Source organism: Giraffa tippelskirchi, chromosome 7 (assembly GCF_054371585.1).
Source record: "Giraffa tippelskirchi isolate mGirTip1 chromosome 7, T2T-mGirTip1v1.2.pri, whole genome shotgun sequence".
Taxonomy (NCBI): Eukaryota; Metazoa; Chordata; class Mammalia; order Artiodactyla; family Giraffidae; genus Giraffa; species Giraffa tippelskirchi.
Genome location: NC_137281.1, coordinates 48,190,530 through 48,298,580, shown reverse-complemented (window position 1 = coordinate 48,298,580; position 108,051 = coordinate 48,190,530). Strand labels below are relative to the sequence as shown.

At 51.1% G+C, this 108,051-nt stretch overlaps 2 protein-coding genes and 2 long non-coding RNA genes across 18 annotated transcripts; 3 read left to right on the top strand and 1 right to left on the bottom strand.

Moving 5' to 3' along the window:
• Positions 1 to 3,780: 3,780 nt before the first annotated feature.
• FOXC2 (forkhead box C2) lies at positions 3,781 to 6,666 on the top strand. The gene has a single exon (XM_081507615.1). It carries the CDS (start codon positions 4,268 to 4,270, stop codon positions 5,774 to 5,776), a length of 1,509 nt encoding a protein of 502 aa, XP_081363741.1. The 5' UTR covers positions 3,781 to 4,267; the 3' UTR covers positions 5,777 to 6,666.
• An 8,481-nt stretch (positions 6,667 to 15,147) lies between these two features.
• On the top strand, positions 15,148 to 16,185 carry FOXL1 (forkhead box L1). The gene has a single exon (XM_081513367.1). The coding sequence runs from the start codon at positions 15,148 to 15,150 to the stop codon at positions 16,183 to 16,185; it is 1,038 nt and encodes a 345-aa protein (XP_081369493.1).
• A 5,211-nt stretch (positions 16,186 to 21,396) lies between these two features.
• Positions 21,397 to 94,108, bottom strand: LOC145514730 (uncharacterized). 15 transcript variants are annotated; one of them, XR_014060330.1, is made up of 17 exons: positions 94,012 to 94,108; positions 93,001 to 93,522; positions 92,422 to 92,615; positions 86,494 to 86,649; positions 85,702 to 86,130; positions 78,240 to 78,379; positions 69,146 to 69,266; positions 63,908 to 64,002; positions 57,663 to 57,879; positions 55,637 to 55,755; positions 49,801 to 49,913; positions 46,412 to 46,589; positions 38,444 to 38,951; positions 36,884 to 36,963; positions 30,658 to 30,762; positions 30,041 to 30,136; positions 21,397 to 21,571 (listed from the first exon to the last, which is right to left on the bottom strand). It is a non-coding gene; the product is annotated as an uncharacterized LOC145514730 (long non-coding RNA). The 15 variants fall into 15 exon arrangements; XR_014060328.1 differs by having other exon boundaries at positions 93,001 to 93,519; XR_014060326.1 differs by lacking the exons at positions 21,397 to 21,571; positions 30,041 to 30,136; positions 30,658 to 30,762; ... (1 more) ...; positions 46,412 to 46,589; positions 86,494 to 86,649 and adding exons at positions 37,876 to 38,037; positions 50,096 to 51,503 and having other exon boundaries at positions 93,001 to 93,519.
• An 83-nt stretch (positions 94,109 to 94,191) lies between these two features.
• Positions 94,192 to 98,650, top strand: LOC145514729 (uncharacterized). The gene is made up of 4 exons (XR_014060324.1): positions 94,192 to 94,297; positions 95,974 to 96,540; positions 97,258 to 97,473; positions 98,053 to 98,650. It is a non-coding gene; the product is annotated as an uncharacterized LOC145514729 (long non-coding RNA).
• Positions 98,651 to 108,051: the final 9,401 nt, after the last annotated feature.

Genomic DNA, 108,051 nt, shown 5'->3' with positions numbered 1-108,051 from the left:
TACTGAATATGATGCCAGATTAAAATTTCTCCAGGTATTCTCAAACCTGTCCTTTATTAGTGTTTTTTAAAATTTCCTCCATCTAGGATTAAGTACTGCATTCAGTTGTCAAGTTTCTTTAATCTTTTAGTGAAGAATAGTCTTTACCCTTGATATTTTGTTGTTCATGGTGCTACCTTTTATGAACGGTGGTTTGGAAAAGTTTCTAGCAGTCCCCCACTTTTGCCCTGGAAAACATTTCTAGGTGCTGGATTGCAGTGGATTTTTAAGAAACGGCATTAACTGTGATGAACCCACGGGCTCATGAGATCCCAGGTAGCTTTTGGAAGCCTGAGACTGCTCTCTTTCTGGACCCTTTCCCTAAAACCTCATGAGCCCAGGAGGAAAATGTACTGAAAATAGTGAGAAGAGACACAAAACTCCTTTCACTTGTCCAATCTCTGAGTTCTCTGTTGTGCCTCAAAAGCAGAAGCGGTTGCAGAGATGTTGCAGAGATGTTTAAGTATCTTTTAACTTTGGTTAAGGTTAAGGGTTGTTACTGCCAATGTCAGGCACACACATGCAGCACAAACATTTTTGATGAATTCCCTGAAACTCACGCTGCACATGGGGCAGAAAGACAGCTGTTGCGGGGAGACACGGAGGAGAGCAATTTGTTAACAGCCCTGGAAAAAATATTGCCAGACTTGCAGACACCTAAGAGGAGCAGGTTTTATTTGCTTAAAACCTCAGCAAGTCTCCCTAGAGAGGATTTCTTGCTCCCCAAGCAGTTTCAAACACATTTCTGTTTTCCAACACATCATGTTCTTGACACATTGCAAAACTATGGAAAATGTTTTGTTTTTTCTTGATCCACGCTCGGCGCAGTTTATTTACCTTCTACTTTATTCCTGCCATGCAATGCTAAGGTGCCTCCATAAGGTGTCAGCACCTCCATTGTAACCAAAACAGTTGACTCCCCCCCCACCCCCCCCAACTATTTTAAGGGTAGTTCCCTAGTAGGCCTCAAGGTGGCGCCGACACCACGGGGCCGCCCCAGCTGCCTCCAGGTGCAGGAGCCCGAGGCGCCCAGGCTAGGGCTCCATGCCGGGTGGCGGGGGATTGACTTCGGTATCTTCTGCCGTTATCGTCGCTTATTATTCTAGTGATGCACGGGGCCCTCTGGGGCCCGATTAGGCTTTCAGCTCACTGACAGCAAGGTCAAGAAAGGAAGAAATCAGCAGCCTCCAATCCAAAATACTTTGGCAGGAAAAAGAAAAGATCGGAAACATGGTTTTTGCAAAGTCCAGGTGTGTGGAAGGTGTTGTTTTAATAACCTGAACAAACATCTCTCCCGGAGTCCTACTGAGCGGAGAAGAAACCTAATTCCAGGGGCAAAGGAAAATGTCTCTCTCACCTCTTCTGTCTTGATTATAAGGACTTTTTCCCTCCAACCCCACTTTTTTTTTTTTGCATTGGAGAATAATTTAGGCAGTTCAGCCTAGTTCTTTTCAGATGTCATTGGTTTAAACCTGGACACCCCTGTAAATAGAAACTCAGGCAGAAACTGCCATTTTGGGATTTATTTTCCGTGGTCCTTAGCTATTTTGGTTTTTGCCCTGTGGTGTGATAAGGCTTAAAAAATTTTTTTTAACGCACCTCATAAAAGCAGAGTAAATAATATTCCTGCAGGAAGTCTACAGACTGAGGGGTGTTTCCTGATCAATAGTTTGCATTCCCAGTAAAATTGTGAGAACTTGGGCTTCCTGTCACATAGTCGAGGAGAAAGACACTTTTTTGCTAAAGGGTTTTTTGGGTTTTTTTAATGGATGTGAAAATACTAGAGGTATGAAAAAATAATAAGGTTGTAGTGGAAGCTGGAGGGGTGGGAGTTCAAACCATTCACCTGTGAGCTGAAGAGTGAACAGCCTCATTTTACTTCGTTGCCCCCCTAAAAATCAAATTAGAGAAAGAACCCAGAGCTCCCATAAAAAATGGAGCGAACGTTTCAGAAGCAGAATACTCTAGGTAATAGGAACCTATTTTGTACTAAATACTTTCCCTTTGATTTTTAATTTATCAGGACATAATACCATTCATTGGTAACGAACATAAGTATTTTTCTTTTGTTCCTTTTTTGAAAATGAATGAAGTGTCCCCAGCGCGTTCTATTCACCTCTCCAAAAGCTAAGGCTGACGGTAGATTCTCGAAAACCCCTTTCCTGGGAATCTAATAAACAACTGATGGGGACAGCGAGGAGGGGAAAGGAATCCTGAAATACAGAAGTTTTATCCGAAGTCTTCTTCCCTACCCAACCGGATAGACAACTTCCAGAAGAATTCTGACCAGCCTTTAGCCCGTCACAGAGTGTCCTGCCCCTTCGGGGAAGCGAGCGAAAGCGGACCTGATTATTCGAGGTGTTGAAGAAACAAATATTCAGTGCACAAATAAACAAACTTCCCCGGATTCCTCGAGAGAAGGAGAAAGCTCTGAAGGGCGAGGACCTCCGAGTCGCTCCAGGTTCGTATCCAGAATAATACCGTCTCCCGAGGTGCCTTGAACCATTTGCAATCGCTTACCCCAGCCTTGCACGGAGCCCGGGTGCCCAGATCACCTTATCAAACAGCAGCCAAACAAAAAAGACTATCATACAGAAAATCAACGCGGAGACTCCCAAGGGGGCTTCGCCAGGAGCGGGAGGCGGGGGCTGCGCTCCAGGCTGCGGGTTCCAGCCGGCGGGGCAGCGGTCGCGAGCCCGCGCTACGGACACGCGTCCCCGGCGAAGCCCCCGCCGACTGTAGCTCGGGTTTCTCCTCGCGGGCAGGGGAGCCCGGCTCTGCCGCAGGGCCGGGTGGCTGGTGCATTGTTTCCAGCTTCGGGGAGCGCGGGAGTCAGCTTGTCAAAGGGAATTTATCTCTGGGAAAAGGCAGCGACGCGGCGAGGCTGGGGTTGGTGGGCTGCGAGCGTCTACGCGGGAGGGCAGAGGGGGAGATGAGCAGAATTATTTCCCTCTTTTCCCCAAACCCCACAACACCGCAACCGATGTCGGGGATGCTTTACCGAATCCACGGCGAGTCTAGAGGATTATATTCTGGAGCCATCGCTACGTTCCCCGCTTCGCTTATCTGCTTATCCCCTATAGACGCTCGGGCCTGCCTCCTCATGTGGGGGTGAGGGGCACTCGGTTTCTATAATTCTCCTCTTAAACATTTATAGGTTATTCTTGACGGCCCTGAACCTGGAAACTCCCCGTTGATTATTAATTATTTGCTTAAATAATGACCACATCCAGAGGGGGCCTCTCCATTCCAATTCAGCACATTTACTTGGAATCCATTACACCTGGGCCCCCACAATTAGGAAATCTAATTATTCGCCTCATCACTCATTAATAAGAAAAATAGTCCCAGGTTCTTTGCTACTTATAAGGTCTTTTGGGAGATATTGGACTACATTAATCAATTCGATTTTATATCTCAAACTCACTTTTATCTGCAAAGGAGCGCTAGTGTTTTTTTTTTTGTTCTGGGCACGTGGGATCATTAACCAAAATGTGATAATAAAATAAATTTTAATAAGTTATAACTTTTTAAGAAAAAAAAAATCTTTTCAAGTTAAGACTGGGCTGCAGGGAAGTCTGGTTCTGCGAGGCTGGGTCTTAGAGCCGACGGATTCCGGCGCTCATCGTCCTGATTGGTGCCAAGTCCACACAGCTGCAGCGTTATTGGTCCAAAGTTCCCGGAGGGGGCGTGGCCGGGGGAAAGTAAAACCTCGCTTTCAGCAAGAAGACTTTTGAAACTTTTCCCATTCCCTAAAAGGGACTTTGCCTCTTTTTCCGGGCTCGTCAGGGCTGCACTCTGGACCCCGGTTCGCCGACCCTCAGGGCTGCCGATTTGCTGAGGGGGGGCTTGGAGAGCCGCCTTCCCTTTCCTGACGCGGACCGAGGGGCCAGCCTTGGTCCACCGCGCGCGCCGCGTATCCGCTCCGTCCCCGGCCGCCCGCCGAGTCCCGAGAGCGAGCGAGGAGTGAGCCGGGGCCGGCGCTGCGTTCGCCGGGGCGCGCCTTCCAAGATGCTGCTCCGCCCGGTCCGCTGAAATCAAGCGCCCCTTCCCGGCCCGAAGGCGGGCCCCCCGCTCCGGCGCCTCCTCCAGCTCACCCCTGAGGCTTCCAGGCGCCCGGGGCTCCCCCCGCCGGCTCCCTTCTTCCCTCTCTCGCTCGCGCTCGCTCTCGTAGGGCCTTCCTCGCGGTCCGTGCGCGCAGGCGGTGGCTAGCCGTCTCGGACGCAGCATGCAGGCGCGCTACTCTGTGTCCGACCCCAACGCCCTGGGAGTGGTGCCCTATTTGAGCGAGCAGAATTACTACCGTGCGGCGGGCAGCTACGGAGGCATGACCAGCCCCATGGGCGTCTACTCGGGCCACCCGGAGCAGTACGGCGCGGGCATGGGCCGCTCCTACGCGCCGTATCACCACCACCAGCCCGCGGCGCCCAAGGACCTGGTGAAGCCTCCCTACAGCTACATCGCGCTCATCACCATGGCCATCCAGAACGCGCCCGAGAAGAAGATTACCCTGAACGGCATCTACCAGTTCATCATGGACCGCTTCCCCTTCTACCGGGAGAACAAGCAGGGCTGGCAGAACAGCATCCGCCACAACCTCTCGCTCAACGAGTGCTTCGTCAAGGTGCCCCGCGATGACAAGAAACCTGGCAAGGGCAGCTACTGGACCCTGGACCCGGACTCCTACAACATGTTCGAGAACGGCAGCTTCCTGCGGCGCCGGCGGCGCTTCAAGAAGAAAGACGTGCCCAAGGAGAAGGAGGAGCGCGCCCACCTCAAGGAGCCGCCCCCGGCGGCGTCCAAGGGCGCTCCGGCCGGCCCCCCTCTAGCGGACGCCCCCAAGGAGGCCGAGAAGAAGGTGGTGATCAAGAGCGAGGCAGCGTCGCCGGCGCTGCCGGTCATCACCAAGGTGGAGACGCTGAGCCCCGAGAGCGCGCTGCAGGGCAGCCCGCGCAGCGCGGCCTCCACTCCCGCCGGCTCCCCTGACGGCTCGCTGCCGGAGCACCACGCGGGCGCGCCCAACGGGCTGCCTGGCTTCAGCGTGGAGAATATCATGACGCTGCGAACGTCGCCACCCGGCGGCGAGCTGAGCCCCGCTGCTGGGCGCGCGGGCCTGGTGGTGCCGCCGCTGGCGCTGCCCTACGCCGCCGCGCCGCCCGCCGCCTATGGCCAGCCGTGCGCGCAGGGCCTGGAGGCTGCGGGAGCCGGGGGCTACCAGTGCAGCATGCGCGCCATGAGCCTGTACACCGGGGCCGAGCGGCCGGCGCACATGTGCGTCCCGCCCGCTCTGGACGAGGCCCTCTCAGACCATCCGAGCGGCCCCACATCTCCCCTGAGCGCCCTCAACCTCGCCGCCGGCCAGGAGGGCGCGCTCGCCGCCGCCGCTGGCCACCACCACCAGCATCACGGCCACCACCACCCGCAGGCGCCGCCGCCCCCGCCGGCTCCCCAGCCGCAGCCGGCGCCGCAGTCCGGGGCTGCCGCGGCCCAGGCGGCCTCCTGGTATCTCAACCACAGCGGGGACCTGAACCACCTTTCCGGCCACACGTTCGCGGCCCAGCAACAGACTTTCCCTAACGTCAGGGAGATGTTCAACTCCCACCGGCTGGGGATTGAGAACTCGACCCTCGGGGAGCCCCAGGTGAGCAGCAACGCGAGCTGTCAGCTGCCCTACAGGTCCACGCCATCCCTCTACCGCCACGCGGCTCCGTACTCCTATGACTGCACGAAATACTGACCTGCCCCCGCCCTCCTCTGCCCTGGCCCGCTCCGGCTTCGCCTCCCAGACGCGACCCTCTCAGACAGTTCAGGATGCAGAGACGCAAAAAGAACCAAAACTTGCCCACCGCTTTTTCCGCAGACCCGGGAGCAGAGAGCGCGCGCATGCCAGCCTCCGCCCTCTGCGAAGCTGCAGGTAACTTTAATTCGCCGCCCCGTTTCTGAGATCCCAAGAAGCCCCAGTACAGGGACGCGGCCCAACGAAATGAATAATGATTTTAAAATCCCCCTCCCCTTCCAGGATGGCTGTGCTCACTGCTCCATTCGGGGTTTCAAAAATTATAACTTATGGACCAAATCCCATAGCGACCCAGTAATGACTCTCTGTAGAGACCCCCATAGGTCTATGGGGGTCTCTATAGATTATGTATGTGCTGTGTGTAATTTTAAATTTCTCTAACCGTGCTGTACAAATGTGTGGATTTGTAATCAGGCTATTTTTTTGTTGTTTTTCAGAGCCATTAATATAATATTTAAAGTTGAGTTCACTGGATAATTTCTCATCTTGCCCGACCATTTCTAACTGCCAAAGTGAAAATTCAAGAAATCTATGTGGGGTTTCCTCCTTCCCCTGTACAATTATGAGACATAATTCTTTTCCCAGTTGTAGGTCTTTTACAAAACAAGAAAATAATTTATTTTTGTTGTTGCTGTTGGCAGGTAAAGAAGTCAAGTATCTGATACTTTTTATTTACAAAGTGTGATGGTGTTGTATAGTAGATTCCTCCCCCAGCATTCCTAAAAGAAAAAAAAAAAACACTAAAAATTTAACTTCACCTGTGTTTGTCTTATGTGGTCTTAATTGTTGTACTTGCCTTAAAATAAACCCATGTTGTTTTTCTGCCCAAAGTCCGGACAGTGTGTTTGTATTCTCGAATTTTTAAAAATGAGATGTGTTCACCAATCCACCTGTTTTGATTATTTTTGTTATGCAGGTGGGTAAATGTGTAGACATCTACAGATGAGCACAGAGGAGTGCGGGAACTCCTCTGTTGTCCTGCTAGTGTCAGAAAAGGCTTTTGATTAATTCAGAATCCCACCCTGACCCAGGCAATTGAGAACCAGTCAGTCCTGGTTGGATGTGGCTGCCTGAAGGGCTGTGAGCCGTAATGACATTTGCTGTAATGCATTTTGTTAAACGCAGAAAAACATGCCAATAGTCAAAACAAACACTACTATTCCATCCCAATGTCCAACCAGCTCCAATTTAGGAGGTGAGGGAGGGGAAGATAAACATTTTCCATTAGCTACCATCAAACAAGGGGGAGTCCTGCTTTTCCTCACTTTCCTAAAATGCGGACTTCCTTCCCCACTTTAATAGTTCTCCAGAAAAGGATCTGAACCAGGATTTCAAAAATCCAAAGGGGATTGATTCTGTACCATTTAATGACCGTCCCTGGGAGTGGCCAGATCAGAGGTGAATTTTAGACCTCTCTACTTCTGGATTTGATTTCTAAATCTTTACCCTATTGCAGTGAAAAACTTTAAAGCCTCGTAGTACTTCAAAAATAATTTACAATGCTTTTAGAGTTTTAAATTTGTCAACTTTTCCAGGATTTTAAATGACTTTTCAATTTTGATATCTCATCCTTAAAATTTTAAATAGCAATACAGCCTCTGTGAGGTACGGCTGAGGGGGAAAATGGCTTTACTATCTGTTTCACTGGCGGAAACACATAGCTCCCCTCCTGGTCTGTGTGTGTGACTTTGGAGTCCAGAGCTCCAAACTGGGAATGTGTTTCCCACCGCAGCGGGTGAGCTGTAACCTTCCCTGGAGTGCAGCTCCTGTGAACTTAACACTTCAGGAGATGATGATTTTCCTGGATACCGTGGCCTTGAATGTAACCTGGGTATTCTGCTGTTTTTAACATGCCATTTTGTCTCTGTATTATGCTGAAATAGCACTGGGGAAAGTTTGAGCATAATAATTTCCCCCATATGTGCAACACAGATTCTTTCAATCTATGGCCCCAGAGGTGGCAGCTGGTTAAGACATGAGGGCTGCATTTTATTCCTTTTCCTGACCACAGGAGGGGTGAGCCAAGGTGCTTGGTGCTCAGTGAGTGGTAAGGACCAGAGACAGAGAGGGAGAGACCCTGAGACCATTCTCTGAGCGGCAGAATGAGGCCGCAGATCGCTGCTTGAAGCTCAGGGCACTGGGGTTTCACTTTGCTCTTCTCGAGGAGAGGGTTCTTGCGGGTTCTTCTTCCCCAGATGTTTTAAAGAGTCCTCCCTGAAAGCCTGCTTGCACCTTAAGATCTGGAACTCAGAGGAGGTTTCAGAGACATAGGGAAAACAACGGAGAGAGAAGTGGAACCCACCGGTCAGAGACCTGATCTGCCCTGACACCGCGCTGGGGTCTCCTACCTTTGCGAGTCTCTTAAAGAAGTCCCCTCTGTGCGTGGGCCGCCCACCTGATGGGGTAGCTCCAGAATGCCATGGAGCCCAGGGCGAGGGCCCTTTCTAGTCCCCTGGGAACCTGGGCACCTGGGGACTGTGTTGGGAGCGTCACCCGGGGCCTCTGGAGGCTGCGGGGTGGAGGCAAGTCAGGGCCTGGGGCACGGAGGTCGGCGCGTGCTGGCCAGAGCGGCTCTCGGAGCCAGGCCCAGCCCCGGCCTTCGGCCTTCAGCAGCCCGCGCGGCCGCCGTGCTCCGCGGCCTGGGGGTCCGTCGCTCCGCGGAGTGGGAAGGGCAGGCCGACGAGGCTGAGCGCGGAGCCCAGGCACCGCCGGCGATCTTGCTGGTCTTCGCGTCTGCAGCCGGCGCGCACAGACGGCCCGCGACGCGGGGCGGGGGACCCCTGGCGGGGGACGTCCTGGCTCCACGGATCCATCCACCCGCAGCTCCTTCCCCCGCCGCTCTCCTCGGGAGGCCCGGGGCTGGAAGGGCCGGAATGCAGGTCTCAGGCTGCCAGGACTCCTTGCTTGGGCGACTCTGCGGTCCACAGACGCAGTTTGCATGAAGCCGCGTGTGATAGTCATGTTTCTTCCCGACCCAGTAAGATGCAGCCGGGCAGGTCTCAAAGATACTGCGAATAAAACAGAAGCGACCCGAACACCACGCCAGAGACCGTTTCCCATAGACATACCCTGCGTCCCTCACTGGCCTTGGCTGGGTGGACTGTGTCTCTCCCCAGGGTCCGGTTTTGACAGGTAAAGGCCGCCAGAGAGACCCAATGGCCTTTGGGCACCCTGGTTCTCAGCCCTGGAGGGGCCACAACTGGAGTAGCCTCTGCTTCTTGTGAGACTCAGAGAGACACTCAAGCTCTCTGCTTTCATCCAACGCTGAGAGCTGGGCCTCTCTCCCACGGCCAGATTTGGGTCTGCGGCCAGTTGGCCCCTCACTGCCCTGGTTCAAGTGGCTTGTCCCAGAGGACACCAAAACTGGTGTCCATATGCACTCTCAAATTGCTGGAGCAATGGGCTAGGGGGTTGTAGGACCACATCTCGCTGTGTGAACAGGTGCCTTTCCTTCCTGGCCTCAGTCTTCTCATCTGTAAAATGAGCAGGTGAGTGCAAGGGCAGTGCTGGCTGCCGGGTGTGCTTTTTCCTTTATGCCCGGCTCCTGCGATGGGCCCTCACTTATCCTCGCTCTTCTGGTCTGCTCGTAAGAGGTGATGACCAGAAGTTAGAGGGAGAAGAAAATGCAGGGTCCCAGGAACGCCAGCATTTGGCTCATAGATCTTTGGGGGTCCATCTTCTCCCTTTTACCCAAGACTGGAAGGTTGCCTCTGAGCCCGGGAGAGGTTGGTGAGCTTCACCCGAAGTACGAGCAGAATTCCCAGGTCCCTGGAGGCTGAGTGTTCACTGCCTCCGACCTCATCCCCAGCCCCCATCCAAAAAACTGGACAAGGGTTTTGGGCCAGGTTGGCCGATGGGAGTGTATGTGCCCAGTGGCTCAGGCGAATCCAACTCTTTGCAACCCTATGGACTGTAGTTCACCAGGCTCCTCTGTCTGTGGGATTTTCCAGGAAAGGATCCTAGAGTGGGTTGCCATTTCCTTTTCTAGAGAAGCTTCCCGACCCAGGGGTAGAACCTGCATCTCTTCTGTCTCTTGCATTGGCAGGCAGATCCTTTGCAGATGAGCCACCGGGAAAAGACTCCCCTGAAGAATGAACAGGAGGCAGTAGGGGCTCGGAGCCTGTTCAGGGCGTCTCAGGGGATGTGACAACCTGCATTGTCAGGACCCTGGGCTCCTGCGCTCAGGGTGTCGGGTCAGTGGAGAAGTAGAGCTCTGAGGTTTGGCGCCTGTAGGTGCAGCCAGCCCAGGGGTGCTGGGAGGCCAGACTCCAGGTGAGTGGGACACACTGGTCAGAGCCACCCAGTGTGCCCGCTGGTACCACATACTTGAAATGCTTTCCCAAACTTTGAGAAGCATTCCCTGCCAGCCTCCGTCTTGCATGGCCTCAGCTCACCAAGGCATCTGAGATGTTGCTTTTTGACATTGGCATGTGAGGAAGGGGGCGAAAGCTTCAGGCAGCTGGGAAGGCTGGGACCTCAACTCACGCAAGGCTTCCCCTCTTGGCTGCTTCAGCGTTTCTGCTCTGCAGCAGAAGGACGGTGCTTGTGTGAAGTTTGGTTCTGGAAGGTGTCTTACTGGTGCTACGGTTTTTGCTGTGTCAGGTCTGTGGGGCTTTATCCTGGGGCTGTGAGTGTGTGGAGGCTGAAACCAGGAAAGGGGGACAGCTTGACAAGCTTGCTGGCATCCATGGTCCCTTTGAGGGGGATGGAGTTGGGAGCGCTTTGTGCTCTGTCCACATGCCCACCCAGGCTGGGAGGTCAGAGACCGCTCTGACCTCAGGGAGGCTCAGTGGCTGTTGACCTTGGGTCCTACCTTTCCAGCAGCCCCTCTTGATACTCTCTGTGCCCTCGCATTATTTTTCCAGATGGTCTCCCCAGTGGAAATTTTTTCCCTAACCGGAACCCACAGGCACCAATTCAAGCCCTACGCACACAGGGCAGCTGAGGGTTCATGCACCTGGGGCATGTTACCTCAAGCTCTCTGAACCCCTTTCTCAACTGAAAAAGTGACAGGATCATCGAATAGGGCTGTCGTGAGGACTAAGGAACCCAACACCCATGCGGAATGTGCTTCCAAATGTCCAGTCCATCGTAAGGACTGTTGCTATTAGGATGTACCTGGACAACAGAAGAAAAAGGATCCTTGGATCTCAGTTAGCTGCGTACATCAGGCTACATGCTGATGTGCTTGGGCAGGGCAGTGCCCAGGCCCTGACTGCCCCTGCTCTCTGGGAATAAATCAGCATCAGCTGACCAGCCAGCCCTTACCTTCGTGGCTCACTTCCCCTGAGAGAAGCAGAAGACACTGCTCCCCATCCTTTCAAAGTTGGAGAGGAGGGCAGGGGAGGAAAGAGTCTCCCCGGTTTTGGCAGGGTGTAAGTGAGGACTCTGGGTCTCCTACTTAGGATGCCCAAAATCTCCCAGCTCTGGGGGGAGGGGCGGCACATACCTTTTCTCTCCAGAGGGATCCCCTTCACCCCACCTTGATTACTCCAGACACACCTCTCAGCTTCTGTGCTCACCTGAGGGTATGGGACCACAGAGAATCCACCTTTGGAGGAAACAATGTGGGTTCCAACCTGTGCTATTTACTACCTTCATTGTTTTCTGTTGTTCTCTGCCTAGCCTCAGTCTCCTCATCTTTAAAATGGGCAAATCCATTCTCCCATCTTCCGTAGATAGTGCCAGGGTTCTCAACAGAATTTCCACAGGATCCTTGGCATCCACACGCAGTAGCTATTATCATGTGACTGTTTTCCTGTCCTTGGAACACTTCCTCTTGGAAACCTGAGGCAAGTCAAATTCCTGGCCTCAGTTTCCTGGTGTGCAGAATGGGAGTGATTTTTTTAAAAAGTTCTGTTTCTTAGGATTACTGTGAGAATGGAGTGACTTAATACAAGGAAAGCACTTAGAAGAGTGCCAGTGCACAGTAATTCAAGACAGAATTATGTATTAATGTTATCCTTATTATCATCATTCTCCTCAACATTTTAGATTGTCAGTAAAGTGATCTTGTATCTTTTTACCGCTACTCTTCTCAGACTTAAGGAAGAATTGTTCATTCACCCCCGCCTCTACACACACACACACACAATGTGTTAACTGTCTTCACACTTGGAAAAGTGAGGCGGATATTCGGGAACACGACGCAGATCATGGTTCACTTGAATGTCAGCCTTCTTTATTTACCGGTGAAACAGAAGAAGGGCGTATGGGGGTGGGGCACAAGAGCAGCTGCTCTCCCCGCCACCGAGGCTTTCTCTGTGAGGCCTCTGTGGTCCCGGCTGGTTGCCTGGCCAGCCCCAGGAGCAGGCTTCCTGCCAGGGCGCTGGGAATGGTTCGTCCCACCCTGAACCCAATTTGTTCTTGGGCCCCCGAGTTGAAACTGCCGTGGTCCTTCCGGAAGCATGATTTCTGGGAGACCCGCGCCCACTGACTTCACAGATGAATCTGCTTTTCCGGGATCTGAAGACTTTTGAACCTGCAGGGAACGGGTCAGTGTCTCCATCTGGCTCTCTGAGTCACCCCGTCTCCCCGCCGTCTCCCAGGCTCTGCCGGTCCCCCGGTGAGCCTCCCGACAGAGCTTCCGCACGAGGGCGCATCCACACTCGGCTCTCGGCGCCTGTGCCCGGCGCTCCCCGGAAATAAGCCCCCACTCGGGTCTCCTGCCGGCAGCGGCGTCCTCGTTTTCAGTTACACACTTCACCTGGGAACCCAGGATCCGACCCCTCGCCAGAGTCGGGTTGGGGCGCCCTGCCGGAGTTCTGTGGCCAGAACCTCCCAGAGAGGTTGCTAACTGCTGCCAGCACGTGGAGCGGGACGCGCCTCTCCAGACGGCCTCTAGAACTGGAGTTGTTTTTTCTTTACTATCAGTGCCCTGCCCACCAGCCGCGCGTGTCTCCGCCTGCGTCCCGCCCATGCCCAAATTGGGCGGTGTTTATCATTGTGCGAATTCAAGCTCGGATTTGCCTCCTAGTTTAGAAGGAGCGCGGCGGTGGTGCGCCTCAGGCAGGGCTGTGCGTGCTGGACGCTGGGTGTCCGGGAAATTCCAGGGAGGGCTCGGGTGCGGAGGTTGGTGGGGAGGGACCGCAGAGTAACACCGTTGTGTCTCTCGCTCTGAGTCTGTTGGAGCCGGCACCGAGGCTGGATGCAAACTTGAGCTTGCAGGGGGCGCGCTGATCTGGAGGGTTTGGGTGACTCTGGGGCCCGTGGAGCCCGTGGGCTGCAGAAGCGCCAACACTGAGGTTCTTTTTTCCATCCCAGGATTGAAGGGGGTGCTCCGATGAAAGCCAGGGATCCAGAAAGAATACAGCGCCCCGCCTCCTCTTGGCTAGAGGGCCATCCTCGAGACCCAGGCAGGGACCAGCGGGACACTGGGCTTAAGTTAGAAAAGCAGCGCTGGGGACAGAGGCCTGGATGTGTCCCGGGGCCTGACCTGGCGCTCCCTCAAGCCCTGCCTGTACCCAAACCGGTTTTTCGACCCTGACTGCGATTTCCTTTTAGGTATTTCAAACGTCCCTGCTCCCCTGTGGTCTCTCCAGAACCCCCAAACACAGGCTTTACCTTCTGGATCCCCCATTTTAGAGTTTGGATTCTCCCTGCTTTTCCACGTTCAGAGATGACCTTAGCTCTGGTGGCCGGTCCCCAGCATGGTGTCGCCTCTGTGACAGTGGGACAGCCCTTAAGGGGTTAAGCAGCAAACGTGCCTTAAGGCACATTTAGTGTCCGTCCTACCCCCACGTGCCATCTTCACCCCTCCCTCTTCTTCTTGGGCATCCACATGGTTTACTCAATGAGATGTTAATTCAGTTAATCTGAGCTTTTTCTTTCTTTTAAAATATATCCAGCAAAGATCATAAACAGGAACTAGTCACGTTATGTGCCAATCCCCCCACCCTCCCCAAAGGCGGCAGAGTAGGGGAGACACCTCCTTCTAAATCGGCATCATCAAGGTTTTTTATTCAAACGAGGACATGGCTAAATGTAAAATGAGTCAGGGTGGGGGGTGCTTACACCCCAGGGTGAGTGGGTGGGGTGGGGGGGAAGCGAGCAGGCTTCCCAAATGCTTAATGTAATCACGGGCCAGCTGCGTGCACTTGTAAAGTTGTTATAACCCCCTCCTTGTTATAAACAGGAAAGCGCAGAATATAAAGCAAGAGACCCGCATTCACAAATACCAGCTCTCCCGCGCCAGCTGCCAAATTCCCCTTTTATGGTGTTCCTCCTTGCAATCTCAGCCCCATCAGAAAGACCATAGCTTCTCCCCTTTGACTCTCCAAAAAGGGTGATTTTGAAATGACCCCAACCAAGCTGTGGCCCCGCTACTGCACACCCTCGCCAACTCTCATTGCCCCGTACCATTGGCATCGGAAAAGCTGGGCTCCTGGGGTTGTCTTCTTGGATCTCCAGGGAGCCTGGGGGGGGGCAGGCCTGCCCCTTTTGTGATGCGAGGCCCCTAAGGAGTACACCCCACCCCTAATTCCTCCAGGGCATCCCGAGGATGTCTCCGAGGAGGGCTGCATCCTCTTCTAATCAGGCACTCATCTATCTCCTCTCCCCTGCTAAAATATCTGAGAGTTCGCCAAGACCTCAGAAGGCATTTATGAGACTGTGTCATCTCTCCATCCCCTACTAAGCCTGGGAGAAGAAAAGGTCTTTTGTGGGAGGCCATGGGATTTCGGGGCTCCCCCAGGCCAGAGGTAAAACTCACCCCTGAGCCCCTCCCACCTCCACCTCTTCTTCCTGGAGGGGCAGACCCTGCTCCGGAGCCACCTCGATCCACATCCTGCCTGCCTGACTGTGTGTGCTTACAGCGTCAAGGGGTGGACGTGATATTTCAAACATCAGATCAGTGCGTTTATATATTGGGTGCCCGGAAATTTTTCCAAATAAACACAGCTTGATTCAACTTGGGTGGGCGGACTTATCAACAGACTAATTCTATAAACAAATGAAGGAATAACCCTGAAACCGATTGGCTGGTATCAAAAAGACACGTGGAGGGAAAAGCTTGGAGTTTTTCAGCAATGAAATTTTAATTAATGTGGGTGGGCTGAGAACACAGCGACTGTTTATCATAGACAATTTATTTTCCAGCGCTAAGTCAACATATAATAGCAAACTTACAACAATTATTTAACATTTTTAAAGCCATGAAGAAGGGACAGAGCGCGGAGCGGCTGGGGAGAGCGGCAGAGCGGGAGGCAGACGCAGGGCAGGCTCCCCCGGAGGGCCCTTGCGGCGCGGGGCGCAGTCCCTAAGCCGCCCGGTCGCCGGCGTCGCCGGGAGCGCAGCGCGGGCTCCCGCTCGCCATGAGCCACCTCTTCAGCCCTCGGCTGCCTGCTCTGGCCGCCTCGCCCATGCTCTATCTGTACGGCCCCGAGAGACCCGGGCTGCCTCTGGCCTTCGCCCCCGCGGGCGCGCTGGCGGCCTCGGGCCGGGTGGAGCCCCCCCAGAAGCCGCCCTACAGCTACATCGCGCTCATCGCCATGGCGATCCAGGATGCGCCTGAGCAGAGGGTCACACTCAACGGCATCTACCAGTTCATCATGGACCGCTTCCCCTTCTACCACGACAACCGGCAGGGCTGGCAGAACAGCATCCGCCACAACCTCTCGCTCAACGACTGCTTCGTCAAGGTGCCCCGCGAGAAAGGGCGGCCCGGCAAGGGCAGCTACTGGACGCTGGACCCTCGCTGCCTGGATATGTTCGAGAACGGCAACTATCGGCGCCGGAAGAGGAAGCCCAAGCCCGGCCCGGGGGGCCCGGAGGCCAAGCGGCCCCGCGCCGAGACGCAGGAGCGCAGCGCAGAGGCGCCGCCGGAGGTGCGCAGCGCGGGAGACCGCCCCCGCCTCGCGACCCCCATCCAGGAAAGAGTGCCCGCGCGCCCCTCGCCCCTGCGGGAAGCCTCCTCTCCGCCGGCGTCCCTCCCCTGGCCCAGGCCCGGGACCCCAGAGGGGGACGCGGGCGACGCTCTCCAGGGCGCAGCGGCGGTGGCTGTCGGCCAGCCTGAGCGCACGGTGGACGGCCCGGGGACTCCTCCGCGCCCCGCCTCCCGCAGCTCTCCGAAGAGCTCGGACAAGTCCAAGAGCTTCAGCATAGACAGCATCCTGGCCCGACGACAGGGGCAGAAGCCGGCTGGAGGGGGCGAGCTCCTGGGGGGCGCCAAGCAGGGGCCCGGCGGCTGTCTGGGCGCCTCGCTTCTGGCCACCTCCTCCAGCCTCCGTCCGCCTTTCAACGCTTCCCTGATGCTCGACCCGCACGTTCAGGGCGGCTTCTACCAGCTCGGGATCCCCTTTCTCTCTTATTTCCCCCTGCAGCTCCCGGAAGCGGTGCTTCATTTCCAGTAAAGCAGGCGGCTCCTTTCCCTCGCCCTGGTCTGAGCTCCATGGGAGCGAGCAGGGCTCCCACCGCTGGGAAAGAAGTCCCATTTTTAAATAAATGATTTCCTCTGCCTGCATATGGATCGTGGGAAGTATTAGCATCCTCAGCTGCACGAGTGGACACACTCCCCTGCCTCCTGCAAGATGGACCTTCCCAGAACCGGAGCAGCTTCGGAGATTTAAAAGACCCTGCCCACGCTGCGACTTGGGCATCTCAGACCTCCTACCGCAGGTGCAGGAAAATTCCTTGAACCTTAGGTCAGTCTGATGGCACGATCTTCCACTAGTACCCAGACAGGTCCTGCGCATCCGGAGGGAGTGGGGGAGGGCCCAGACAACCGTGGGGCAGACAAATGGCCGCAGTGTGGTCCTTTCTGTCTAAGAGCCACGGTTTCTGACCATCGCCAGCTCGGCTGTCACTGTGGCCCAGGCCTTGGCTTTGGGCCCCACGGAGTGATGGGTGTTCACAGCTGGGTTTGTCCCTAAGATCCAGTTGTGGGGACACCAGGGGCAACCCGTTTTTTAGGTTCTTTAGCAGATCCCAGGGCTTGGTGAGGACTTAACGACCAATGTTCAGGCGGAAGCTGAGAGACCACACTTCCATTGTAAATAGAGAAATTTTCTCTCTTTTCGTTTTAGATAGTAAAAGGAACACGCTATATTCTTTGGCTAAAAGCTTGATTCTTTTTACTATAAGGGTTGCCCTGTGAACGTCTGTATTAACAATCTCTATTAAAAAAGTGCACTCTGTGTAACTTAGCATTCTGTTGCATTACAATAGATAGTTCGATAGCTCCTTAGTCAATACACGTGCTCTCCAATGCCTGTTACCAACCACAGACATCCTCCTATCTCTTAGCTTTATTGTTTAAGGGGTCAAAACATTTTCAGGGACACCGGAAGTGCATGAGAGTTAGGGAAGCTTGATTGTTGCCACATTTTCCAGAACTGTGTAGTGAAGGACTATTTTTAATCTGAAGAGTTGGGTGAAACAAGCACACGGAAAGCAAGTGGAGGCAGGGATGGGTGAGATCTCAGAAGAGCAAGGGAGTCCCCTGGGGTCTGTGGGAGGGCAGCTCTCTGGGTCCCCAGGAACAAGAGGCTTGGTGGGAGGCTCCCTGGCCAACTGCAGCTGCCTCCTCCCTCCAAGCGCCAGCCAGGCAGGCCCAGAGCCTGCAGCTAAACAAACACCTTATGGAAGTGACTGCAAGTCTGGGGCAAGGAGTGGGTGGGAGGGCAGGGGGCCGAGACAAAGATATGGTTATGAAAATTGAGATTTTCATAGCCCACTTCAGCTGGGAACTTTGGGGGAATGCATCTAAGCTCTCACGCTATCTCTTTGGGTTGTTCTGGCAGTTCTGAGACTTGATTTCCTGAACCCCCAAGCTACTTTAATTTTATCAAATGTGGGAAAAGCACAGTAAGTCAGTAGTTCCTGGAGGGAGGCGGAGATGGGTCTTTGAGATAATTTTTTAAAGCAGTTTCCAGAACTTATATAAAAGTGAACACGAACTTCACATCAGAGAGCCTGTTGGTTAATACGCTGGAAAGGATATTTCAGACAAACAGAATACTTTACGAATTAGCAAGCACAGAGCTGACTGAGAATACATGCTAAAGGCCATTTACTACTGACCCCCAGGAGCGTCCATGTCCGAATTCTGCCCAGACTGATGGGAACACTGTGGTGGGCGAGCTTCAGGGTCCTTGATGTTAAGAACTTTGACAAACTGTGTTGAGATCCAAGATCACTGTGATTAACTTACAATGTGCTGGAAGGGCCGTTGTTGGCTATTTTGTTATCCCGAAGTCTCAACCTCTGTGAATAAAGTTGTTTTTTCATTAACCTCTCAGGGACTGGTTCAGTGGATTACTGGGGGGAATAAACAGTGTAACAGGAAAGGGGAGACTGGGATCATATCTGGGAACCCCAGCAGCGTTTCTCGGGCTCTGGCTTCTGAGAGAGGAGGGCTCATGCGTGGACTAGAGGGCAGGACAGCAAACCCCAGGACTAGAGGGTGTTGCCTGAGTGTCCTCAATAAGATGAAGATTCTGCTGAGCGGGATATGTTTTCTCTTTATGTTTGATTTGCTATGTTTTGTTAATTTATGATGGCTCATTTCTGGAGAAGCAAATATTTTAATACTGTCATTTAAAAAGGATGGCATTTTAGAGTTACAATTCCAAAAAGTATAGTACAAACATTATTTTTCTGGCATAGAAGGAAAAAGGCAGGAGTGTGTGTCACTCCGTAAGTGTTTATACATACATAAGGAGGAATTCTCTTACCTCCACCCCACATTCATCTGGTTGAGGAAAGCAAACAGAAATGGACAGTGGGGTCATTTTCTGTGGATTCTATACAATTCCATGTGCGCTACTCCCTGCTAAAGAGAAAGAGGAGCTTTGGGACTTAGTTATCCAAATAGCTGTTCTAATGTCTCAGTTTTAGTCATGTGCTCCCGATTATGGATCAATGAGACCAAGAAAAGGTTTCCACACTTAATAAAAGCAAAATCACTTAGATTTTGAGTAAAGCGGAAGCAACCATATTGTCCAGTTCTTGGGCAAAGCAAAGTATGCCTCTGTGTTCTTATCTACACAAAAGGAACAGGTTCTGTCTCCTGTAGGTGATCTTTCTCTCATGTACACACACACACACACACACACACACACACACACACACACACACACACACACACACGAGTACACTGATAATAACGGGGGATATGGCAGGTGTATGCACAATGATAAGTAAGTGTATATATGTGTATGTACACATGTATATATCTGCGTATGTGTATATATACGTGTGTATATATATTTTCTACACACACAAATGGTCAGAAATTCATCTTTTTTGCATAGTTGAGACAGACTCAGATCAAGTGCTGATTTCTTTTAGAATAACCCAAGTACTGGCACTTTTGGAAAGATTTTGTTTTGCTATAGGATTTGAACAAGGAATAATCTAGTTTTTTGCATTATTATAGTGAAACTAACAAAGACATTATAAAAGAGTCTTGGAAGACATACTCACCCGAGACCTTTACTTCCTGGACTCTTGCAAGAGTGCAGGGACTCTGCAAAGGCCTTTGTGTAGTTCGCTCTTGGGTATTTCCTGGCTCCTGTGGAAGCTGATGGCCTCCTGGTTCTCACATGCCCCATGAGGTTTTCCAGAACCGGAGGAACAGGATATGTTCTGCCATTTTCCAGTACAACCGCCCTGCTCTGGAAAGGAGCCTACCTGCGCTCTCTACCGTTTCACTGAGAGTGTTCAGTGTCTATCCAGTGTGGGTTCATGAATCAGCCACACTGGATTTTATTGTTACAGCTGAAGGCCGGACCCCGTCTGCCAGGAACGCACCCGTGTGAGCGCCATGACTTGGTGTGCTTTCACAGTGGCTAGAACCTTATTTCCATGAAGCAGGGGTTGTTTCATACAGTCAAAAATAAACATGATAATAATCTAGCTTCGTTATAAAAATTGAAGAGCATGAGTTTGTTGGAAAAGTAAAAGCTTTTTTTAAATCCACATTTCAAGCAATTTGTATGCCTGAATACCCAAGTGGCAAGTTCTCATCTACATTTGTCTTTATCCAGAGGCCCCAGACTCAGGGTTCTGCAGAGTCAGACAGATCCCCATAGATGGTACAGTGACCTAGAGGGGGTCACAGTGAGTGGTGGGGCCTGGGCCCAACTGGGCAAAGATTTGTCACAACTTCCCTTTTCTGTCAGTGTGAAAATCAGGGTTCCAGGAGGAAACAGAACTCGACTTAGATGAGCCACTGGAAGAAGACTGGGGTGGAGGGACTGTTTTCAGGGGAGTGGGTGGAATGAGTGTAGATGCCGCCACAGCACTGACAGGAGCTGAGCAGAGACACCCAACTCCTCTTCTGCCTTCCACCCTCACCGAGGTGCTTCTGACTGGCTAAACCCACCAGAAGTCCAGCCTACCGGGAGCCCAGGTAACAGTAGCCCATAGGGGTTAGCCTGTAGGGGCAGAGAGGAGTACAGAACATGCCACGGTGGGGACAATTCCAACAGAGTGTGGCCAGTACAGTGGAGGGGGGTGTCCTTCCTCTGGGGCCCGGACCACGCTGTTGACGTCCAAGGGCCAAGACCAGAATGTCTTGTTGAGTTGCTGGGGCTTGGGATGACTGCACATAGTTTGTATCCGTTTGTGTTTGTCGAGCATTTAAAACAAAGCTGTTCCTTCCTGGGTAGTAGGCAGAACATGACAGATGCTGTCCAACTCTTCCAGAACTTGTGGCCCACATGCCGGTGTGCGTGTCCTCTGGAATCCAGAGGAGGGACATGAAGGGGGTGTCCCAGCCCGGCAGTGGCGAGGTCAGGCCTCTGGGAAGGGGGGAGGCCCCCTGCTGCTCACAAGCCCATGTCACCCTGGACAACACCTAGCTTACAGCTGGACTCAGGTCCCCATCCTGTACAAAGTGAACACTACGCATACCCTTCTCCCGGGGTCACACTTCATTCCCAGGCAGTGGTCACCTTCTGCTCCACAGGTTCCCGGGTCTCTCCAGACACACCTACTGTAAGGAAAACCCTCCCATTAATGTCTTAAGACTCGTTACCATTCAGTGATTCAAGGTTCAGGTGAAGGAGGGGAGGAGTGTGTTAACCTCATCAGGACTGTGCCCACCAGACAGAGGCTAATAACCCGGCTCTGCTAATAACCCAGTTGCTGTGTGACATCAGCAAAATGACTTAACCCTTCTGTCCCTCAGCTTTCTCATCTGTACAGATGGGTGCAACGTTAGTAACCGCCTCATCAGGCTGTTGTAAGGAGTAAATTTTATGACGTGTGTAAGTTCCTAGTTCTCACCAGCAAAATGGACTAGTACTAAAGCCTTCAGCATTGGGCAGCTGTCAGAACTAAATTGGTGACCCCATGGACAGTAGCTGCCAGGCTCCCCTGACCATGGGATTCTCCAGGCAAGAATACTGGAGTGGGTTGCCATGCCCCCTCCAGGGGATCTTCCTGACCCAGGGACTGAACCTTTGTCTCCTGCATTACAGGCGGATTCCTTAGCATCTGAGCCATCAAGGAAGCCCAAAACAGTTAATATATATACATAAAATATCTGGCGTGCAGGAAGCATTCGGTAAATGGGAGGTCTCATCTCTGTATACAGGCGTAGCCTCTAATCTAAACACTTTTGTTTTATGAGTGCATTTGTGATGTCTCAGTTTTGTAACAAAATCATGAACCCACAGTCCTGCTCGCGTTCCATAATTCTGAGGTAGCGGGAGCCTCCTAGGCGGACTTCTTCAGCTCTTCCTCTGGTGCAGGCTGGCAGTCATTTCCTCTCTTCCTTGCAGTCTTATAGCTCTTGAGATGATCCAACCATTCGAACACGAAACCAAAAGCAAAAAAAAAAAAAAAAAAAGCTGACATACCCGGCAGGGGATCCTCGGAAACCACAGGAGAGCGATTTTCACAGACAGAGGAGAGCCAGTCCTTTGGTGTTTCCTTGCTTTGCCGGGGAGCTTAGAAGGGGCTTCCCAGGGCTGGCCATCCAGCCATTGTGAACTCAAGGGCTTTGGGAATGAATGTAACTCTTTATTTTTGCCCCCTCCCCCTGCCACCCTTGCCCTGAGCACCAGGACCACTCGCCTGTAGGTCAAGGAGAGGCTCCACCCCTCTCCCAGGGACAAAGGGACCAGACTGGGGAGCCGCTTTTCCTAAATTCATGTTTCATGGCCCTCCTTATAAAGAGTAAGGAACATTTCTTTAAATGCTGTGGCTAAATATAGTAGGGGCTGGGTCAGCTAGAACATTTTTAGAAAGCACATTACAAATCAGGAATGTTTTGGAGAAATAAATAAACTTTCCCACATTTTTGGACTTTGTGTCGGCCCTTCGGGCTCCATCTTGAGAGCATGATGGGGGGAGGAGACAGTGATGAATAATTCATGTTGGGCTCTTGCTGGTGCCCAGAGCACCCTGCAATGATGGTTCCTTCTCTTCCTTGGGCATGGGCTCTAGGGGGTGGGGTGGGCATGGGAGACACTGTTAGCCTAGGGACAGCCCAGCGTCTGAGTAAGGGCCACTCAGTGACATAAGGAAGATGGGATTCAGGAGAAATACATCTATTTCCAGTGTGTTTCATTTCTTGTCTCTGCTGTTTGTTCCAGGGGTTCATTGGCTTTCCATGTGGGGTGAGAGCAAATCCAGGGCGCGCGTGCTCACTCCTCTGATACAGGATGACCTCCCAGTGCTTGTGTCCTGCTCCCAAGGGCTCCCACTCCGCTGGTCTGTGACGGGACCAGATGGCATGTTTCTGAAGGCTCCACAGGAGGGTCTGCTCTGCAGCCGGGACCGTGAGCCACATAGCGAGGTACCAAAGACCTCAGGCGCATCTCCAGGGGAGGAAGGAATCGTGCAAAGGGGTTGTTCACCTCTTACTCTTTCTTCTTATTAATCCACATTTGTACTCAATTTCCACTTGATCAAAATAGTCTCCCCACGTGATGGAGGACGAATCAAGGCCACTGGCTCCTAAAGTGCCTGTTCTCTTTCACACCATCTCTGCTGCCTGAGCTAGCGCCTCACCAGTATTGACCGATGCTCAGCTTGGGGTAAAGGATGCACATGTGTTAAGGGATTCCCACAAAGGAGTAAAAGCATTTCTATTTTCCCACAATCAGGAACTTGTTTCAAGTGCCTTTGTCATCAGAATAGTTTGGTATTCTCCAGCCACCGAATAGTTATTAAGTGCCAGGCCTGTGGCACACCTTAGTTATACATAAACAGCCCAGACCTGGGTCCTATCCTTGAGGGGCTTATATTCAGCTGGGGAGACTAGCGAAACATGTTGACAGGCACCAGTGAGGGCCCTGTTGATATTTATGGTTACTCAAAGTCTTTTAAACGCTTTACAATTCCTGATAGATTCCCATTCTTTTTTTCTAATCTTTCAAATACTAAAAGAAAAGAAGGTGCCCCTTGTTTACCTGTGTGCTAGGCCTGGGCCCATCACCAGACGTACAGGTGTGACCTTGAGAGTCAGGTGGGCCAGGAGGTGGGGTTGTGTACCTGCTTGCATGCTGTGGACCACGGGAGTAGTCCTGGGACCTGAAGCTGTGAGAAACACCGAGGATTTGAAGTTCTCAGGTCCTGCTGGAGGTGGCAGCTTCTGTGGTGGCCAGCTCTGTGGTCCTGGAAGCTTGGGATCCACGGCCGTAGCCTTTGCAAAGATCCTGTGAGTGGCTTGCAAATTCTTCCTGTATAATTGAAGGAATGTTTGCAGTAAAAACTTAAGCCAACAAAAGAGTGATAAGATCTCTGAGGGCTAGTCATCACTGCAGTGTTTGCGGAGCACTCAGTCTCCACTGGGGTCTAAGGACTCTGCATGTATTGTCACTCGTTTACTCTTCCTGGGTCCATGAGCTAGGGACGGTAGTTTCCCTTCCTTTACAGGAGGGGTAGCAGGTTCACAGAGCTTAGTCGCTTCCCAGGGTCCCGTGACCCGTGCGTGGCAGAGCTGGGTTTGGGTCCAGGCTCTCCGGCTCTGCAGCACCCTCCTTCATTGTCAGGCTCCGTCCTGAGGTCTTGTGTGCACAATCTCTTTCATCTTGAGGTGAACTTGGGAGCTGGGGAGCACTGTGTCCATTTTATTACTGATATTTTACCAGTACCCACCTCCACCCCAGGTTGCAAAGCAGATCCTTGACAAAGCACCACACCCAGGCAAGTATTCCTGCCTTTAAAGCTCGTAGCCACTCTTCCGTATCACCCGACCAAGCGTGAAAGCAGGGAGCCTACAGGGCGAACACCTCCTCACCTCCTGAAGTGGAAGAGACAGGCAGGGAACACACCCCCTAGCAGACAGCATTGTCCACGAGGCCTTCAGTGGGGTCTGCACGTCAGAACCTCCCAGCGAGCTTGACAAAATTTGCTGCCCAGACCCCTCTACCGGAGACCCTGGGGGTTCTAATGCAGAATCTTCACCTGGTCCCGCACTGGTCGAGCAGGCTGTTTCTCACCAGAGCAGTCTTATCCCTGGGGCAGTTGGCAGTGTCTGGAGGCATTTTAGGTTGTTATAACCAGGGGAGGGGTGCTAGCAGCATCTAGGGGGTTGAGGCCAGACATGCCATGAACATCCTACAGAGCACAGGACAGCCCTTCACAACGGAGAATTATCTGACTCTACAGCCCTGAGGTTTGAGAAACTCCACATAGTCCCTCGGTGCGATCTTCACACCCAAAGAACAGAGGTAGTGGCATAGGCCACATTTCTATCTCCTTCCCACCTCTTTGGGATTTTCAAGCTAAAGGGCCATAGAAAGTCTCTTGCTCAGGGATGCATTTTTGGATCTTCTAGCCCAGTGAGCTGAAGAAGAGTAATTTGACAATTTTTAGGAGCCACCTTAAAAAAGAAAAAGTGGAAAGAAACAAGTAAAGTTCATTTCAGGGGTCTATTTTATTTAACCCCACCTATCCAAGGCACTGGGCTTCCCTGGTGGCTCAGACGGTAAAGAAACTGCCAGCAATGACAGGAGACCCGGATTCGATCCCACTTCAGCATGTGGTTTAATGTAAGAATTACTGACGTGCTTTACATCTTTTTGGCACCAAGTCTTGGAAGTCCACTGTGTATCTTGTGCTAGCCACACATCTTAGTTTAGACGAGCCGCATTTCACGCACTCCACCTCAGCCTGCCGGACGCACAGCTTGATTCTCTTCGCTTGCCCTTTCACACACTTTTAGAGGATTCTGCAGCTCTTTAGAGTACTTATCCCAACTGCAATTAAGTAATTATTTGCCCAGTAATGAGTTTTGCATCTGTCCCTCCCCACGATGCAATGCGCTCTTGAGGGCAAAGGTCACATCATTCTCTGTTGTGCCCCTTTTTTCCTATCATGTACAGCCTAGAGCCTGCTACTTAGCAGGCGTCCAAAAATGTTTGTTAGAGGATTGCATTTCTCCATGCCTGGCTCTCCTGCCGCCGTGAACGTCCCTCGGCTTGTGATCCAATGCTTGGTGCAGAGCAGACAGTGAATATCTGTAGGACAGACCCGGGAGAGCGCTTGTCTGTCTCCTGGTGCTTTTCTCCACACAAGGCTGTTCTCCATCCCTTTACTTGCTCAGCCCAGGGCGGGCAGGTGGTAGGGCTCACGTGATGGGTAAACCTGGGCAGACCTAGACAGGCATCCAGGGTCTCAGTCTGGCTCTTTTTCCCCTGGAGTGAGCTGCCTTCTATTTTGCTCTCAAGGATCTACCCACTGCCCCCAGTCCATGGGGTGGGAGCTGTGAGAATCCAGAGTGGCCGCTGACTAGTGGGCGAATCTGCTGCTTGCCGTGGGTACAAGCCCCTGTCTCCAGCTGAGCTTTCAAAATACATGTTTTTGATGTCTCCCTGCCCAATCCTGTCATTTCCCGAAGGGTTCGGGGTTCAGGCAAGCTCCTAGTTTCACTGGTGAGGACCGCTCCAAGAACCAGGGAGGAGAAGGCAGAGTTACACAGTGGGGCATTGCATGGGGGCCCCAGCTCCCAGTTTGGAGTGCAGGAGGGGGGTTAGGCCGCAGCTCATGAGAAAAAGGCATGTCTGGACTCTGGACGCGCCTCTGCAGGCAGAGACCTCCCCGAAGAATCAAAGGGGAGGGCGGTCTTCACAGCGCAGTGGACGAGACCCAGGGGTTCCATATTTAATCTCCGCGACTTCCCAGAGGGGCAGGGAGAAGGTTCAGACTGCAGGCGCGACCTCTGGATTTATGGGTTTGCGAGTGAGCTGTATCCCAGTCCCCTCTGGCGAGAGGATGCTCCTTGGAAGCTGTAGTTGAGGGGGCGGGGGCGGGATGGCTGGGATCAAGGAGGCGGGGTGGCAGCTGGGGACTGTGAGAAACAGGAAAAGTCCTTCGAGCTCCATTAAGAGCAAGCGGTTGTCTTTCCCAGCAACAGAAATTCTCCATGGGCCCCATAATTCATACCACAGAGCTGAGCCTGAAATCAGCTCCGAGAAGCTGCACTTGGTATGACAGCATCATTAGGATGTGTTGTGTGGTTGCATGTGTGTGTGCATGTGTGTGTGTGTCAAAGCTGGGAGGCAGAAAGAGGCCTGTGGGAGAGCCAAGATGCTCCGTCCCTGACTCTCCATCCCCAGATCCCATCCCCACCAGCACCCAGCATAGTTCCGTGAGGGTCATCAGGATCCCCTCAGTGTCTCCCAGTGCTTCCCAGGACTTTGTTTTCATTAGCAAAGCAATATGTAATAATAGTTGTTAAAATAATTGTATTTCTGTTTTTACATCTGTAAAGATTAAGTTAAACAGTATGAAGCCCATTAAAGTATTTCATGACACGCTGCTGTGAACTGCCCTTCATTCCCACTGCTACTATTATTCCAGAGTAAACTTCAGAGATCGGACGGCTGCCATGGAGGGTTATTTATAGCGGCTCATTCATCAATAAAAAAACTTCAAAAGGAATCTGTTACTCTTCTATTGGGAAGCCAAAGAAAACTCACATAAAGACAGCCCTGTTAAGAGACAAAGCGGAGGCGACCGCAGGACGGTTTGTGAAGTGAAATCCTGATTTCTAACAAATACCATGTCGCAGAGAGAGATTGCTGGCAACATGAATCCATTTAAGCAACTGGGTTCCCATTGGATAGTTAAAATAAGCTGTTAAACAGTTTTATTTACGTTGGCTTCAAAGGGCCCGAGTCTCCACTTTGGGTTTTAAAAGTGTAATAGGTTTGTGATCTTGACACAGCAAAAGCAAGCTCTTTTTCATCTGAAGCAAGCCCAGGGCCAGGCTCATCCCTGAGCCTTTGAGGTATGGTTTGATCTACAGTTTTCTTGGCACTTGGTGTGAAACTGGATGGAGGATTAGAGTCTCCCACGGCAGGTGGACCATTTACTGAGCACTTGCTGTGTTCTTGGTACTGCCCCATAGAAGCAGGTGTTACTGGCTCTGTTTTACAGATGGGAAAACCATGGTGAGGGGAGGTTGAGTCCATAGCCATCAGGTGTTCCATCTGTAGGACCCCATCTTTGGTGGCATCTTAGAGTTGTAGTGACTTGGTTGGTATTGGACTTTGAAGCGTGACAAGATGCAGCCATTTTTGTGTTCACAGGCAGAACAACCAGGAAGGCCAACCTCAGAGTGTCAGTGGAGACAGACATAGGGAACCCTGGCATGTCGTTACATTTCTGTGCCTGGACCCTAGACAGGTTCTGGGAGGCACAAGGCTAGGCTATGGAAAGGAAACTGTTGCTTGTGAAGGACTGTTGTGGAGACACCTTCTCTTCCTGGAGGTGGAGGCTGGAGGGTGGGGGACAACATAGGCCTGAGCCTCCATAATTATCGAGCAATTAGCTGTGCTGGGAACCCTGCCCAGCAAGAGAAGCACAGGCCTTCTGTCATTTATTTTTCCCAGTCTTGTGATGTAAATACCAATGACAGGCCCATGTTACAGATGAGAGGACTGAGACTCAGTGAACAAATCTTCTTGGGGTTACCCAGCGGGGAGGGGGATGGCGGACTGGGCTTGGACTCTGCACTGAAGGTGGCGGGGTGTCTCTCCTTCACCCCTCGGCCTCTCCTCGGCTAAGGAGAGTGGATGGCTTTGGATTCAGACAGGCTCATGGCGACGGGTCACGAAGCTGGTCCATGGCACAGAGCTGGCCGAGGGAGCCGAGCCCAGGCTGAACACCCAGCCCATGCCCCTCAGAGCGGTGGCGCCTTCGGGGTGTGGGCGGCCCGGGAACTGGCCCTATCTGGACTGGAAATCTGGCTGTGCTGCTCATTAGCAAGTTACTCAGCCTCCTGGAGCCTTGGATTTCTCACCCCTCAAGTGGGGGTGATGACATCAAGGCGGTGGTGAGGATGGAGTGGGGTGAGGTCATTTATCTGCAGCGACTAGCACAGCGTCACCATCAGCACCGTGGGCATGCATGACCGGTCCCCGGGCCGGACCGCCACCGACAGCCTCACATGGAGAAACTCATGCAGTCCTTCCAGCTGCGCTAGGATGGGAGTGATTAGCATCCTCGTTTTATAGGCAAGCCAGCTGGGCCACAGGGTCCCCGGCAGCTTGCTCAGCACTGCACGGCTGTGTGTGGTGGAGCTGGGGGCAGGCCGGCCCTGCTTCCATCCTCTCACCGCTCTTCCCATCCGCCTCTTTGGCGGGTCCTCTGTGGACAGGGTGGACAGGGTGCACCCCGTAGACAGCGTGACACACAAGATGAGAACTGGGGCTCATTCTGGGAGCAGGAGACCACCGACGGATCTGTTTCTGTGCCTCTCCCGGGACGCCATCCTCAAGGATGCTCGTTGTCAGTCGTGCTCCAGAATCGTTCCCGGTTGTGCAACATGTGCTCTGAGATGCAGCCTGAGTGTGACCTGGGGATCCGGAAGCTCAGCTCCCACCCCTGTCGTCACTGCTGTGTGTCTCGACAGGTGACCCCGGGGGCCCTATGCCCTCAGCACTGCCTCCTCACCTGTAATAGAAGGAGTTCCCTAGGGCTGGTTGAGAGCTGCTCCGCTGTCACATACCTGGGGTCTGCCTCTGAGCTCAGAGGGATCCCCCACGTATACGCTTGGCCATGTATTGGCCTCCCTCTAGAGGGAACTTCTTATAGAACACGTGCTGGGTTTTTGTCCCAAGCCTGCGGCAGGCCCATCTCAGCACAGAGCCGAGATTGCACTACTTTCTTTAGCTGAGAGCCATCTGGGTTCCCCCAAAGGGGGCTTTGGCAGGGGTGGGGAGGGAGACTTGGAGGGCATCTCTAATCGGAGGTGGGGACCTGAACTGGCAACCTGCTCCAGCGTCCTTGTCTGGAAATTCTCTGGACAGAGGAGCCTGGTGAGCTGCAGTTCATGGAGTCACAAAGAGTCGGACACAACTGAGCACACACACCTGAACAGAATGGAAATGCTGCCCTTCGCAATTTCTCTTCATTTCCTGTCATGCAGTTATCAAGAAGAGTGGGTGGCTACATGGACCAGAATCCCTTTATGGAGCCATCCGCTGGAGCTCTCTGCTCACAGAGCTCTGGTGTGTGGAGGGGAGGCTTTGCTCACCGGGGGAGGGGACGCTAACAGCGGCCCTGCGTGGTGTCCCTAACTTGTGCAGCGGGTCCTTCTCGAGACCTGCTATTATCGCAGGATGAATTCAGCTGCATGTTGGGTTTGCCAACCATCTCGCACTGTTTTTAAAATGCTTGGGGTCTGATAAAACTGAAAAAGATATTTGCCAAGCTCCATTCCCCTTCATTTTTTAAACCCATGTGGATTTTAAGGGGAATTTAATCCATATGTTTCTGATTCATTTGCTCTTAACTCATCAAAACCTTGTTTCGAAAAAGCTATTTGATGTCCAAGGAACTTTTGGAGTTGGGTTTTAAATCTTTTAAAGTCCTCCCTTCCTGGCTTTGAAATGAGATGTTGCCGTTTGCCAAGCATAAATGAGTTCCCTAGCTGAAAAAAAGTTCATGTTTGGTTCATAATTAGAGAACTGTGAATTCTCAGTGTGCTGTGAAATTGGCAAAACCTGTCCCCTTTTAAGACCCGTCAGGACCCCCTTCCCCAAATCCAGGACCAGGGCCCACCCCCACCCCCCCCCCCACTGTGTCCAGGAGCTGTGCTGTTGGCTGGGCAATGGACAAGAATGATGCATCTTTTTACTTCAGCACCTGGAATATGGTTTTGAGGACTGGGCTCCACACATTTAGGAGAATGGAACTTAGGAGGGGCTTCCAACATGCTTGTAAAGTCTGATTTATTTTAAACTCTTTATCATATAACCTTTAAAACAGATGGAAGAGTAGAGAATGTCCTCATGTCCTACTCACCAGACTTCAGCAGTTATCAGTTCCATATCAACTTTGCCTCTGAGATGAAGGCTGGATTTTCTATCATTTCATTCTTCTATATTTCTGTTCATAGCTCTAAAACATGAGGAAAGACTCTTTAAAGGTCCACAATACCCTGATTACAAAATGGCAATATATTCCTCAATGTCATAAAAATCCTGAGTCATTTCCCCCCATTTTCTCATAATTTTAAAAAACTGGGTTCTTTGGATCAGGATCTAAATGAAGCTATACATTGGGTGACTTTTAGTCCTTTGATTTCTTTTTTTTTCTTTTGGCAATTTGTTTGTTAAAGAAATGTCATTTATCATGTGGGATTTCCCACATTTTGGATTTTTATGATTAGATTCTTATAGTTAACAAGTTTCTCTTGCCCTAAAAAATGCAATTTCTTAGGGTTTATGTATCTTCTTAAAAAGTTCATAGAGTCAATTCTAGTACAACAATTTATTTTACATTTTGATATGCTTAATATTTCCTTTCTTGTACCTTCAAATATCCCCTGTGGCCCTATATTTAACTCCATTCTCAGAGTATTAATTCCCCCTCCCATCTTTCTCTCCCTCCCCCCACCCCACACACGCTTTTTTACTTACTTGGCACCACAGTTACAAGATATCAAATGCTGCAGTGGCAGGACCTTGTTCCATCATGTACTAAGACCCAGAAGGAATGAGGGGGCAGGAAAAAGCAGAGACATTCTGAAAATGAACACACAACCATAATAAACATGCTTTTCCATATTTGATTTTGAGTGTTACATATCATGAGTCACCCAGTGAGAAAGTGAGAAATGTCCCTTTCCATTCTCCTCCACTCCATCCAAAGGCATCAAGGTCGGGCTGTCTTTCACTCCCTCTAACACCCGCGGATCTTCTTCTGTAAGGAAAGCAGACGAAAGCCTGGGCGTGGAGGTGGAGCCATGGGCAGGTAACATTGTCTAGCTTGGGCTGAGTAACACTGTTTTCCCTTTCTTGTATCTGCTTTTGGTTACAATCTACATATCAACGAGGTACTGATAGTCCATTGTCAGCAATCCTTCAAAGATCATTTTTAAAAATTATTGAAGTAAAAACCAGAGTCAACCTAAAGGAAAATATTAATGAGATCATGGAGCGCTGGTCTGTGCTTTGGTAAGCCTAACACTTCCCTGCTGGCTGATGCTTTGGCAAACAGGGGAGGAGGGAGGAGGGAGACTAGGGGAGGCAGCAAGAAAGTCTGGGTCCTTTCCCTCCTCTTCGTAATCTAAGCAGTGAGTGCAGGCAGGCACTTCACCTCCTTGAAGTCCGTCTCCCCTGTTGAGTGGGACATAATCCCTGCCCTGAACCCGCTCCTCATCTCTCAGGGTTTTGATGGAGGAGCAAAGAGATGAGGACTGTGATGCCTTGCAAACAATAATTATTACGCATAATCTAATTGTCTCTTTTGCAGCCCTCCAGACACCATTTCTTCCCTCTGAGTCTTCTTCTTCAACAGTCTTTACCCTTCTTGATGCCCCCACTAACTCATCATCCTTCTGTAGCTATAACAGGAGGTAACAGCAGGTGCTTGGGGAGAGACTAAAAAGAAAACCACAAATCCTTGTTGGAGGGACCAGGAAAAACTGGGGCTGGCAACCCGGGATTCCTCCAGGGGTTGCAGGTGGATCGGGTTCCACCTCTGGGCCACAGTGATTGGGCCCAGCCTCAGACACGTGATTCCTGTTGGGCCAATCAGAGTCCACCACAGGGTTCCAATCTCTGGTGCTGAGAGGGTAGCGCTGTTCTCTTGAGAAACGTCGGAGCCTGGAGATGCCTGTGGCTGTGGTTCCTGCCTTCGGTGGGTGGAGGGAACTGACCCAAAAGTCACCCAGGGAGAAGTTTCTCCCTTTCCAGTTCTCTCCCACACCATCTGATTGTATCAAGGAGGACGGTGTCAGTTTAGTGGTTTCTTTTTTCTTGGATGGAGAAGGGAATGGCAGCTCACTCCGATATTCCTGCCGGGAGAATCCCAAGGACAGAGGAGCCTGGTGGCTTCAGTCCATGGGGTCATAAAGAATTGGACACGACTGCGTGACTAACACGCTTTTTCTTGGAAGAAAAAAGAGAAGATGGGGGGTGCGGTGGGCAGAGAACAGTACTTGAGTCTCTGAGGCTCCCCCACTCAAGACATCTGATTAGAGGAGCTGGTCAATTCTTAAGCCAATTTACTTAAGCCAGGGTGTGTTGTGTTTCTGTCATCTTCAAACAAGAGTCCTAATGAAATACATCTGTTAAAATTACATTTAAAAGCATGTATTGGATGGTGACTGCAGCCATGAAATTAAAAGACGCTTGCTTATTGGAAGAAAAGCTATGACAAACCTAGACAGCATATTAAAAAGTAGAGATCTCACTTTGCTAACAAAGGTCTGTATAGTCAAAGCTATTTTCCCAGTAGTCATTATGGATGTGAGTGAAAGTGAAAGTCGCTCAGTTGTGTCAGACTCTTTGTGACCTTATGGACTATACAGTCCATGGAATTCTCCAGGTCAGCAAATGGAGTGGGTAGCCGTTCCCTTCTCCAGGGGACCTTCCCAACCCAGGGATAAAACCCAGGTCTCCCACATTGCAAGCAGATTCTTTACCAGCTGAGCCACAAGAGAAGCCCATATGGATGTGAGTTGGACCATAAAGAAGGCTAAGCACCGAAGAATTGTTGCTTTCAAGCCATCATGCTAGAGAAGCCTCTTGAGAGTCTTTGGACAGCAAGGAGATCAAACCAGTCAATCCTAAAGGAAATCAACCCTGAATATTCATTGGAAGGATTGATGCTGAAGCTGAAGCTCCAGTACTTTGGCCACCTGATGAGAAGAGTTGACTCATTGGAAAAGACCCTGATGCTGGGAAAGACTGAAAGCAGGAGAAGGGGGTGGCAGAGGATGAAATGGCTGGATGGCATCACTGACTCAATGATATAAATTTGAGCAAACTCCGGGAGATGGTGAAGGACAGAGAAGCCTGGCGTGCTGCAGTCCATGGGGTCGCAAAGAGTCAGACATGACTTAATGACTGAAAAACAACAACAACATACATAGGTATATAGGTACAACATCCATAATATTTTAGACATGTGGACACTCTCTGGGTCACCTCTAGGGTTATGATTTGGAATATTTCCATCACCAGAAAGTTCCCTTGTGCCCTTTCCCAGTCAGTACTCCCCCACCCTAGAGGTAACTGATCCTTTGACTCCTGTCATCATCGGTTAGCTTTATCTGTTCTCGATTGTTGTATAGATGGACCTACATAGCGTGTGCTCGTGTCTGCCTTTTTTCCCTTGTGTTATGATGGAAGCTCACCCACGTGGTCGTGTGTGGCAGTGGCTGGTCTGTCTTCACTACCAAGTAATATTCTCCTAGATGAAGAAACCATGACCTTTTCATTCTCTGCTGGCAGGAGCCTCAGCTGTTGGCAGTTGCTGACTATTGGGAGTAACGCTAATATGAGTGGGCTTGCACATGCCTTCTTATAGAACAGAATCCTCCATTCGACTGGGGACACTCCAGAAAAGGAACTGCTGCTTATGGGTTGTGTGTCCTTTGAGGTTCGTCCTGCCAGACAGTATCCCAGTGAGACAGAACTCTTGTTCCTCCATGTCTTGCCCTTTTTCAGAGGGGCTGCATTTACACTCGCTTCCTCCTCTTCCTTTCTCAATACACGGTGAGCCCCTGGTATGCAACAGGTATTCAGCTAACTCAGCTCATTTTTGGAGAATGAATACTGATCAATCCCGGTTCCCATTACCCTGCCATCACAGTCACCTCCAGAGCCCTGATCACCATCACAAGGGACATTCAAGCACTGCCCGTCATGAACCTGATCTCTAATCTCCACGGAGCCCTGAAGGGTTGGCAGACGATGAAGCTGAGGCCCAGCGAGCTATTCACTCTGTCCCAAGGTTCCTAAGTGGGGCTGGGAGGCAGGTCTGCCCAAGGCCTGTGGGCTGTCACCACACTGTCTCCTCTGAACACCTCCTCCACCTCTGGTACCCCTGCAGCCCATCTCCCAGATGGCTCCCGTGCTTGTCTGTTCCCGTGGAATGGTTTTCAGGGCCCATAAAATTTCTAGACAGCTCGGCTTCCCCCGGGATGTCTCTAGGGGCTACGGTCTGTTTATAAATGCCCCCTGGGCCTTTTCCTTTACTGGCCTTTATTGACAAATAAATGGCTGACTCACAAGAGTAAAAATATACTTCTGGTTTAGAGTTGTGTAGAGTTATTAAAAGTTTGTTGTGTCTACTCAGATGGTACAGCCACTGCCTGAAGACAAGGCAGCTGATCTGACTGTAGGACAGACACAGATAAACGTTCCCTCTTCTGACTCAGTCACGGCCATATGTTGTAGGTCACAGCGACAAGGCCCTCGAGGTCCCAGGGTCAGGCCCCGCTGGAGTTTGGGCGGAGTGGCAGAGTGCTGGGTCTGGAGCTGGGGACCTGGGTCGATGCCACAGCTCTGTCATTTCCCAGCTGTGTGACCCTGGCTGAGTCCCCTCCGCCCCAGTTGGAAAGTGGGAATCACACAGCTTGCCTCCGGGGTTGGTAGGAGAAGTGAGCAGTTTCAAACAAGTTGCCAGGGTGACCATTAGAGGTGCAAAGGGTGGGCCTTATATGAGCTGGGAGAGGAGGGCTGTAGCCAGGAACGCCCTCAGGCAGGGCTTGGGAGCTTGCCCTGGGAAGCTGTTGTGTGTTTAGGCAGGGTGAGGGCTCAAGGGCAGGACGCAGGCAGCCTCTGCCGCAGTAGAGGTGGTCCCTGGACTGCCAGAAAGCTGCTTAACCCCAGAGGCTGGAGAAGAGCCCTGCTTAGTTCAGACACCCCGCAGTCGGGTGCCCACCTGCCACGAACTTCCACGGTGCTTCAGCTCCCTCAGTGGGCAAGCAGCTGATGCTTTGAAAGAGAGGCAGAATTTACCATGCAAGTGAAGTGAAAGTCGCTCAGTTGTGTCCGACTCTTTGTGACCCCAAGGACTACACAGTCCATGGAATTCTCCAGGCCAGGATAATGGAATACTGGAGTGGGTGGCCGTTCCCTTCTCCAGAGGTCTCCCCAACCCAGAGATCGAACCCAGGTCTCCCTCATTCTTTATGAGCTGAGCCACCAGGGAAGCCCTACCATGCAAGGAAAATGATAAATACTGAAGACAGGAAAAGACCGCAGATACAGTTATCCGCAAGCCGGCAAATATGGGCCAACTGCTCAGGCCTTTCCACCCAGCCTGCTCCTCCCCAGCCTCTGGGCGTCCACTGGGCCCTGCAGGCTGCACCGCCAGCTCCAAGTTGGCACAGGCAAGCTCTCCTCTCCGCCCCCCAGCCCTGGTTCCCAGAAGCTCACCCACCGGGCTGCATTCAAGCGATGGGCTTTGGCAACTGTGGTGAGACGGCATCTACATTTCCGAGACGGAAAAGGCTAAAATGATATGTTTTGGCCCCGTCTCTAACCTTTGGAAGGGTGCCCAGCTTCCGACAGTCTCTGACGCTGTTTTGGGGGAGGAAACCTTAAGTTGAGGAAAAACATATTGCTTTCCTTCAAAGCTGTTATTTGCTCTTTTTGAAACTCTCGTTGCAGGGGCCACAGACGCTGTGTCCCATCGTGTGCCTCACCACCTCACAGGGGGGCATCCCTTGTACTCCCAGGTGGTCAGAGCCTGGATATTATTTTCCAGAAAGGATTAAGGAGGAAAAAGTCTTCTAAGAAATAATTACTCCTCTGCCCCAAACACTCACGGTTCCTTCCAAGAAATTGTGCTCCCACCAAGACTGGAAAAAAAAATCACCCAGTAAAGTCCTCTTATCAGAAAGGGATTTATCCCTCAGTGACCAACCCGGAGAAAACAGACATGCCCTGTGGTTCACAGGACGAACCCTGGCTTCCATCTCTTGGCTCTTACAGACGTTGTCATCAAGGCCCCTTTAAAGTCCTACCAAGAATCTATGTATCTGAATCAGATGCAAAATATATGGCTTAACTTGGGAATGGAAGTGTGAAAGTGTTAGTTGAGTGGTGTCTGACTCTTTTCGACCCCGTGGACTGTAGCCCATCAGGCTCCTCTGTCCATGGAATTCTCCAGGCAAGAATACTGGAGTGGGTTGCCATTCCCTCCTCCAGGAGATCTTCCCTACCCAGGGATGGAACCCATGTCTCCTGCGTTGGCAGGCGGGTTCTTTACCACTGAGCCACCTGGGAATAATTATAATGAAAAGAAACCAAGCACCGTGTTATTTAGAAGGCAGGTGGTTGAATCCATTGAAAAATCAATTCTAATAGGTTATTTACAGAAGTAACTACTTATTTGTTTTTCTTTTACCATTCTTAATGGTTCTTTGTTTGTTTGTGTGGGTTTTTAATGACTTAAAATAGTTTCCTGGACTAGTGTCGTACTTGACATGAAAATAAACATTTTTGATTTGGACTAGATGACTCAAATGAAGGGAGGGAAGGGACACTTGGCCTCATTGGGCCCTTGGATAGTCTTGAGTCACTATCGGAATCTGAGTTTCAGCTTCTGCATTTGTAACACAAGTGATTTGGGGACTTTCCTGGTGGCCCAGTGGTTAAGAATCCGCCTTGCAATGCGGGGCGCCTTGGTTTGATCCCTGGTCAGGGAACTAAGATCCCACAGCCATTTGGAGCCCAGACGCCTTAGAAGTCAATGCAGACAGGCAGCTTCCATCAGTTCTAGAATAACCATTTAGCCAAGATGCAATACTACTTCAAATCTCAAAAAATGTGAGAGTGACCCGAAACCCAGGATGTGGGCATTGAGTCCACCTGGCAGAAAGGCACCATTCCTCTCGCAGGGACCCACCTCAGCTGCAGACCAGCCATTTCAGCTCAGGCATCGCAGTGGCTCCGGGTAGGAAGGGCCTTTCTTGGGGTCCTCTGTCGCTGGAACGACAAGGTAGTTTGGAAAGATTTTGGTCATTCGGAGGTTGAGGTCATGGGTGGAAGCAGATCGTGGGAGTCAGGGCACTGTCCAGGCAGGTTGGGGGACAGGCCTGGTGGAGGGGTCAGCGATGGGCCAGAGTCAGGCTGAGCTCAGGCCATTTGTGGTGGGGAACCAGTGGTATCGTCAGCCTGCTTTGCACGCCGGGCACAGAAACAGGGGCAGTTGGAGGTAGAGACATGGGGAGAGACACTGGGACACACACTGACACGTGAAGAGGAAATGCCAGATGCAGACTCGGAGCGCCTTCATGTTGTCAGTCTAACCAGGAGGCCGGTAAATGGTAAGACGCTTGCTGCCTTCGAGGTGGAGGAATAGGGGAGGAGCTGAGTAATTCTCCTCTGTATACAGGACTGGGGGGCTGGGGTCCAGGGGCTCTCCTGCAAGCCCCTTTTGGGATGGAGGTCAGTGCTCCCCACGGACAAGGCAGAGCTGTCCCCGACCCCGCCACACACAGCCCTCCTCTCCTCACTCCCGCTCTGCACGGCCGCGCCTCCCAGCTCACTGCCCTGACCGGAGTTGCACCTGTTTTCAGGCTCCCCGACACAGGCTGTCCAGGAGAACGTTCTGCTATGATGGAAGCTTTTAGAACCTCACTGTCCCAGGTGGTGGGCACGTGTGGCTCCTAAGAGCATTGACACGGGGCTGAAGTAACTGAGGAGCTGAATCTTCAATGTCATTGGGTTTCAATGACTTAAATGTAAACAGCCACACATGGCTGGTGTGGGGGTCGGGGGGCGTGGTGTCTGTGCTGCACGGTGGGACCTTTGCCCACAAGCCCCTGCCTTGTTCATCTATTTCTCTGAACTGAAGGGAGTGACTGGCAAATAACAAACTTGCATTGCACGAAGGTCTTGTTTTGTTTCTCTCTCCCCTGTATTTTTTTGGGGGTCTTGGGAGATCCAAGAAGTAAGTGGAAGCCTCTCTCCTCAGCATACAGACATACAATTCATGAAGGAACTCAACTGGCCAGGCCTGGCCATGAGTCTACTCTCTGTAGAGAACGATTTGCAGACCTAAAAAATGAATAATTCTTCAAAATAATCAAATATCCAATTATTGCTCAAACCATCCCAATTGCCATATATACATATACATACATATATGACCCATATTATCTGTTATCCCCATCTAGTTACCCTATTATCTACCCATCATCTTTCTATCTATCCATTATCTATCTACTGTCTATCATCCATCCATCTGTCCATCCATCATCCACCTCTGTCTCTGTGATCTGTTTATCCATCACCTATCTGCATCCATGCATCTGAGTCAGGGTGCATGAGGGCCCACACACGCACTTGACACGTGGATTCCCTCTCTTCCCTGCATGGCCGATTCTCTCATCGCCTGGTCAGTGACACAGATAGAATCGGGGGCCTCCCTCCAGGCCCAGTGCTGCTTCCTACACGAGCTCACCTGGAAAGTGATGACTTCTCAGCCCCCAGCTGCATCTGGCCAGCTCCCCAGATGACGGCTGTCAGGTCTGCCCTCCTATCTCCCCATCGGTCACCGAGGATGTGCTCGCTGAGCGTGGAGTGTGGAGCTGGCAGCCGCACAATCTGATACGGCTCCATCTCGGGCAGATTTCAGCACTCTGTCATCCTCCCAGCACTGGCGCCAATGTGCGGCCCAGCCCACTGCCAAACGGAGCTGTCAGACCCCATGGCGGAGTCTCACATGCTTGGACATGGCCAGGCCATGTCTAGACAATCCCCAGCACCCAAGCAAACACCCTGGGTCTAGTCAGACTGGATTTAGCCCGGCTTCCCAGAGGCCCACAGCTGTCAGGGCTCTGACAACCCTGGGTGCTGTTTTCAGGGCCCATGGCTCCAGAAGTCGGCCCTTTCCTGCTGAGTCTGGAAGCCTGGGGGTGGTGCTGTCACAGCTGAAACATGGATTTCCGTTGGCAGCATTCGGGTGTTATCTGAAATGTTGAAAATCGTTTTCTTTTTAATTTCTCCATTTTTCAACCTGACCCCCCAGTCTTTCTCATTTCTTAACACTTATCTCATTCACGCTAGCACAATAAAAATAATATTTATCATGCACACATAATGCCTCTTTTCATCCTCACAATGATCTTAGAGGGATCCTTATCATTCCTGTTTTACACAGATGAAGAAAGGAGCCCAGAGAGGTTAAGTCACTTGCGTCAAGGCCACACAGCAGGGATTGGGCTTCAGCCTACATCTTTTCCAAGATTCCAAAGGTTGGAAGCAACTGATTGTCCAACAGACCTGTTTCTTCCTGGATGGCAAGGCCCTGTGATACCAGGGTCATGAGAAGGGCAGAGCCGGGGCAGAGTCTGGTAGGAGCCTCAAGGATGCTATGGGGACAAGGACTGTCTTCCACGAGGCCCATGGGCCCAGTCCCAGAGTGGTCCTCCTGTTTCATTGATTCCTCTCTCTCTCCCTCTCCAGAATGAACTCCAGCTACTGTAACAACAGCAATTTTTCAGGATACTTCCTCATGCATGGCAGTCCAGGTGAATAAAAGCTGGGGGTCACTTGCCCACCAGACCACCTGGCCAAGTCTGGGTCCCATTCAAGGCCCCCAGGACACAACACCATCCCTATGTTACAGATACAGAAACTGAGGTTCGGAGAACAAAGGAATTCATCCCCGGCCCCACAGCTGTGGGGTTCAGAGCCAGGTGTTTGCAGCCCTTGACCCAAGCACATTAGGATCAGGGGCAGAACTTTGGGAAAATATGGGATGCCTCTGGGTCCCAGAAACTCACATTCAATTCATGTGGGCTGGGTCCAAAGCTCCTCAGGTGATGACTGTGTTCAACCAGGGTATAAAACTTGATGTTCCAAGTAGGGTCCCCGGATAAGCAGTACCACCCAGGAGCTTATAAAATGCAGAGTCTCAGGCTCCACCCAGACACTGTTGTTTTGAAAACAGTATTTTTTTCCTATCACCTTGGGCACTGGAATCCCACTTAGCCACAGTCAGTGCTCCTGCCCACCTACCGCACCCCCAGTTCTGACTGAGTTGGCCGCAACCTGTGCACCAGGGTGGTTAAAACCCTGCAGGCAGCTCCAAGGAGCTGAGAAGTATAGTTCAGAATCTCTGCTGAGTTAGACTTCTGAGCACGAGGTGGTTCTTAGTGTATCTCTTTGGGTGAAGGACTCTTTCTTCAGTGTAAGTAACATTTGTATTTATTGACGAGCAAATGAAAAAAGTCACAACAAAAAGGTGACTCTCCCTTCTCAGGGCTGTTGTCCTGAACTTAGCTTCATTAGCTACAGGATGTCCCTATATACCCTCGCCTCCTGGTCACCTTGACAAGAACAAGGGCTTGACCACGAGATTCAAATTTAGGGAAATGAGAGTTTATCAGTAAGAAAATGTTAACTTCGGAGAATATGCTTTACACCTCAGCCTGGCATAGCCAGAACCGTGTTCCTGCTACCCCCAATATGGTCTGCTGCAAATGGTGTCAGTCCATTCTTTTTTATGGCTAAGTAATATTCCATTATATATGCCACATCTTCTATATCTATTCTTCTGCCAGTGGATATTTAGGTCGCTCCCATGTCTTGGCTATTGTGAATAGTGCTGCTGTGAGCACAGGAGTGCACGTATCTTTTTGAATTAGACTTTTGTCCAGATGTATGCCCAGGAGTGGGATTGCTGGATCATATGGTGGTTGTATTTTTAGTGTTTGAGGACCCTCCATCCTGTTTTCCAATGGCTGCACCAATTTACATTCCCATTGACAGTAAACTTGTTTCTTCTATTCTACTTCATTAAAGATACACTGCTTATGAGCCATCCAATTGATTTTATAATTCATTAGCCCCAAATGTTCCAAAAATATGTGTATATATACACACACACACACACACACACACATATATATATATAATGGAATATTACTTAGCCACAAAAAATAATGGAATAATGCCATTTGCAGCAACACAGATGAACCTAGAGATGATCAGACTAAGTGAAGTAAGTCAGAAAGAGAAAGACCAAGACCACATGATATCACTTAACACATGGAATCTAAAATATGGCACAAATGAACCTGTCTACAGAACAGAAACAGACTCACAGACATACAGAACAGACCTGTGCCAAGGGGGAGGGGGTGGGAGAGGGATGGATCGGGAGTTTGGGGTTAGTAGATGTAAACTGTTACACGTAGAATGGAAGACAACAAGGTCCTATGTACAGTACAGGGAACTACATTCAACATCCTGTGATAAACCACAATGGAAAAAGAATGTGAACAAGAACACAGATGCATAACTGAATCAAACTGCTATACAGCAGAAATGAACACAACACTGTAAATCAACTATCCTTCAATTTAAAAAAAAAGAACAGACAAGGCTAGAATAGAATAGAAAATTTCAGACCGTAGCAGGAACATGGCTCTGGCTCTGCCAGGCTGAGCTGTCAATCATGTTTCTCATCGTGCCTGGGGTACAGACAGGTGATCCCAAGAGTGAGATGTGGTTCTGCCAAGCTGTGCTGGGGCCCTGGACTGGGAGAGCGATCAGGCTAAGTCCCCTAGAGGTGAAAGGTCAGCTAGCAGATTAATTAGTGGCTGGGGAGGGAGTGATGAGCTGACTGCAGGTCACCCCTACCACCGCTACTAGGATCCCACGATTCTCCCCAAAGGGCAGTCTCCCCTCTTTGGAGGCCAGCCCATGGGTTATACTGGGGGTGCTGTGTGGTCCTCCTCTGGGGCACCGGGCACAAGCCTTGTATGACTGCAGCCGTTGGGCGACAGGGAGTGCTGTCCCGGGCCTCCTGAGGGGTCCAGGGAGAGTCAGTTACGGAGCAGGAAAATTCCAGCCCCCAGGCTGCCCTCCGAAGCCTGGGGCCGAGAGGCTGGTCTGGGCAGGAGACGTCAGAGAGCAAGCCTGCATTCCCAGGCCAAGGTCCCCAGGGTGTCCGAGGATTCTTTGATCTGAACCAGATCCTTCTGTGTCCCCAGCGGCGCCCTGCTGCGCGTCTGTCCGCTCTGGGTTGGAAGCCTGACGTCTCGGCCTTGTTTAAAGGCGTGGGGCCCTTGCTCCCCACGTCTGCTGCTCACATCCGTAGATGCTGTGCGACTGGGGTTGGGGGCTGAGTGGGAGACCCGTCCCGTGGTCCTGGGGACAGGCGCCTTCCCAGGGCCCCTGGGTCCTCTTGCCAGGGGACGTCAGTTTGCTGTGACCTTGCACAAAGCATCACATCATGTGGATAATATATGCCTCTGGTGACATCTGAATTACTGCCTTGGGTGCAGGAGAAGCTCTGAGCATCCTCGGGGCCTGACTAGCCCCCTTGTCTCCACTTACCCATGTCCTCCCGACCACCCGTGCCCCCACCCCTTTTGGCCCCGACAGATGTCGTCGAGCACACCGAGCTCAGGTGCTGTGACCCATGTGTGACGCTGATGTGCAACAGGGCCTGGCCTGACAGGTGGTGCGGGACGGGCAGACACCAGGCACCCGTGGGTCTGTGACCCTTGCAGCTAATGGGGGGTTTCCCCAGAAGCCGACTCTGGGAGAAGCATCTGAGTATACCCTTTTTCTGATCATCACTGCCTCATAACAAATAGCCCCAAATTTAGCGGCTTCAGGCAATGGTTGGGCAGGTGCCCCTATAGTCAGCAGTCACCCCCACCTGGCGGGGACCCGGGGACACGCAGCAAGGCCACTGCAGCTCTTTAGTCTTCCCACAACTCCGGCAAGCTGTGCTCTTATGGATTTGGAAAACACCTCTCCAATGAAGATTAGAGATTCTCAAAACAATAACTGCCAACAGACTGGGCGTCCGGGTCTTCATTTCACTGCCGACAGCTTTAACGATGGCGCTTCTGCAAGGTGGACTTCCATCGAGATAGACCGCAGATCTGTGTCTTCAGCGCCAGGGGCAGGGAGCTGGCTGGGAAGGCCTGGGGGTCAGAGCCTTGTTTGACCTTTCACCTTCCACCAAACAGTACAAAGTGGAGGGTGTTTTCCTTGATAGGAACTGTGAGCAGAAGCCTTTTGCCCCTCTCTCCTCAGGCACACATTGGCTTGCAGCGGGCCCTCTGAGAGAAATGCACACTCATAGGTTCTAGCAGAGAGAGGACCCCATGGCCTCTGGGCGTGGTAGGGTTGACCGCGAGCTCAGCGGTTTTCAAGGTGCATCACGGTGCCACCATGCGACCCTCCACCTCTTCCCTTCTCCAGGCTTTCCAGGGATTTCTTGGATCCACTTGTGAGGACAGAACCCTCGGGGATCCTGAGGAAGGAGTGGGTCCTTCCCACCGTGTACAGGTGCCTTGGAAGGACGTGGAATCGTTGGGTGAGACTGAGCCCCAGGGGTGTCTCTTCCCGCTAAGCATTTCCCAACTGACCCTCAGCACGTGTTATAAGAAGTCTGGCCTTTGGAGGAGGTGGTTTTCATCCCTAAGATGAAAATGCTGGTGTTTAACCCAAACAACTCTGGATCAATTATTTTTTCTTCTTTCTTACTCTCCTTTTCTGTCTTTTTGGGAAGAGGAAAGTTATTGATTGGGTAAACACAGATGTGTTTAATGTTTTAAGTCAGTTCACAGTATATGTGGAGTCAACTAAATATCTCTGGGCAATAACTAGCCCAGAGGTTGTTCATTACAGCTGTGAATGGGAAGCCGCCAATGAGAAAGATTTTTAACATTGGGATGATGGAGCTCAGTGGTGTGGGACATTTGCTGACTGTTTCCACATGATCCTTTAATATCAGCGAGAGTGTAGGGCTGGCTTCTAAGCTCTCTGGTGAAAACCCAGAGACGAGCTCCATCACCAGCCCCAAACTGCTGTTAGATTCCTAGTTATGTGTTATTAACTAGGCTTATTCCTGGTCCTTCTCACTTCAGTCCTTTATTTGCAAGTGCATAAACACCCACAGCACGACGGTTGTTCCGGGTTGCACTGCCCAGGATGGCCGCACCAGTCCACCGCAGCCCCTGCTCTTTGTCTGCTGGGACACTGACCCCCTCCCTCTTCTTGCATCTGCCCAGACCCATGACTGTGGTGTGAGTCATGCTGTGTGTACCAGCAGAGGCTCAGACATGAAAGGTGATGCTGTGTCCACCTGGACCTCTGGGGATGCTCAGGCTTGGTGCCCAGTCATCATAAGCCACCTGGAAGGACCATGTGTGGGCATCCTGTTCCCAGCCCATCTGGGGTCCCCACCAGCATGGACCACTAGCAGGTGAGCCAGAGGACCTCCAGATGATTCTAACCTTCACCTGAGCAATCCTGGTGAGAACCGCAATGCTGAGTGGAGGTGAGCCACCCCTCCTAAACCCTGCATGGTGCAGAGATTTGCAAGCAAGATAAATGTCATCACTGGGGACTTCCCTGGTGGTCTGGTGGTTCAGATTTTGAGCTTCTACTACAGGTGGCATGGCCTCAATCTCTAATTGGGGAATGAAAATCCTGCCTGCCATGCGGTTTGACCAAAAAATAATAAAAATTATATTGAAAAAAACGTTTTTGTTTTAAGCCACTGCCTTTTGGAGTGGTTCACACTGCAGCAAGAGACAACTGGCACACTGGAGGTGCAAACTCAGTGCACGGAGAGCTTTCTGCCCTTGGCTGGCTTGATATTATTTTCTTTTATCTCAATTTGAAGTCATTTTGTTGGATTATCATTTTGGTTCTGTCATGTATTTAAACACATTGAAGAAAAATGATTGTTTTTAAATCAAAGGTAAAATTCACAGAACATAAAATTAATCATTTTAGGGTGTTCAATCAGTGCCATTTAGTACTTTCACAATATTGTGCAACCGCCATCTCAATCAAGTTCCAAAACATTTTCATCACCCCAAAGGGACACTCTGTATTCACTGAGCAGTTGCCTCACATTCTCCCCCTCCAGCCCCTGGAATCACCAACCTGCACTGTCTCTATCGGTTTACCTCTTCTGGACATTTCATACAAATGGAATCGCCCAGGGTCTCCTATGTCTGGCTTTTTCCACTGAGCATAATGTTTTCAGGGTTCATCTGTGTTGTAGCCTGCATCACAATTTCATTCTTTTCTATGACAGCATAATATTCCATTGTATGGATGGACTGCATTTGGCTTATCCATTCATTAGTTTCTGGATGATTTTTTACTATTTTGAATTGTGAACATTCAAGTATTTGCTCGAATCTTTGGTTTTCCATTCTTTGGGAGCATATTTCTCAGAGTGAAACGGCTGGGAAGATAAGTATCTTTTAAAAACACCAACAGTGCCATCTAATGCATGCAGTAGTGAGAGGCTGAGACTCTCTCACTGAGTCATCTGAAGCATCAAGAAGTGACAGCATCCCAGGTAAAGCACCACATTTCAGGCCTATTCTTATGGTTCTTAAGAAGCCAAATGCTTGCTCCAGAAAAAAATGGAGAGCGGCAGTTTGCCACTGCTTATTATTTAGATTTATAGTTGATGAAGATGTTTTAATGACATTTGGGGAAAGAATTACCCAAGGCAGATTACACTTTGTAAAACTGCCAGTTTTTGCAAGTCCCCAACTCAACTACTGGCCACTTCCTATGGTTCCACCTAATGTCAATTAGAGTGGTCTCTGCATATCACAGAGACTTAACCAGTGTTTCGCCAGGTGAAGCCAGGCTAAGAAGCTCAATTTTCCCGGGTAACAGGGATTCCAATGACGCACAGTCCAGCACATTGTAAGTGGCCGAGGGGCTTGTTAGGGATGGGGTCTCCCCCTGGCTGACTGCCCTGGGTCCTACATATAGGCACTAAGCTGCACTTCAGGCACCGAGGAGGTGATTAGAGAAGAGGTGTGTGCCAAGATTTTATTTAAGATAAAACATGCACACACATAGTTTTCCTAGAAACCCACCTCTGTGGACAGATATGTGTTCACATCTCATTGTCCAGAATGGTGTCAGGCAGCCACCTCTAACTGCAAAGGATGCTGAGTACTTCTTTATTTTGATGATGTTTTACTTGGGAGCAATTTCAGATGTTCAGAAAAGCCGTTGAGGGTTCCCACATATACTACACCCTATTTCCCCTTCTGTTACTGTCTTCCATCATGAGGGCACATTTTCAGAAGAGAGAAGCAGCACTGATACATTCCTGTTGACTAAACCCCAAGCTCTATTTGGATTTCACCAGTCCTTCCACGGAGGTCCTTTTATGTCCCAGGATCCCATTCAGGGTCCCACACCACACTTAGTCACCATGTCTCCCTAGCCTCTGCTGGGCTGTGACCATTTCTGAGGTTTTCCTTGTTTTCATGACCTTGACAATTTCAGAGAGGAATGGTCGGGTGTTTTACAGAATGTCCCCAGAGTTGAGCTAGTTTGTCAGCTGGGCTTTTCTCACACCTGGACTACAGTCACAGGCACAGAGATACTGGGGCAGGGGCAGCATAGCCCCACGACTTACCACTGTGACGTGATCTTGGTCACCTGATTAATACAGTGTTGGCCAGCCTTCTCCACTCTAAGGCCACTGTTAGTCTCTGTCCTTTGGAAGCAAGGCACCAATTCAGCTCATATTCAAGGGCGGGTGAGGCTCCACCTCCTACAGCAGACAGCATCCACGTAGATTACTTAGGATTCTCCTGGAAGGAAGAGTGATGGCCTTATGGTCGCCCTGGATAAAATCAGGGTCCTCTTGGTAAGGAAGTAGGGAAGCATGGATGTTACCAACATTTGCCTAATCTATGCAGATAACAGGATCTTTACTTTCTTTTTTTTTTAATGCTGGAATGATGGTTGGGGTTCTTATCAGAGGTTGGCAACCTTTGACAGGTGTGTTTTATTTATATAAGACTTACATGCTGGAGATGGGACGGTCGCTGGGGACACAATGGTGACCAGATTGTGGCAGACACAGCTACTGTCACCCTTCCCTTGGAAACAGAATCCCAGGACTTCAGCTGGGGATGTGGCTGCCCAGGCAAGGATGACATTTCCAGCCTCCCATGCATGGTCACATGACTAACTTACGGCCAGTGGGATACAAATGCAAATGATATAGCTAACATCTAAATAAAGCCATGGACCAGGTCTCCAGGATGGATACGTGAGAAGAAGGCAATGACTTCTTTATGGCTCTTACTCTTTACTGGACTAGAAGCTTTTGGTGTGGTGGTCCCTTGGGTCAAAGCTGTGGCATCAGTGATTATGCTGCTGCTGCTGTGTCGCTTCAGTCGTGTCCGACTCTGTGTGACCCCATAGACGGCAGCCCACCAGGCTCCCCCGTTCCTGGGATTCTCCAGGCAAGAACACTAGAGTGGGTTGTCATTTCCTTCTCCAGGGCATGAAAGTGAAAAGTGAAAGTGAAGTCACTCAGTCGTGTCCGACTTTTTGCGACCCCATGGACTGTAGCCTACCAGGCTCTGTTGTCCATGGGATTTTCCAGGCAAGAGTACTGGAGTGGGTTGCCATTGCCTTCTCTGATCAGTGATTATAAGATACCCATAAATTCTTCACCTGTGAACGACTCAGGCAACAGTGAATTCACCAGGGAACTTTGCCCTGGGGTCTCCCCCTACTGTCTGTGTCAGCTTGGGCAAGCTGCGCCCTTCTGTGCCCATCTGGGAACTTGTTCATGAGTGTCAGTGCCTCTCACACAGACCATTAGGAGACCAGGGCGCTGTGTACATAAGACACTCAGGACTATGCTTGGCAGGTAGTGTATCACAAATGTTTACTTCTGTTTTTGTTATTGTTATGATTATTACTGGAGCTTCCCAGTTGGCGACCATGGTAGAGAACCCGCCTGCCAATGCAGGAGACATAAGAGACTCAGGTTCAATCCGTGGGTCAGGGAGATCCCCTTGAGGAGGGCATGACAACCCCCTCCAGTATTCCTGCTTGGAGAATCCCGTGGACAGAGGAGCCTGGCGGGCTACAGTCCATGGGTCACACACAGTGTTGGACATGACTGAGTAACTTTGCACTCATGCACGTATGATTATTACCACAATGTTTGTAGAATTAAAAATAAAAACATTTAGAATAATAGGATCAGAGATCATAACCTTCCATTGTTTCAGGGGGAGTCTGTTTATTAAACACGACTCTAAACTGCAGCCCTAACAAGGCTGGTCTCAAATGTATGAAACGATTTCCAAATTTGGGACCCATGAGCCGACTTGGGGCACAGGAATGAGTCTGCATTCCAGATCAATTAGGGAAATAGTCTGCAGCAACTACGGTATTTTGGAACACATCAAAAAAGAAGAGAGATCACTGTTGTATGTCAGAGTCAGGAAGAAAAAGTAAGGCATTTATTTCTGTGTGATTTCCAGAGCGGTTCACTCACAGAGTCCCCGCTGGAGACGCAAGAAATAGCAGGCCCATGTCAAAACCACAGTGAACTTCTCACTGACTCAAAGACCTCCCACCCAATCCCGGGGGATGGGGTAATTCAACGGAGATTAAAGGCTCACGCAGTCCTGGTAACCAGAGGAACACACGCTCTATTAGGTTACCATTCCCATTCTCCTGCCAAGCAAAAGGGCACCGTTTGCCTAGAGGAGACAGAATACTCGCTCTCAGCCAGAAAACCCCCAAGGACCGGAGCTGTTTGACCAAGATTACAAAAAGGAGAAGCTGAACTGCACACCCTTGCCTGGACGTTACCGCCAGCCCCCACGGCGTGAGCTAAAGCCCCTGGCATTTGAGTCCAAGAGAAATGAATAATGCACTTAGCTAGACATTTCCTCCCACCACCAAAGTCCTTGGTCACCCTCATTTCTTTTCTACTTGACGGTCTCACTTCTTCCTCTGGCCAGGTACCCGTGATGAAGCCTGACACTCCGAGGACAAGCGCTTTCTCTGCGAGCTTTCGCCAGCGTCCTGTTAGCAGCCTTTGAAACTCAACCCCCTCTTTTTTATCCTGTATCACTTCCTTTCCTGGAACCGTTCAGTCTTTACTCAGCAATCCCATTAGATATTTAACTTCCATTTTTTAAAAGCTGATAAAGATGTATAGAAGTTGGAACCCCATCCGGGGAGGTTAGTTTCCAAGCTTGGCAGAGACGGGGGAGGGCGGCAGTGGGCGCTCGGGGTGCTGGACCCCCTCCCTGGGGGCCCGCCCACACCTTCTGGGTGGGGTGGGGGCCCATTTGGGCACCCGTGTGGCCTTAGTGGCATGCTCTGGGGGTGGGGGGGTTACTGCACAGACTTTTACGTGGCTGGAAGTCCTTGTTTTCATCTTCCTGGGAAGTGGCTGAACTTCGTAAGAAAAGGGAGTGCCTCAGCAGGAAGTGGTGGGCCGATCTCGTGGAAACTTGATAAGGTATTTAATCCCGTGGAGCCGCCCAGTGTCTCCATGCTTTCCCCTTCTATTTCACGGAGGGGAGTTGCCAGCTTTGCTGTGGGGGCGGGGGTTGCAGAGGAACCTGGAAGAGGCAGAGCGACCTTCCCCAGAGACGGAGAGGAAGGGAGGGTGTCCCCGGAGACCTCTGCCCCCCCAGGAGAAGGGGGCTCTGTTTCTGCGGCAGGTGGTGGGCTGCCCCCAGAGCCCATCCCTGCTCCTCTCTGCAGACACTGCCTGGGGCTCTGCACCCCGGCTCTGGTGTAGCTATGCCCCAGGGCAGCCCTGGTTGAGCCCCGAGGGTACAGCACTCTTTCCATCTCAGTGCCCTCTGTCTGAGTCTCCCTGGTGCTTCCAGCCCCGTTCTCCTTGGTTCTCAGATCGGATTCAGCCCCTGCCTTGTTCCTGCCTGGCTGGCAGTGAGTGACTCCACCTCTCTGGGCCTCAGTTTCCACATCTGTGCAGTGCACCTGCTCGCACCCATCTGGCAGCAGGCCAGGACTCACCGAGCCCGTGTCGGCGGAGCGCTGCTCAGCGTCTGGCCCACGCGGGACTGTTCTCCTCCGTGCTGGGAGCAGCAGCCCACCAGCCGCGCCATCCAAGTGCTGCTGGGATGGCCCTGTTGAAGGACAAAGCAAACGGTTAAACTGAAGATGAATATTTTGAATTCTAGCTGTTGGATGTTATTTTAGTGATTTTTATCAGAGCATCGCCACCTCCTTTCTGCGATCTGACGAGGAGCAGTGTCAGGAAAATGTTGCTCGTGGCTGTGGGGTCACTGAGTCTGTGCCCCACACTCACCTCCGCAGCAGCTCCTCTAGATCTGACACGTCAGCGCCTCCTTGCTGTCACTCAGCCAGCATCTTGGGCCCTGCTGTGTCCGGTCGGCTGTGGCAGGTGATCCTTGTCAATAGCGTCCTTACAGCAGCTCAGGTTTATTGAGTCCCCTTCTGTGCAGGTTCTCAGTAAGCCTGGTATTGGCTTCCGTCACGGATTACTCTCCGAGTTCACAGATGTGCAAACTGAGGCTCCAGCTGGCCGAGAAACTGCGCTAAGTACCCTGCATGTGCTGCGTGCCTCCCGGACACACAGGCTTCCGGCCGGACTGGGTCAGTCCTGAGGCCGACGCCAGGAGGGAGGTGCCGTCACTACGCTCACATTGCGAAGGAAGAAGTCTGAGTAAAGACCTCACTGCCGGGGCCACTGCTGAGGACAGAGAGGAACCTTGCCATCAGAGCTGGATGCAGAGAACATACTCGCAGAGGCCGCAGGTCCAGGCCTCCCTGGAGCAGAGCCTGGTGTGCAGCTTGTGTGCTGCTGTGCTGGGGGTGACAGAGGGAAGGGACAGAGGCAGTAAGCGTCCCTTTGCCATGGTTTCCCCGCTGTGGGCATGCGGGCAGGGGCAGAGTCCTCTGAGGGCCCAGAAAGGGGGATACACCCACAACTCCGAATCCCTGGGGTGCTCCGGGGGGCACCGGCCCATGCCCCGTCTGACCTGTTCTGAATAGAGGTCGAAAAGTCCTCAGGAAGCCGGTAGCATGTGCGATGCTGCCTGCCGAAGACTCTGGGCGGGCTCAGGCAAGTTCTCTCTGGCTAAGCCCCTTCCACACTTATGGTGCCCTGGGCTCATCCCAAGGAGATGGAGGACACAACAGCAGTGGACGGGACCTGCCCTGGGAAGGTCCCCCGCCGCCAGTGAGAACCTGCCCGCACCCACAGGGTAGCAGGGCCGGAGCCCAGGTCCACTGAGGCCCCAGAGGGAAACGCTGTGTCCTGACTTCTCAGACCTCGTGTGGATGGCGGGACATCCAGAGGAAAGGTCAGGCATGATGTCCAAGTTCCCTGGATCAGCCTCGGGGGCTTTTGCCTGGGGATGTGCTGTTCGCTTAGCAGCTACTCAGGGGCCGAGTACCCCGCTCGTCCAGGGCCTCAGCTCTGATGCTGAGTGTGCTAGGTGCAAGTCCTCTGCTGACAGGCACAGCCAGGGTCCCGGGACCCTTGGGGAAAGTTCTCTGTTAGGGCTGAGTCTCCCCTGGGGGCCTGCCTCCAGGCCGGCGTGGGGCTGGGAGCCAGGTACAGAGACACAGGTGGCGTGGGATCTTGGAGAAGGTCACAGTCTGTCTCGAACCAGGTTGGTCTGGCTCAGAAATCCATATGCGACCCCCGGCAGGCCACGCAGCCTCAGCTTCATCTTGAGTCTCAGAAAAATCTAATGGAAAGAAATCATCTGGAAGAGCTAATATGCACAGAGTGTTTCATTAAGTGCTAGGCGCCAGACTAAGTGCTTCCTGTGGCTTCTCCACTGAATCCCATCAGCACCCACGAAAGCAACACTATCAGGGTCTCTGTCTTGCTGAAAAGGAGAGGGAAGCTCAGAGAGGTTGAGGGACTGTGCCGAGGTCACTCAGGTTGGATCCTGGAGCTGGATCTGAGCTCAGGCAATTGGGCTCCAAGCTCACTCTCTTGGGGAAGTGTTGACTTCTAATTACAAAACCCAAAGGACGAGCCATACCCCCCTTTTACCATGAAAATGGAAAGTCTCAGGGTTCCCAGGCCTGTCCTTGTCTCATCCCAGGTCCAAATGCCCACAGACTGTGCCTGCGTTCGGGGGTCAGTGCAGACCACCAGGGTGTGAGCTTGGCTCCTGATTGGCCCCCTGGGAGACACCAGCTCCTCAGGACAGAGCCATGGAACATTTTCCGAGATGCCTCCAGGTTAGGCTCATCCTCCAAAGCGTTCCTGATGGAGTAATCCCTCTGAGAGATGCTCCAGAAAAGTCCAGTTCCGGAGCCAAGCACATTTGCAGAAACACTGAGTGCTACACTCCCTCCTGGAGACTCAAAGTTCTCCTCAGCCCGAGAGAGACTCGGAGAGGCAGCCAGGGCATGAAACCCGGGCCATAAAACGCATAAATTCAGGGAGCTAATGTACAGCATGGGGATTACAGCTAATAACACCGTATCATGTACTTGAATGTCGCTGAGAGTTGTTGTTCAGTCGCTAAGTCATGTTCGGCCCTTTGTGCCCTCATGGACGGCAGCACACCGGGTTCCTCTGTCCTCCACTAGAGTTTGCTACGTCCGCTGAGTCGGTAATGCTGCCTAACCGTCTCATCCTCTGCCGTCCCTTCTCCTTTTGCCTTTGGTCTTTCCCAGCATCAGGGTCCTTTCCAATGGGCTCTTCGCATCAGGTGGCCAAAATGTTGGAGCTTCAGCTTCACCATCAGTCCTCCCAGGGTCGCTGAGAGGGTAGACTGCAAATGTTCCCACCACAAAAAGAAGTGGTGACTGCATGCTGGGCTGGGGGCACTATTAGCTGCTGCTGAGCTGGCGATCATCTCGATACCTGAAAAGGTCTGGGCATGCTGCATACCTTAAGCTTACACAGTGTTATGCATCAATTATTTCTAAATAAAGCTGGGAGGAGACTGAGGCATACTTCTCAAAGAAAAATAAATAAATAAGTAAGATGTTTCTCAAATCGATTCTTTCCCAAATGCACGTTAATGTGCCCCACGCACAGTGAGGGCCAAACAAACGTTGGAGTTTAGTCTGGGGCAGCGGGGTGGGGAGGGATGGTGAGGGGTGCCTCTCAGGACAGGGTCTCATGGCTGTCAGGATGCCTTTGCCCATTTTACTAGACATCTCAGGATAAATGTCATTTCAGGCTTCCCTGGTGGCTCAGCTGGCAACAAATCTGCCTGCAATGCAAGAGACCTGGGTTCGATACCCGGGTCAGGAAGATCTACTGGAGAAGGGATAGGCTACCCACTCCAGGATTCTTGGGCTTCCCTGGTGTCTCAGCTGGCAAAAAATTTGCCGGCAATGTGGGAGACCTGGGTTCCATCCTTGGGTTGGGAAGATCGCCTAGAGAAGAGAAAGACTACCCACTCCAGTATTCTGACCTGGAGAATTCCATGGACTATACAGTCCATGGGGTTGCAAAGAGTCGGACACGACTGAGCAACTTTCACACTTCAGGGTAAAAGCTGTATTTGATGTAACTCCGGTCTCTGACTGTCTGGGTAACGTCACAGCCCCAGGGTGGCAGAGTCCCTGGGGTGTCGCGGGGGCCAGGAGAGGTGTGGAGAAGTCAGGGCCCCCACGTTGGGTCACACAAGCCATCTGTGAGTAGGTTCAGCTCGCTGGTGTAGGAGCAGAGGTTCCTTGGGAACACACATGGAAAGAGGGGCCTTGTATGGCGGCTCGTCACGGGGCCAGCATGGGGGAGGGAGCAGGTGGGGAAGACGAGCCGGCCAGCCCTGCTGCTTTGGGGCCCTCTCCGGGTCTCAGTGGTGTGGGGACATCCGGCCCCAGATGCCCTTCTGTCCCCGAAGTCCTCCGGCTTCTCTTGAGAGGAGCTCTTCTTCGCCTCGGGGTTTGAGTCTTCATGGCTTTGGGTTTCCACACACCTTGGGATGTCTAACATGAGCACTTAGACCAATCAGGCAATTCTGCATGAAGGGAGCACAATCCTGCCCCTGCAGATTTGGGCCCAGGAGAAGGCTTCTAAGGTCAGGGAGCTGGGCACTCCCTGCTGCCCCCTTGTGAAGCAGCGCCCTCTGCTGACGCCTCGTGCGGGGTTTATCCTTGTCCACGTTTCTGAGACAGTCTGCGGTTGGTCCAGCCCATCTGCTGGTGTCAAGTCATTAGCTACTGGCAAGCATGGGTGGGCTGCTCTGGATCTGAGGGCAGCCACAGACCAGCAGAGGGGCCAGGGAGCCCTGGGGCACAGAACATGGCACAGTCCTACCCATCGCTGCTGCCGTTAGGGACTCAGGTGTGCAGGGTCCAGGTCGCTAATGCTGTCTGACCCTAGGAAGAGCACCTCCTCTCCCTGGGACTTGCTCTTCTTATAGGTCTTAAGTTATTTGCTGCCTTCAAACAAAGACAATGAGAAATTATGACTCCATAATGACTCCAATAAATCCACAATAGAAACCTTTCTCAGGAGAAACGGAAAAGTCATCAAGTGCTCACTAGTTGGAGAATTTTGAATATGCCATTTTAGACCCTGAGAGCTCAGACAGACAAAAATAATACATATATGGACAGTAACACGTAACTAAATTTGCTCTAGTACAAGCACATAGAACTTTATGCCCAACAAACAATACAGTGGTTTTTCAACCCCAGCTCCTAACACATCTTCATCCCCTCCCCCATCTTCCTTTAGATCACCCCTCTGAACCCCATTCTGTTCTTTTTTTTTAGACAGTGCACTCTATGATTTTAAAATGGCTTGTGCTAAGCAAGAAAAAGAATGGAGCATTGAATGGCATTTGCAAATTACTTTCAGTTTGTGGCTTTGAAAGAAAGGTTGTATAAAGTATTGATGGCTAAAGCACTTTCTCAGGGGGTGGGTTTGAAAAAAATGGCAGATCAAAAGCTCCTTGAGACTGTGTATGGGTATGTGTTGGGAGTCTGTTCTGTCCAAAGGAAATCTCTGGCAGGTATTAATTTGAGGGAGAAAAAAGGAAGTTTTTTAAGTCAAGTCATCATTAGGAAGGGAAAAAAGGGAAAACGGAGAAAAATTACAGCATGTTTTAATTGTGACTCGGAAACTTTATAAACACAATTTACACACGTATCACTTATAATCACGGTCCTGGCCAGTGCGATAATTATGATAAATCCTTTGTCAACCCTACTTAGGAGCCCTTATGAAGTAGTCGGAAATTAGTTCACATACTAGAGAATACTTCAATAAAAATCCGACCCAACCCAGACTCTCTGCACATGGAATTCCACATGGCTTGTAATCAGATGTTCACCAAATCACACTTTTTCATTGCCAAACGCCTTGGCAGGTTAGCATAAACAAGTCTTGAATTCATTAAGTTGCATTTTTTAGCCTTCTAATTAGCTGAAAGTTGCATTTCAAGCACAGCACGTCAAGTACTTGGTTTCAAGGTACAATGATATGGCATAGGAACCAAAGTCCAGCCTTTTGTTGAAAACGTTGGTTGATGATGACTCTTTGCTTAAGTGGCTTTGGGCTGGTTTCAGGAGGTGTGTATAGAGGTATTGCCAAGGAAGCATTCTTAACACACGATCCTCCTTTCTAAAAAGTCACCCTACCTCCATCTCTACCCTTTCCATCTGAGGTTGCGGTGCTAAAAATTAGTTCCTCCCACACATTCACCTAATGCACAATTAAAAAAAAAAGTTGCAGTGTTTTCCTCTCAGTGATTCACGTTGGTAAACTCAGCCACAATCCATGTCTTATCACAATCATGTTGAAACATAAACATTTTTCTCAATAATGTTTCACACTGTCATCTGCATTCATGCAAAAATGTCAGCATTTTGATAATACTGTAGCTCATCTGTTTGAACTTACAGTTAAATGGCTTTGGACCACGTACAGAAGACACGGCCTGCCGATGGGAAAAGCAGATTCTGCCATGTCAGATGGTAAGGACCACCAAATCTGATTCTCTCCTGCCTTAAAAATGAAAGCTGAAAAAAAAAAATCAGGTTCAAAAACAAGAAAACAAAACAAAAAAGGTGAAAGCTGAGACCCAGAGGGGAGGAGAGCTACTCAAGTGTACGTGGTGGATGAGCAAGCGGACTGGGAATCTACGAGGACCATCGCATCTGTTAGTGCATCCTTCACTGTGCTGAGATGCTTCGCATTCCTGATCTCACCTGTCACGCTCCAGGGTCCCACGCCCCCATCTCACTGGCAAACTACTGGGGAGCAAGGAGGCCGAGGGTCTTGTTGAAGCGCAGATAAGCAGTGAGTGCTAACCTCGACTGCGTCCAGCTCTCCTGAATCTCAGGTCATGCCCTTTTCACTAGATCAGGGGGTCCTGGGGGTTTTCATAAGGGACCAGGAGTGCCCATGAGGCACTGGCTTTCAAACATCTTTCAGCACTTCCCTAGTAACCAGTCATTCTCCCTGGGTCTCTAGGGCAGTGGGGGATGCTCCCTGGCCCCCGATCTCCCTTTCCTGCGTGTAGTACTAGAAGCCCCAAGTCTGGGTGGGCTCCAATGGCTTGGCTGGAAGACTGCACTTCCCGTCAGTCTCTCCCAGCAGTGGGGGTGGCCCAAGTCTAAGTTCTGGCCAGCAGGGTATGGGAGGAAGTGTGTGTCCCGCCCAGGTCGGGTCCTTAGAAGAGGATAGCACCTGCTTTCTGCCTCCTCTCCACCCTCTCTGGTGGGCGGTGTGGCATGCTGAGGGTGGGAGCCAGCACAGGCCAGGCTACTGAGGGTCACACCCGGGGAAGTGGGCACCCAGAGAGGATACAGGCTCAGATCCTCCCACAGAGCAGCGCCCACTGCTGACCTCACCCCTGCTCACCTCTGACCGGGTACAGGACAGGGAAGCACGCTTCTACCTTGTGGAGCCAGGGTATCGTGTGTCCCTTTACTACAGCAGCACCCTATAGCCCTGACGACACACTCACACACGTGCACACTCACACAAACACACACACATGCACAGCAACACAAATGCTCCAGAAACAATGCTTCTTTTTACCACGTGAAATGAGCGCTGGTCTTTTCTATTCTTCTTTGTTCTACTTTGTAGTTAGGGATTTGGGGGGAGGTCATGTACACACCGCTATATTTAAAATGGATAACCAACAAGGACCTATTGTACAGCACATGGAACTCTGCTCAATACTATGCGGTAGCCTGGATGGGAGGGAGGTTTGGGGGAGAATGGACACATGTATATGTATGACTGAGTCCCTTTGCTATTCACCTGAAGCTATCACAACACTGTTAATTGGCTATACCCCAAATACAAATAAAAAGTTTAAATTTGGAAAAAAATGGATATCGCTCCTCCCTCTGAGCTCATGACCCATTAACAGGTTATACCCGGCAAGACTAGCACACCTGGAGATAAGGCAAGACCTTTGCCCAGGGACCCTTGAGCAAGGCACTTTTCGAGAAAAGGTGGCAGGAAGGACCCCCCCGGCAGCTGGGACAGACATGCACCAATGCAAAGAGCTTGGAGGACAAGGGCGCTGTGGGCTGGTGGCTGGAGTCAGTGGATGCCGGCCCGCAGGGCTCTGCAGAGGTGAGTTCACAACAGGACATGCATGAACTTTGCATCTGGTAGTGTCAAAGCATCCGAGCGTCTGGGTGTGCACCTGTCCACTCTCCAGCCACGCTGGCACCTCTGTAGGTTCAAGCTCACGTGTGTCGGGAATAACGAGGCCCTCCCCCTCTGGGTTCTCTGCGTTCCATTTTCTGGGAGAATTTTCATCTTCTTTGAGTCTGCTCCCACCTTTCCTTTGCTCTTGGTTAACTTTACAGGCAACAGTGGCATCAAAGGAAAGAGTCCTTTGGGTTTAAATACTGGCTGCATGGCCCTGAGGAGGTTAGGGGACTCTCGTCCTCAGTCTGCTCACCTGTAAAGTGGGTTGACATTTGTCCAGAGAGAGCAGCGAAGAGAGTCAGGTGGCTCTACTATGCAGCAGGTATTAAGTCAGCCCCAGGGCCAGAGAGCGTGAAAGTGGTGCCATCTGTAGGGCGCTCATGAGGGGTCTGGCTGGTTTTGGGGTTGTGATGTTACCAGTCACGGTGTGGCTTTTATCATCATCATGGAGTCACAGGCTCCTTGAAGATCTGGAGAGTAAATGATAGAATATTGGACATTGTCCCACTTAACACAAGGGGCAGAAATATAAGCATTTTTTTGCAGTGAAAGTAGTTACTATCTTGCAAAGGATTCTCATTGGTGGTTCCTTTTTATTATGAACATTTAACTTAAAAGAAAAACATCACAGTGACTGCTCCCAATTTCTGATACTATCACATGATGTCGAAAGGATATTAGGTTAAGATATTACAATAAGAACGCAAGGAAACACAGTGAGGGTTTTGAAATGAGTGCTGAGACCCCAGGACGTGCACTCGAGACATGGCTGGGTGAGAGCCGGGCAGGCTTACACACAAGCTGCTCCTGGTGGCCCATCTGCATCACAGGGTGGCTGCGGATGATGGGGTCACTTCTGTTAAAAAACATCTTGGCACGGAGTCATCCTTCAGGAATGCAGCTCCGGGTTGTGGGAAAGCAGGTTGGGCGGGAGCTGGGGCCATCCACAGGGTTTTCAGGATGGGGGGAGGCCCCCAGTTCTCTGAGCAAGCTCTCCTACAGCGGCTTTGCTTTCCGAGAAGAGCAGACTCAGTTTAAGAGGCACATTTCCCCAACTGGGCTAAAGGGAAGCTGAGACGGCCCCTCATAAGGGATTGAGGGAGCCTGGCCATGGGCGGGGGGCCTCAGCAGGGGCTCTGTCCCCCTCGCTGTGAGCACCCCTGGGCTCCAGGCACTGCCACCTGTGCCATCGCACCTGTGGCCACAGGAACACCTTGAGATGCCCCCTGGGGTTTGGTCCTCGGGGGAGGAGGCAGAGGCCTGGGGAGAGGAAGTGGCACCCTGGTGGTGCCCCTCACAGCTCAGGTGAAGTGAAAGCCACTCAGTCTCGTCCAACCCTTTGCAACCCCATGGACTATACAGTCCACAGAATTCTCCAGGCCAGAATACTGGAGTGGGTAGCCATTCCCTTCTCCAGGAGATCTTCCCAAGCCAGGGATGGAACCCAAGTCTCCTGCATTGCAGGCGGATTCTTTACCAGCTGAGCCACCAGGGAAGCCCAAGAATACTAGAGTGGGTTAGGTGAGATGAGACAGGGCTAAGAAGGCAGGTAGCTTTCCCTCCCATCTCTGGGGGGTGGGGTGGGGGGGTGGGGGGGTGGGGGGGTGGGAGGGAGGGCTACATTCTTCTCTAAGGGGAAAGGTCTCTCCTAGGCACTTGGTTTAGACGTGTCTCTCTCCCCTACTCCCCCTCTAAAAGGAGTCTGGCGGCGCAGAACCCACAGGCGGAGGAGAGCACGAATCCATTTGCTCAGCCCTCCAGCGTGCGGAGAAAGGCAACAGGATTCCAGAAACATTGGTCAACAAGGCCAAGAAACGTAGCTGGCGGGAGGCAGAGGGTGGCGAGAGGATTTTCACCTGTAGAGCTGACAACAGAATGAAACTTCCACGGAGGTCAGGGCAGCCTCAGAGGGGAAACTTCCAACTCAGCAAGAAAAGGCATTCATTTCTGTCTATTTGGGTTGATGGATTTGACCATTGAAATCCATGCGAAAAATATATATATATATATATTTTTTAAACACCATTTAGTTTATTTTGAGTTAAAATAAACCTTGGTAAATATTTTTGTGATCTCTCCTTACCCTGCCACAAATAAAATATAATGAGCTTGACGTTTAGATTATCCTCTGATTTTTCTCAGTAGACATTTTAGATAAAAGACAAAGAGTTTCTTATTTTGGGGTTCATAAAACATTCTGCATTTATGGCCTCATTTTTCTGAAATCCAGATCAAAGCCTGGCTGTGAAATTTTACTGTCCCACTGCTCACGGGTCTGTTGACTTACTGCATACTTCAAAAATCCCTTCTTCCCTCTAGACCCTCTGACCACCTCTTTTTTTTTCCTTAAAAAAAAAAAGAGCCATATTTGCATTTGGTACTATTCAGGACCTTGGAGATGCAGATTGCCAGAGTTGGGGGCAGGAGCACGGTGGTGGAGCTGAAACAACATTTTTCCCCGGGTTCTAATTGGAAGAATCCACTGTATTCATGGCCAGGTCCTCTCCTAGGGCCCCTACTTCCCCACGAAGCAAGATGCTCTGGCATTGAATGCAAGTGAAGCTGGTCATTCACAGCCTGTGATCTAAACCCCCCCACCAGCCCTGTTCACTGGATGTCTTTATGATCTTTGTTTATATTAATCCCCAAAGAACTAAGCTTCATTTCATTTTATTTAGTAGAGAAACCCAGCAGCGAAAAGTTCAGGAGACCCAAATGTTTCCATAATTGCTTTGAGTTCTGAATGTATTTCAGGCTGACAGCTAAGATAAAAAGCCCCTTGCGGTCTGGTGTTCGGAATCATTTTTCAGGGCCGTGTGTGGGAAATTGAGCCGAGGCTGTAACCGGGTCGGTTCAGGGAGGCTGGAGACTGCAGACCGCAGTGAAACGGGCCCTGACTGTCACTTTAAATCAGCCCCGGGTTTTGGGGCCTGGGTATCAATCACTCCTCGGATGAGCAGCACCACGCTGGAAACAGATCTGGGGAGAGGCAAACAGGAGGGCAGCCAGGCTCTGGTTTGTCGTCGTGCTACTTAGACTGTTCACATTTTCTTTTTCCACCCACTTGGATAATTCCTGTTTTCAGTGGTGACGGAAGTGAACAGGGGCCAGGATAGTACAGGCTATTCCCATGGTGACTGCAACTGAGACCACAGACCAAACCAGGGGTGTGTCATGAGAAAGCCAGGCCCTGTGCGGTTTCCTAAGCTGTGGGGGCTCCTGGGGAGCTGGAGAATTGGGGTCTTCCTCCCCCATAATAGGGTGCATCCACCCAGGATCTGCTTGCTCTTCGGTATCATCTCAACTTTTACCTTTATTTTTTCCATCTGAATAATGGGTCCATTTTGTCTTGCCACTTCATATAACTCTAAAAATCTCTGCAAATGATTTCAATATGACTGTGAAATACACAGGAAATTGAGATCCTTATAGCATGAGAAGGGACCTGTAGTTGCCTTTTCCTTAGAAACTCAAGTGGATCATGCCTCTATACTTCTCTAGTATCGTGGGAGTCAGTCCTGCATGGAGTTCAATTCAGGAGGGGGGACGCTTTCAGGAAGTACTTAGTTTGAGGAGTGGTTCTCAACTTTTTGGTCTCAGAATCCTTCTACAATCTTAAAAAATACCAAGAGTCTCAACGAGTTTGGTGTCTGTGGGTTATATATATTATTATTCAGTGTATTAGAAGAAATATTTAGAACATTTAATATATTTTAAAATAGCAATAATAAAGCCATAACCTAAACAGTTTACTTTTTAATGAAAAATAACAATATGTTCCCAAACCAAAACAAAAAAAAAATCAGAAGAGTAGCACTGTTTTAGCATTTTTGCAAATCTCTTCAATATCTGTTATAAGAGAAGTCAATTTTTAGTCTGCTTCTGACTTGCCTGTTGTAATATGTTTTGACTGAAGTATAAGAAGAAAATTCACCTCATGCAGACAGTTGGAGATGGTAGGAGAATTTTGATAAGCTTTTCCACATCACTGCCTACTCTTCTTCCTTGATACTACAACAAAATTCGACAAAATTCGTAAAGGCTAGTTGCAGTGTTGAATTTGAAGTCCTGTGAATGGACTTTTAATTCTCTGGCGCATTAAAATCCCTTGGTATGGGATTGTTTTTCTATTCCCTCTGTGAATGCTATTTAACACTGAACCTGCCCCGTCTACACACTTAATGCAATATCTCCCAGCTGCAACCGTGCAGAAGACACAGCCCAGACACCCTGCCATTGTCCGGTCCACTGGGAAGGGAAGCCGAGCTCCTAGCACACTCGGGTGCAGAGTGGATCTGAGCCACTAGACGGGCAGCTCCATGGACAGGATGCCTGAGAAAAGAGACAATTTCTTGCTCGACTTCTTGAAGAACATGTTTGGAAATGTGATTTTATTAATTTGCTTGCACATATTCATTGGGTCTCTACCATGTTCTTAGCACCCTGACTTATTCTAGAGAAGTTTAAGACCCCAGTCCTTGAATCCTACTCTGAATTTATTTAATCAGAGTTTCTTTGCTGTCAGGATTTCCATAGATTTTTTTTTTTTTTTTAAAGAAAGCCAGAGAGCTGATTCATTACCATGAATATTTCACCTGAGCCTGCTTTCTATCAAATCATCTGTGTTTCCTAATCTACAAAAAGATGTGTGTTAATTCTTTTCTTTCTCAGAAAGTGTTTGTGAACTTTCAAGGGGAAAATAAAAAAGAACGAACATGGAAAAATGAAGAGCAGTTTCAGGAATTTCCAGAGTAAATGAGGCTTTGAGCAGAGCCTATGATCAGTGTGCATAATTCATTAAAAACAAATCACTCTGCAAAATTGGGTAAACCAACATCCGAAGACTGTTTCTGTGTGCCTTGTGGCCACCATTTAGTCCACAGTTGTTGCTAATGAAGCTTGTCATATAAATTTGAGAGTAAACGTTATTTGCTAGGAAAGCAACAGCTAGCACCCCTGCCTGAATCACACAGGCCCTTAAAATGTGGTTTGGAGAAAATTATCTTCCTAGAGGCACGCGCGTGCATCTGTGTTGCGCATGCCCTTGTGTGCATCAAGTAGAATTATTTGCGTTATTATGAAGCTATGGAGACAGAGACTATGTTTTAAATAACTAATCTCTTTCAATAGGGGATAAATGAAGAAGACAAGAGTAGTTGCAGAATTGAGCTTGTGCTGTAAGAACAGATGTTAACACGGTGACCACTTCTCTATGCCTCGTCTCTCATCACCTCCCCAGCAACCCTGAGAGATGCTATAGCCCCGGCTGAGCGAGGGGAAGGGATTTGCATTTTATATACAATGCATCTTTAAGTAGCCAGCTGAAGACTGAAGAAACTCAAGGTTTTGTGTCCAAAGTATATGCTCTTCATCACTGCCCTTTATTCATAAGTCTGGAAGGCTCTTTGGAAGAAAATGAAACTGAGAATGCATCTCCTATTTACCAATTTGAATGTAAAAGGCTAGTTTTGGACCCATGTGTTCCAGATTAGACGTGGGCCATGCTCACAGTTGCCTCCAAATCTCGGGTCCTCCAATCCGTCTTTTGTAGACAGGCAAGGTATTTGACATTTCTTGTTGTTTTTGTTTCTGTTTGTTTCGTTTCATTTATAAATTATCCTAATAGGAGACAATCAATTTAAATTCAGAATTATGACTCAAAATACCCTGGTGAGCCTAGTTCTGGGTTGCTAATGGAGTTCTGAAGGAAGGAAAACCCCAATGTTTTATTTGCACAATGGTTCTCGTCTGTCGTTGGACGGAGTTCTGGAATGGTTTCACCACTGATGTGAAAATGTCCTTTAGTGTAGGACATTTAAAATATCTTATGGTGAGGTCTGTGGAAAGCAACAGCAACAATGAAGTTTCACCCTAAGAGCATGTTCCTCTGCCTGTAGGTTAATTAGAGAAGCAACCCTGAGCTAAATGCTTCTGGAGGCAGAGCAAAGGATCTGTGTCACGCGGTCACCAAGACAGCACTTGGAAAAGTTTTTCCAACTTGTTTTGCAACCTGGGATCCTGTTGTTCCTTTGTTGACTTAGCTGCTTTCACTAGATTTCAAAGTGGCCATTTTTTTGGCGGCTCCTCTGGTTCCACTCAGTGTGGAAGCCAAGCTCAGATACAAAGGTGTCCCTTCCTCTGTAGGCACTAGTGCTACGCTAGGTTCATGGAGAGACTCGTGGCTCGCAAGGGTGAGCCATGACAGCTTGTCATGTTTCTCCCTGTGGTCTGGATTCCTGAGGAAAACTGACTTTTCTGATGCTTTTCCACCTTATTTACTTGGGGAAAAAGTACAGAATGCACAAATATTCTGAATGCTTTCCAGAGGGATTACACTTGCTGGCGAGCGACTCTCTCACCTTTCTGCCACATGGAGCACCACGCTGCCCCCCCTGCCAAGGCCTTCTTGGGGGAAGTGAGGAAGGAAACTAAGAGACTATGTAAGTTTCAACACAGCGAATTCGAGTCCAACGAGAGAAGAGCCAAGGACCTCCTGACCTGCCATGTTTGCCTCTTTATTTTTCTGAACCGTCTTGGAGTCTGCCTGGCGGAGTTTCTGTTCTCTGCTGCTTGTGGGCTGGTTGGCGTTGGCCCTGGTAAGGAGGAGAACAGAAAAATCCTCAGGGAAAGTACAGGATGTGACAGAAAACTGAGCTGGTGAATCAGGGGTGGGCTGGTCTCCATTGTGTCAAAAGTGCAAGAGCTCTAGAAGGTTGTGGGCAGGAAATGGCACTGCTGAGTCAGAGGAGAGGTCCTTGCCCCATGAGTCAGGACCCAGACAGACACACCTTGGGGCACAGATGCAGAGGAAGCCCTGGACAGGGCTGCAGCGGGGTTTGTGGAAAAGAGGGCTTGTGAGTTTGGAGAGTATTATTGAGTCCCAAACCTCAGTGCCTTCTGGGGAAAAGGTATCTTGAGATGTGGTCTGGGCGGGTTCTGAGAAGCAGGCCCTGAGGCAAGTGTGTGTGTAAGTTTTTAGGGAAGTTCTCAGGAAAGACAGGTAGAGGAGGAGGGAGGAAGCAGGAGTGGGAAAGGAAGGAAGCCAGGCCGGGGTGAGCTTCGGGCAAGGCCTCACCCACCAGGGTCAGCTGCTGGGCAGGCAGCACTGCCCACAGGCAGTCAGGAGGTCAGAGGGCACGTGGGGGAGATGCTGGGACAGCTGGCACTGCATCAGAAGAACCAACTGTGTGCTTCCCCATGCCAAGCTGAGTGACAACCACGTGGGAGTATTTACACCACAGGGATCGGCAGACGCTACGATTCAGGACATCCTTCTGGAGAACCTGTCGTTAACCATTTACCAGTCCTGGGGGACCTCTGACAATGTCTCATACAGACACGCCCCGCAGACGGGTCTGAGGGTCTCCTACGTGGCAAGCGCAATTCTAAGCATCTCTGTGCACATCAGCTCAGGCAGTCCTCATGACAATCCCGTGGAGAGAACAGTATGTGTAATATCATCCCTGTTTACTAAAGAGGAGATGGCAGGTGATCTATTAAGGACAAGTCAGCCTGCTCATGAAGAGAGAGCCGCAGCCAAAGCAGAGAAGCCCAGAATCCATGCTCCACCATAGGCAATGTTCAACTATGCAAAAACACACAGGCTTGCGCTGCACAGAAAATAGTTCCCTTGACGATGAGAAGGCATACCTGTGGAGGTCACTGCAACATGATTTGCCGTTGTAAAACATCGGAAATACCAAAATGCCCACACCTAGGAGATCCGGTTGGATAAACTGGCCCATTCACACAGTGGAGGCTGACATGGCGGTAAAAAGAAGTGGCAAGGTCTGGTCGGGAGTGACGTGGGATTATATTCAGGAAGCAACATTGGGGGAAGAAACTGAGTGCAAAACCAAATGTACAACGTGCTTTATTTTTGCATATAATGTATATTTATTTCTCACGTGTCTCCTTATATATACCACGTGTGTGTGTTAAACATTTTCCCTCTCAAAGATATGCAGGATGGATAGGCCAACAATTACTAAGGAAACTGATTAACTACAGAGAGTGAGAATGGGTGAAGGATTAGGGGACGGAGCGGAACTTCCAAGTTTGAAGAGTTTTGATTTTTGGAATGAAATTAATGCTAATATTTTCCCTATTTAAAAAGCTAAATCCATAAGGATGGGGGAGATGACTGGAAGGCAGTGTGCACGCTTGCTCATGTGGGCTCCAACTCAGTGGCCACTTTGGCACAAGAAAGTGAAAGTGGACCCGTGGAATTTTCCAGGCCAGAATACTGAAGTGGGTAGCCTTTCCCTTCTCCAGGGGATCTTCCCAAACCAGAGAGCAAACCCAGGTCTCCTACATTGCATGAGGGATTGTCACAACTCACGCACACATGTGGCTGGCGTCACTCTGAGGGGAGCCCCAGCACAGAGGTTCCGACACGGTCTCTGGTTGCTAAGGGCATGGGTTGCTGCAGCGGAGGCCAGCGGTGTGCTCCTGGGGTGGCCACGTGCCATGAAAGATTCCCAGCACTCAGATGTGAGGGTGCTTGGGAACAACGGGAAACCATCCAGGGCATTGCCGCTTCACCAGACACTCTCCCCGGGCTGCAGGAGACGGCTCCTTCAGGACCCCCAGCAGCTATGTTCCTCAGCAAAGAGTCTGTTCGTGGCCCCCAGAAGAGGGGTCAGGAGGTCACGGTGATGGGCTCCTGGTAAAGACCCTGGAGCTCAGCTTTTGTTCAGTCCCGGGTTTGCGGTCTCCCTTTTCCCGCCGGATCCTCTCTCAAGGGGCAAAAGGCTCTCCGGAGATGGGGCTGAGCAAGTCAGGAGATAAGAGAACGTGAGCTTCCCTTCCCACTCTGAGCAGCCCAACCAGACTGTGGATTCCATGAGAACGGCACTCTCTTGAGGTTTGTGCTAATTCCTTTTCCCAGCTGGGCTGGGAATGCCATGAGACAGCTGCACTGGTGTGGCCCAAGGTGTCTGCGTCCATCCTGATGGCCTCTGGAGAGCGTGTGAGTCCGAGGACCCAGGAAGGACACGTCAGGAACCTGCGGCTGTGTGAAATCGGAAGGGTCGCGTTGCTGGGTGTTCCAGCTCATTCTCGGGACTGGTTCTGATTTCATGTCCCGGTCACAGGGGATAAGAGTTACCTTCTCGTCTGATGTAGAGAAAAGAACATTGGTCAGAGTAGACCAGCCCTGCATACGTGTCCAGGTTTCTTCTCTTCCAAGCTGTGTGAGCTTGGAGGGGCCCCTTTCCTTCTCTGAACCCCAGATGATACAACGGAAATACTGCTATCCGCCTGTATCCAGGGCTAGACCAGGCTGTCTTCTGAGAGCTCACTTACCCCTCTGATAAACAGCGGCTCTGAGAAATGAACCCAGTCTTGTCTATTCAGAGCCATCAGAGGTGATGTGGTCCAGGAGGTAAGTGATTAAAGGTACAGGATCCACCTTATTTTGCCTTTTACTGAGCACAGGATTCAGTCTCTCCTCCCCTCAGTCCTTTCCATAAAACATGGGCCATATCTCATGGGGGGCTGATGAAAGACCAAACGTGCTGAAGTCTTGGAACGCTGGCTGTTGTGGCCAAGGTGTCTCCAGACACACACGTGTGTGTTGAGTTCTTCCCTCCTTCAGCCCAAGCTCTAAGTCGGGCATGGTGTATCCAGGCACACACTCCACCACGTCCACAGCAGACATCACTTGTCGATGGCCTCACCCTTCTCCATGGCCTGGGTGGAGCCTCAGATATCCCAGGCACGCACGGCAAGTTGATGACGGCTGACGCGTGAGCATCACCGTTGTCCATTAGTGGAGGCGTGCTGTAGGACGACCTGCCTTGCATGGAAGCTGAGGCCTCCTCTGCAGTCTGGAAAGTACCCAGGTGCCTCCCCAAATGCAGGGAGCCTCTGTGCCACCCGGAAGGAAAGGGTCAGATGTGCTCCTGCTGTCTGGGTCAGGGAGAGGCCCCTGCAGGGAAGGCAGGTGTGTCGGTGCGCACAACGGACGAGAGGATTGAGGGAGGCAAGCCTGCTGTGTGTGTTGCACAGCCGGTTAGCGCAGGGCCAGGTGCCTCGCCCCTCCGCCCCAACGCTGGTCTCCTTACCCCTGGGCAGCTGCGGCACTTCCCCTGGCTCTTACAGCTGTTTAGAGTCTGTAAACCCGCTAATCCCTGGCCATGTGTCATTCCCAGCCAGTTAATGGGCCTTGCTTCAGCTCACAGTGGAGAGGCCAGGCTCCCCCCTCTGCACACTTAATGTCCAGACTTCTGATTTAGTGGGAGAAGCCCAGCACAGCCCCCTCAGGGTCTCTCTGGCCAGAGCCAGCATCGAAGGCCCCTGAGGCAGCGGGCCTCAGAACTCGATTTCAGATGGGAGGAAAGGAAATCTGTCCAGCTTGTCTGGGGAAGATCTCAGAGAGGGTTTGTCTCTGCCCTCCCACCAGCTCCTGGGGCAGTGCTGACAGTCATCAGGTAAACCTGGAATCCCAAAGATAAGACACAGCCCGCGACAGGCACTCCTGCTAGCCAGAAGGTTGTTGTTTGATCACTAAGTCATGTCCGACTCTTTGCGACCCCATGGACTGCAGCATGCCAGGCCTCCCTGTCCCTCACCATCTCCCAGAGTTTGCTCAAATTCATGTCCATTGAGTTGGTGATGCCATCCAACCATCTCATCTTCTGCTGCCTGCTTCTCCTCCTGCCCTCAATCTCTCCCAGCATCAGGGTCTTTTCCAATGAGTCGGCTCTTTGCATCAGGTGACCCAAGTATTAGAGCTTCAGCTTCAGCATCAGTCCTTCCAATGATTATTCAGGGTTCATTTCCTTTAGGATTGACTGGTTTGATCTCCTTTCAGCCCAAGGGACCCTGAAGAATCTTCTCTAGCACCACAGTTTGAAAGCATCAATTATTTGGCACTCAGCCTTCTTTATGGTCCAACTCTCATACCCATACGTGACTACTGGAAAAACCATAGCTTTGACTAGATGGATCTTTGTTGGCCAGAAGTTGCTGATAGGAAAACAATTTGGGCTTCTTCAAGTTAAGCAAGTGGCTTATCTTTGGGTCTTCACCTCTGCAGAAAGTTTGGGATAGAAATGAGGTCCTTCCCCAAAAAGGTCTGGTTTATGGTGACCATGGTGGATGCTGGGAACGTGAGCTGAGTGGCCATGTCTGCATTTTGCTGGCGCCCACACAAGATCTCCAAACTGCCTTCCATGTAAGGGGGTGACTGGGATGAAGAGCTACTGGGCTGGACTCAGTCAGGCCTGGGCTGGAATCCCAGCTGGGCCCGTATCAGGACTTGGGCCACCTCTGTCACACGTGATCTCAGACCCGCAACATCACTCAGTCATCCCAACCAGAATCTTCCGAAGGTGAGGGGTTCCATCAGAGGCATCAGACGTGAGTGAGGACCCTCTCCCAGCAAATGAGGGCCGTTTGGGAATCGGCTCCTGGGATGCACTCCAGGAATGTCACCCCAGGTCCTGCACCCCCGCTCCCAAGCCCCGGTCCTTCCGGGCACCCACTCACAGCTCTGAGGTTTGTTCCTGTGACAAATGGCGCAGAGAGGTGGTGGTGGGGAGGTTGCTATCATTTCTGAAAACACAGGTGAGTCACCCTGGGATAGAGGAACATCCCACTTTATGTGCACGTTGCAGATGTGATGCTGCGTGCTCCCTCTGCTGATGCTGAGGGGGAGCCGCTGCTGTCAGAGGCATCGGGGGGGGGTGTTTCCAGGACACCCCTGCCCCTATCCCTGCCCACCACTCTCACCTGCGGGCCCCGGGCCCCGGGCCCCGGGAACTGCTGCCAAGAGGGACGGCTCGCTGACGGCTGTCTCCCTTCAGGCTCCTTCCTGACATTTCTCCAATCGACATCTCTGAAGCCACCCGTCCTTTTCAGGAAAAAGAAAAAAACGCAGTAGTCTGACGTTCCAAGAAACCCCAGAATGAGGAATGCAGAAAATCAAACAGGCTGGTCCCCGTCCAGCGGCTCCTCCGGGGAGAGGAGTGATTTCGCACGCTAATGGCCCGGCCTCCGACTCTGACATTTTCTTACAATGTACTTAAGTCCAGTTTGTTTTGCTTTCTGTCTCCACAACAATTACCAAGATTTATTTTTTATTGCTTTGGTTCACTCTGCCAGGACCACACTTCCTTTTTCTCTTTAAAGGAACAGCCATACCGAGCCGAGGGGCCTAGGAAGTGAGCATTTTCAATCCCCAAAATGAAAATAAACAAGGCTGCACGCCTCTTCTGGCGTGAGCGCCTGCTCCCCCCGCGCCCAGTGTCAGAAGGGGCTCTGGCTCTTCTCTGCTTGACACACGGGCTCACCCCACTGCTTGGCCGAGCCCCCCGCCAGCCGGCTTGTCACAGAGAGATCGTCCTCCCCAGGGACTCCTTGGAAGAACCCCGGGAGCTTGAAAGGCACTTGGTTCTCAAGAGCAAGTGACTGGCTTTCTTGCAGGGCAACGGGGGTGAGGTTGGGGTGCGTCTTTCTCGGAGGTGAGGTGGTTTTCCAAGGTGACCCCTGGGAGCGTCCAGGGTTTCTTCAAGGGGCTTGTCCGTGTCTCTCCTGGGAGGCCCTTTGCTGTGAAGGTGACGGGCCCTGGGGATTCTACATGGTCATGGGGGGCCATCAGCAACAGGGCAGGTGGGCGGGGGGGACCGGCGCCAGGGGTGCATCTAGGACCTAGGGGTGTGAGCTGGGAAATTCACCCTCTCTGAGCCCCAGGTTCATCACTGGAAGCAGCTCCTCCCTGGCTGGCTGTGAGGACCCAGAGACCAAGGATGGCTAGGTTGGCTGGATAACAGCCCCACCTTGAGATGGGAGAGGATGCTGGGTTATCCAGCTGGGTCCCAGGTAGCAACAGGAAGGGCCTTAGAAGAGGGAGGCAGGAGTCAGAGTCAGAGGAGGAGCTGCGATGACGGAAGGGGAGATGGGAGGGGTACGTGGCTCCGAGCCACAGGACACAGGCGCTTCTAGGAGCTGGAAAGTGAAGGAAGGACTCTCCTCTGGGGCCTCCAGAGGGACCCAGCGGCCCTGAGACGCCCGGAGTTGACCCTGTGAGACCCACATCAGGCTTCTGACCTCCAGACTCTGAGAGAACCATGTGTGCTGTTTGAAGCCATCAAGTTTGTGGTCATTCGAAGCAGCAGCCCCAGAAGTGGACACAGTGCTGGATGCTGCAGTTACATTACTAATGGGGGTGACGAGCCTCCTCCCTGGGCTGTGTCTCAAGTTCCACGTGGGCCTCCAGTGCCCGGAGGCTGCACCATCTGTCTGTCCACCCATCCATCCTATCATTCCTGAGCCACCAGAACCTGCTGAGACTCTGCTGGGGCCGTCAGCTCAGGCGTCCCCGCCCTTGCTCACTCCCCACTCAGGGTCTGCTCCTAATCTGGAGCCAGAGTTATCCCTCAAAACCAGCTCTTCCTAACCCCCTGCCTAACCCCCTGACCCCATGTTCCCATGCTTCCTTGGCTGTGTGGCGCTCAGCAGCCCCTCACCCCCACCACACTGCCCTCCCCCTGGCTCTGTCTCCTGTCCCAGGTCCAAGGTGCTGGGCACCACCCCTCAGGGCAGTACCTTCCCCAGGGGGCCACCTACCCCACTGGCCCCCTTCTTTAGGTCTTCTTGGCGAGACCCTCCCTGACCACCCTCTCCCCTCTCCTGCCCTACCTCCATCACCTTTCTCCCTCTTACATGGACGTTTCTTGTCTCCTCTGCTGGAAATAAGCTCCCTCAAGGCAGAGGTTTCCACTGACTTGTTCCTCATCATGTCTACAGCAACTGCACACAGCAGGGGCTCAATAAAAAGCCGTGGAATAAACGGGTGAGTATCAGGGTCTTTCAAGCCGTGGTCCCTGCAGCTCCCCAGCTTCTTCTGGAGCCTCGCGACCTTGCCTTCTCTCACTGACTGCCAGAAACACAGCTCTCACGCATGTCTCTGTGCTTTTGCACAGGTGAACCTTCTCTCTGCCTGGTGAGCTCCTGTTCTTCCTTCAAAACCCATCTCCTTTGCAGATGTTCCTCTAAATCTTCCATCCCAGGCTGTTTGTCTCTCCCTCTTGTGTGCTTCTAAAGCACTCTGTGCTTCCTTTTATTGGAGAATTTATCGTATTGTTTAGAGTTTTCTTTTTTAAACACACCTGTTTTCCTGATCAGACTGTTACAGTAACGCTTCCTTTTTAGTTTCCCACACTGTCTAGCAGATCTCCTGACAGATAGCAGATGAGCAGAAACAGGGAATGGATGGATGAACTGATGGATGGACAGAAGGTTGGAAGGGGACAGGGACCTTGTCTCATTTGACTCTGGGTCTCAATCACCGAGCGCGATCTCTGCACACAGTAGGTGTTCAGGGAAATCTCCACTCCATAAGGACAGGGATCTGTGTCTGGTCCTAGGGCAGCATCTGTCTTGTAGCAGCTCAGTGATGCTCGAAGAGTGAACAAACACGGGGCCCTGCTTCCCTCAGCTCTCTCCCAAAGGCCAGTGGTGGGCTCTAGGAAAGGAAGGGGCCTCTAGCTGCCCTGAGGTCTCCCCCTCCAGCCTCACACACGTGTCCACTCGAATCAGTATGTGCTTGACTTGGAGAGAGCGGGAGAGTTCCGTGTCCAAACCCCTCCATTTAACAAGGCAGTAGTCCCAGGGGATTAGAACCCACCCTAAAGACCATGTCAGCTAATTACGTCTGCAAGAAGCCCATTTCCAAATACCGTCACCTCCAAGGCACTGGGGGTTAGGACTTCACCACACAAATTTGAGGGAGGCACAATTCAACCCATAACACTCTCCCTCACGTGGACACCCCTCCTCCCATCACTACCATCACTGATGACCCCTTCCTCTGGACTTCCTGAGCGTGTTTTACATTCCCCTTTGTCTACATTTGCCATGAGTTTAAACTCCATGAGAACAGGGGGTTTCGTTTTATTTGTGGACTGCCATGTCCCAGCACCCCCTAAATAAGCACCTAGCACATAGCAGCGGTTCATATGTGTTTGCCAATTGAAGGAACAAGAGACGGGTCTCCAGCAGTCTCTGTTAGACTGTGCGCCCGCCCAGGGCAGGAACGCAGCGGCTTTATCAGGGCAAACACTCAATGAATGCTTGGGAAATGGGATCACTTTTTGGGCCAGCAGCAAAATTTCCTGTGACTCAGTAAATCACTTTAACTAATGAAGGAATAACAATCCCAGAGGAACAGAAGTTTCAACTATGCAGATTATTTCTGAGTTTTTAAAAAGTGTCTCTTCAAAGAAATAAGTCCCCAGGGGCTGCTGGCTCTCCATAAAGCCTGACTTTCCACTCTCTTAAGTAGCTCATTTTGGCCCTGTGACAAGATCCAGTTGGTGGTTTTTAATAAATAATGTTTTTTTGTGTTACAAAAGTAAAATTGAGAAAATTTACAGAAGTAGCAGGAATTAAAAAAAAAAAAAACCATCAGCCCCAGACAACCAGACTGTTAATATGTCATTGTATTTCTTTCTGGTCTCTTTTTGTATGTCTATTTTTATGTGGTGATAAACAAATTTCAGTGAAATTGGGTTGCTGTTTCAGTTAAACAAAAATCCATCTTGAAAATATCCTCCAGTTTTCATACAATTTGAAAACCCCAGGGGCACGGGTCTGGATGGGGCTGGAGCGCGGGGGCAGGAGGGACAGGGCGCAGCTGTCCTGGGCAAGGCTGTTCCCGGAATCCCAGGACGCGAATGCCCACGTGGCCCGCACTACTGGGGTGGGTGTAAGACAAGGACAAACACAGCGCCATGAAAACCCGTTTCCTGGCCCGGGCTCCCAGTTCATCTGCAACTTGCACTTTTCCAATTATAAGGCCCTTCTGGAGCATGGGTGGGAAAGCGAGGCCGCTTCCCACCGAGGGAGCGGCTCCAAGTCGGCTGGGATCCGGACAACGCCGATGGTATTTTGGAGGGGAAATGATATATCCCCACGGCCGAGAGCAACGGGGCCGACTCGGGCTTTGTGGTGGCCGCTGATGTCATTTCAGAGAAAGAGCTAAAAAGCTGTTTTGTTTTTGACTGTGTCTCTGAAATTGTCTTCTTTACAAAAAAAAAAATTCTGATTTTATCCCAATGTGGATGTTCCAAACCCCAAACCTCTAATCCAAGCCTGTTGAAGGCCCCTGCCCTGGGCTGGTGCTGGCGCCGCCAGGGGCACTCGGAGGTCGCCCGGTTCAGTCATTTGCTGCTGGCCCCGCTGGGGCGGCCTGGGAGTGGGTGGAGGGCAGGGAGGCGGGGGAGGGGGGCCTGTCAAGAGGCAGACGTTGGGGGCATCTGTGCTCTGGTGGACCGCCGTGGGTATCCAAGATGCCAGTGAGAGCCTTCCAGAGTCCCATCTTCTGGGAGTGCGGGGGAGGCTCGCCCTTGGCTGACTCCCTGGGAACATGGTCCGGGGCTGGTGCTCAAATCCAGGCAAACACAGAGCAAGACGGGAGGGCCGGAGGAAAGGCCCCGCCTGCTCGGCTGGGGGCTGGGAAGGGTGAAAGCGGGCCTCTTGTCTGTCCAGAGCCCCTCCTTGACCCGCTCTGGTCGGCCCCATCTCCCACGCAGGAAAAGCCAGCACGGCCCCTTCTCACAGGCCCGGACTGGGACGTTGCTGTCTGGCGGGTGGAGTATGGTTGACCACTAACTGCCAGGTCAGAACTGTGCTGGGCTGCCCAGTATCAAGGCCACACTGTGTGGTCAAGGGCAGCGGCAAGGGCTGGCCTATGTGCCATCCGAGGCAGTCCTCATGGCAATGCTGTTGGTGATACAGATGAGAGACAGAGGCTCAGAGAGGTGCGGGCCACCCCGCCAGAAACGGCAGAGCTGAGACGCATGCCTGGGCCGACAGCGTCTCCCTATTTCCTGCACCGCGCTGCCCTGAGGTGAAGCGTGCCACGGGGGCTGACGTGCCCAAAGTCATGCCCACATCCTGTCTCTGGTACCAGTGACCAGGACCTTACTTGGAATAAGGGTCTTTGCAGATGTAATTAGGGATCTTGAGATAGCAGGTGTCCTTATAAGAGACCGAAGGGGAACTGACACGGGCCCAGGGAAGGAGGCCGTGCAGAGACGCAGGTAGGGATCTGGTTCTCCCAGGGAGAAGGCTCAGAGGCTGCCTTCCAACTCTCACTCTCCAGATGGAAAACTCTGAGGCCCTCAGAAACTCAGAGGCTCATGTCAGCCATGACCTGTAAGCCACTACAGACTCTAGCTGTGTGCCAAGCCGCCCCCAGCAGCGATAGAAGAGCTCAGCACCTATTCTGTCTGTGTCCTCACAGACCTCGGCCAGCAGCTCAGGCAGGGTCTCTCATATGGGTGCATGTGGACGGGGGCTGGTCGGGGGCTCCCACCTCCCCGTGCATCTCCCCCTGCCTGGCTGCCCCAGACCCTCTGCCATCTACATGTTGGCTGTAGGGTGACTGGACATCTGAGCGGCTTACGTGTCCGTCAAAGATCCCTGGAGACAGTGTCCCAAGACAGACCAGCGGAGGCTGTCTGGTCTGGGGCCGGGGGGGCGGGTCACACAGAGCCATGTCTGTCACATACTATTCAGGATGTGGCCCCCTCGACACAGACCATCAGGGAAGCCAGCAGGTTTCACATCCTCCCCGACCTGACCACTATCCCGGCCCCTCCAGCTCTCCCACACAGAACCCTCTCCCCCGGGGTCTCCCTCCCTCCGCTCACTCGCCAGCCGTCTGGCCACAGGGCTCACATCCTGCCCTGAGGATGCCAGCGACGACGTTACCACTGGGGAGCAGGGCAGCTGCTTTGGCTTTGGAGGCCCCAGCTGCACGGCGGTCTGGTGCCCCCACCCCTGCCCTGCAGTTCTCCTCGGCCACATGAGCACAACTGCACCCCAGGAGAAAGACCTGTGACGGTTTTCAGACAAACACCCGTGACCTGAGCTCTTCTTGGATGCGGCCACAGAGCCGTCAAGCTCTCAAGGCGGGGCTTTTATAGCTAAAGTGTATGTTGGGTGCTGGGAATGTCAACCCCAGCGCTCAAACAGGTGTGGCCATGGACGCGTCCCTAATGGGACAAACTGCACCGTCTGTGGACTTGGACCACAGGTTTATATTTGTAATATTTACAACCAATAAACATTAGCTCCAACATCAACATAAGAAAAGGAAGACCATAAATCCTTCCTTTCCAGTAGTAAAGGGAACGGAGCCCCAGACCATAATGCTTGCTGTCATATTTTAACAGCAACTGCTCACGGAAGGCTTGCCCCGTGCGAGTCTGTGCTAAGCTCTTCACATTCATCATCTCATTGGGCCCTTAAACAACCCTATTATTATTATTCCCATTTTAGAGAGAGGGAAACTGAGGCTTAGGGATGGTCAATCACTTGTGGTCATGAGTTAGCAAAGGGCAGAGTCAGGGAATGAACAGCCCTGTCACTGAAGGGACACTGCGCTCACATCCCTGTCATTCAGGCTGTTGTGTGAGGGGCCAGAGTATTTCAAAATCCACACATGGGTTTTTACTGAAGTATCTGACTGGAATGCTCCACCTTTGAACAAATTTTCACGTGAAACTTGGAGGCACTGGGGCTGAGGGGCTTGAGAAAATGGGGAGCTGGTAGACAACTCTGCACTGGAGCCCAGCCCCAGACCAGGAACAGGTGAGGTGCTGTCTGAGGGGCTCCTGAGCCACAGGGAAAGTAGGAAAAGAAAGGACCCCTCTAGGGGAGAGAGATTCCAAACAGGAAATGACAGAGAAGACCAATGACCCCCAAAACTGGTTCCTTGAGAAGATCAATAAAAATGATAAACATCAGATAAACAACAAGGTCCTACTGTAAAGCACAGGGAACTATATTCAACATCCTGTGATAAACCATAATGGAAAAGAATATGAAAAAGAATATATATATATGTATAACTGAATCACTTTGCTGTACAGCAGAAATGAACGCAACATTGTAAATCAACCATGCTTCAATAAAAATTTAAAAAGCAGTGTCAAATTAAAAACACAAAACTCAAATACAAAAAAAATCATAAACATCTGGATCAGGAAAAGGAGAAAAGCCACGGATTACCAGTATCAGAAATGAGAGTACTGACACCACTATAGATCTTACAGACAACTTGGAAAAGTGGATAAATTGCTTGAAAAACACAAACTTACCAAAGCTGATGCTGAAAGAAACAGACAATTAGATAGGCAAGAGTCCTCTCTATTATCAATAATAAAATTATATTTGTAGTTAGAAACTTTCCACAAAGAATACTCTAGGCCCATATGGCTTCACTAGTGAATTCTTTTCAAACATTTAAGGAGAATAATTATTGCAATTTTACCCAAATTTGTGACTTCCCTGGTGACTCAGATGGTAAAGAATTTGCCTGGAATACAGGAGACCCAGGTTTGATTCCTGGGTCAGGAAAATCCCCTGGAGAAGGAAATGGCAACCCACTCCAGTATTCTTGTCTGGGAAATCCCATGGACAGGGAGCCTGGCAGGCTACAGTCCATGGGGTGGCAAAGAGTTGGACACAACTTAGCGACTAACACTTTCACTTTTCTAAAACATTGAAAAGGACTCATTTAATGAATCAGCATTACCTTTGTGCCAAATCCAGACAAATAAATTTTAAGAAAAGAGAACTACAGACCAGTATTCCTCAGAAACATAGAAGCAAAAAAGCTAAACAAAGCCTCAGACATCAGATCTAGTGATACATAGAAAGGAGAGTACATCATGACTAAGTGAGGTTTGCCCCACTCAGAAAGGCAAGATTAATTGATTAGATAGTTAATGTAATTTGTCACATTAACAAACTAAAAGAGAAAATCATATAATCGTTTCAATAAAGATAGGAAAAACGTTTGAAAAAAATCTAGTACCTATTCCTGATTAAAAAAAACACTCTCAGAAAACAATGAATAGAAGGAAACTTCCTTCCCTTGAAAAATACAAATTGTCACCACCTCATCACATATTTAGTTAACTCAAAATGGGTCATAGATCTAAATGTAACACCAAAAACTATAAAAGGATCAAACATTTGTGACCACGTGTTAGGCAAAGATTTCTTCGGTTTGTCATAGTCTTTTACATACGCATGATCTACACATCAACAGTTTGAAATTTTGAATTGCATCAAAATTCAAAACTTCTGCTTTCAAAAGACAGTTAAGAGAATTAAAAGACAAGCTCTATAATGAGAGAAAATATTTGAAGATCATATATCTGATAACTTTGATTCAGAATATGCAAAGAACTCTCAACACTCATTCATAGGGACTTCACTGGTGATCCAATGGTTAAGACTCCATGCTCCCCATGCAGGGGCCCACCTTCAAACCAGGGAACTCAGACCCACATGCCGTGTCTAAGAGTTCCCGTACCTCAACTAAACATCCTGTACAAGGAAACAAAGATCCTGCGTGCTGCAACTAAGACTTGGTGTGGCCAAAAAACAAAGAAACATAACAAAACACTCAATCATAAGAAAATGAACAACCTGGTAGAAACAGGGGCAAAAGACTGGGACAGGAACGTCTCCCAAGAAGATTCTGTGGATGGCAAGCAACTACATGAAAAGACATTTCACATCATTAGTCATTTGGGAAATGCACGTACAAACCACAGTGAGATACCACCACACACCTAGGAGGGCAGTCAGAAATAAAAGATGAACCACACCTGTGTAGGGGTCTTTCTCAGCCACTTTCTGTCAAAACCTGGTGAGCCATGAGCCTGTGGACATGCCCTGAGCCTGCATGCCTGGGCATTTCTCATGCTCACGCCAGTCTACACTCAGCCTCCAGCAAGTTGTCATTTAAGAAAAATGCTCCAGATTATGGCTCTAGCAGCTCCTGCTCGAAGGAAGTTGATCTTACTTGTGACCTTCCGATGGTTTGCCCTTAGATCCCAATTCTCTGATGTGTCCACGGAGAGTAGTCAGTCTTCGGGTTGTTCAGCACTTTTCTTGTGGTGAGAATGGGTGTGATCCCAAGCTTTTTACACGTCAGAGCTGAAACTGAAAGTCAGGACAAGCACTTTGGAAAACAGTTTGGCAATGTCTTAAAAGAGTTAAACATAATTGTCATATGATCTGGCCAGTCCATTCCTAGGTATTTACCCAAGAAAAATGGAAGGCAAACGTCGGTAGCAGTTTTGTTTATAATAACCTCAAACAGGAAACAACTGAAATGTCTATTAGCACATGAACAGACGGACAAAGTTGTGCTATATCCATATAATGAATTTTAGTCACAAAACAGAACAAACTATTGATCAGTGCTGCTGTATATCAACTGTACCTCAATAACTTTTAAAAAATGATTGAAACATGCTATAACATAGATGAATCTCGAAAGAACTGCCAAATGAAAGAAGCTACACAAGAAAGAGTACAAAGTTTATGACCATATACATGAAATTCGACATTCATATACGTGAAGCGGATGGATCCCTGCCAGGGGCCAAGGGCATTGCTGGGTGGGAGGAGGAGGGAGGGATCATATGGGAGTATGGGGAACACTCAGGGGATGAGATGCACATTCCTTGAATATGGTGAGTGCTGCACATGCCACGCACATATGCCAAGACTTATCCAGTGGAACACTGTTCAGTCACTAGTTTAGTTCAATTCAGTTGCTCAGTCGTGCCTGACTCTTTGCGACCCCACAGACTGCAGCACATCAGGCCTCCCTGCCCATCACTAACTCCTGGAGTTTACTCAAACTCATGTCCACTGTGTCAGTGATGCCATCCAGCCATCTCATTCTCTGTCGTCTCCTTCTCCTCCCACCTTCAATCTTCCCCAGCATCAGGGTCTTTTCAAATGAGTCAGTTCTTTGCATCAGGTGGCCAAAGTATTGGAGCTTCAGCTTCAACATCAGTCCTTCCAATGAACACTCAGGACCGACCTCCTTTAGGATGGACTGGTTGGATCTCTTTTCAGTCCAAGGGACTTTCAAGAGTCTTCTCCAGCACCACAGGTAAAAAGTATCAATTCTTCGGTGCTCAGCTTTCTTCACAGTCCAACTCTCACATCCATACATGACTACCGGAAAAACCATAGCCTTGACTAGATGGACCTTTGTCGGCAAAGTAATGTCTCTGCTTTTTAATATGCCGTCTAGGTTGGTCATTACTTTTCTTCCAAGGAGTAAGTGTCTTTTAATTTCAAGGCTGCAGTCACCATCTGCAGTGATTTTGGAGCCCAGAAAAATAAAGTCAGCCACTGTTTCCACTGTTTCTCCATCTATTTGCCATGAAGTGATGGGACCAGATGCCATGATCTTAGTTTTCTGAATGTTAAGCTTTAAGCCAATTTTTTCACTCTCCTCTTTCACTTTCATCAAGAGGCTCTTTAGTTCTTCACTTTCTGTCATAAGGGTGGTATCATCTGCATATCTGAGGTTATTGATGTTTCTCCCGGCAATCTTGATTCCAGCTTGTGCTTCTTCCAGCCCAGCATTTCTCGTGATGTACTCTACATATAAGTTAAATAAGCAGGGTGACAATATACAGCCTTGATGTACTCCTTTTCCTATTTGGAACCAGTCTGTTGTTCCATGTCCAGTTCTAACTGTTGCTTCCTGACCTGCATACAGATTTCTCAAGAGGCAGGTCAGGTGGTCTGGTATTCCCATCTCTTTCAGAATTTTCCACAGTTTATTGTGATCCACACAGTCAAAGGCTTTGGCGTAGTCAATAAAGCAGAAATAGATGTTTTTCTGGAACTCTCTTGCTTTTTCTATGATCCAACGGATGTTGGCAATTTGATCTTTGGTTCCTCTGCCTTTTCTAAAACCAGCTTGAACATCTGGAAGTTCATGGTTCACATATTGTTGAAGCCTGGCTTGGAGAATTTTGAGCATTACTTTACTAGCATGTGAGATGAGTGCAATTGTGCAGTAAGCTGTGTCCAACTCTGATGAACTTCCAAAGCTGATTTGAGCGGTCTACTTTTAATACAGCAGATTAACCCCACATGAGCACTGTGTGTGATTGTAACTTTGTTTTGAACATGACCAAGAGAAGCAGGTCTTTAAGAACACTGTAGAAAGAACACAGCACTCTCATCCACATGTATGTCCTTCCGGTTTGCACCCGTCCAGTCCTGGCAGCTCCTATGAGCATCTCCTGTGTTACCTGTTCCCTTCTTCCCCTGTGATGCCCAGGACCTCGGCAGGGACCTCCGCGGGCCAGTAAGCCGCAGTCGGGAAGGCGTTCAGAGACCATTAGTACAGGAAGCACGGAAAAATCCAAAGAAACCATGAACCGGTGAGTTGGAAAACACTCCATGAAAGGCCTTTTCAGCCTGCTTCTTTCAGGAGGAGTTTGTTTTTGGATTAAAGGAGTTTATTCAGGTATTCACAAATACCCAGGCTCCGCACCAGCTGGAGAGTGGAAGCCCGTCCGTCAGGATCAATTGCCGTGCAGGGGACTGGCATGTTCCGACTGGGGAATACACGGATGAAAGCGGCGTAATTAGGTGACACGCCTTCAAAGGAGATGAAAGACCCAAAACATCCTCAAAAATGTAGGCAAAAATACACCCAGAAATCACTACTTTCTTTATTTTGGAAGTAGCAGTTCCAATAAAAGGCTAGGTGTCAACGGCATGGAATGTAGCAGTCTTGCACTGGGGCTCTTTCTTTCTTTCTCTTTTTTTCCTTCCTCGCTCGGGGAAGAAAAATGATGGAAATGTCATTCCTGTGTTTCCTCCACTCCTCTGGCAAGTGGTGTAAATGCCTCCCTCCTTAAAGGGACTCTAGACTAAGCTGACGCTTTCACGGCTGTCCCCTCGGGGCGGAGAGGGGACAAGAGGATGGGGGGGGAGTTGGCTAATGGCACAAGTGTTTGATCCCCCCCCACCCCCTCCATCAGATTTTTCTCTGAGTTTTCTGAATGGCTTATTTGTATTCTCAACTCCTTTGGTTGAAAAACAGGGCCTTTTCTCTGCTTACATTGCTAAGAAAACACACAAAGTTCCATAATCTTCTTGCAAGCTCCGTTTCCCTGGACAATTCTGACTCTCCAATTTCGTTAAATTCAGGAGATTGGCAGGTCTGAGGATGGGGGGTTCTGTAGCTGGGGATTCATCCATCTATTCCCCTGTGCCGTTCATTTTCAGATGAGAAAACGGAGCCCCAGTGAGGCTGCGTGGTCTTACTCTAAGCAGTAGGACTGGAGCCAAAACTGATTTTGATCCCTACCTGACTGTGTTCCCCACTGTTCAAGCTATTGCTTCCCCATTTTCCTTTATCTGTAATCCTTTAATGGACATACTCGGACTCTGTTCACAGCACTCATTAACACATATTTAAATAATTATGGAAAAATCCACATTTTATGCATCCTTAAGCACTCTGACCTCTGGGTTTCTGCAGCCAGATGTGAGGGAGTGCCGGCTATTTGGCACATTTTAATTGGGGCCCTGACAGCGGCCTCGTTCGCCCCTGCGGTCTTGAGGCAGCCCGCAGCACACCTGCCTCATTGAGCTCCGAGGCTTCAAGATGCTGACACAAACACTCAGCATTTTCTTTTTCTTCTCTCTCTCCCTCCCCCTTTCCCTTTCCTGGCTGAACTCGAGGGTGCAGAGTGAATGTGCTATTGAAAGACCACTTTGACGGCACCACTGAGTAAGGATTCCTCATGGTTGGCAGGGTTTTTCCAGCTTAGATCAGGGCTGCACAGAAGGGGATGGGTGGGTATTCATTGCCAAGACAGTGGTTATAGCTTGAAGTAGAAAGCATATATATATATACATCTTGAGGTAGAAGACATAAGTATATATATATATATATATATAGATACATAAATACATGTTTTCCTTGTCTATGTATGTATGGGTGTCTGTGCATTATATATATAATATACATATATATATTTATCCAAACATAGAGTCACACTGTCATGTGCTTTTGCAGCAGAACATTATTTTATGCTCATTTTCCTTGTCAGTACACCTAAAGTTAATGGCGTAATATTTCGTCATATGTCACATGGATAGATCATCAGTTTTAAAAAACCAAGTGTCTGCTGTTGGACAAACAGACATTTAATTTGTTTATTTAATTTTGCTGTTATTGACAGCATTTGATAAGACACCTTTGCACACCACACCTTTTCAGGCTAGTCTGAATCATTACTTGGGACAAATTCCTACGATGTTGTCCTGCAAAGGTCTGCACATCTTAAATGCTGACACATATTGTTCTTACAAGAAAGGTGGGCTGTTGCTGTTGCTGTTCAGTAGTGCAGTTGTGTTTGACTCTTTGCAACCCCATGGACTATATAGTCCGCCTGGCTCCTCTGTCCATGGGATTCTCCAGGCAAGAATGCCAGAGTGGGTTGTCATTTCCTCCTCCGGGGAATTTTCCCGACCCAAGGATTGAACCTGTGTCTCCTGAATGGCAGATGGATTCTTTACCACTGCGCCACCTGGGAAGCCCTAAGAAAGGTGGAGACAATTGAGAATTCCATTGCCTGTGTTAGAGAAGCCCCCTCCTCTGCCCCCTACCATCACCAGCACTGTGTATGTCATTAAAAGCAGTCCTTTGTCCATGATATTTTGAAATGTCCCATTGACTGAGGAGGTTTGATGGGAAGGGTGAGTGGGTACTGGGCTGGAAGGGTGGGCAGGGGCACTTGTGGGCAAACTGGGGTTCTTGTGCACCACAGTGGGGAGGGTGCAGCCACTGTGGAAAGCAGCATGGTGATTCCTCAAAGAATTAACAAAATTACTACGTGATCCAGCAGTCCCACTTCTGGAATATACCCAGAGGAACGAAAGCAGGGACTCAGATGCACCCACATTCATAGCAGCATTATCACAACAGCCAAAAGGAAGTAAGCCAAGTGTCCATTGACAGATGGTGAATAAACACCATCTCTGGTATCCATCCACACAGTGGAATATTACTCAGCCTTAAAAAGGGATGGGGCCCTGACACCTGCTACAACACAGATGAACCTTGAGGACACTGTGCTCAGTGATACAAGCCCATCACAGAAAGGTAAATATCGCATGATTTCACTGATACGAGGTACTAAACTAGTTAGATTCATAAAGACAGATGGTCAAACAGTGGTACTAGGGGCCAGGGGAGAGGTTATAGGGAGTTAGTGTGTAATGGGGGCAGAGACTCTCTTTGGGGAGATGGAAAAGTTCTTAAGACAGATGGTGATGAAGGTTGCAAAATAATGTGAACAACACTGAACTGTACACATAAAAAGGGTTAAATGATAAATTTGATGTTTGTTTTACCATAACTGGGCTTCCCTGGAGGCTCAGATGGTAAAGAATCCACCTGTAATGCAGGAGACCCAGGTTTGATCCCTGGGTTGGGAGGATGCCCTGCAGAAGGGAATGGCTATCCACTCTAGTATTCTTGCCTGGAGAAGTCCATGGACAGAGGGGCCTGGTGGGCTATAGTCCATAGGGTCACAGAGTCGGACTGTGCAGTTTACCACAATTAAAGGCAACATCTGACAGCAGTAGCAGCCATGAGGGGCGCCTCCCTCACCACTTGGGGGCCCTAGAGTGAGAAGATTGGGAGATCCCCCACAGGACCAGTGATGAAAGGGGCCCCTAGAGTCAACCAGGGGTGTGGAGGACTGTGCCTGGGGCACCCAGTACAGGGGAGGCCCCGCCCAGCTCCCATCCATTGAGGCCCAGGTGCCAAGAGGTCACCCAGGGGACATGCTCCTGAAGAGAGGCCACCGAGCTGCCAACGTGTCAACTCTGTCAACTCCTCTCCACTCAGAGGCGCTGATGGAGATAAGAATGCAGAAGAGGTGTAACCCAAGTGTCATCTGAAAGCTACCAGGGGCTCAGCCGCACTTCAAAGCAGACACGGGGCGGGGCCCAGAGACTGGCATGCAGACAAGGTGCTGGGGCCAGTGATTGCTACTTATCATATTCCACCTGGCTGGTGTGTGAAAAGGCAGCGGGACCTCCCCAGGGACAGGGACGGTGACTGGTAACTGGCAAATCCCAGGAAAGTTGAGAGGGCTCAGACGGGAAGGCATGCCTCGTCCCCAGCAGCGGCCAAAGCCCTGGGCCCCGGTTAAAGGACTAACCAGCTAGACGCTGCAGGAACAGCCTGGCCAGGAACATGAGGGCCCGATGGCAGTCCAGGCAGCCCCAGGCAGGAGGCGCACAGTGTGGCCACGGAATCTGACTCTCGTTCCAGGAAGATGAATGAAGACGGAGAATCAACTCCCCCAAGTCTGGGATGCTTGAGTCCAAAGAAGAAAAATAAACCAAGTATCTGAAAGCACCCTGTGTGAGCAAACTTGATGCCTTCTCTGCAAACGTGGTGGTCTCTTCCTTTAAGGAGGGGCAGGCAGAAAAGAGCACCTCTGCTGGTCTATGTCAGGGGTCAGTGTCAGGAGAGGGGGGCAGCAGGGGCCGAAGGTGAGGGGACCTGGGTGTGGGGGGGAAGCGCGCCCCCTCCCTGAAACGGGAGCACGGGGAGGGCGGTGGAGGGGGATGGGAAGGGAGCTCTAGCAGCCTTGAAGGCCCTGAAGTCACTCCAGTTTGTCTGGGTCTCTGCTCGAGGACCACGAGAAGCCCCGGGATGGCTAAGAAGAGGCGGTGGTTCCACAGCTCAGGGTCATGTCTCAGGTGGTGCAGTGGGTGTGGAGTGGGTGGGGCAGGGAGGTGGCTGCTGGGGCGTCTGGGCGAGGTGGCGCGGCTCAGGCTGGGGACTGGCTGTGAGGGTGCAGAGGCGGACGGAGCTGCGCGAGGCTGAACAAGGCTCTTAATGAGCGCTCCCTAGAGTGCTTCATCAGAATGTGTGCGGGAGTGGGACAGCCTCTGCATTCTGTCTGAGAGAAGAGGTGACATAATTTGTTGGGGGGGGTTGTGGGGCACAGTTTGTGGAAGGAGAAAGGGGCCTCACACAGAAGCAGGAAAACCAAAGTCATGGCTGGAGTCCGTCTCTCCTGCCAGAGCCGTCCGGGGCTGGAGGGGACTCTCAGTGACCACGTTACCTCCCCTCTAGGGCAGAGAAGAGCAGAGAGCCGGACCGCAGAGGCATCCGAGCCCACTTTGCGGCTGGCGAGCCTGGCCTGCGCCTCCCGGACGTGGCCTGCCAGCTGCAGACACTGACCCCCTGCCCCCGATGGACATCCCCACTGCTCACGTGATAATGCAGAGCTCCAGCCCTTAGTCAGTGCAGTCCACGGGTGCCCAGCCAGCCAACTGGGTGAGCCCCCCCAGGATGGCAGAAGGCCAGCATGTGCCGCCTGGTCTGCTGGATTGATTGGCAGAGCAAGCTGACATCCCAAAATGGAAATGTGGGGATGGAGAGGCAGGGGTCTCTGGGGGGCGTGCCTCACCTTGGTGACTCCGATCAGCAGGGGTTCAAAAGTGGCCGTGCATTGGGGTGGGTCGCAGGCTCCAGGAGGCATTCCGGGGACACAGCTCTGGAGGAGTGGTCGGGGTCTCAGGTGAAGCCCGTCACCCGTCTGATCTCAGTGCCCCCTGAGTAGGACGAGTGGGTGGTCCTTCCACGGTGCAGGTCAGGCTCAGTTTGAAACCCGCCGAGTCTGCAGGAATAGGAGCATCTAAGGAGGCCTGTCGGACGTCCAGAGGGAGGATGGGGCAAGAACGAGCTGCGCTGGAGATGCAGGTGCAGACCCATCCTGAGTTCTGGCTGGAGGCCAGACGGCTGGTGGGGTCATAGCCGCCTCCAGAACCCCTCTCTGCCCCTGCCGCTGTGAGGCTGGCAGCCACTGGCTCCCCCTCCTGTGCCTCAGTTTCTCCACCTGTGCAGGAAGGACAGTTAGTGACCACCTGCTCCCGAGTTCTGGGAGGTCAGGGAGCTGCACATGGACCCAGCGCTGCGGGTTCATGGTCTCCCCTCCCTGCTCAGCATTTCGCTGTGTACTCTGGATTCAAGAGACACCCACGTGTAGAATAAATTATGAGATCCACACGGCTCAGGTCAAACTTGCCTAGACTGCTTAAAAACGCCTCTGATTTAACTCTGCAGAATGCTGAGTGGTTTAACCTTTCGGGTTCTTTAAATAAACTCTCTTTGCTCTGAATGCCATTCTAGCTTGGACTGGAACCAGCAGAGCGGCTGGCTCCTCCCCGTTCCCCCACGCTCGATGGATGCGCCTTCTTACTAGGCGGGCGCAGTGCTGCCTGCAGTCACACAGCCCGTGTCTGCCACGAGCGCACGTCAGCCGTGAGCGAGGACCTTGGAGAGTCAGCTGCAAGCGTCCTTGGATTGAGGGAGACATTGCCTTTTGGGTTACTCTGCTACCAGAATGTTCTGCCTCCTGCCAAAGACAGTCAAGTCAGGGCACATCTCCCCAGTGCAGAGAAAACATCAGTTTTATAGGAAACCCTGACACAGCCTTTCACGTGCTTGCACAAGGGCTCCCATGCCTCCAGCACATCTGGGGACCCAGGAGATGCATGGAAAGATTTGTGATTAAAATGCTCCCTCTTCATGTGCAGGAGCATCCTGGAAAGGGTGGACCTGAAACAACCCAATTCCAGAGGGGAGGCTCCCCGATGGCAGGTCACTCCCGTCAAGTCTGGGACTGAAGCCCCCACGAGATTATGGTGCTGACTCCAGTCAGATGAGGGGAGACTCCACTCCAACCTCCATGACCTTGGGCGTCTTGTTACCCATCTCTGCGTCTGTGATGCTGTTGTGAACATCCCATCAGACCATGCCTTCAAAAAGCAGGCATGTGGTGAATGCCGGGTAAATCACTACAATTTACTGAGTGTTTGTACTATAACAGCTTTTTATGCTATCTGTTCTTTTAAAGCCAAAAAACAAAAACCCTGTGAGATGCTTATCATTGTCATCATCTCACAGACAAAGAGTCTGAAGCCCAGGAAGTTTGAGTAACATGCAAAAGCTCACCCAGCTGGGCAGTTCTGTCTCCCACTGCTTGCAGCACACTGCCATTCATGTCAGCTTTCCTTCTTCTTCTTCTTCTTTTTCTTCTCCTTCTATGACTCTTCTTCCTATTTCCGATCCCCTCCCTTCACCACACCCCTGCCACCTGACAGCCCAGCTCATTGATGACCATGTCCCGGTTTCTTTTCCTTCCTGGTGCTTGCTGCATGAATGACACGACTGAACTTGACTCTCCCAGATGAACTTGAGTTCATCTTTCAGGTCTGGGGCTCAAGCATAAACTCCTCTCTGAAATTTCCCATGGTCCCTGCAGTCAAGGTCATGGCTATCTCAGAGTGCCTGGTGTCTGTTCTTTCCACTGCGTCTGAGAAGTGGTCACTCATTCTTCCCTCCCACTGAGACTGCAGTTTGTTTCTCCACCCTGGAACCAGGGCTTGGCCATGTGACACACTGTGGCCACCGGGACATTAGCAGACATTCTGGGAGTGCTTGGGCACGGGGCTCCACCCCTGGTTGCTCTTGGGACGCTGAGAACTCATGTGAACGAGCCTGGGCCAGCTGCTGGAGACTGAGGGCCACAGGAGACCGAGACGTGAATGAAGACTTGTTGCTTCATCTAGCTCCCAGCTGACCACAAAGCAGGAGAGAGCCAGCAGATATCAAGTGCCCATCCCAAGCCAGGGGAACCACCCAGGCTCCTTGCAGCATTGTGAACTAAATAAGTTTTTAGGTGGATTGTTACACAGCACTAGCCAACAGATACATTCATGTGGCTCCACTGCCTAGATCAGTGCAGGTCCTGACATAAATGTTCCAGGAGGGAATGAACCACGGCTCAGTTCAGAGTTTGACGAATGTATGGGAAGACAGCGAAGTGTGACTTGGAGGGAACTTCAGCTAAGTCGATCCTGGGAATATTCCCTTTCCTTCCTCTCCCATCTTTAGATGGATCTCCCATCTCCAGCTGCTGTAATGAGCTCCATTAACACCCGTCAGCCTGAATCACCAGTCTGCACTCAGCAGTCACTTCTTGTCCACTGTGTTTTGATTGGCACTTAGAGCTTCCTCAGCTGCAGGACAAACACCCCAGAGTCAAGTGCTCCCCAGCACTTTTGAAGAGCATGGGTCATGTATTTCATTGAAGGCTCTTCCACCTGTGTCCTTCTGAAGTGTGCTCACAATTAGCTTCCTGCCCTGCAGCCTTGGCAAGTGAACCCTGGAAGTGACGTCCTGTCCTTCTCAGAGTATCCTATGGGGGGGGCAGGTACATGATGTACACGTGTCTTATTACTGGTGATAACAGTGACAGGATCTTGTGGTTAAGGTGGTCTCTGCCAGGCTTCTCTAAAGATGTTTTTTTCCTGGTCGTGTTCTATTTCACTGGTCGTGTGCTTGTCCAGCTGTATCCCTGGATGGACACTGCTTGGTCCATGTCTTTTCCCTCAGTGCTGTAACCCCAGCACCTGTGACCACATCTTGTAGTTTTTTTGTGTGTGCTCAACAACATCTTATTAAATAAATGAATGTCATGAAAGATACAACCAATCTTCAGGGAGCTGACATAGTGGGTTTCAGACTGATTATCTGGAACAGAAAGGGCAAATGATTCCATCCATGCCTCCTGCATGTCCCACGTCTTTTAGTTAATCTCATACTTTACTTTGCTATCCTCTTACTCTTAACCCACAGCTGAATGAAACACGCCAAGGACCCCTGATCTGGGTCCTGTGAAATTTCAGAAGGTCAGGTAGAAAGCAAACAACCTTTAATTAGCAATAGAAAATCGGTATTTCTTATAGATCCATCTTCACGAAGTTCACCTTCCCCCACCAGCCATCCTGATTTCTGAGTCTCTAGGAAGGCCATGACTGCCAGCGTCACTGCCATGTCCACAGGGAGGTTCAGCGTGATGTCTGGGCTGCAGGTGACCAGGCATCTGACTAACAGCCGTATAAACAAGCTGGGTAATTATCCCTGTCTAGAGAAGCACACAGTGAGCTCCAGCTTGGTTCAGCAGCTTACTGATGTTATCAAGGCCCAGGCGTGGCCGTCCTCAGCCTGTCGGCGTTGCGTCTTTGGGTTACAAGACGGCAGCCCCAGACGCAGGCATCACCTTCTGTCTCATGACGGCGTCCTAAGCAGATTCGGGGAAGCGGGGCTCTTCTTGCATCTCCCAGGAGGCAGACTCTCTCTCAAGTCTTCTTGGTGGGAACTGGGTCAAAAGATCCTCCCTAACTACAGAGGAGCCTGGAAAAGAGCACCTAGCATAATAGCCTCCACCATGGGAGGTGGACTTGCCAGCACACAAGGGGGAACGTCTGATTTTGCTTAGACGACTCGTACCACCTGCTATGAGAGGCTTCTAGGTGGGAGACTGGCTGGACCCCAGGGCCATCCAAGAAAGTGGAAAGGTAGGGCTGGTCTGGGGCAGACTTTCTGCTTTTCCAACAGTGTTTTATCAGGTCAAGACCAGAACTGTAATCCAGGCTTTCCATTTGCTATTTTTTTTGGTCACAAATCCCATAAAACTTACAAATATAACCACAAGGAAGCATGAATGAAGAGCAATTAAGGAAAAAACTCACCCATCCATCCATCCTCCATCCATCCACGCTTTCATCCTCCCATCCTTCCACTTGCCCATCTGTCACTTTATCCTTCCTTCCTTGCTTTCATCAATTCTTCTTACCCCCACCCTCCCATTTCTCCCTCCTTCTGCCCACCCTTTCCATGTTAAGGCAGCCATTTGACTCAGTTATGGCCAATGAGACACAAGAAGTCTGCCCTTGGGGAATATTTTCACCCCTTATGTAAGGGAGAGACATTTAAAGAGAGGTCTCTTTCTCCCTTTCTTTCTTGGGACACTATCAGGAGAGGGTAAGATGCTTAGAGCTGCCACAGCCATCTTTCAGCCACGATAAAAGACACATGAGGATGAGATGTCCTCAGTGTCACACTGAGGGCTGCAGTGAAGAAGGGACATCTTGTAGTTTCAGGGCCCAGAGTCCAGTGCAAGAGACAGAGAAATGGGTGATTACGATCGGGTGTGAACTAGCTCTGTGGAGTAAGTGCTGGGAGGGAAAACGGGGGATGGAATTGGGGAAGGGTGGTGAGGTCCACAGAGAGGCTCAAGGAAGACCAGAAGAGGGCTGGAGAAGGGGGTTCTGGGCCGAGGGCAGAGCCCGGACAGATCAGTACGGAGCTGTGATGCGTTCAGGATGGAAGGTCAGGGGGTCGTCTGGGGGAGAATGCTGGGGAATCAGGTGGAAGCAAGCAGCCTTGACGAGAAAGAGTGAGACCCCTTCCTCTGGCTCAGCCCGTCCCCTGGCAGCCCTGCCCCCGAGGTGCCGTCCACTGCCTCCTTTCTGCCAAGTTCACCCGGGGGGCACGCTCGAGGGCCAGTTTGGGCCTTGCTTCTCTCATGATGTTGAGAACCTTGTGGCCTTTGATATCTGCTCTGGATTCCTGTTTCCTGCTCTCCATGGTCTGTGGGGGTGGACAGAGGAAGACAAACCCCTCCCTAGCCACCCCTCCTCGCCCCTTCCCCGATAAGGTCAGTATCAAAGGCCCGAGGAGGAAGGCGGCAGAACTCAGGGCCGCGCTGGGCCGACAGACTCCTCGCACATGGAAACAGCTGATGACCTGGCCCCAAGCTGTCACCTCGGAATGCCCGGCTCACCCGGGGCCCTTGGCAGGCTCGGCTCCTGGGAGAAAACCTCCCCAGAGTGCGCTGTGGACAACCTGCAACAGCAAGCGGGGAGTCCCGAAAGATAGCTAAAGAGCAAAGGGAAGGGAAGTGGCCGGGCCCACAAGAGCTCTTCCTGTGCAAGGTGAGCTGGGGAGCGGTGGGGACGCACTTCCCAGGAGATGGAGGCCAGAGCAGCACAGGGCCTGCCCTGCTCGGGGAAGCACCTCCCCCAGCACGTCAGCGGCTTCCCCTGACCTTCCAGCGGGGCAGGAAGATGGAAGCAAAGGAAATGGAAAACACAAGCTACACACCAATTTAGTTTTCTGCCGCTTGGAGCTCAATTTTTGCTAACTTTAGAAATCCCAGAAGAGAGAGTTGCTTCTGTTGAGACATTTTAAAAAATATTTTTGAAGGGAAACAAGACAGGCTATTCACCACCAGTGGGGAAGTATGGCTCTCTGGACACCTAGTACCCCCACTGCGCCCAGGAATTTGATTCAATGAGACGACGGGGTGCTGAGAGCATCCTCTCTCAGCCCCAGCCCTGGGCCACAAAGGCCTCGATGCAGCACAACCAGGCTCTGAAGCTTTATTTCATTTCCCCGACCACCTCCCCGACACCCTGCCAGCTACCACCAGGGAAAAAGCACAGCAGGTGCTGGCCCTGCTGGCAGAGCCATCTTGTCCCCAGGGCCAGAGGGTGCCAGCGAGGTCTCCAAGCCCAGCACCTGCATTGGAGCTGGGAAGTGGGGGCTAGTGCTCATGGGAGGCCCTGCCTCCAGAGCCCAAGGTGGTTGCTTTCACCCTGCTGGTCAGGTCTGGGCCTGGGCAGCACCTACTTCCGGAGGGAGGCCTTCCCTGACCCCCTAAGTCTAAAAACAGAGCCTCCTCAAATGGATCGCCCTCCATCTCCTTACCCAGATTTGTTATAGTTATTCTTCTCTGCAGTGCTTGCCAATACTGAAAATACACTGCTCATCTCTTTACTTGTTTACTTACTTGTTTGCCTGTTTCCTGTCTCTTGCAGTTGACTGTCACCTACACGAGGGCAGGTGACACTTCTGTATCACCAGGGGGACCCCATGCACAGAGCAGGAGCTTAATGAACATCCAGAGTGTGTGCGTGTGTGTGTGTCCGTGTGATTGAGGCTGTGCTCCCAACACGCAGCCTGGCGTGCAGCACACACAGGTGCGATCAGCATCGTTCCTACATTGATTTGCTAACTAAGCATTTGCTCATTCAACTCTCACAACAGCTCTTTAAAGTAAGCAGCCGAAACTCCGGTTTGCAGTTGGGAAACCTGAAGCTCAGAGAGGTTATGTGAACGGTCAGTGCCCCACAGCCATGCGGTCATGTCTGCGGCCCAGGGATTCCGGACGCCAGTGGACCCTCCCCAGCTGTTTTCACTGGGGGAACTGGACCCTGTTTCCCTGCCTGCCCTGGGCACTGCCAAGTCTGGGACCCCAGGGTGCCACACGGGGCACTACCTGCGTTCCTGCCGTGTCGCCTGGCTGGGTTCCCACTGTGGAGACGGGTCTCAGGGATCGTGGGGTGCCCAGCAGTTAGCCTCTCGCTGTGATAATGACGTCCTTCACTCGGCCTGTTTGCTGCTGGTCTGCGATGGGCGGTCGTGCAGCACAGCCCCAGCGTCCGTGCGTGAGGGAACGTGGGAGAGGAGCTGCTGTGGAGCACATGTAGGTCAGATGTCATCTCTGCAGCAAAACCCCTGCCTGTTTCACACACACACACACACTCACCTCTGCCCATTCACACACACACACACACGCTCATTTCACACACACACCTGCCCATTTCACACATACACACACCTGCCCATTTCACACATATACACCCACCCCTGCCCATTTCACACACACATACCTGCCCATTCATACACACACACACACGCACTTGTCCATTGCACACTCACCTGCCCATTCACATATACACACACCTTTCCATTTCACACACATACCCACCTACACGTTTCTCACACACACACACACACACACACACACACACACACACACCTGCCCATTCACACACACAAACACACACACACACACCTGCCAGGTCACTGAGGCAGGAACCTTCTTGCGTCCACTGTGGTTGTTAGCTCTTGCCATTGGTGGCTGGACCAGCAGCCACAGGCCGACAGAAAGACCCCAGGGCTGAGGACGCTGGCACCCTCCAGCCCCCAGGAGGGTGGGCTGTGGCCCTGGCCAGGGTCTCCTTGACTTGGGGGACAGATGACCTTCCAGTGGACAGCGACAGGTCCTGAAGCCAGGAGGAAGCACTCTGGTATTCTGTGTCCAATGGGATGATGCAGTGCTGATTAAAATGTTGTGGACAGAATGATTGCTGAGCAGCGATGGAACATGCCAGTGCCCAGGGGCCAGACCGGAGAGAGGAACCCCAAGGCTGGGACAGCTGGGGCCTGTGGTCACTCCAGGTTTCACAGTGTGAGGAACTGCTGAGCTGTTTTCCAAAGGTGGCCCCATTTTACATTCCCAAGAGGTTCTCTTTGGTGATGATTTTTTCCTCTTCTGTTTATTCCTAGCTTAGAAGTTGTTGGCAGCGCTCATCTGCTGTGAAAAAAACGGGAAAGTGACAGCCGCTCAGTTGCATCTGACTTTTTGTGACCTCATGGACTGTAGCCTGCTAGACTCTTCTATCCATGTAATTCTCCAGGCAAGAATACTGGAGTGGGTTGCCATTTCCTACTCCAGGGGATCTTCCCAATTGAACCCACATCTATCTCCTGCATTGCAAGTGAATTCCTCACTGTCTGTGCCACCAGGGAAGCCCTACTTTCAGTTTTTTTTTTCCCCCTGAAGATAAATAATGTTACCTAGGGTTTCCTAGGTAGCACAGTGATAAAGAATCTATCTATCGATGCAAGAGATGTAAGAGGCTTGGGTTTGTTTGATCCCTGGATTGCGAAGATCCCTTAGAGAAGGAAATGGCAACCCATCCTAGCATTTTGGCCTGGGAAATCCCATGCACAGAGGAGCTTGGTGAGCTACAGTCCATGGGATCACAAAGAGTTGGACACAACTCAGCACACACCACATTACCTAGCACTGCCTAGCACTGGAAGGTGGTATGAAGATGGGCCATAGCTGACTGTACCATCTGGGATGCTCCTGGACTCCAGAAGTGGCCACACACTCTGAGGTGGTCGGGATGTCTTGGGGGAGGGATGTCATAAAGGACAGAGGTTCTATGAAGAAATGAGGGGTGGGGTGTGAAGGCCCACTCTAGAGGTCAGCTCACAGGGCTCATGGGGGTTTGTGTAGACTTCAAGGCCCCAACTCCAGCAGAGGCTCTTCAGCCAGCTGGCATCACCTCTGTGGGAGTGAGGTACACCCCATTTAACAGTGAGAAGGGGTCCCTCTCCCCCTCATTTCTGACTCTGGAGTCCTACCTCCTGGCCCTTGGGAGCCTGGAACGGAGGTTGTTCCAGGCCACATGGGATGTTGCCACTAACCACATCAACATCTCTAAAATTAATAACATAAACTCCATAGGGAAGGGGCCTGGGCCGGAAAGGGAGGGCTGCTGGCTGCTTCCTGGGTCCTACGCTGCAGTAGGAGGCAGGACACCTGGGGACGGGGGGGACCCTGAGTGGATACCATCCTGTTGGAATGTAAGACCTTAAGGTCTTGGCCATGACTGGAGTCAGATCCATCCAGGCGGATCAGGAGAGGAGGTGCAGAGCTCTCGTTTAGACACACGCACTGTCATACACTTATGATTTACATAGAAAATAGGCTCTTTCTGCTTGGAGAAGGAAATGGCAACCCACTCCAGTATTCTTGCCTGGGAAACCCATGAACAGAGGAGCAAGGTGGGCTACAGTCCATGGGGTCGCAAACAGTCGGACACAACCGGGGACTGATTAACAGCAGCTCCCCAGTGCACCTCTCCCGTGGGTTTGGTTTAAAAGGGTCCAGTGCTTTTACTGAAGGGATGGTCTATGATTCTGGTTTTTAAGAAGTCAGAATTCTTGCACTCTGTAGCCTTCAGAAGGTCATCCAGTTCAGACCAGCTCCTCCCTCTCTCCAAACGGATAGCTCCACCGACCTTAAGATCAAGAAGGGTCCTCTGGGTGGGCCCCAAAAGCTCTTTCTCTAAGCTTCCTTACCAGCAAGTTGGGCAGAACAATGGGTCCATCTCAGAAGGCTGTTGGGAGGACTGAATAAGATACCCGTGTAATGTTCTTAGCATTGTGCCTGGCACACTGTGAATGTCCCATAAAGGACTGTATCGTCACCAGCACACAGTATCTTCTTTGTGTCCATACCTCGCCTTCTGCATCGATCAAGCCTGTAGTTGGCTCTTGAGTGAAAGCTCCCTTCCCAGCTCAGTTATGGTTACGACACAGCGGGCAGAGCGCTTAAGACTGGCAGGCACCAGCTCTTACCTTCTCCAGGGCTGAGGCCAGAACACACGCGACAGCCCAGGTGGGGCAGCGGGCGTCTACGATGCCCGCCCTCTAGTGGAGGGACGTGGCTTCTGAACTCAGGTGTGCATGGAGGCAGGTGACCAGGAACACGGCAAAACCAGGTTAATTTTCATGTCATCTGAATCCAGTTCTCCTGAAACATAGACAACAAAAAAGGCAATCAGAGTTACAGGCAACGCAGACAGAAATGTATATAGAGGCATTTACACATGTGATGTCTCTCTCTTGGGCTCTGTGTTTTAAATCTATACTCGGAGCCAGAGAGCAGGATAAAGGGAGGGGCTGTGAAAGGGGAGGGGGCTTCCTTTTGAGCCAATAAGACATGTTCTAAAATCAACTGTGCTGATGGTTGTTCAACTCTGTGAAGATACCAAACACCACTGAAATTCACACTTGAAGTGGGCGAACTGGTGTGTTAGGCAAATTATATCCCTATAAAGTGATTTTTTAGAGTTGACTTTTTAAAAAGGTTTTATTGTTTTTAGATATTTCCCTCGAAATTCATTTACTATGAAAACAGAAAACACATAAAAATGCATTTTTCTCAAAGTATTTATTTGCATTCTTTGAGGTCCAGATGTGTTTGCCGTTAGAGGAGAGGTCTCGCTGAGGTCAGCAGTGAGACCCCGGCGCATGTCAGTTGCTGTGGAGACGGGACATGTCCAAGCCCGGACATGAACTTAAGTCTCTTGTCCAGTTGTGGAGACTAGACCTTAGGAGCAACTGGACAACAAGAGAGAAGACAGCTCAAACTCAGGGTCTGTGCTATTCGCTGAGTGAGTTGAAGGAAGGATATTATTGAAGGTTGAAGTAATCCAGGAGGGCTTCGTGAAGGAGGGACTTGAGTTAGAACGTGACAGGTTTAATAGAAAGAACAAGTAAACTATCATAGAAGCAAGTAAACTAAATTAACACACAGTTAGGACAGCCCTCAGCCTTCCCTCCTGGGGCCCTTCCGTGGACTGGCGCTCTGCTCCCCACATACCATGGACACGCTCCAGAAGACGAGCGCATCACCCAGGAGGAGAGGCCTCACTGACTTCCCCTCCAGTCTCCAGCTGTCGCTGACACTGGCTGACCCCAGCCAGAAGCCAGAGGGCGGGGGCCGCTGACACAGACCACGAGACCAGTGCCCAGGGTAAGAGGGAGGAAAAGACAGGAGGGGGGGCGGAGAGGGCTGCGTGGCGGCGTCCAGCACCTCAATGCGGGCTGCAGGGGGTTAGGCAAGACCCAGCAGTATCACCCAGGAGGGGGTTTTCCCAGGCTGGCTGACGGAGGAGGTGACAGGGCCCTGAGTTGCCCCAGATCTCAGTAGCAAGGGGGTGATGGTGCCACTTTTATCATTAGCAGGTGATGGGCTCTGAGTCAGGGTCTCTTCATTCATTTCCTGTAGATCCTCGCTACCCCACGTAGTCCCCAGACATTACCTGGGAGCTGGTTGGAAACCCAGGATCTCGGCCCCACACACACACACTGCCCTAGCACCTGCATCTCAGCCACACGCCCGGTGACCCGTGACTTGGGTGCAGGCTGCTCTCAGAGAGGCTCAGCTTTGTATCACCCCAGAGAGGCTGGGCCAGGGAGGGGGTGGGTAGGAGCAAGCCAGTGGGAGGTCCCTCTGCTGCAGTTATCAGGAGTCGGGAGTAGGAAACCACGGCTGCTGGCCTGTCTGGACCCCAGGGTGGACCCTGCTGGTCCACCACCTCACTCTTCCTGCAGACGCCAGGGCCAGCCCCACATTTCTCTCCACACAACCTACTTGCATACACTTCCTGTCCATCGGCACTGACGAGCCAGATGAAATTTAGCTGCCGACTATCTATACGTCACATCGCCTGTTCATAACTCTTGGCAGATGTATAAAATCCACTGATTATCAGAAAACGAACGCCACGTCTGGCATGCACACTCGTTACCCCTGTAGACCCACCCGGTCCGTGGCCAGCAAGTGAGAAGCTCCGAGTCCAGCGAGGAGGCAGGGAGATGACATCGTGTACAGTGATGGGGAGAAGGGGACGACAGAGGATGAGATGATTGGATGGCATCACCAACACGATGGACATGAGTTTGAGTAAGCTCCGGGAGTTGGTGATGGACAGGGAAGCCTGGCATGCTGCAGACTGTGGGGTCACAAAGAGTCGGACATGACTGAGTGACTGAACTGAACTGAAGAGTGTGGAGCGGGGGTCTGTGGGGGGTTGCTGCAGCTGTATCACATAACGTGCTCCATGTTAAAGAAACACGGGGTGGGGCAGCCAGGCTCGGAAGCGTTTCACCCATGACGACTGTGTATGATCCATGAAGCACTGGGATCTGTGTGCTCACGCGTGTGCACTGCACACTCCATCTCTCTGTGTGTCATATCACCAGCACGAAAAATGCTCCTCACTTAGACGCTTTCCAACCCATCACGTGTGGGGGCTGGGGGCTGTCCCTAGGCTGCTGCCGATGCCGCAGAGGTGGGAGAGGTGGCTTTGATGATTCCAACCACGACACTTGCAGCAGGTCCAGGAGAACCTGGTCACGGGGCCAGTGTCCAGCTGCCGCCTCTCCAGGACTTCAGGCTGCAGTGGTGTCTCATCCCCCCTCACCCCCACCAAGCCTCTTCCCCCATCTCTGCTCTTGAATCAGCTGTCTGCTTTCTCCACAGGGGTCCTTTGGAGACCACAGAACCTGTTTTTTTTTTTTTTCCTTGACATGATTTTCAACAAATGGAAGAAGAGCACAGAATTCTCAAGATACCCTTGCCTGAGAGTCTACAAACGTGAATATTCACCTTATTTGCTGTGTCCTCTCTCTCTCTCTCTCTCTCTCACACACACACACACACACACACAGAGGAAGCTGTGGACAAGACTTGCCTTTCCACCAAATACTATCTCGTATGTTTCCTAAAAATGAGAGATCCTCTTCTATAACCACAGTACAATGATCAAAATTAGGAAACTAAAATTGACACAACTCTCAGCCAACCTACAGATCTTATTCAGACTCTCTAATTGTTACAAGAACGCTCTTGCTTTGCTGAAAGTGACAGACCTACAGGCTGCAGAAGACACGTGCCATCTCCAGCTGGCTCCTGCCCTCCTCTGCCTCTCTGTCCCTACTACCCCTGCCTGCATCATTTTTCATTTTTGCTTGCTTCTAGTGATGTCTTACGTCAGAACCAGTAGTCATGCTGACGACAGGAACGGTTTTGCACAGGCTTCTCTTTCTGTAATAAATCTCTGTTTCAAACAACACTGCAATGAGTAGCCAGCAGGCCACATGTTTCAGAGCCATGAATTATCACTGAGGGCTGCTTCGGTTTAGTGAAAACTTATGAAACTAATTGTGTGTATGTGTTTTGTGGGAAGCATGTGTACATGTGTGTGTGAACAGAGAATAATACGGAGGCAGTTGAGTTAGGGTATCTGGGTAGCAGTCTTGAATTTATACAGCCATCCTGGTTGACTCTGGGCGAGTCAATTCAGTCCTCTGGAGCCTCACCCATCACCTGTCGACTTTCAGCAAGACTGCCTTGTTATTTAAAGGGGTGTGTTTTAACATTCTGAGTCTACTGATATACTGAGTGTGCCACTTGTCTGAGAGCCTGTGAACGTGTGTGTCTGTGCGCATGTGCACGTGTGTGCTAAGGACGGGTCTAAGGACCTAGTTCCACCTCTCTGCCTTCCCCTGGCCTGAGCTCTATCCTCATGTTTGCTCCTGGTGGAGGCAAGATGGTTGTCAGTGGCAACTGGGACAGCCAGCTTCCCCACTGGTTCCTGGGGGAGGCAATGCCACCCCTACCTGCGGTCAGTCCTCCCTCTGCCTGGCTGGAACACTCTGGTAGGAGCCCACCCCAACCCTAGCAACAGTTGCCAGGGGACTGCCAGGAGCTGATTGCCAGAAGCTTGGGTCTCAAATCAATCACTGGCCAGGGGGAGGGGCTTGCTGTGCCCACCTATCTAATCCTGCGCATCCCTGAGATGCAGGAGTTCTCAGCATGTGCTGATCACCTGGGAGGAGTAAAATGTTGAAAATATTCAATACTTTTTCAGGATCCAGGAAGGTAGTGCGGATGCTGGACAACCAGTGGCATCCACCACAAGTCCCATTTTACAGATGGACAAAGTGAGGCTTGGGAGGATTAAATTGCCCAAAGCTGTAGGCACTTGAAACTCAGTATACTTTGGCTTCAAAGCCCATGAATTTTCCATTATACCTTGATACCTCCTTTCAGGTTGAGGTCAGTTGTGCCAAGTAATTTAGTGGACTACCAATTATTCAGCCAGCCTAGAGACACCTATTTTGAAGGTTGTTTATAGCAAGGATGGGCTTCCCTTGTAGCTCAGTTGGTAAAGCATCTGCCTGCAATGCGGGAGACTCAGGTTTGATCTCTGGGTCGGGAAGATCCCCTGGAGAAGGAAATGGCAACCTACTCCAGTATTCTTGCCTGGAGAATCCCATGGACAGAGGAGCCTGGCAGGCCACAGTCCAAGAGGTCGCAAGAGTCAGACATGACTTAGCGACTAAACCACCACCACTATAGCAAGGATGGCCATAGCAGCACTACTCACAACAGCCAAGAGGTGGAAGCAACCCAAGTGTCCATCATTGTCTGACTGCATAAACAAAATGTGACCCATCCACACAGCAGAATATTATTCAGCCTTAAAAAGGAATCATGTCGTACTGACATGTATGACATGGATAAACCTTGAAGACAGTAAGTGAAGTCAAACATGCCAGTCACCAAAAGACAAGTACTGTAGGCTTCCAGGTCTACGAAGTACAAGAGGAGTCCATTTCATAGAGATAGAAAGCAGGATGGTGGAGGCCAGGGACTGAGGGAGGGGATGGGTCGGTGTTCACTTAGGAAGATCAAAAAGCTCTAGAGAAGTTCTGGGTGGTGATAGTTGAACAACAATGTGAATGTACTTAATGCCACAGGACTGTACACTTAAAATGGCTAAACCGGTAAATTTTATGTCATGTCTATTTTACCGCGATATTAGGAAAATAAACTTTTTTAAAACTTGCATTTTAGAGAAGTCAGCATTTTAATCCCTTGTATGGAGAAGCTTTGCAGCAGTGTTTACATCTGTCATTACTCTGGTCCCTCTGAAGCCTTCCTAAATTCATCAGCCACACCAGTGTGGCTGTCTCTGATTCTCTTGAGTGTCACCCAGAAAAGTGAGCAGCAATACAGGGACACACTTCTAAACATTCCTCCTAACAGCACTCATTGGCCTGGCGCTGGAAATGAGTGACTTTCCATTACGAGTTGAATCGTGTCTACACTTTGAGTGAAGCCTGGCCTGTGTGTCCTGTGCCATCGCCCTGGCATCAGCACAGCCCATGTGGTACATGGGGCCAAGGACCCCCCCACCCAGCGTGGTCTCGCTTCTCTCCCCAGCCAGAAAGCACGCATGGGCAGGATGCATGGGGCCAGGGCTAAGGTGGGTTTTGTTAGCTCCACGAGTCACCATGAAGTGGGCCGTGCTTTGTAGACATGCGTTTGGCAAGTGGTCCCGCTGTGGGCGGCAGAAATCCAGGTGGAGGAAGTCTGCTGAGCACAATGTCAGATTTTACATCTGCTGACCCCGCAAGCATGTGGGGCCATGGAGAAGTGGGCTGTTGGTCCACCAAGCCTTAGTGCACCTATGTGTTTCTGGGGGCTTGTTCAGATCTAGAAGACAAAGGCACAGGGTCCACAACCCCCACCAGGCCTGGGCGTGGTTAGAGCTGGGAGAAGCCTTAGCATCATTACCCACACGGGCTCCTGGCTTCACAGATAAGAAGCCCAGGAAGGTGGGCAACACTGCCCAAGATCGCAGCCTGAATCTCTGTGGGCTCAGTGCAGTGTCCTCTGGCCTCCTCACATTGCACACAGCTTTGGCAAGTAGCCTCTGCTGTGCACTGCTGTGCCCTTACACCCTAAGGCCGGTGCCCCGCCTCTCTGACTTCTGGTTCCTTGTGACACACAGGAGGCTCACCTGGCACAGTGCTCGGTCCATAAGGGACTGATGGTGGTGAGTCACGGTGCAGGAGAGACCGGCAGAGCATGGCCTGGGTGTATATGGGGGGTCAGAGGGAGGGTGGGGGAGACTGCCAACAGAGGAGGGCTGCTTCCCCATCCTTGTTGGTCCTGGACCCCCACCCTTGCTCTGTAAATACCCAACCCCACCCCACACCTTCTTCAGTTACCTCTGGGAGAGGCTGCTTTCCTGGTGGGGCTGTGATGGACACAGGGTTCGATCATCAGACCACAGGAATGCTGAAATCAAGATTCAAGGTGAGGACAACATGTAATCTGTACAGCTTGGGAATCCTCTGGAGATCTCACACCAAAGGGACGAAGCATCCGGGAAAAGTGACCAGAGGCCTGGGCTACTCCTGCCGGCGTGGATGTCTGCAGACAGCAGAGCTCATTTGGTGGGCTCTCCTCAGATGGGAGGGCGTCTGAGGTCTCAGGGCTCCTCTGAGAGTCCAGTCGGAGTCCAGGCTATTGTATCACTAACTAGTACCCTCCCTCCCTCCCTCCTTCCTTCCCTCCCCCACCTCCTTTCTTCAGGAAGCACGGAGCCCAAGAAGACAGAGGTAAACCCCATTCCAGAGCTTTTAACCCAGTCCAGCAGTTATACACTGTGCTCTTAGACCCTGACATCTTTCCGGGTGGTCAAGACGGTCTGGAATGTTACAGGATCGTGCATAGGTAGAAGACCCGTTCCACTTTCAGGACAGATCAGTGCAATTGAATACAGTAGGTATAAAAAGTTCACTGATGTGGTTTCAGGTTCCACATTGCAGCTAATCTTTAAGGAACTCCCTCTCGCCGAGTTTTGGTGTAGTATTAAAGAACAATGCCCACATATCCAAAAAGACTATTAACTTACCTCTGAATTTCCAAATGCATAATTGTGTGTGGCCAGGCTTTTTTCACATGCACCAGATTGAAGGCAGAGGCAGATAAGAGAACCCAGCTGTTTCCTATTAAGCCAGACCTCATTCAGGTTTGCAAAAATGTAAAACAATGTGAATCTTCTCACTACTATTTTGCAAAACATAATTAAAAAAAAAAAACAAAACACATTATTTGTGTTAACATGCAATGGGTTGTTCTCATTTAAAAGACTTAATGAATAAAATATTTTAACATGTTATCAGTTTACGATCAAATTCTGTAAATACCAGTAGATATGAGCCACAAAAGCAAAGCTCTTTGGGATTTTCAACAAGTTTTAGGAATGTAAAGCAGTCCTGAGATTTAAAAGTTTGGGAGCCCTCTGTTCTAGGAACAATGTTGTCAACACTAATCTCTGTTGATGACTAAGGAAGGGCCAGATGGTGCTCAACACCCTTGCTTTCAACAAATCCCCACGGAGTTGATACCACTACTGAATTACGTGCCAGAGGTTGAGGATCTGGCCATACGGTGTCAAAGCACATATCAAAGCTATGGTTTTTTTTTTTCCAGTAGTCATGTATGGATGTTAGAGTTGGATCATAAAGAAAGCTGAGCACCAAAGAATTGATGCTTTTGAACTGTGGTGTCGGAGAAGACTCTTGAGAGTCCCTTGGACAGCAAGGAGATCCAATCAGTCCATCCTAAAGGAGATCAGTCCTGGGTTTCACTGGAAGGACTGATGCTGAAGCTGAAGCTCCAATACTTTGGCCACCTGATGTGAAGAGACGACTCACTGGAAAAGACCTGATGCTGAGAAAGATTGAGGGCAGGAGGAGGTGGGGACAGAGGATGAGATGGTTGGATGGTGTCACTGACTCAATGGACATGAGTTTGAGCAAATTCCGGGAGAGAGTGAAGGACAGGGAATCCTGGAGTGCGGCAGGAAACGGTTGCAAAGAATCAGACACGACTTAGCAACTCAACAACAACATACAGTGTCAGAGTACCCTGGAGGTTAGGGTTTGGTTCCACCAGCTGGAGAGCTGTGCAACCCTGGGCACATTCATTTCCTTCTCTGAGCCTCATCTGGAAATGGGACAGGAGTGTGGTGGGGCCTGAGCGGTGGTGGAGATGAGGAGGGTGGGCATGCACAGTTGGCTGCAAGCGCCGGCACTGCGCTCTGCGTCTCAAGGCCAAGCCTCCACCCCAAGTCCTCGTGCAGCCCCTAACCCCGCACTGCCGTCCCTTCAGGTCGCTTGGAGGGTGAGACTGTGCTGTCCATCAGAGACCAGAAGCCGCAAGTCTCCTCAGTGTGTTTCTGTTGCTAAGAGGAAAGACTCTTGCGAAGGTCCTTTTCTGAAGGTTAAGGGTGCCCGCTGGGCAGCAGGGAGGCTCACACCCAGAGGAGGACAGCACACATCTGGGGAAGGAGGCCACTGATCTCCATAAAAAATGCTTCCCGGCCTCAGGCCAGTGGGCTGTTTAGAAACCTGCAGGAGGCAAGGAGACCAGCCCTTCCTGGATCCTTGAGAAACAGGTATTTCACGCTGTGCTGGCACACAGGGGTGGCCAGCACCCCCTGCTCTTGTCTGCCTGGCTGCTGGGTAATTTTACACATTGGCTTTTACTGGCAAGGGAGGCGGGCGGATGTGGGCAGTGGAATATTCCGCTAGGTCAGGGGTTCAGGTCTGGCCTGGCTGGTGGAGACTTCTGGGGTAATCTGCTCTCTGAGAAGCTGTCTGTCTGTTCTGGGGACCGGGGTCGATGCCTACAGCCAGCAAGTAGCTATGAGCACCTACCAGGTTTTAGGCTCTGTGCTAAGGGCTGAAGCCACAGGGGTGGGCAAGGCTGATAGAGTTCACATCCCCCTGGAAGATCATGTTCACAGGTTCTGGGGATCAGGATGGGGGCTTATTCTGCCTGCTTCACGAGGGGCAGGGCTGTGTCTCTGGGCCACCCCCATCGAGGTATGGACGTAGGGCTGATGATTCAGTCGATGGCTGAGCTCACCCTGCTGCCCCACACACAGCAGCAGAGTGGGTCTCCCCTCTTCCAGGGCCACGTGGGGTTTCCCACCAGTGTCTGCCTTCTGTTTTCCAGCGCAGAGTCCTTGACTTGATCATGCACCCAGTGGCCCGGGGCCTTACTGAAGGGCTGGAGCGGGGTACTGGTGTCTGTATTTTTATCCTGTTCCCGGGGGACTCTGCTGCTGCTGGTGTGAACCAGGCATGGGAGGGCATGGCTCGGGTTTCTCTCAGTGTGGACCTCCATGGCCTAGAATGTGGGTCAGCACACAGTGGGTACTTAATAACTACCCAGAGAAAGGATGGATTCCCTGTGGTCCCTCCCCTGCCTCTCACCCTCAGGCCCTCTGCAAGCTCCAGGCACCTCGTGAAGGGAAGGAGCCCAGAAGGCACCAGCTGGTGTGACGAGTAACAGCCCGGACAGGCGGACACCAGCCCCTTCCCTCTGTAATGCTCTACCTCTGCCATCTGTATACGGTTTCACTTGCTACGAGCAACCTAACCTCGCACCAACCCCGCCATACCTCCAGAATGAGGGCCGGTGGAGCTGCAGTGGCCTCTGACCCCTCCCCAGCACACACACGCACTCGCCAGCTACTGTTATGTCCCCCCGAGCTTAGCTCCCCTCCTTCCCAGCACCACAGGCCAGCCCACAACTCAGTGTGGGTTCTGTTTATTATTCTAAAGAGGTCATTTTCAAGGGGCTGAAATACTTGTTAAAATTAAGGCAAAGAATGTAAACCACAGCCAGGCCAGCTCACCTTGTGCTTCAAAGGCCTCTTGTTTCTCCAGGCACCGCTTCCTATAAGCTGCCTGCAGGCCTCCAGCAGCTCCGATGAAAAGGAAGTCGGCTGCCCAGTGGACGGGCAGAGCAGGCCAGGGAGTGCAGCCAGTCTCCAGGCCTGCACAGCTGTCCCTGGGCTGGAGGCACCTGCTGGGCCTGGTTGGACAATGGCTTGGAAGGTTGGAGACAACCAGTCAAGTGGACCTGACAAGTGATGGGCAGAGACAGGAGTCTGCAGAGCCCACGGGCATCTGAGGGACTAGCCGTGCCTGTGGAGCCAACTGTCTCCCAGTGGCACGTCCCTCCAGGCCAAGTTCTGGCATCCCGGAGCACGGCTTCCATGGAAAGTGAGGGTGAGGGTGAAGGGCACTGACCACGTGAATGCCAAAGGCCGGGCCCTTCAGGGAAAACCACCTCAGGCAGCTTCCTGCGCAGATCGCTGCCTTTTGTTCCAAGAACTGCCGTTTCCAAACGGTTTTTATTTTCTGTAGGCATCTCCCTTAAAGAATAACAACGTGGGAAGGAGGGTTATTTGAAAGCCCCTCCTGCAGTTGGAGGGGGGCCTCGAGGAGGAGGGGCCTGGAAGGCTGGGTGAGCTTGTGGCTCCTACACTGAGCTGGAGGAAGCCTCGCCCTCTCAGTGGGTCCAGATTGGATGGTCCAGGTCCTCTGGAGATTAGATAGGCAAGTAGGGAGGATGACTGGTTAAAATGAAACAGATGGATCTGAGCCTTTGCCCTGAACAGCTACATCTCTGAGGCTCTTGGAGCCTGCACGGCAACCTTGACTCACGTCTGAGACGGTTCACTGTTTCTGGACAAGGGATTTTAGGACCTGGGTTCAAACCCTGCTCCTCCACCGTTTGGGAGCGAAGTGATGCTGTGCGTGCCCGCCCATCGTTAGAGTGTCTTCCTGTTCTTCATTCACGGTGGTGCGAGGACCCTGCAGACCCTGATGTGCAGGTGCCCTGCGGCAGTGGGCGAGATGGTTAGAGCCTCAGACCGGGCCTCTGCAGCCAGGCAGGAGGGGTCCGAGCCCCCTGCCCATTAACTACGGATGGACCCGGCCATGTGTGGAACCTCCCTGCGCCCAAGCCTTCCTCGTACTGGCGTGAATGTGAGAGTACCTGCGAGGAATGCAGGCCTCAGGCGCTGCTTTTGTTCATGTCTCTGGCATCACCCATGGACCACAAATTAGAAATAAGACAACACATCCAACAAGTGACAACTTAGGACTACGAAAGGCGCCCATTTGGCCTTGTCAGTGGCCAGATACACGCTTAGTGAAGGCAGGGGAGAGCGGGCTGTGGTGTCAGCCCCCATCTGAATCTGAAAGCCCGAGAAGCAGAAACTCTGATATCAGGAAGCAGGAGGGCGTGGGTGTCCTGACTCAGCAGAGAGAGCAGACTTGCCCTCTGCCAATCTTCTGTTCTAGCCAGACCCTCAGTTGACTGGTGATGCCTGCATGTGGGGAGCCACCTGTTCTCAGAGGGTCACATCTCAGTGCTCATCTCACCCAGGGATACCCTCCTGGATGGGGACCCCCTTCCCAGTTGGAGACAACCTCCCGGACAGAAATGCCCTCCTGGACAGAGTGTTTGCCCACTGTCTGGGCACCCCTGAACACAGTCAAGTTGACCATCACGTCTGCATACCAGCCAGCAACTGCCCGTTGACCTGCAGGGTCCCTAGCGTCAGTGGTATACCATGTCCAGGTGCAGAACACTGATTCAGGCATCTGCGGGTTTGGGGCTGTTGCACGCGAGGCTTCAGGGGACCCCTTGGCACCCTTCTCTGGGGCACCGATGTCTGCTTTGCCACAGGAACTTGAGTGAGATTCCTGGAGCAGAAGATGTGGCATCAGTCATTCACTGTGTGACCGGAGCCCTGAGGGTCAGCTTTGAGTGTGTGTCCAGGGTGGACCAGAGACCTGCTAAGATATAATACGTGAAGTTCCTCATGGGAGGGCTGGACACGGGGTTCAGCAAGTGGAGGGTAATTTAGGATGGTGGGTGGTCCTGTCATCACCAGGCAATTAGATATGAGGGAGGCCCCTACCCCCCAGAAGACAGCCTGCATCTACTCAGCTGCCATGTGAGCTTCACACCCTGCCCACCCAGCCCTCCCGATGACAGTGGGGAGCTCAGGAAAGCATCCCAGGCAGGCCATAGTCCGTAGGGTCACAAAGAGTCAGACACGACTGGGAGCAACTCAGAACACAACATTCGTGTATTCAACAAAATGCCTGGATAGCCTACTCTGTGCCCGGCACATCTCCTCTATTTGAGGACAGCCCTCCAGGCTCCTGTGGACGAACAACAGTCTTACATCTAGACTGAGTAGAAGTGAGAACCCCATCACTGGAGGTTCACTGGGTCTCTTTAGACCACAAGGAAGCTTTAGAAAGCCTTGTGGCTCAGTTGGTAAAGAATCTGCCTGCAGTGCAGGAGACCTGGGTTCAATCCCTGGGTTGGGAAGATCCTTGGAGAAGGAAAAGGCTACCCACTCCAGTATTCTGGCCTGGAGAATTCCGTGGACTACAGTCCATGGGGTCGCAAAGAGTCAGACATGAATGAGTGACTGTCACTTTCACTTCACTTTCCTGGAAGAAGTTGCAGTAACTGCCATAAACATTCACGCCTTCCACCACACCTTACTCTTCATCTAAGATATAAATCTGTCAAAAGGACAAAGAGGAGGAGCCAGAAACACAGTTGTAAGAGGGTCTGTCAGCTTTTAGAAGGCCAGGTGACAGAAAAGTGCTGGTAGTTGGACTTACTGGATATGGTTGTATTCAATAGGACAAAAGTTGTATTGAAAAGGGAAATGCCAGACTGGTGTCAGCCCAGATGCTGCTTCTTCCTCCTGCATCTCAGGGGCTGGAACTTCATGGAATCTTGGCCTCCTTGGAGAGTAACTCCAACCCAGTGCTGGGTCCTGCCAGCTTGCAGGGA

Coding starts and splice junctions, on each gene's coding strand:
- FOXC2 (XM_081507615.1), top strand. CDS start 4,268: ATGCAGGCGCGCTACTCTGTGTCCGACCCCAACGCCCTGGGAGTGGTG.
- FOXL1 (XM_081513367.1), top strand. CDS start 15,148: ATGAGCCACCTCTTCAGCCCTCGGCTGCCTGCTCTGGCCGCCTCGCCC.